The following is a 140,041-nucleotide window of genomic DNA, read 5'->3' on the forward strand; positions in this document are numbered from 1 at the left end:
TAATTTACAGTTTTCATCATTTTTTAGGCGTCTGAACTCAATAAACAATCTAGCCAACTCTCTGATCTTATTGGAGCACACCACAGCCATTTGTTTTCGGTTGTGTTTTTTTAAATATTGTTCGCCGAATCGATATATCAAAGCGTCTGTTTTTGCTACCGGAGATATATTATCCGCTCTCATAATATTAAATAGCTCCTCTTTGACTCGCAAACTGTGCAATGCATTATTGTTGTCAAGGGCACAAGCTATTAGTGTTTGTGAGGCGGACTTTTAATTTTTGACGAATCTTTACTAATTCTGGCGGCACAGCATTTTTTTTGGTGACGGAATCAAACATTTTTAGAATACAATCCTTTGCAATTTGAGCATGGATAATATTCTTTATTAGACTTATTTTTTCTTTCATAAACTGGCCTCACACTCCCCCGTAAAAATTGATTAAAATGACCTTCGTTTCGCAATAAGCCTATTATTTGCTTTCGTTCTTTGCTTTTTTTAGGATACGTTAACAATTCTTGGACTTTTTCAGAATCTTGATGTTATCTTTCTAAATGCCTTTCAAAATTTGTGACTTCCAAAGCACATAGTTTGCAAAATGTTTTTTCTTTCCCAATCTTTTGGTACTTGCTGTAAAAACCTAAATGTTTTTTTTTTTTTTTTGTTTAGACAAGTTATTATTTACTATTTATTTATGAAATTACATTTTGAGGTACGTCCTGTGAAATGGGTTGCAATAAATTCGATGTTGCTTCTGTCGTAACTTGACTGGATGTAGATGCTGCGTCCGCACATGTAGCATTTTTGACGTCGACATGTGAATATTTATTCAACCAATTTTGTACATCTTCTGGTAAACATAAAATCAAAATCTTTTTACCGTTTTGCTAATAACAAATATTAATTGTTGTGTTAATTCTAGTAATACTCCTCATACTAAAAATCATAACTTAATTACAACAGTGATGAAAACAATTGTAAAACTATAATATTTATTTTATCATTAAACAATAGATGTGCTGGTATTTTATTCACATGATCGCAATAGAGTGACAGTCACGTTATGAGAATTTCAATTTAAATTTATACAATGTTATTTGTTTTGTTTTTTTTTTTTTGTTAATTTGCATGAGGGGATAAAGAGATACATTTTCAGTATAAATTTACCATGATTACGATTACTTTAAAACGTCTGCAAGATTTCAAACCATTCCGTTTTGCAGTTTCTGATTTAGTAAATAAAACAAATTGACTCGTTCGTTATTTTTTTTAGTCACCTTGTATAAGCAATTCTAAAAAATATGAATAGAATGATAAATCACAAGTACAGACTCATCATATTTGGGTCATTTTAGGTGAGATTTATTTGACAAAATTTTGAAATTATGTCACCAACTTTTTAGGAGATGAACGAATAAATTTTGATTAACGATTTACCATCACGACGATAACCTTAAACTGTTTGCAAGATTTCAGAGCGTTCTGTTATGCGGTTTCAAAGCTAAATTGAAAAATGTTGTTTCACAATTTTGATTTTTTTTCCAAAAATCTGGATGTCTAGGGTGAAAACTCAACACATTCATACACAACAAATGCAGGTGTATCTTATTTTACAAAATGAAAAACAAATTATTGTAAATTTTGGAGATGACGTCATCCCATTGGTGGTGGGAATGATTAGCCGAATTTTGGTTAACGTTTCACCATCTACATGATATTCCTAATATTTATGCAAAATTTGGCATCAATCGGTCTAGTAGTTTCGGAGATTATCTGTCTAATAAAAATTCGGACAGACGGCCGACAGACAGACAGACGGAAATAGGAGACCTACTTCTTCGTACTACTCTAGGGGTCATGAAAGGTCGAGAAAACATAAAAGTGAGGAGTCGGCTGATGGACTAACGCTCGGGAAGTAAAAAGTTGAAGTAGCTGGGGAGTATAGAATAGATTGTGTAATTTGTGAAATATATTATCAATAATTTTTTGCTTAAACTTATATAATTTTTGAGTTTAATAAATACAGATATTTAAATAAATATTGTGCAGACTTTTAGTAGATGTTTTAGATAACGTGAGAAATTTTCAAAATGGTAGCAAGTCAATAACACATTGGCATTTCAAGAGGTTTTGTCAATTGTTTTATGGTTTATTAAAATTTAAATAAATAAAATATTGCAAATGACAAGTGAAATTTAGCTAACAATATTTAAAAACAATTGTAACTAGTTTGTGGAGAGAATACAAACAAATATTGCAGATAATATTTTATGATTGCTGGCCAAATTTTTAAATGCGTTATTTAGTTCCTATATTTTCTTAAGAATACTTATGCAGAAAAAGTTAAATAAAGCAATGGGTACTACAATTTAAACATATTACACCGCATATTTTAAATAAGATTTTATTAACGCGTTTTCTCAAAATTTCAAAGAAGTTCGCGATATAGTTTAACAATACTTTTATGACTCCGTGTACTTCATGTTGAATATAATAAAACACAAGAATGTTTGAAAAATATGCGTTTGATAAAAATTTGGTCTTGCAGTTCCTAGGTCAAAATTGTTTAACTTGTAAAACTTGATTAACATTTTGGTCACCATAATATAGAAGCATAATACGTCGTAAATTGAAGAAAAAACTTGGTCAACAGAATTTGAAGGCGACATAATTTTTGTATTTAATCCAGATATAAATTTTTGCTAGCAAAGTGACCATATTTACAATAATAGCAGTGTGAAAGGCCCGGAAAACATGAAATTAGACCATATATAGAATTTTCTTCAGCAGATTAATATTATTTTGCAGTTTTTAACATTCTTTATCTTCCAAATTAATTTACGGAAAAATATTTCACTTTTGGATGTCGTGTTATAAAAATTTTATAGGTTCCAAAAATCAGTAATTACTGCCGTTTTCTAAATTTCAAAATGACATAAATTGTACATTACCTGACTTTCATCAGATTCAGGCAATTGAAAATTGGGGTCGTTATCGCTGTCATCCATTTCAGAACTCTCAAGACTTTCATGTAGTAACGGTTGGTTCACTAATTTGGGTTCTATAAAAGATTGTAGTAAATACGTATTGTCTTAATATTTAAAGTAACTAATTAAAACTGACGATCTTTGTTGTCCAATAATTTTTGAGCCGCCGCTACCAGTCTTTTCCCTCTTGATCCACAGGCAACAATAGGAACACTACATAAAAGAAGAAACACATCTTACTAATCAGGTTTGTAAGGAATTACTACACTACTGTCACAAATTACAAAATTAATCATTATAGTGTCTACAGTTTAAAAAAAGCCTCAATCATTGAAAGAGTTAATCGCATATTAAAAAATTTAATGTGCAAAGAATTTAGTTTGCAAGGAAATTATAAATGGTTAGATTTATTGCCTAATGTGGTACATCGAGAAATGCAATTCAGCGATTTTTTTTTTGGTATATAAGGATGTGAGTTCAGTTCACACATCATTAAAAAACACAATTTTTATTCCTCGTAATCTTGATATATCTTCACACATTACAGCCCTTTCTGCATAAGGTACACAAAAATATGATGCCTTTTGCTGCACTTTTTTATTCTGGAGCAAATAATATATTTTCTTTGAATGCGTTGTTTATTTGAGTTTGTGGACCTCAACGGCTTTAAAACATGTGGATCATTATTACTATTGGGGACATCTAATTCGCGAGGAAGGGACTGATGTCTATACACATTTTTTTTTTCTTTTAGTCCATTTATTAATGATAATGGTCCACATTTTTGGAAGCAAAATAATTATATGCCAAAAAAACGTTCGTTTCTATGATTCCAAATAAACTAGTATACATTCTATGCTCCCAATTTTGTGTATTCCATACTGTTTCGAAGTATGTTTCAACCAGTTTTGGGCGTTTCACTGATTTATAATAGAGATTGCCTTCTTCGTCGAATCTTAGTTTTTTACACGGTTCCCCGTCTATACCAATCAATGTATGAAGTTTTCGCTCTCTCCAAGCATGAGCGATAGCAGTTGCATATCTTCCCTTTTCCTCAGGGCATCTGCTTTTTATGATTTTTGAAGGATAGCGACTTTGACGATCCCTAAGAAATATAATCCTCTTTTTTTTTTCAACTCAACAGTAGTTTTTACTGATCCAACCCAAGCATCGCGCGTTTGTGCGTCAGCCAGTCTTTTCATTTCACAACCGACGTCTTTAGGCTTTCTTTTGATTTTTATAACAGCCGTCATTCCATTTTGATGTGCTCCTTTACCACACTCAGAAAACGTGGATTCGTCGCAAGTTAGCTTGTAGCCAGCAGTCATGATACTTGACCATTTTTCGTTTAAGAAATTAACTAAGAGACTGTATCTTTTTTTTTACAACTTTTTCAGTTGTCTGCATATTAAACTTTTTGTATACGTCCATAAGGGCACTGTATCCTAGCTTCTTCAAATTTTTATTTACATACTGCGGACTTTTTATTTTCCACAATGACGTGTGGCGTCGATAGGCTTCTCTAAATTCAGTAAGAAATTCTTTATTAGGGGAGACCGGGGCTATAAGTTCCGATTTTTAAAATTATTCAAAAATCACCTCTAAAATATATGAGCATCTTATCCATTTCTGGTGTATGAAACACCACATTTAGTATACTTCATAACGTAAAAGTACTTTTTTGTGTATCTTTAATGACGTTTTCAATATAACTGTTTATATGAAAACAGTCGAAAAGGAACAACTTTCCTCGTGATGGGGTAAGTTGTTATTGGACTGAGGCAAGATGTTCCGTTACTTATATCAAGTCGTTAGAACAGCTTAAGAAGAATAAATTTTAAATTAAACTATGATTAAATGACCGAAAATTTTAAGTATCTCAAAAAAACATACATTCGTTAACAAAAAAGTACGGTGTACACTCTATTTGCTAAGTTTAACAAAAATGAAATTAAATTCAACACAATATATTTGCTTCTTGTGTGACAAAATAAAAATATATATATTTTTCGGGCCATGTTTGACTTAAAGTCTAATGAAATTCAACAAAACATATTTTTCTTCTTATATAACAAAATAAAATATTTTTTTTTGCTTAGTCTCATTTAAAGTTTAATGAAATTATAAGCATATTTTTCTTCTTATGTAACAAAATAAAATGATAATGCATAAATTGGTATAATTGAAAAACTCAGTAGATTAATTATTATAGGTATTTATTTTCAATTTGTTATTAGTAACTGGCTTCTTAATATACCTAATCTAAAATTAGCCTTTAATCATATCACAAAATAAATGCTTTTTGAGGTAGGTTTTTTTTTACTAACTTATCATCACAACATTAAAAATTACTTATTAATTTAGGTAACTCAGTCTCCTATAAAAGATATACAAGTTAATTCAATGACAAAAATACAAAAATTACGCAAAAATTTACAAAAGGCACTTATTCATCATCAGACATATCCAAGTTGCACAAGTTGCACAATTTTTCTTCTGGCATCTCAGATGAGCCCAATTTTTGCATTCCATGCATTGTATCCATTCTTCTCCAGGACGTAAGTTACCAAAACTATCGCAACAAACTAAACAGTAAAATTCTAGGCCACTTTCTTCATCCCCGCTTTCGAAACTTGTCTTAATTATTCGGCAACGTGTTTACCAAAGTTATCAAACTCTTTAGGATTTTCCACTGGAGCTTGTAGCTTGTGAGCTACAATATCTAGTACGGCATCTGCTTTCTTGGTTCTTTTCACTGCTCTAGAAGAAGGAGGAGTTCCTGATCTAGACATCGGCGTCGTGTTAGTGACAGAACGCCTAACCTCTGCTTTGTTAGCAGAAGAGATTTTTGATCCAGCTGATGAAACGCTAGTAGAAGGTGGCGAAAAAGCGTTATATTCATCATCTACGGTGGAACGCTGTGTTTCATCTTCGGTTTCTCCACATGATTGTGTGTTTTCTTCCTAAAAATAAATTTTAATATCAGTGTGTATGTACTTAATTTCAGTTTCCCAGCACAGAAGATGAGTGGAAAAGAATTGCACAAGAATTTAATGCAAAGTGGCAGTTTCCTGTGTGTATCGGTGCAATCGACGGAAAACATATCAATATTGTTGCGCCAACAGGAAGTGGCTCGTATTTCTTTAATTATAAAAAGAGGAACAGCATTGTATTAATGGCAATTGCTAACGCCAACTATGAGTTTATTATGTGTGACGTTGGTACCAATGGAAGAGTTTCGGATGGTGGAGTAATACGAAACACCAGATTTTATGAAAAACTGTTAGCTGGTACATTAAAAATTCCAAACGTTCCTGATGGCTCCTTGCCATATGTATTTGTTGCTGATGAGGCATTTGCCCTCCGGCCAGACCTGTTAAAGCCTTTCAGTCAAAAAGAATTAAATTACGAGAGACGAATTTTTAACTATCGCCTTAGTAGAGCTAGAAGGATTATAGAAAATGTCTTCGGAATATTGGCAGCCCGTTTTAGAATTTTCCACACTGAAATTAACTTAAAATTGGAAACAATAGAGATTGTTACTTTATGCTGTTGCCTTCTTCATAATTTTCTCCGCATAAAACGCTCATGTCACTACATGCCATCCAACGATACTGATCAAGAAGACTTTTCAAATGGCACCGTTGTCCATGGATTGACGTCAGATGGTATTTTTGATGGCTTACAGAGAACACCGGCAAATTTATCAGCGAATGCAAAAATTAGTAGACAAAAGTTCTTGGAATACTTCATTGGAGATGGTGCAGTTGAGTGGCAACATCATATGATAGCAAATAATGAATAATAATGTTCATTCACAGAGTACCGTAGAACGGGGTGAAACGGGACATGCGGAGCGAAATGGGACATAGTGTTATAACGATGACGAAACGGGACATAATTTTATAACATATGTCACATTTTGCCCCCGTGTCCCGATTCACCCCGTTCTACGGTATTCAAACTGAATAAACCATGTTTTCAATAATAAGACAATGTAACTGTTTTAATTACCTGTACTCTATCTTGATGTATTTCCTCATCATCAGGGATGTTGCTTATTGAAGGTCGAGGCTCATCTTGATCGATCAAGAACAGAAGTAGCTCATAGTACCAAAGTGTGGGTGTATACAACTGGTCGGTGCCGGTTCCACTTCTTTCGGACGCTAGCACTTTTCTGTGTTCCTTCCGGAAACACGTTCTGAGGGAATTGATTTTTTTCACAACAGAATCTTTTGTTTCATCTTTTTCTACTTCTGCAAGTTTTTTACTAAGTTTCTGATAAGCAGCACTTTTTTTTTGTTTGTTGCTGAAATCTTTATTTTTGGTTTGCCATAGGCAAGGGGTTTCTTTGTAAATTTCTATAAACTCTCTTAAAAATTCTCTAGACAGGCTTCTTAAATCAGCCATGGTTAACACAAAACTAACAAAACTCGGCCAACTACGTGATCTTCGCATACACATGTCTCGACTTGCATGACGATATGCTTGTACGCAATCGGTTTTGTCCGATTTCATACAAGCACAGATTCAAGCTCAACTCAAGCTCCGACTTACGCTACACACGCTTTTTCCTCCAAAACTTTATCAGCGTTGTGTCGATCTTGTAGATTTTTAAATTTGTTGTAGGAAATGTCGTGACTTAAACAATAACTGTCTAATTTATTGATCGGTTAGTTTTTCTTCTAACTTTGTGCCTGGTCCACAATAATTGTAGCCGGGGAGATGTAACTTGAAAGGTAATCTATTGATTAGATTATTCACTAATCCACAACCGCTTCGTTGAACACTAGACATGTGAATGAAACGTCTTACCTAATCACATGAACTTTTATATCTGAGATTTTCTAAATAAATACGTGACTTTTATTATAACAGTGGTTAGTATTAAAATGAAATTTGCTAAACATAAATTAAGCTTACCTGTGACTAATTACGACGACGATAATACTTCGATAGATGGAAATTCTTGTAGAAAAACACGAAGACACAACGAACTATTACCGGATAGCATACGAAGTATTATTTGTGGTCCGTCCGGTTACGGGAAAACTAACATCTTGTTATCGATGCTTTTTCATCCGAACGAATTCACCATTTACCCCTTCAACATCAACATATAAATTTGATGATGACTATAGTGATGCTAATGATAAGTCTTCCACATTGAGGCGTTGGGCACCCGCGCCGCCATGTTAAGGGGTCCCGACAGGTTAGACAACCAACGTTATCTCACACGCTCGTTATCGTTTTATTACTTCGAGTTTATTCCTCCTATTCATCGTCAGCCGTGTTGGTCGTGTGATAAAAACAGTACGGGTTCGAATCCATCGCAAGGCGGCTGCTTTTTTTTCACACACAAAAATTCCCCCGCGCGCGCGCAAAGAGACGTCTAGCGGAACATTCACACAATCTCAGCAAAGGTACAAACCATGCGAAGCGATCGCAGCGCCACCACACTAGTACGACAACTGCGCATCGCTTCTGCGCACCGCGTCACGCATATTTATTACCTACTAACTTGTAACTGGAATTGTGGTAAATTTTTGAAGTACCCTGAATATACCTGGAAGTACACTACTTCTTGCTTTATTTTTTTCCGTCATCCAAAGTAACCATTTTTGTATTGAACTTCCTCGTAAAGACGGATTAAATTCTTTTATAATTGCTTGTTCAGCTAATAACTCGTCAGTTTTAATTTTAAACATAATTGAAATTACTTTCGCATTATCAGGATCACAATTAAAATAAAGAAGTTGACCCACACTGCATACAAGTTGCATTGATTCGTGACTGAATCTTTCATTAAGGCCAGAAATTAGAGAGTCCAAGAATGTGTAAAATGCGTGTATTCTTCGTTCAACTTTTTTTTTTTTTTTCAAAATAATACTGACTTTGGGTTATCGTCTATTCGCCGTGAAATCTTTCTTCTTTTTACTCCAGGAATTTCAACTTCTGACAGAACACATTCGTCTTGAATGTTTGAAAAAATCGAAGCAAAGCAGGCTGAATTGTCTCGGTATGTTTGCAAAGTTAATTTTAAGCTATTCACAGGCTGCAGCAGTGAATAAATTAATTTCTTTGGACTGAAACGCACTGTTAACTTTCACTATAATTTGTAAAATAGGATTAACAATGTGAAGACATGCAATTAACTCGAAACTTTTTAACACAAAAAGCAAACCTCGTCCTATCTGCATGTGTAGTATTTTGGAGAATGTCTTTAATTGCTAATACAATAGCTTTATAATTTTTTTTATTGCGCCTACAGCTTCAGCTCGACATGACCATCTAGTGATTTTAGATGTTTCACAGAATTGTTCACTTCTTTAGCAATTTTTTCAAAAACAGCATGTCTGACACAGCTCCCCTCGATAAAAGAATACGGAAATTGAACAACTGCAAAGAAATCAAACACCAATTTGTTTTCCCTCTGGGAACTGCATACAGCAACTAAAGCAAGATTCAAACAATGCGTATAGGAATGTACATACAAAATCTTGCTATCGTTTTCTTTACATCTTGCTTGTACCCCAGATAATGTCCCAGCCATGGTGGATGCACCATCAAAACACACTGCCAAAACATTTTTCCATTCAATTTTCATAAAACTTAAGACCTCACTAAGTTCTGAATATATAAATTCAGCATTAACATAGGTAAGCCGCCTAAGTCCCACAAATGTTTCCAGAGGCACATTTGTTTTGACATCAAAATATCTCACCACCACTGACATTTGTTCATGGTGAACACAATCAGAAGTCTCGTCTACAGTTATTGACACCATTTCGTGCTTAGATGATAAGTTTTCTAAATTGCATTCTGAAAATAACACATTCGAGAAATAGTTGTAAATAATGTAACAATATAACAAAAGCACCTTACGCATTTTACCCAATTCTCCACTTGGAGATCATCTGAAAATTTATGGTCACAGAGATTACAGGTCTCCATCTGAATCGTCAGACAAATCTACCGAGCTGTCTGAGCGAGATTTTCTTTCGGTAGTATGACTCGTCTTGGACGTCATTGGTTTTTTTTTTGTAGGTTTGCTTGGACCAGGCTGTGGTTCAAAGATATTTTTTTTAACTTCGGAAATCTTTTTTTTTTTTTATTTTGTTTCTTTGGGCTATTGCATTTAGCGATGACTCTAATTCTTCTTTGTTCGGAGTCGAAGTTACAAGCTTTCCTCCTCTACTTTCGATTTCTTTTTTTTAGTGTAGGAACGGGCATAATCTTGTCTGGAAACACGGCTTCGTTAATATGAGGACTTGGGGTGGCATTTTCGTTCCTGTCTTAGAACGTTTCTTCTTCGGCAGCAATACATAGATCTTCTGTAAAGACATCTCTCCTCACAGGATATATTCCTGTTGCAAAACCCTTAACTGTTAGCATTCCTGATGGCACGTATGTCAAAATTTGTAAGTGCTCGTCATTGATTTCTCATAAACATTCTAATTTCTTCATTATAATAAGTTTTTAACGCCCCCTTCACTGCTTTATCGAACATTTGGATTTTATTGGTTGTATATATGAGTAGGTAAACATAATATTGTCACATCGTTGTCTCGAGCAGATAGGATAACGTCTAAGTTTCGTGTATGGCCGTCTAGGCTTCTTCCGAATTGTGGGACAACTTGAACCCAACTTCGTAAAAACATCTTGTAAACTTCAAAGCCCGTATTAAAAAAAAAAGGAATGTTTTGTAATCGAAATATTTACAGCACGGTTTTAAATAAAAAAATCGACAGATCGCATTTCAAGAAGTTTATAAGATCTTCTAAAGGAAACACTTTTTAAAAGAGTAAACAACGATATAGGAGAATAATATTCTGCCTTTGATAGGACCTTTTCAATGCAGCTATGCACATTGTCTATTTCTTGAATTGGCGAATGGCCCGGAGTAGCAGATTTCATAATTATTGTACCAATTCCAGAATTTTGTGATAAAAAGTAACCAATTGCATATGCCATGAGCGAGTTTTTATTTTGTGGAACGCAGCTGTCACTCCATAAAATTAATTCTCTTATCTGGGGATTGTCTTTGTAAACAGCATTTAAAATTTTGAGCAACGCACTCGCAATTTCATTTCCACTTCATCGCATCTGACTTTCGTCCCACAATGCGTAGTATACTTGCTTCGTTGTAGAAAGATGAGCAGTTAGATTATAGACACTAAACTTTGATTTATAGTAGAAATTGCTTATTTCTGCTTTCGGACAACTTAAAACATTCTGCAAATCGAACCAAAGAACCGCTTTCGTTTCGTCATTTCTGTCATTACTTGTTTCCGTTCTTGTAAACATTTTATCTTCTACGTGCTTCCTATGCTGTTCTTCTTTTTCTAAGTCAATTAAATTATTCTTTTTTAAAACAACAATCTCTTCACATAAGTCGCAGCGATCTTTTTTGCGCGAATGAAAGGATAAATTAAATTTCGTTAAGAAAATGTGCCGATAAAAGGATTCTTTTACGGGAGTTCTATGATGTCTTTTACATAAATCTGAATACAGTTGGTACATTTTTTTAATGTTCAACGATGCCTCAAGAAATTTTTTTGTTGTATTCGCGCCGCAGTAATGCAAATCAGTAGGGTCAAATGAATTGATATGCTGTTTAATAAAATTTACATCATCTCACAGTGGTCGATTTGTCAAACCTAGATGGACAAAAATAAAACAAAGTCATTTTCAGAAATAAAATTTAATTCTAAAACAAAAAGTTCCTATAAACAAATGGGCTAAATTGTCTGGTTTTCGAGATACTGCAAAAAAAAAATATATTAATACGTTCGTATCTACTTGTTAGAATTATTTCCTATTTGAAAGTGTTGCGCTATAATATAGATTATTTTATAGAATATTAACTATATAATACCAATAAATATAATAATAATAATAAGAATAATGAAATAATAATACTATGTACTTATAAAATGATTAATACTAATGAAAACAAATTTAAATGCATCAACGACTATTAACTAACAACTTATTGCTTATTTATTAATTACTGTTAAATACTGTTAAAAACACTAAACTGGATATCACATTAAAACAAATAACTTATTCATCAGAGTCTGAAGTAGAGAGTTCATAAGGCGAATCTTCTTCTGTGTCTGTATCCATAGTATCAAGTTCGATTTCGGTCGAGGCTTCAGGTATTGTCTGAAGCAACGATAATACGTCTGGTGATAAAGTGCTGCTTTTTTTCTGTTGATGGGTCCTTAGGCTGGTTATTAGAGGATCTGATGTAATTAAGAGCATATGCATTAAATCTTCCATTGTTTCTTGTCGCGAAAATTTTCTGCTGTGGCGTTCTCTAAATCCTTTACAATCTTTATTTCTCGCTTCTTGGGCTTCTTCCGATAATTGCCCAATAGGCAAGATTGCTGACGAAATTATGTTACCTCCATGTATTAACAGTTTATGTACACTTGCTGGCATGTAGTACCAACCGTATTCTTTTACATACATTTCGGCAGTGGCAAATGTGTATTTATTAAACGCATCTAGATTTACTTTATGTCCTGTCGAAATAGCCTCTAAAATTACACCAAAACGTTTAATAAGTTCTTGGTTAATACCTGTTATTCTAGACGATATTTCAGGATTTTTAAAAAATCGTCGAGCGGTATTACCGTCATTGGTGGTTCCACTACCAGGCTTTGGTACATCCACTAGTAATCCAGTTTCTTCCTTAAATTTATCTTGTATTAGTTTCTTCCGTAATTCTACTGCCTCCTTGTCATGCTTTTTTATCTGCCAGGTTTTTGTGTTAACACGATACGCAATGTGCAACAGACATTCAAAACATCTAATCCAGGCATGCAAATTGGAAATACCAAACGTCAAAGCCAATGGATTGACTGTTCTAGTTTGGTGACTTTTCAGGTTATTCATTTGTGTTGGAGTAGCTCCACATATATAACATTTCTGCGATGATTGTCCCATCACAGCATTGCAAACTTTGCCATTAACCATTGTCATCACAAGTTGGTGTGATACCATCACTCTATGGTTTTGATGTAGTAATTCTGTACAACTTAGTCCACTAATTTGCTGTTCTATTTCAGCAACTTCTTTTTTTGTCATCGCAGCTGTTTCCTTTTTAAAAATTAATTTTATGGGACGGCAATAGCTTGTCGATGATGGTTTTGGATTTTGCCATAAGACCTTTCCATTGCAAGTCATTTGTAATGGTACCATGGAAATCACAAATAAGAATGAATCATCTGCCTGTGGTTGATTTGTAAATTTTTGCTTATAATGTCCCTGCCCAGAAGCACCATCACATCCCCACTTATATATCATTTTGATGTTTTTTTTTTTCATCAGTGGTTAATTCATTAAGCAGACGTTCTTCTATCGACATTATCAAACGTTGAACCGTGTGATTCAACAACGCTTGCAGGTTTACTTCGGCGGAAATCTCGGAAATCTTTATGCTTTTTGGGTAGCAAGCTTTCTTTGCGTCCAAAAGTTGGTCATAACCTGGGTATATATTTGCGTTTTGTTTAATTGAAACTTTTCTAATCACGGTATATTGATGTTTCGTTAATTTAGTATCAACAAACAATGCCAAAGCTTCTTCAGAGCTTAATTTTTTTGGTAAGTCTTTTGCAGGTCTGTGAAACGCTTTCTTAAGTTTTGTGGCCCTTTGTGGAGAGGATTCCGTGATTTCTTTTACAATTCGTGCCGCATCTCTCCGACCACCTTTGCGTAAAGTCATCTCTGTAGCAAAATTAAGGCGTTCAGGTGTAATATTTAACAGAAGCTCGACTTTTCGCTTTTTTGTTTTTGAACTAGATTCAGGAAATAGCTTCTTAGGACGACCACGACTACCAAAACTAGTTCCTGGCAGGTTAGTTTTACTTGCTTCTGCTATTTCGGCTTTAAATGTGAGTGCAACATCCAGTCATTTTGCATTTGCAAGAAGAAACCTACTCTCCATTCTGTTACTACTTTTCCATTTATTTTCTGCGTGACGGCAAAAATACCTTACTCTTTCCGAAATAGTAGTTTTAATAGACTCACTGATGTCCGTTAGATTCAGATGCTTTACAATAAAGTTGTATACCTCCGTTTTCTTTTGCGCGGGAGTTGTAGCGCGGCGCCATATGTCGAATAACACACGTCTAGATACGGCGCCGGCGGTGGCATTCTCTAAAAAAATTCATAATTAATAAAGGGGCAAATTGGGGCAGTATGTTTTTTTATTGTCTTATAAAGAATCAAACGCGGAATATGCCGACATTTATTCCGTCAGTGCCAACTGATGCCAACATTATTAAAACATTACTTAAAGTTGGGCTTTTTTACGATTTCCTGCATTTGAATAATATGGTGTTTTTAACTAATTTAGGCGTACGGTCTTGTAGTAAAATTAATTACATACCTTCGATAGGAGTATCCATAATAATGTATAACCTTCAAAACACTGTTTTCACAAACATTCTTCAAATGACGTGATACTTTCGTACGTTCGTACTGACTGACGCGTGAACTAGAGCTGTGTCGGGGTGGTTTTACCTGCTTCATAACAATGAAACCGGGAAAGGAAACAGTTTTATTGCTTTGGATTTATTATTCATAAACATTTGTCGTCCCATCGGCATTAAATGGTTGAATTTGAAAAATAAAAATTTTCTATTTTTGTCCACCTACATTTAACAAATCGACCACTGTGCATCTTCGGGAATGCATTTTTTTCGATGCTTTCCTTGTATGGAAGGTCGAGGTATTTGTGGTTTTCTCATTTTTAGAATGTGCCGTGTATATTCTTTTTTCACTAATTGCCAAAGTTCCTAAATAAAATAGCTTACAAACGGATATTTTGGTATTTCCTGCATCAAGTCTCAAATTTCTCCGCCATTTTGCCATCCGTGCTTTCACCAAGCGTTCTAAAAGTATCAATTTGTGTTCATAATATTTTTTCTTTAGACGCAACTTCTTCACTGCGACTTCATGTAAATTTTGGGAGGCTTGTATGGTGTAGCCTCTCTATTTTCCGTTTTCGGTTTCCTCTTATTTTTTTATCATTAACCTTTTCAGGTACATCAAGACTTTCGGTGGGTACTGCCGTTTCCGCTCTTGTTTCGTTTTCTTTAAGAAAATCATCATCTTCCTCTAGATCCAACGGTACGGTTGATTCTATAGCTCCGCTGATACCTTCAATGGCGGTGGTACCTATTAACTGAACTAGTTCTTCGTCTTCCGTCGATAAAGGCTGTGATGGACCTCCATCGCCGGTTTTGCTGACATATTTTTTTCTTGCCACAAGTTTTGGCTATCGCAAAACGTAAAGTCTTTGGTAAATTTACCTTCCACCATGTGTGGATGTTGTTTTACAAATTCCAACAACACCTATTTTTGTTCCGTATTATGGTTCGATGTTCTTTTTGCCATATTGTAAACTCAATTTTCGTTATTTTAATAGCAAACACCCCCAAACACTTGTAAATGACTACAGCAATGTTATGTTCGCGTACGCTCAGCGCACCCTAAAATTCGTGTGCCGCTCAAGAATCCCGATTTTGCGGTGGGCCAAGACGCACACGGAAACCATCACACGGCATTGTCCGCATACGCAAAGTTACGTACGATTTCAAGAATTAGGCCCCAGATGGTCTGTTCAAAACCTCCAAGTCCAATTCCCCAATTAATTCTTCCAATTCCCGACCCCTTCTTCTAAATGCATTTAGGAAAACGTCAGATGATGGATCGCTAACCAGTTCCTTGGTGCAGAAGCAAATGAATAGGGCTCTGTATGCCTTTACTGTGCGTTTTCCCCTTACACGATTTTCTTTTATAATATAATTGGTCCACAATAATCAACTCCTGTTTTTGAGAAGAGTCTAACCGGATTTAATCTGTGATCAGGCAAATTACCCATTTTTAGATATGATATTGTTCGTGAAATGTTTTATCTTTTCCTTTCTCTAACCATCACTGGGATAAACCACAGAAAGGATAAAAACACGTATGACTTTGTAATACCTACTTAAATTTATTTCCTTACACATCGGAGGTTCAACCATTACTCCTACACTCTTTTTCAATTTTTCCATTACATTGACATTTATTGTGTACTTAATCTGACAATGTATTTTCATAATTTCGTGTCGAATTTGCGCAACGAGTCATAGGAACCTTTTGTTAATGTGGGAGCATTCAAAATATTTTGGACACGTGCTTCAATCAGTAAACGATGGTTTTCAAAATGTTTTGTTATTAAATCCCAAGCCGAATCGTAGTTAGCCTATGATATTGTCAGCGGTTCGTTAGGACGGAGGGCTTTCACCCTTTAATGTTGCATGCAAATAATGCTTTTTTTCAAGATTAGTAAGATTTTCATTTTTGTGAACGAGAGATTCGAAAACATCTCGGAAGGACAATCACTCTAGGTAATTATCGCTGAACTCAGATAATTCAATTGTAGGCAAGTTAATTTTTAATTTTGGATTGGTTTGTCCTTCTGATTTGTTTTCAGCACTGACCCTTGTATTTTTGGCCTCATTATGTTGTTCGATCATGATTCTATTTTGGCGATAGTTGAAAAGTAAGTTTCTTCAAATTTAACTCTTTCCAAATTCTCTGCAGCAAAACTGTTCAACGTTACTAGCTCTTCAATTTTGTCCTGAAGCACATCAAATTCCTTGAATGTGTTGTGTTGAATTTGACACCTAGCCTTAATTAAACTATTATCATTACTTGTAGAAACAAATGAAGCGATACGCTTGAGATGATTTATGATTTGTATCCGTTTCTTTCTATATGATTCTAACATGATTATGATTTAACCCATTAATGCCCGAGTAATTTTTTTTTTATTATTTTGATAAAAATTAGCAAAACTTAATGCAATAGCCCTTCTAAACACAAACTAGCAAAAAAAAAACAACTTTTTTTTTTGTTAACTATGTTTATTTTATCGTATGATATTTCATACGCTGGTCAAAAGAGTGTATGTGTAAAAAACTATTATTGAAAAATTAATAAAAAAATACAACTTTTTTCACAAAATATTTATTATGGTGTGTGGTAGGCTCTAAAACAATGTGCTGGATGGAGGCCTACATTGCATTTAACACATACAAACTTAGCACATTTCCCACAAAAGCCGCATTTTCGTTGAGTACTGTTGCTATCTACCAGGTGATCCACGCCATCGTATCTAATTTCGGGCAAAACGGCTCTAGTACATTTTGGTTTTGGTCCACCCAAATGTGGAGGCCATGAAAGCAAAGCTAAAACTATTCTGCGAACGAATTCTAGTAAACCAACTTTTGGATGTGCAAATCTATACAGCATCCACATATTTACAACTGCTCCGTTAAAACAAAATCTTACATATGGCCAATACCACTTTTTGGAACGTATGCGAATGTGATATAAGCCTCTCATTTTATCAAACAAATCAACTCCCCCCATTCCTTGGTTATAAGGTACGAGACAAAAAATTATCACGGTGCAATTTTGTAAGAATTTTTTATTATGTAGTCCTTTGATTAAATAATACACCCAGTAGAAGTTAATTTAGCATACAAAAATGCTTTTTTCAGTGATATTTTTGCATCAATTAATTTCTGATCTGTGAAAACTCAATTGTGCCAAGAAATTTTGAGACAAAAAATTATCATGCATCACTTTTTGTATAAAAATTAAATAGAAAAAAATAGTATGCGTAATTGTTGTTTATTTGTACGATACGTAATTGTTTGTTACAACTGTTAAAGTGTCGAAATATATTTGGTTGAGCTACAATAATTGTCTTTCGTCATGGGCAAAGAAAACGATCTAACAAAACGTGAAAAAGGACAGATTGAGGCATACTATGACCAAGGTTTGACTTTTGCGAAAATAGGAAGAAAAATTGAAAGAGATAGGACCACAATCTCCAAGTTTGTAAGGAAGAAATACAATAAAAATGGACGACAAAATTGTGGAAGAAAAGAAAAACTCACTGCACGTGCCAAAAGATCCATTGTGACTCCGGGCATAAAGGATAACATGTCGTCTGAAATGATAAAGAGGACCCTAGGACTTCCTGTTCACAAAAGAACAGTTTTGCGAGTACTGGCTAATGACAAAAATGTTAAATATGCCAAATATAAGAAACAACAAATGTTAACAAAAGAACATATTCAAAAACGTCGTCAATGGGCCAGAGAAATGCAGACGAAAAATGAAGAATGGTTCCAGATAGATTTTTCAGATGCAAAGAAAGTTAATCTTGATGGTCCTGATAGTTTTAGATATTATTGGCACGATTTGCGGAAAGAACCAAAGTATTTGTCAAAACGAGTTCAAGGAGGTGGCAATGTTATGGTCTGGGGTGCCTTTAGTAGCTTAGGAAATAATAACTTAGCATTAATCAAATCGAATGGACTCTCTGAATTACCAAGATGTGTTGGAAATGGACCTCAAACCACCTTTGAACCTATTTCAAGACAGCAAAGTGATTTTTCAGCAAAATAATGCGTCGATTCATGTGTCTAATTCATCGAAAACGTGGTTTCAACGACAAAATATAGGTTTGCTATAATAGCCTGCGAAAAGCCTACATCTCAACCCTATTGAGAATGTATGGAGTTCTCTTATACGAGAGGTTTATAAAGATGGGAGCAGTACGCAGCAGGTAATGAATCGAAAGATGGTATCTTGACGGCTTGGGAGAATTTGGACGTCAATTACTTCATCCATTTGGTCAATTCTGTGAAGCAACGCATCTACAATCTCATAGAAGCAGGTGGAAAATACATTGGGTATTAAATTAGTTTTCATTTAGTTAGTTAGTTATTTCCCTTTTAAGCGTGATTATAATTTGTCACAATAAGTCTGTTAACAAAATTACATATTTTCAATAAACTTCGTTCAGTTTAGTGTTTTCTGTGAAAATGTTTTATTAAATTAATTAAAAATGGAATTGCTCAATCAACCAGGTATCTTCACTTTCTTTTAATACATTTAGGCAAAAATTCTGCACCGTGATAATTTTTTGTCTCGTACCTTATATGCTGACCAAAGATGGTTGTTCAATTGACACTGTACTTTTATCCTTTCTAGACCATCGCTTGCACGAACCCTTAGATAAGCATATGTCATTGTTGATTAGGTTTGTTGCTATATTAACTTGATTATTATCATGCCATCTCACCAGTGTAATACTACCTTCCTTTTCTTGTAACACATAAGAACTTCCACGTTTTTCTTTCTTCAGATCTTTGAGAGGCGCTTTATCAATTCTGTCTGCTCGAATTGTACCAACGCAATTTATATCATAAGCTCGAAAATTATGGAGCAATGAAAGGGAATTAAAAAAGTTATCTAGATAAACCGTAGAACCTTTTGGAATATAATTGAGACACAATTTTTCTGTTACACTTGTTCCTAAAGTAGATCCTTCAATTTTGTCTCCTGCCCCACAATACGGACTAAATTTGAAAAGATAACCGTCCGACGAAGTAAGACACCAAAACTTAAAACCATACCGAATTGGTTTGCCCTTTATAAACTGCTTTAAATTGTGGTGTCCATAATAAGGCCCCATCGCCTCATCTAATGAAAACGAACTACCCAGAGGTTGAAAAAATTCTAGAGATTTTTTATTGACGTGATCCAGTAACGGCTGAATTTTGTAGCATCTGTTTTTGGTATCGATCTTAGAATTATCGTTAAAGTGCAAAAAACGATGAATACTTTCGAAGCGGTTTCTCGAAATGCTATTACTGACCAGTGAATTGTAAGAATCTGCCTTCGTCTCCCAATACATATGTCTATGTGGTGCTTTGATGTAGCCAGATAGTAACAAAATTGCAAAATATATGTACAATTCCTTAGTTGAAACGTCAAAATTGTGATGTCCTTTCAGTTTGGCATATTTCTTAGACTCATCACAAATAAATTGCATAAACTCCTCATCAAAAAAAGTTCGGAAAATTTCGACTGGTTCCGCATTATTATCAATAATAAATTTTACAATATCCGGGGAACGAGATTTGTTAATTGTTATTTTTTCACCTTGTCTTAACGCTTTTTTTTTCCATTTACGACTTTTGGTATGTTTTACATATAGTTCTTTTTTAAATTTTTTTGCCAGGGGTATTTCATCATCAGAACTAAATTCCTGTACAGTTTGTTCGTCTATGTTTGCGGCTTCTACATTAGACGCGTCCAAATGGACAATATTTTGTTCTCCGTTTTTGTGACATATGATTTCCATCGGCTGTTTGAGAACCCCTTTGCCAATATCGCTAATAGTACCTAAAGGCTCGTCATCGCTATCAGCATCGTCTCTATCACTGTCAGCACCATCAAGAGGTGGCATCAAGATAAGATCGATTTGAGAACTATCTCGTATGGGTTCCATCTCTTCGTCGTCAGAATCTAGTTCCTCTAAAATGTTCAAAAGTTGCTCAGCATCCACCGGATCATTAGGATTATAAAGTTTGCTTCTGTAAAAAAAAAACTGTCTTACCTTCTACCGCCCAAGGTATGATTTTTCATACGCAAGCTATTGAATTCAATTTTAGGTAAAAAAAAATGCAAAACATGTGAAAAAAAATCATAAACAAAATCTACAGACTTTATTTTATATATATCGCAAGAAATATGCATGGATTTTTCTCTTGTAGAAAAAATAAAAAATTGTAAACTTACCTCTTACTCATTCTGCAAAAAATGAAGGACACCGTTTTGCAAAAACCAATATGATAATGTAACTTTGTTTTAAACAATCTCCAATGAATAAGCACTCGAGAGACCATTAAAAAAGGTAGAGTTTGATATATTTCAAAAGCCGGTTCGTTGTCTTTTGTTTTAAGTACCTAACCTCAAACAGTCCCGTTCATATGGTATGAAAAATCATACGGTGGGCAGTAATGGGTTATGAGACTACGAATGCGTTGTTGACACCAAAAGAAAGGTACACCGTGTAAGGTAGGAATTCTGAAAAAAGGATCTGACCTGTGATGAGTACGTTGTTTCTGTTGACCTGATGTTGATGTTGGGGTAACGCGCACTTGTTGCTGATGTTGCGGTAACGCGCACTTGACACTTGCAGAATTGATTTATTATTGCACTAACACCTGAAACTTGCACGGTCGGCTTGCAGATCCGTCTCGAAGGACCAAAATTATGTTACCACAATATATCCCAAAACAATAGACTATTTTTAACATGTTTTTGTGGACTGGGACCATTTTGGATTTTTTCAGACAATTTGGGAACATACCATATCTTATGCTGTAATTTATCATTCTTGTGAGAGGGCTTATGATTAAGTTTATAACAGATTTCTCTATAGCTGAATTATTATAGTTAGTAGGAACACACATTTTGCAGGGGACTGTAAAAAATTCATTAATAAATAGAGCTTTCGCACACTATGACAAATGGTGTGAAACTGTGCTCGATACAGGTGTGTAGTCATAGTTATTAAACCATTCCAGTAAAACGATTCTCACTAAGATTGTTATTATTACTATTATTATTACAATATAAATACAGATTGAGATTGTTATAGTCTATAGATCTGTAGAGTTAACAGATATAAATGGTCTTTTATACGAAAATTGAAATTAAATTCTATTATACAAAATTAAAATAAAAAAAAAAGTAAAAAGTTGATTGTGTTAGTTATTTGCCACGTTGAGATCGTCATATGCGTTTTTAATGCTGTTTGTAGTTCGCGTCTCTACAATTTCCTGGGCGAGGTTGTTCCATGTATCAAATATTCTATTTGGGAGAAAATTCTGGCGGATGGAAGTTTTAAATTTTTCTTTTTTAAGGTTCAGGGGGTGGCCTCGAAGACGTGCATCGTCATTACTTGTAAACAATGTTTGGAGATCAACTGGGAAGTGACATGAAGAATTCTAAAAGTAATTATCATATCGCCTCTTTTTTTTTCTTTGCTCAAATGTGGATAGGTTCCATAGCTTAAGTCTCTCTTCGTATGAGGGTCTATTCGTTGCAAAGGACAACATGGTGGCTCGACGTTGCGTAAGTTCGAGTCGGTTCTTATCGTTCACACGACTACAGTACCATACTGGACCTCCAAATTCCAACACGGGTCTTACGTTGGTGGTATAGTTTCTTCGCAGATCTCGAGGAAATGTGTTGAAATGTCCTGCCGATTAGGTATAACATCTTGTTGGCTTTGTGACATATTTTGCTAATGTGCGATGACCACGATAAATTGCTGGTTACTGTGATTCCAAGATCGACTTGTTCTGCCACAACTTTTATGGTGGTGTCATTTATTTGGTAGTTGACACAGGGGTTGTTTTTGCCAAGACGAAGTATTTTTTTTATAGCAGCAGTTATGTTAGTAAATGCGCCCCACTGCGCTGGTGATGGTCGTTATTGCCATGCTGCAGCTGCAGCTGCCGTAAAACGGCGGTTTCCCTGGATGGTCTGGAGATGTGGAAGGCATAATCTCAACATTGATGTCGTGGCCATCAGCTCCAATGGCGTGATATCCAACATATGCAGGTGTTAATAGCGAATTTCCACTCATGACGGTTCGTATGTCGAGTTCCTCATCATAAGGTAGCAAAGGCACAACATCTTGACCATGGTGTTGAAATTTACCCACATTAGCGAAGATCCAAGCAAGGTAGTTTGGGAGGGTTTCGCTTTTACCGTCAACTTCGCGGATTTGATTTGACATAGGAAGTGGATTTCCTGCTACGAATGGAGTCGCAGTCTGAGCGCACGCAACACGAGCGGTTAAAACATAGTTTGAAACTCGCGCATAAGCATGTCTGTTCTCAGGTGTTAAAAGCATCGCCAATGGGCGCTGAGGAATGGACTGAGCGCGGTCTAACATCTTTCTGACACATAAGCTTGCACCTAATAGGCCTATATGCCCACCAGTGGGACAGTTTGAAGCAGCTTTCTGTAGAGTTTGATAGTAGGCTGAATTCTTTCAGACCAAATTCCAAATCAATGCTAGTGCTAATTGCATTAACTTTACTCTTGTTTTGGTCTTGCCTTCTCGAGCCTTTCGAACTCCTCGCTCTCCTTTAGACTCGCAGTCTCTTGGGCAGCATCAGGATTATTCGGTTTTTCAGCGGTAGTTTGTTGTTCAGTCTTTTCAGACATTTTGACGTATTTCAGTCAAAAACTCCCTAAAGTGTTGGAATAAATATACTTGAAATGAAAAAGAAATGTGTTCTTATTTGAAGAACATGTATAACAAAAGATAGAAAACTCTTGAATATAGTTTTCCGCGTATATTTAATATTTATAGACCCTTTGTCTGTTGTATGAAAAGAACAAATTTGCTAAAAATATTTGTTTAATATAAATTCGCATTATTGTCATCTATTTGGTTTTAGAGACGACTGATGACTACAGTTTTTTGTTGGAATTCTGAGTTTTATTTTACATGCGTTCTGTGTTTTGAAGAGTTGTCTTTAATTTAACTTATCATAATTTCTGACGAACATGGAAAATTTAGAAGTTAAACAAGCTGCATATTAATTAATCTATATTGGTTAAAAATATTTTTTGGATTTTGTACTAAAACAATTATTAGGAAATTATCTTGGAAAAACTTGTTTTTATTATAAGCCTTTTTCTTAATGGAGGGTGCAGACAGAGCTGAAAAATATCACCTGAACATGTGTCCTGGAGTGAAAATTAAAATAAAAAATTGATACTGACGTACGTATTTTAATTGGTTTAATGCGAAGCTTTTGGAAAATGCACAGAAAAATCCCGGCTTCTGTCTGCTCTGTCTGCCTTAAAATGGCAACACTGATTGTTCTGTAATGTTAGACTGTATTAAGGGTGAGCTATAGCATAATTTTAGCATAGGGAAATACATGTAAACTTCTGCCCAAGTTTTTGTCAAAAGTATAAGTCCGATTGTAATAAACTTCACACCGTTGAAATGAGCGTAAAAAACCCTACCCAGACTGCTTTTCCGTTTTTTAAATTTTGTTGTCAAAAAAAACTACAACGCATTAAAATTGTGTATGACATTATCTGGTTTTCGCTATTTATGGATCAATTTTAAATTTTCAAAAAGGTACATTAGTAGAAGTTGTATTAAAAAATCCATTGCACTTTACAGAAATAAAATAACTTAATAAATAATTGAGTAAACAGGGGCAGAATAACTAAAATTTGCGGTCAAACAAACTTTAGCCATTTTTCTGGTCCACTCAAATCCATAGCAGGTAGCCGACAGAGCGCGTCCTTTTAAACCCCTCATAAGCCGACAATAAAATTTTATGAGAGTGTCCACCAACGCCAAATAAGACTACAGACATACTTATTATGTGTTTGGTGAACATGAAAACTGTGATATTTATTTCTGCAAGAAGAAAGATGTAAATGATAAAAATTATGTTATCACATTCAGAATTAGCGGCTTATTCGCTAAAATTTTAAGTTTGGTTACATATATAGTTAAACATAGTAAAAGTTTAATTTGTGATGTGACCAATATATCGTGGAATGTTTTAATTCCATGGTACCCAAAAAGATCAGTGGAAAAAGAATAAATTATTTCCATCGTCGACGTTACCAAGCCAGGTGTGAATTAGCAGCCATTAGTTACAACACAAAAGGTAAACTTCTATCTCGAACGCAAGAAATCAAAAATAGTCCCTTAATTTTTACCACACTTACAGAAAACAAATGAGAACGGAAACTTTAATTAGCCCACGAGAAAAGAATAAATACATTAAATTTTAGAAAAAAAATTTACAAAACTGATGATGTGACGGTTCGTTGGAGTATGGGCCCAACTCAATAAAACCCGATATGGAGCCGGATTTATTAAACAATAATATGGATGAATTTCTCACCGATCTAGTTATTACCGAAAGTGAGAGAAATATTATACAGGAAAAAACTGTTGACCAAAGTATTTCGCTAGAGTGGAATGAAATTAGGCGCAAAAGAATCGATTCTTCAATTTTTGATAAAATATTAACATGATACCATTACAGCCTTAGAAGAACAATTACAGGATAATATGTACCTGACTGAATATAATTCTAAATACAAATATTATTTGACATTACAGTCGTAGTTACAGATAATTTCACATATAAATGAATAAACGATAATATATACCTACTAAACATGTTTACTTTACTGATACGTTTCTTAAATAATTAATTAATCTGGGATATGAAACATTCCCCCTAAACCATCAGCAACGTTTCGTGCACTTTACATAAACCGCAAATGTCCGCCCTCAAATCGGTAACATATGAAACATTCATAATACTACGTGTCAGAAACATTTACAAACAGTGTCGCTGCAATGTTTCAAAGATGATTCTTATTGATTTTTTTGGGTAGTACATAATGGCAGGTAACTTGTAATTAAAAAACACTCCTGAAAAATTACAAAATAACATAATTTTATTTCCATTATATAAAAAAAAAACAAATTGATAAAATAATTCTTCAATAAGAAACATTATATAATAATAAAATATGATTTGTAACACTTAATTATTAGGGGTAGCATTATTTTTATTGCGCGTGTACCTTACATTCGCCTGGCGAAACTAATTAGCGACGATGCGCTCAAAATTTGTGTCTGACAGACTTGTGAACTGCTTTCTAACAGCAACTAAAAGTAAAATAATAAATGCATACACATCTGTAGAAACAATAATAGCGGCGTTTAAATATACCTTTTAGAAGATGCATCGTTTTTAAATGACCTATTCTGAAATTTGACTTACGCTCTTTGGGAACCTTCTCGAAGTCTTTAATCATGTCGGTACTCCTACCGCCTACGCCTTGCGACATGTTAAATAGAGTTGACATAACTCGTTCTAATAAAATTTTATTGTTAGTTGCAGTTTTCAGCACGGTATCAATTTTAAACTCCAAATTGATTACTAAAAATACGGTAATAGAAGATAGGTATAATAAAAGTAACCATTTGCTCTAAATACCTGCGGTATATAAATCCTCGTTTTGAGAAACATTGTCATAAACAATCTCTGTAAAGACGAATAATAAAATAAAAGTTAAAATGTAAGTGCAATAAGTCATACCTGCATCTTGTAAGTTGACATAGTTGACCTCTAAACATAATCAAACATTAAACATAACTAAAAGATCTGTGTAATATTTACCTGAAACTCCATCTTGTATTATTTCCGGCGTTGGTGCAATAAGAGGAGGCGGAGGCATTAAGTCTGTCGAATTAAGCGATACTACAAAGTATAGTTATTGTTATATTTTAAATATACAAAACATGATTTCGCTACCACTTACAGGTATCATCAGTTGCGCAACTCGAGAAAGATATATCCTCTTCCCTTACACAAATTTTAGGGGTAGGCTGGATACAGCCCGGGCATTCTGATGTTTTTGATCCTCATCGTCATCATCGTATAAGGTAAACTCAGGATCTTTCTTTCGTTTTCTCTTCCTTTTCATAATCAATGTTTTCTCATTGTCTGTTGCGGACGTGTCTGAGGTTTCTTCTTCCTTTTTTTTTTTCATACGCTATTGCCTCGTGATAAGAAACTGTTTCAAAATATCGAAAAACAATTCATGTTTTAACAAAAAGTACCATGAAAAATATACCTGGTGATGCCAGCAAAGTTATTATGGACCATTTTTCCCAGTCATCAGCCGGTTTCGTTTGTTTTGTAATATGTTTCCTGATGTGGCTTTTGGGCCACATGCAACATTGTTGATTCTCATTCTGTAGAAGCCATGCAACTGGTACTGTCGAAATTTCCTTCGTATCAAATTCGACAACTGTCCACTGCGAAAATATAATATATAGTTTGGAGAGAGTTCTTCTGGATTTGAGATTTGAATCCAAGGTGTTATAATAAGAGTTTCCATTATTGACTAATCTATTCGAAAGCTTCAAATGCAGGACGATTTTATAGTTTTTGTTTCGTTGTTTTAGTCTTTCCCTGACGATAGTAGTTTAACCATCAAAGAGCGTCGAAATTTATTAAAATACTTTGTTGGTGTTGAAGAATAATTTTATTTTCTACATATTTGATGAACATTCTGCTTTATAACAAATTCAAAGATGTGTGGTGACTCCTCGTCCATATATTTGTATGAAAAATACAAGAAACATCAGTGGCGGCTGGTGACCTTTTGAAATGGGGGGACACAATTTGATTGATGAGTTAAATATGAAGAAATAAAACAGGTTGTCATTACCAATTAATAGACGAAATTGTGTGACGGAAATAAATACAAAAATACATTCAATAAAAATAAAAAAGGATTTCTCCACATACCTTTTTGCCTTCGGTGTTCATGGCATCTAAAAGTTCATTTTGGATAGTTTTAGGCGTTCCTTTAAAAACCGTTGCTTCTTTCAAATGATCTGATAAAGTCGAATTCAGCCATAAAATCAATCAGAACTCGAAATATATCTGGATTTTGTGATTCCCTACTTTCGTCATGTCCACGTAAAGCAAATTCAAACACTCCACAAAATTTTATGCACATTATCAATCGGCGTAATATATGGCGATTTTTGTCGACCCTTGTGTTAGGTGCCCGAATATTATTAATACAGGGTTAGTCACGAGAAAATTACTTCTGAAAATTATTTTTACGCAACCCAAAATACTAATACCCTGTACCACTTGATATTATCTAAATTTAAAATGAAATGCCTAATCCATGATTGCTTTGACTTTGGCAGTGTCACTTTGACGTTAATTAATTTTTAACATTTTTTTTCATCGTTGACTCGCCTCTAGAGCCCCATTGGATCGACGAGATAGTCAGATCAATCTGGGCTATACTGAAGCCGTAAGTGCTCTACCAATGTTGTTCGCCGCTAATGTGCATGTTTTAATTCGCCATCTCTGCGTCACCTAGAGCCTCTTCGAAGTGCAAATCTGCAACCTCTGGACTTCTTCGGCCATCCATTTACAAAAAAGCCGTAGCATCCCCCAAAAATGCCCAACATTTTCAACAGATTAGTAGTTAAATTATTTACTTACTTGTTTGAGTTTGTGATGTAACCTTTGAATAAAATGCCGTAAAAGGAATTTTTAAAAAATAATTTTCTCGTGATTAATAGGTTGCAAAAGATCAAGAGGCACACTCACAAATTTATTAGCGGCGCCGGAGGAGATTTCCGACTGGCTGCGGTACCACCGTGGACACTCGCGTAACCTCCTTTTCCACAATTGTCAAAATGAGATTGCCAAACTCAAAGCAATCATGGATTACGCATTTCATTTTAAATTGAGTTAGTATCAAATGGTACATGGTATTCGTATTTTGGGTTGCGTAAAAATATTTTTCAGAAGTAATTCTCTCGTGACTAACCCTGTATAAGCGGTGTGCAGTTGTTTCCGAATGTCTGTATTACCGAGAAGATTATCCAAGAATATTTATCATACGTGTTCGCGCAGAAGGAAAATTAAAACCCGCAGTAGTAACTCAATCCTCCAGAGCACGATGGCAACGGGCTCACAAGCCACTTGTATCAGGCGCATATCAAGCGGCCACGACGTGTACTTTCCATTGCACCGGTGTAAACAAAACATCTAAATCGGTCATGATTCGGTCCATTCGGTCTCTGTGCTCGGCTTTTATCAGCATTTCATCAGAAATAACATATCATTCGCACTCCGGCGAGAATAACGTCACATCTAAAAAAACATAAATTGTCAGTATTAGCAAAAATCCAATTGCTTAAACTGTAAACGCGCTTACCAGGCATTTATTGATTCTGGGAGCTCAATTGCTATTATAATCATTTATAATTCTACTATTACTATAGTAATAATAGACAATATAAAAATTGTTCCTAACCAGATGTTTCCCAGGGGTAGAATAAGCCAGGTACTTTGAGTTGTGTCAGTTTTCTCGCTTCAATATTTCAAAACTCTATCATCTTCTGCAGCACTTTAAAAAAAAAAACTAAATTTATCACTGTCAAGTTATACCTAATGGAGGGAAGGTTGTGAAAGATTTTATGACAATATTTATAAAACGTAAAAAACACGTTTTTATTGTGAAAAAGTTATAATAACACCTTATCCTTATATTAAAATTACTAATTTAACCATTAATTTAAAATTGTGTTATACAATGCTTCATAAAATTTAGGAATGTGGTTCCCATTTATGAGATCCTGTATGTCGGTTTTTTTTCTGTCGGGAATATTAATTTTTCTTGAATATGCTGGTTTGCAATTCAGCGTTGTGAAATTCACTGGATGCTTTCGTTTACCAAAAACATTTATTTTCTTAAAAAACTCCTGCTCATACGATGTTTTTATATAAATCACACCAGGCTCGTCCTTCAAAACTTTGATGATCTTAATGTCACCCATTTTAATAGATTCGTTTTCAGTAGTTTTGCTAAAATTAGGCCCAATCTGCTGCGCAAGATCTTTCAGGTTTGTAAAATCTGAATGTGACATTTCCATTACCTTGTAAGGTACACCTGTTTTTTTAGCTGAGCGGATTATTCTGGCATATTCCATTGGATGGTATATTGGTCCTGACTTCAAAGCTTGTTTTACAGATTTTTCAATGACAGCATGAACATTGTCGCCCTCATTTTGAGTATGTCCTTTTATTAGGAAGTTGTGGGTTATCGATTTAACAGTAAATTTTTGAACTGCATACAAATACATACTTATAATAAATTTATTTTTTTGTTGTCCACAACAATTATCGGAAAAAAAGATCATTTCGACATTTTCATCATTATGTAATTCAGCTGTCTGTTTTATATAATTCATCACACATGTCCCGATCTCGTTTGCACCCCGGTTCGCCTCTCCTTCGTGCCAAAAGTAACATGCGACATTCTTGAACTGCATGTCACTAATTGTGAAATTATAGCTGTTAATTTTGGACTTGTAATAGAAAACAGAAACTTCTCCACGTGGAGCGGGTAGAACTGCTTGGAGATCATAGGTTGCCAGTATAATACGTTTATTTACTGCTGTTAATTCTTTGTATTTTCTCTTCTGTTCTCTAGACAGTTCTTTTTCTCTGAGATGTGTCTCATACTTTTCTTTGAGTTCACATTTTTCTGCATCTTGGGCATTGTTATAAGCTACGCAGAGCTCGCATTGATCCTTCTTGGGAGTGAAGAAACTTAAATTAAATTCATTATTGAAAATCCTAGAGTATTGTGTCAAATTTCCATAAGAAACGTTGTTTTGAATGCATTGCTCCATGTAGTCACGATGTAATCCTGCAATTGTTTTTCCGCCTTCGATGTACTCTCTTGTGGTTTGGGCTCGTAAATAGTGGCTTTCTATTTTGGGTATACTATTGATGTGTTCACGAATGCTCGCTCCCAAGTCAGGATTTAATACTCTATGTTTTCCATGTTTCCCTCTTTGGTCAGCAGCTACAAAACCATCCGTATTTTTTTTAATTACCGTTCTGATTGTCCGGTCGGTTATATCTAGTGTAGCCTTGAAAAACATTTTGCAGACACGTATGAGTTTTCCAGAAATTGTGAAATAGAAAGCATGATTCAAACCTCGATGACTTCCTTCTCTCGGGTACCTATACGCGGGCCGAACAACATTCATACTTTTGGAGATGTATTCTCGCTGCAGTTGAAGATTTGCTAGATTCCAGTACTGATCAAATATTCTTTGTCGCATATCCTGACTGATCTTATTTGCACATTTTACTTTGCATTTGTCGCCACAAGGTTGCTGAATGGCCCTCCCTCTTACTTCTTTTGGAACTTTTGCAGATGAAAGGTAACCTTTTCCGCTGTTTCTAAGAATTTTTGCTTTTTCTTTTTTCCACTCTGTTAGATTTGCTTTTCTCTTTTTCGTTTTTTTTGGCAGATCTTGATTTTCTGCTAGTTCATTGAGTACTACTCTAACTTCTTCCTCAACAACTACATCTTCAGCCGTACTGCGTTTTCCACGTTCATGTCCTATTTCCGTCAGTTTCTTCTCTTCATAGAAGCTGCTGTCGCTTGTTGAAGAATTATTTGATGTACCATTAAAATCCGGGTCTGCGTCTGAATCATCACCATTTTCTGCCGAGAAAAAGTCATCGGATTCAAATGCCTGCTGTTTCCCGGTTTTCGTAATTTTTTTTAACTTTAATTTTGTTCCATGTTTAATACCGGAACTTTTCCAAAATGAACATTGAGGACTCTGAGGATCGATTGGACTCCAATTTTCTTTATTCCGACTAAACTTCCTAACATTCTCACTTGCAGTCTGTAAACCTTTTGTTTTTTCAATCTGGTTTAGATTTTTTGTTACATTCAAAATTGTACTTTCACAGGATTTTTCCGGTGACATTTTACAGAATTTGTTTACTTCAGTTTTATTTCGCTTTTCAGCTTCATCTTTTGCAGCTTCTCCAATCTCGTTTTGAACCTTGGCAATATCGTCAATCATGTCGTCGAAAGCGGGTTCTAAACGTATTTCATCGATTGTGTGTTCACTGTTGATGTTTTCTTCACCTTTATCTTTTTTTCTATTTGCTAATTCCATTTGTAACAGAGCAGCATTGACAATTTTTTTCCCTCTTGTAGTCATAATAATTGGTCTAAAGGAAAACAAAATGCATAATCAATTAACTATTACAATTCTGTAATAATGAATACAGAGCATCAAGCATAATTACACAACTCTGAATTCTACAAACTTTACGAATGTCAACGAAACACAACTAGAAATTGACTCAACACGAAATAAAACAACGTGACACTCATTTTCTAAGAAAAATATTAAGGGAAATAGTGATCAATTGAAAATTGGGTCCAAAGTACAATAATTGTTCTATCTCAAAAGTTGATTATCTTTTCTGTTAGAAAATGAATCATTTACTTGTGTATTTATAAAATAAAAGTGACACTTTTAGACTTCGGACGTACTTAGAATTATTAAAGATTAACTTACCTCCTGCAACAAAAGGGTACTGTTTTAAGTTGTGTCGTTTTTCTTGACTAACCGTCATGAAATTTCGTGTACGAACTCAGAAGTGACACTATTCTTGCTTGATGTAACGTAAAATCTGTCAAGCGGAAAAACGACATATCTGCCCTCTATTGGTGTGTTTTGCTAGTTGACAAATGACACTTTTCCACCTTGAAGATAATAATTACACACATCTCACTAGAGTATTAACTCAACATCACGTTTTTTTTAGTTGTGACGTTATTCTCGCCGGAGTGCGATATATCCAAGGCACATCTTTAGATGCAAGTGGAAGTAAGTTTTGATACATTTTATACAAGTGGAGCGAGATAAAAAAATTAGTTTTGATAATTATGACACAAATTTCCGGATAATTTTTTAAATATTGAAAATTACTATTTTGCTATGTCCAGTGTGTTTGTAGACGTTGTAATTTTGGGGGGGCACGTGCTCTTGTGCCCCCCGGCACCAGCCGCCCCTGAGAAACATAAAGCTTAAATTGTCCAAAATTAGAAGTTTTTGTTATTATTATTATTATTATAAATTAACTAACTGCTATAGTCCTTATGAAGTAAAGGGATAATAGCCAATTCATCTTCCTTTAAATTGAGAGGACACCGCAAGCATTTGTGTTTAATCTTTTTGTAGTTTACTTTATCACAATTAGAAGATAAATTTTGCGCCATTAGTATATTAAATAGCCTTGAATCGCATGGTTCCTGATAAAGTGGAGAAACCGCTAAATATGTTTTTCCGAAAATGTAAATATCCCCTCTTAAATCTTGAAAAATAGTTTCAATACACATGATCCTATTATCTAGTAATAATACACAATTATCTTTATGATTAACTATTATTTCAAAATGTTTTAAAATCATTTTTTTATAACAAATTATATTTTCGGTTAAACAACTAGTATTTTCAGTTTCCTGTTTTAATTGGGGATACAATATTTCTGAGCTATTTGTGTAAAAACGTTCTCTTTCTTTTATTCTTGCTATAAGTTGTTGCAGACGGTACCGCGAAAATTTACACATATTTTTTATTTTATATAAATAATTTTCATATTGAAACGCGCTAAAGCAATCTAGGGGTCCATAAAGTTTGCAGTCGTTAGGAAGGTGTATTAAATTATGCACATTATACGAAATATATTCCTGACCATATAAAATACCAAAATTTTTTACAAAATAATGTAGAAGTTTACTTGCTGACTCGTTGTATTTAAGATATAACGTCGGAGAACATAAAATTCTAATAGAAACATGTAATGCCATAAAATGGATAAATTTTTCTTGAGACAAAATATTTTTCAGTACAACAGGTCCGCTGTATAGCAACAATTGCCGAAATTCAGTTGCTTTAAAACGTTCGACTTCCATAAAATTTCGCGGCTGCCTTGAAAATTCTACTGGTAAATTGTGTTTGAATACTTCGATGTTTTTATTCAATTGTTGTAAATTATTATCAGCAATTCGAATGTCTTTCTTTCCTTTCATCCAAAATACCAGGAGACGTTTCATAGTGCCCAGGGATACCAAGTGCATGTAATCAAGGGGTACCTGCGTAACGAGACCTATATTTAGTTTCTCGAGAGGGCTAATAGAAAGATGATAGTCTTCATCTTGCTTATTTTTGAAAGAATTGTCTGTTCGAAGTGGCTTATTAAGATTAGGAAACGTCATTCTTCCGTTTGTAAATTCGCCCTCATCAATACATTTCGTGCAAGAATGATAACCCGTATGGCCCTTGACACATAACATATAAGACTTGGCAGGTGCATCGCAAATTAGTTTACTAAATTGTAAAAATTATTTCACATCATTTATCAGTACACCATCATCTTGTAAAATTTTAAATTCTTCAACAAACGGTTTCAAAAATTCATTAACACTTTCAGGTTTCTTACAACCATGAAAAACACCAACCATAAATGGACCTTTCAATCGGAAATTTGTAGTATTAATAGATACTAATGTAGGCCAAAATTGGCTGGCAGAACTTTTCGTGAGTGGCAAACCATCAATATTAACATCAATGCTCATTTTTTCATTGGGTGTCAATTGGTAGTTAGATTGATTGAATTTATTTTTCAAGGCATTTATAATGCCTATATGACAGTATTGTCCACCTTTTATTTGTTCAATATTATATGATTTAGGAGTAGTACGTAATAGCGTTCTAACATCGATTGGTAAAATGTAGCCTTCCGTATTTAAAATGCGGAGAAGCTCATTAACAGCCTGTTGTGATAACATGGTTCTATAACCAAGAATCCACATTTTGATATTGGTCTGAAAGTCTTTGGCGGCATTTTGTGATTGATTTACGTTACATTCAAGTTCAAATATCTCATTTTGTTGTTTGTTCACAAATGGAATATTAAAATTCTCATTGTAGTTGAAATGTACGCCGCAAATGTTAAGAGAACCATTGTTGTTATTGTTAATTGCATCAATAGTATTTGAGACAGAAGTATTACACATTTCAACTTGCTGAGGAGAAAAACACACACCTTTCTTTTTGTTTGCAGATTGTTCAATAATATTGTACTTAATTAATCTACGTAAATGTCTTTTGCTTAATAACAATTTCTTTCTCTCCATTATAGATATATATATATTAGGGTGATTCAAAAAAAAAAAAATATTTTTTTTTTCGTGCAAAGAGGTTCAAAAGTTTCTTTTCAACGTAAAAAAATACCAGTTAAAATTTGAGCTCTTAATATTAATATTAAGACCGTCCGCATCGCGTTTTTCTATTTCCCATAAGAATAACATGGGAAAATTTTTGTTTGCACCTTCTGATTTTTATTGCTAGCCCGTCGTGTGTCGTGAAAAAAATTCAATCACATATTTTTATAGAGAATTGAACGCTCTACAAAAAGTGTCTCCTATGATTGTGCGAGAAACCTGATAGTTGAAGAGTTATTTTAGGCTAAAGTTAAATTTATCCAAATTTTTACGTTTTTGATGCATTACAATAAATTTGATGGTCTTATTGGAATAAATCACCACAAAAATTTATACACATTTTAAATTTAGTTTTTTAAACAGTAATTGTTTATAATTTTATGCTATAATAAGGCCAGTAAAACTCTTTCCGAACATTTTCAGCATCAGTGGGTTAAAAAATCATAGTCAGGTTTCTCGCAAAATCATAGGAGACACTTTTTGTAGAGCGTTCAATTCTCTATAAAAATATGTGATTGAATTTTTTTCACGACACACGACGGGCTAGCAATAAAAATCAGAAGGTGCAAACAAAAATTTTCCCATGTTATTCTTATGGGAAATAGAAAAACGCGATGCGGACGGTCTTAATATTAATATTAAGAGCTCAACTTTTAACTGGTATTTTTTTACGTTGAAAAGAAACTTTTGAACCTCTTTGACACGAAAAAAAAAATTATTTTTTTTTTTTGAATCACCCTAATATATATATAGATAATAATTATATTTCTCGTCTCTGCAAATTCAAAACGAAATAGTGAGGTTAAGTTGAAAAAGAACTTGTAAATTAACTTTTGAAAAAACTTACCTGTTTATCTAGTAGCTTATTCATAATTATCCATAAACTTTACGTTATTCAAAACTTTTGATTGTGAGTAACTTATGTATTCTACCATAAATGAAGACGACGAGCACTGCACGACTATACAAGATTCATATTAGAAAAATTTTTTCAGGAAACATAGTAGAAACATTTCTGAGGCGCAGACCGATCAATGTTTTTCTAAATAATTCGGAGATGTGTAATAAATGTTTCCTAAACTATGTTACAGGCGTTTCATTTAATGGTTGATTATAAACGTTGCATTAATGTTTCATGTTTACTGGGATTATTTAAAATAACTGAAATGCCCATTGAAGATGCAGATAAATCTGGATCGAAGTGTACAAACACTGGAACTTCGATTAATTGTTGTTTCCCACCACTAAATGCCTCTTTACAATTAGTCCCCCAAGGCCATTTCGTATTTTTCTTTAGCAAGTTATATAAAGGTTGCAAAATATATATGTACATGGTTTTGAATGAATGTCCCATAATAATTAACCATTCCCAATTTTAATTGTGTTACGTTCGTTGGTGTAGGCGCTTCTGCAATTGCTATTGTTTTAGCTTTTGAAGTATGTAAGCCCTCCTTATCGATTATATGGCCAATAGGTATATTCAATTTGATCCGTAAAAAATGAACATTTATTCATACTTAATTTGAACCCTGCCTCCTCTAAAATTGACAAAACTTTAGAAAGTCTAAGCAAATCTGCATCATTTTTTCCGGTTATCAAAATGTCATCCAAACACACCATAACACCCTCAAGTCCACCTAATAGTGATTTCATTACTTTGAAATTTAGCAGGAGCTGAAGCAACTCCAAAAGCTAAACGATCATACCTGAAAGGTCCCCTGTGTGTGGAAATCGTCGGCAACTGCCTTGAAGCCTCCTCTACTTGTAATTGCTGATACGCTTGCGATAAATCTAATTTTGTAAATTTTTGCCCCCCCCCCCCCCTGAAGCTTGGTGAACAATTCTTCAATTCACGGAAGCGGATACTGATCCACTTTGCACAAGCCGTATTTGTTCGAGTGTATGTACTTCAGAGGCGAGGGAAGTTCTGTCGAAATAACCTTCAATGAATTTCTTATTTTTTATACTGTTGCTGGTTAGACTAAAACAAAATTTAACTTGAAGTGATGTATGTTTTTCATAAAATAAACGAAAACTGCAGAAACATCAAAAATAATTAGGTTAGATAAAGGCATACTTGCAAACTCATTTTTATTCTAGTATATTTACCTTGTTTCTTGTTTTGCTAATGTATCACCACGTATAAGAATATAAATGTAGAACAAACTGTGTTACGTTAAATAAACTTTAGTTGTTTAGCCTGATGAAATGACCATCTTTCAAATTATGTTCACTAATTGCTTGTAAATTTTAAATAATGATAAAGTAATTTTTCTTTATAACTTTGGTTCTGATAAGGAGTTTAAAATGTAAAAAAAAAATTATTATCATTGTGTCAGTTTTATTTTACAGTTTTAGTACTGTCAAAATAATCCAATTATGTGCAATTACATATCTTGAAGTCAATTATACAAGTATTCTTCACCATTAGATCAAAAAATGCATAATATTTTAATCAAGGCCAACTGAATCCATGACGCTTGGCGCGTCATAAGGCCAAGTCACTCGGCTTTTGAAAGATTATGACAAGTTTAGAAAGTGGCGTCACCTTGTGAAACTTTTAATGATTACGATTATCATCAGCGTCACTCTAGTAAACATTTTGTGTCACTTACTGTCATTCGTTTTTTTCAAAATTCAAAGTACAGGAAATATTACCACAAACAAAAGAGAATGGACAAAAATAGAATAAAACTGACAAGAATAATAATAATAATAATAATAATAATAATTTATTTATCCAGCAGACCAGTTGGTCCAGAAGAGGATAGAAATTTTACAACAATGTATAAAAGAAATGATACAAAAATTTAAATACTGAATATTAAAGAATTAAGTAAATTATTTACACTTTTAAAATTTTTCTGCTTTGAGGTTTGTGATCTAAAATTAGTTTTCTTTTTAATGAATCCGTCTTTTCTAGGCAAATGTTCGACAGAACTGGTTTTGCGATTATTGTCAAAACCATAATGCAGATCTCATTTTGGTGCTGCCTACAAACCAATAAAGAATTTTTTTGTAAAGTGGACTGTAAAATCTTGATCAGTTGACCGCATGTTTTTTCTTTTTTTAAATAAGGTAAAATGTCCTGTATTACATCGGCGATTCTTTTTACAAGCCCCACAAAAAGTTCATTCGGATACACTAATCCACCATGATCCTGAAGAGTTATTAATTTCAGGAGAGGTCCAGGCATTGTAGTTGACACTAATGGAGCAATGCAATCATCACATTGATATTTTTTTTGTAATTTCATTATTATGTATCCGGATAAAAAGGCTACTGATGCAGAATAGAGATTCATTTCAGGTATTTCATTTCTTTGTAAGGAATGGATTTTAAAGCGTAAATCCGTAGGCAAAAATAATTCTTCTACATGTTGTTCGGCAAATTCATCAACTGTTGATTTTTGATGGGAGAGTTCATTGCGGCTAATGTGACTTAAAGTTCTTACAGTGTTGGCAGATGACGAAGATTTTAGAATTCCAGTTCTTAAAATTTGACGTAAGGCATATTCAGCTGCACGAGCGTCAGTAGCATCATTTGAGCCTCCTTTTAAACGAATATGCGAAAATGTCGCTTCCACAGCATCTGAACTAAATGAGCGAGTTAACACATAATAAAATCCAGCTTGTATCAGAAGAAATTGGACACATAAAAATGTACTCTTTGCAATAAATTTTAGAGCATGTGCTGTTTCGCTGCTTAAACATTTATATCCTGTGCTGGCTGAAGTGGACTGGATATCATCTATGTAATTTTGGAAAGTAGTATTCAACCAATGGAGGCGTTGATCTGAAATGTTTACATATGGGGCAACGTTGCTATCTAGTGCATGAATGTAATGTCTTCTACTTGAGATGTTATGGACTTGAAAAAAATGGAACATATTTTCCATATACAAAATAGTTGCATCACTATCAACAAAGTCTTTATATTTCTCTTCTTTTAATAATTTTAGTGCTGAGGTAACCGTTGGGGAAAATATCTGCACAGCCCGCAAAACATTCATTTTTTCAAGATTTGAAGGATATAAATGCTTTTTTGTAAGATATCTGACGGGTTTCAAAGGCCATCCTCTTTGTAAACCGTATAAGGTATTTAAATAGGACGAGGAGATAACACCGGTTGTCGAATTCATATTATGACTTAAAAAAAGGTTCCTGGCATTTTTAATGGCATGGCAATAGTCAAACGATAAAAATATGGGCATAGGAAGATATGGGTGATTAAAATAATTTTCCAGAGTTCCTCCACACAAGTTCTTGAACAAAGCCACATTGGACGGATGGTTATCTGTTACAATGCGTAATACCATAAAACCACAATCTGTGAGAAGTTTAATAACTTGCAAAGTTAAAGAATGAAAATCAGAGGCCGGCATTGAAGAATGGAAAAAGTACCCAGCTACAATAGTAAAGGATGCTGACAGACCATTTGCTACAAAACACGCCATTTTATTTGCAACTTTGGGATGTTCTGTGATAGAATTGGAGTTAATGGTTTCAAGACCATAAATATAATCTTCTGTTCTACTGTAATACATTTTTTCTTTTATTGACATGTCGTCAATAATTAACGAACATAATCTTTGAACGGGGTGCTTCAAATTCACTACTTCTGCGCACAAACGTTCCTTGATTAAATTATTTTGTCCATTAAAATTACCAAGGTGTCTAACTATCGTCGATCTGGATGGTAATTTAACTAAATTTTTATGGCAAAATTCATAACACTTGGGTGAACAATATCTCCACACCGTACAGAGACGAACAGACAATTCGGACCATCTAGGAGATTTCTTGTTATAGTTATGAAGAAGATCTAGTAAAAATATGGCTTTTTCATCTGAATTCTCAGCATCAGTGTAAATTTTTTCGAGTGCTTCAATGCTTTGTGAATGTTTTTTCAACTTGTTTTCAAATTTTTTAAGTTTTACAGCACAGCGGGCATGCGATCTCTTTTCATTTTGCAGTTCCAAAGTTAAGGTGTTATAGTTTTCTTGTAAATCTGCAATTTCATCAGAAGATTCTGCTGCTGGTGGAAGTTCACAAACGATTTCACAATTTTCTACAGGGTAGGGGGCATTGGATTCAAGGTTGGATGTGCGGGAAGAGGATGGGGCAGGATCCATATACTTTAACAAAAATATTTATTTAACAGTTATGTCAATCAATTTAAATAAAAAATAAAGTAGGTGTGCTTACAACTATGGTAGGTACAGATCCTATTATTAAACGCTCTCCTCCAAGAACTTTTTTAAAACATTTTTCTTCGAAATGTTTTCTGCAAATTACAGTGTAGTCTGTAATTTGGAATGAATCTACAAATAAAAAAGGGGATATTTATGTCTTAAAATTAATTTTATATAGATGAAACACTCACCATAATGCTTTTCAAAAAACTCTAGCCATTGAATTCTAATTTGTGAATTTTGTGGTATTTCACACAGTGGTAATATTTTATTCTTACAAAGAGCACAGCATCTACCCATTGTTACAAATAAAAATAATATATAAGTTCAATAATAAACGGAACAATGATTAAAAAAACCCACAAGGAACCGAACAACAAAACACAACTGAATATAATAAAATTAATTAATCAAAAACGAGAAAATGGAGAATAATAATAAATAACCGAACCAAGAAACGAGAAATTATTAATAAGCGACAAATAATTAGGTTTCGAAAATTAATTGACAGTATGACTTTTATAAATCTGTTTTATTTTCACTAATAATAGGAGTAATAGACAACAATCATTAACAATAGTAAAAAAAAATCGTGGGAGTCAAAACCCTTCGCATTTGAGTTGGGAAGTTACGGTTTTATACTGGTTTTTATGACTGGGGATAGAGGACACCACTTTCTAAACTCCAAGGCTTGCTTCGTGAAAACCTCATTTTTTGGGGAGTGACTTGGCCTTATCACGCGCCAAGTGTGATGGATTCAGTTGGCCTTGATTTTAATATAGATTTTTTTATCAAAATTGGTAACGAAAATAACGAACGAAGCCTTCACATTTTGTTCATAATAAATATATTAATTCATGGTACAAGTAAACATGGTATGGACACGCGCATGTTGTCGTGACGTCAGGTGGCTGTTCGATGAGCGTGTGAAATTGAAATCTACATTTAAAAACTGCTTAACTATGTATAGCTGCTATTTTAATATATATGTATGACCTACGCATAAGAGTAAATTATTTAGAAATTTAGCAAAGGTTTTTAAACTATTGTATTATATTATTGTTAAAACATTATTTGTGACAATCTCACCCCCCTGCTTAATAGATTCCGATAGTACGGACATCTTTATTACCTTTCGCCAATGTCGTTTTTATACTTTTACGTTCAAAACGATGGATTTTAGATGATGCCAAAGCCTGCAGACTTTGTAGTAATAATACAACGTATGTATTCATAATACACTCCCCCCAAAAATTATCGCACCACCTCCAGTTCTAGCGAACCGGAACACATGGGGTTACCATATACATAGTAGTGATAAATGTATGCAAGACAAGGCCAAAAAATGACAATATTTAAAAAATATACATATTCTGGGCCTGATTTGGAGACTGTCTTACTGTAGGTACATTAGTTTATTAGCGTTAATTAAATTAATATCGTGTAGTTCCACCCCTGGCTTGAATAACGGCTTCCATCCGTCGCTGCATACCTTCGTAAAAGTGCACAATATTGTCGTGAGGAATATTTTCCCATTCTTCCATAAGAACTGCTTCTAGCTGTTGGAAAGTTCTAAAAGCAATTTTACGGCCCGAAACACGACATTGCAGATCATCTCATACATGCTCGATGGGATACATATCAGGGCTTCGAACTGGCCATTCCATAACAGGCGTATCTGTTTCTCTGAAATAAGCTTGCACAACGCGCACTATGTGCGGCCGAGCGTTATCATGCGTTTAAATAAAATTTGGACCAATAAATGGTCCGTATGGAATGACATGTGGTTCCATAATGTCTGTTATGTAACGTACAACCATCAAACGAGCTCCAGGTAATGGTACTAAGTCTGTACGACCTTGCAAAGATATGCCAGCCCAAACCATAATCGACCCTCCACCGAACTGTACATTTGGGACGAAGTTACATTGAAAATACCGCTTCCCAGGCCTTATATACACCGATATTCGTCTGTTATTTGAGCAAAGACAGAATCTAGACTCATCAGAGAACATCACATTTTCCCAATCTTCAATTTCCCAATTCACGTGCTTCCTTGCGAATTCTAGCTGGGCTACTCGATGAGCTCTGGTGAGTAATGGTCCTTTTGCAGGAACACGAGCTCGAAGATTATCTTCGCGAAGACGATTTGTTACTGTCTGTACAGAAATATCCACATCTCGAGCACCAAACAACTCCATTTGAAGTAATCGAGCAGTGCAATGCCTCGTACGGAGCGCTGTTAAGCGCAAAAAGCGATCATCCCATTACGAAGTCACCCTTCGACGACCTTGTCCTGGTCTTCTGGCAACACTCCCTGTTTCATGGAACCGTTGTGGAAGTCTAACTATTGTGAAATGATTAACTCCTAAAACTCTTGCTACGTATCGCTGACTATGACCATCTTCCAACAGAGTCAATGCTCGTACAACTTCGTCGTGGCTCAAATGCAAGATTAAGCGTTGAGGGACATCCATAATGTCGAATATGTATGACAGTGGCGATAGAAGTCTCGATAAATCCTTTGTAAATGAAAAGCACGAAATTCGTATATGTGCAAATTTATCCGAAGAACTAGAAACCATCGTTTTAATCCCCATATTGGTTCTTGTTCTGGCAAATAAATAAATAAAAATATGTCTGGATATGATTTGGGCCCATATGTGTCTTCTACAAATTTTCAAATTGGAAATATACAAAATTTTGAGGGTGGTGCGATAATTTTTGGGGGGAGTGTATTACTAACAAATTAATATTTGACAACTGTCAAATTGTGGCGAGAGACATCTCGAAGGCCTTTCATTCCACGTGACGTCACGCAGTTGGTGCGCAGAAAAAGCTCGATTTAGTTCGCGGGATGTCCATACCATGTTTACTTGTACCATGTATTAATTTTCCTATTTAACTTTAAAACTCACTACAAAGAAAAAAAATAATTTTAGCTAAATAATTCCAGTCAATATTCTGATGAGCAGTATGAACCATTTTATTCATAAATTTTAATGTAAATCTGTATTAATAAACTTTTAATAAATAGTAAAATGATCATAATTTTCGTTTTTATTTAAACGAAAAATTAAAACAATTCTCATACAAAACATTAAAGTATCATTGTAAAAATACATTTTCTGCTTAAAAATACATGGCAATTTTAGTCTATTACGATTTTTTTATTAGAATTTTTATTTGGTTGTAGACACAAAACTTCATGTCGCTCCATTTTCTAGATACTAACAAACGGTACTTCCGTTGCAGTTCTTCACATTCTGATTTTTTCGGAACTATTCCACGTTTTAAATTCAATTTGAAGTTCCAGCACCAAACTCATCTCTTCGGCAGACCATGGCTTTCTATTAGCAGGAGCTTGCTTGATTATATTGAATATACTGTAGACTTTAACCATCCTGTATTAATATTGGGAGATTTTAACATTCCAGAACTGAATGAGTGTACGCTTGGAAATAGAACAACTGGTTTTTACAATACTTATAATAATTTCATAACATTAAATGACTTAAAACAGAGTAATGCAATTGTGAATGTAAACAATAGGTTACTGGATCTGGTCTTATCAAATAATCAATTGAATACTGAAGTAATTAGGGAACCATTACCACTTCTACAAGAAGATGTGCATCATCCATGTCTGAGAATTTTTATAGAGAGTGTTAAGCCAAACAACACGTTCTTTGAAGGTAACGGGCACAACATTAGGTTTAATTTTAAAAAAGCCAATTTTCCTCAATTGTATGCTGAAATCGCAGCTATTGACTGGGCCGTAATAAATAACATTGACAATGTGAACTTAGCATGCGATTATCTATACGATACTTTATACAAAATCTTCTCGAAGCATGTTCCGACTTGTAAGTTCTCAAACTTGACCAATACATATCCTGTTTGGTTTACTAAAACGATAATTAACAATATAAAATTGAAAGAGCATTATTGGAATAAATATCGGAAAACTAAATCTCCCCACATCTTGGAAAATCTTAGATGCTTAAGACAACAAATTAAGCGTGACATTCGTAATAATTATGACATCTTCCTGCGTAATACACAAAATTCTATATTAAATGATCCCAAAACGTTTTGGTCTTTTGTAAACTCCAAGAAAAGAACAACCAACATACCAGGAGTTGTAGTACATGAAGATCAAGAATTTTCATCTTCTCAAGCAATTGTCAATGTTTTTGCTCAGTTTTTTGCGGGTGTTTATGTAAAACATGTATGTGAAGATGTCTGTGTAAGCAAGGACGTAAGTAATCAGTGTGAATTTTGTAAGTTGTCTTGTTGTCCTTCGCTTGAGTACGATTTAAAGGACTGTGGTGGTGTTAACATGATGCACAACTTTAAGATTGATGAAGATATGATAGTTAGAGCGGGTAAAAAACTAAAGAGTAACAGTGTTAGTGGTCCTGACAATATTCCGGCCTTCATTGTTGTCGATTGTATAAGAAGTTTTGCGGCTCCGTTAGCGCGAATATTCAACCTAATTGCACTGAAGTCAGAATATCCTGTAGTGTGGAAGCAATCGAGAGTGTGTCCTATTTTTAAATCTGGGGACAAAGGGTGCGTAAAAAATTATAGGCCGATAGCAATTTTATCAAATTTCGCTAAGTTATATGAATCCATGTTGAGCAATATCATATACTCTCATGTCAATAATATGATTATGCCTGAGCAACATGGATTTGTTAAGGGAAAATCGACAGCAACAAATTTGTGTGAATTTACTAATTTTATTTCACAAGAATTAGATAAAGGTAATGAAGTTGACGTTATATATACAGATCTGTCGAAGGCATTTGATAAGGTTCACCACTGCATTCTATTAAAAAAACTTAGAAATTTTGGCTTATGTGACGGATTAGTTTCTTTGATGCAATCTGTTATAACAAAAAGAGTGCAATATGTAGAATATAAGGGTTTTGTCTCAGGGAGTTTTTGTGCTCATTCAGGTGTTGCCCAGGGTTCGAATTTAGGACCGCTATTGTTCATTTTGTTCTTTAATGATGTGTTAGATAACATTAGTTCTCATGCATATCTGTATGCTGATGATAAAAAAATTGCCAAAGTCATTAATTCATATGATGATTGTCTTGAACTGCAACAGGACTTAGATAATTTCCTTTATTGGTGTAAAAGAAACTGTTTGGAGGTTAACAAAGATAAGTGTAGGGTTCTAAAATTTTCTAGGAAGAAAAATCATATTTATTTTTATTATAATATAAATGGTAGGGTACTAATCCAGGTTGATCAATTGTCAGACTTAGGTATTATCATCGACAATGAATTAACTTTTGTGCCTCAAATATTGCAATTGATAAATACCACGTTGAAAACTTTAGGTTTTATTTTTAGAATTGCCAGAGAATTTGATAATTTATCATGCATTAGAATTCTTTTCTATGCACTTGTGCGTTCAAAGTTGGAGTATTGTTGTATTATCTGGACACCTCATCATCAAATCTATATAGATGCTCTTGAATTGGTTAATAGGAAATTTTGTAAATTTATGTACTTCAAGACTTTTGGTTACTATCCTATAAGGCATCATGATCATACTGATTTACTTCGCATTGTTAATGAGGACAGTCTGTTATCTAGACGGAATATGTTTCTTTTATCGTTCCTTCAAAAGCTTGTATGTGGTGGAATATGTAGTTATAATTTGCTGAGTGAAATAAAAATTGTTGTTCCTAATTTTACGCGCAGAAATGTTAACATTTTTTATTTTGCAATTCCTCGAACGTATCACCATTTTAACTCTACTCTAATTAAGTGCTTTAGATTGTACAATAGTGTTTGCAATCAGGACATTGATATTTTTCATGATAAGTTTCAAACAAAGGCCATGCGTAAAAAATTAATGTCAATTAAGGATTAAAAGCAGGAATTTCTAAATTTTTATTTTGGTGCTTATGAACTATTAAGTTTTTTATTGTTGTTTCTTATTACTTATTCTTATTACTTATTTTTTATTCTGATTGGTTTATAGTTTTTAGTGTTTAGTAAATTTATTATTAAGTTAAAGTAATATATTAGTGTATCTATGTCCACTATGGACAGAATTGTCCGATGGAAATAAAGTTTATTATTATTATTATTCCTAAAATATAAATAGTGTTTTTCCCCTCCTGGGGGTCAATTCTTGACTGTTCGCTATCGTTACAATCATTCGAATTTTAACGATTTGTAGAAAATCTCATTCTTGACAATTCGTTATTATGCGTGCACGCTAAAACCCGATAGCTATTTAGCGAGCGAATTTTTGCTGCACTTAAAAATTTATATCTGTCATATAAAAACTTGTCAGTGTGTGGGGCTACAGTACTTGTCGTTGATGTGTCCCAATACATGGTAAATATTAAGTTATAGGACATTTTGAAATAAAAGAAAACTATGGATGAACTAATGCACATTGAATTAATTGAAGAATTAGAAAGAGCCGAAATAGAATACCAAAATTTTCCTACACCACGCAGTCCTAAAAATGCATTTTTTGAGATGTCAGAAAAAGAATTCGTAAACAAGTTTCGGTTTTCCAAAGAACTCTGTTCCGTTTTAATACAAATTTTAGAACCATTTATTCGGCCTAAGATACGAACTACAGATCTTGATGTTGCTACAAAGGTACTAGCCGCATTAAATTTTTTTGCTAGTGGAAGTTATCAACCAATTATAGGTTGTAATAAATATATTGATATTTCGCAGCCATCAGTTCTGTAACAGAAGTTACTAATGCTCTAAAGAGGCCTGAAATATTTAATCACTGGGTTCACTTTCCTGAAAACTGTGAAGAATCAAGTTAGGCTAAATTTTTCTCAACAACATGGATTTCCTGGGGTTATTGGTTGCATAGACTGCACACATGTTGCTATAATACCACCACCACAAAATGATGCTGAACATCCCGAACATTTATATGTAAATAGGAAAAATTACCATTCAATTAACGTGCAGTTAATTTGTGACGCAAATTTAAAAATACTAAACGTAAATGCTAAGTTCCCCGGTAGTACAAACGATGCCTATATTTGGAGTAGGAGCAACGTTCAAAATCTACTACATAATGTACATAATGCTGGTCATAAAGATTATTTCTTGTTAGGAGATTCTGGATATCCGTTGAGAACTTGGCTGTTAACACCATTAGAAGGAGATTATGTTCCAGGTACTCCAGATTATAATTATAATGTTGCCCATAAAAATACTCGATGTAAAATCGAATGTTGTAATGGTGTTTTAAAAAACAGATTTAGGTGCTTATTGAAACATAGGGTTCTGCACGTGACTCCATATAAAGCATGTAAAATAATCAATGCTTGTATTGTTCTTCACAATACAGGGTTATCATAAATGATTGTAGTCGAAGTAGGCGCTGACGCAATTGTTTTGATATGCCGCTTCTTACTTTCAAAAAATTATTAATTATAGTCCACTAAAGTTATGGGGAATTTTTGTTTTGCTTTGCTGTCAGAAGAATGTCATATTGGTCATATGTCATAATACTTTCCCGCGCACGTCTTGTTTACTTGTGTTGTAGTTCCAGTCTTCTTTGTTATAAATTAAATTGAATTAAACCAGTTTTTCTCAAAACTACAACGATTGAAAACAGCGATTAAGGTAACTAGAAATGAATTAATGTGTATTCATATTTCAAATAAATCTGTTTTAGGTTAAGATGGGGTACACTCTTGAACAAAATACGTTTATTGTTGTCTTACTATCGAAATGGGACGTTAAATGCGGACGGGGAATGGGTGTATTCTGTTCAAGCTTGCAAGGATGAGTATTTGGCAAAATTTCCAGAATTAAACATTGAAGAACAGTCTTTAATGACACAAATAAAAAGAATCGTTGACCGATTCAACAGCACTGGAAATATTTCTAAAGGCAAGTCACCAGGAAGGCCTCCAGTTAGTGAAGAGGTCGTCGAAGATTTGAGGGAACGAGTGGAGCAAAGCTCAAAAAATCTTTAAGTAAAGTGTCTTTGCAATCTGGTGTCCCATACACCACTTGTCAGAAAGTTTTAAAAAGAACATTACATATGCATCCCTATAAAGTATCGTCAGTCCATGAACTTAAACCAGCTGATTATCCTCGTCATGTTGCATATTGTGAATGGTTTCAAAACAACATGAACAACAACAGAATTTTGGGTTTGTCATTTTTTTCCGATGAAGCATGGTTTCATCTAAATGGCTACGTTAATTCGCAAAATTATAGAGTTTGGAGTGCTGAAAATCCTTTTGTTTTTGAAAAGAAGAATTCCTTGAGTACCCAGAGCAGTGATTATACTGTACCAAAAAAATTTTGTGATGCCTAAAATTGTAGACGAGCAAGCAAATGTGAAAGATTGTTGTTCATCTAGCTCGTTTTCCAGACTTCATTGGCGCCTTGGACTGCATATGCACATATAAAAATTAAATTACCAGGTATATGAATTTTTGTTAACATAGAACACAAAAAATGAAATAGTAAAAGTTATAGGTGGAGAAGATCCAGAAATTTTTAGAAATCAGGAAGATTGTCTCTTGGTTAATGTACAAGCCATATGTGATGAAATGATTAAATTTCAAATATTGTGGCACAATTATCAGTAGCTACAAATGATAGTACTATTTTTAATCATTGTTCAGTTTAAGATCTGTTTGAAAATACACAACTGCAAAGTTGTGTGCTCTTGGATAGAATATTTTAAGAGAATTTTATTATATTATTATATTTCTAAGTAACAAGTTATCCCTTAAAAAATACTTGTTGACACTGCTGATATATCCCGTTACTCCAGCACAACAGCTCTATTATCAGTGACACATTGGAAGCCGCAATAGAATTGGGTGCACATTTGGGATTCTGAAACGACAGTTTCCTGTGTTAACAGTTGTGATTGTCGCTGTTGTTTTACACAACATTTTAAAACAGATTGTAATATTTGACAGTAAAAATTTATTGGTAATAATTTTTTTTTTTGTTGATTTCATTTATAGTGAAAAACATATTAAAATTTATTTATAAACTAACAATATCTCATGTTATTGTTAACATTACATTAAACATGAGCATCATTTAATTGAAAATGGACTCTTTAATGTTTTAATTTGAAGTAAGTACATTTAATTCAATGTCTGGTTTTAAAACCCTTTCCCTAAAATTAAATTCTTCAATTTCTCGTTCCTTCTTTTGTAGTTAACTCCTGCCCGAAATATTGGTTTTTTAATTTTGCCACTTCATAACCCTGCCACTGCTGTGAATTATGTTCCCATGAACAGTCTCCATAACCTTTGCTCTTCTTCCACTAAACCAATTTTTAGTGTGAAGTGTGAAGTTACTGATCCATCAGCTTTTTAAAATTATTTGGAATGTAACACGCCAGTGGTCCTTAAAATAAACAGTAAATTTTCTATAGATAACAATGAAATGTATACTTACTTCTTTTGAGGTTGTTGGTAAATCATGACCACAGAACACTGACTACCACCCTGTTCAACTATGCTTTTCTGTTGAACATTGGAACCAAGACTGTGATGTCATCTTGTACCTAAACACACAGGATTTCCTCTGCACCATCTTGGCTATTTGTTGGTTTAATGCTTTCATTTTCGTCCCCACTATGTGAAATGTACGTCTCCAGTCTCCACAAGTGTTTTGATTTGTGATGTCCGTAACTTAAACAAAACAAGGATCCATTGTTTCAAATACTGGACGTGGTCCTTTGCCAATCTTTCTTCTTTCGGCCTCCTCGTCTGCGGCTGTTTTCCGGTCTTCATTTTTCTTGTTCTCGTACCACTTTTTTTTAGAATCTTTGTCGCACCAGTAAATGACATCGTCCTTTTTATTTTCTATGGTAGCTTTGGATTCATATTCATAAACTTAATCCATAATTAAAACCTCCTCCGGTGTACAACTGGTTATTCGGCATTTTGTTGTTCCATATTTTTTTTATAAACTGCACGAACACACGAGGCACGGGGGCACGGACACAAATGAATTTAGGTAACACTTCTAAGTGTTAAATGAAAGCGGTGCAGTTAGGCCTAAACACTTAAAGAATGTTTTATTTATTTTTGAAAATAACCTCAAACAGAGCATGACATTTAACTAATAGTTCGAATTATTTCGAACCGTATTATGAAGCGGCAACAGCAAAAAATTCATTTGTTTTCAAAGCCAAGTTGACTACAATCATTTATGATGACCCATGTGCATTTCAAACAATATACCGGAACCAAATAATGACGATTTGAGAGATGTGGATTTTGGTATGTTTGGAGGCTATGAAGATGAACAGCAGGAAGCAAATAATATAGTCCGAAGAATTAATCCAGAACTTGCAGAAGGACAAAGATCGAGAAGAAATTTAATAAACCGTAATTTTGTAAATTGAATTTTGTTGACATTAAAAGAAACACTTTTTATTTTTTACTTAAAAAAAAAGAAAAATTAACAAAATTACTTAAAAAAAACGACACTACTTTTTATAAAACAAGACGCTGATCAACTAAATTTTCTAGGGACCGTCCAATACCAGTCAAAGCATCAGCCATGCGGTTTAGGACTTCTATTTTTTTTTGAATAATAAGTTTCTTTTATTTTAATTTTTTTCTCTAAATAAACTTTATGGTCATTTGCTGCTTTGGCCGTATTAGTTAAGTAATTAAATTTTCGAGAACATTTTAGGCTTTTTTTACTTTTAAACTGGTGTTGCGAAATATTTTGATTGCTAATGTTTTCATCATTTTTGTCTTCTTCAACTTCACTTTGTTCTACAACAGGTGTCAGCTGTATTGAAGAAGGTGAAAAAGACGTATTAGCGATGTTCTCTTCGAAAGAAAAAGTTGATGGAGATTCTTGGATAACGTGACCTTCTACCGAAACTTTTTTAATAATTTCCAGTACTTCACTTTCTAATTTTGTGATTGGAATTTCTTCCAAACTGCCACCCCCTGTTTTTCTGAAATTTTCTTTATTCTTTCCGGCTTTTGCTTTGGAGCGAGAGCGTAAATCTTGCCAAGTCTATCAAACAGATGTAAACCTGAGTTTTCTATGGCTATAGGAATGTTTTTCTTACCTTTTTCCACCCTTTCCAGTCTTTAGTGGATCTTGGTACGCTATTTAAAATCTCAGCAAGTTTTTGCCATTCCCCAACCGCATCTTTATGTGTGAAGTTATTTGAAAATTTGCCACTTAAAAGCAGCGGCCTATTTTTTAAATACTCAACCATCAATTCTTTTTGCTTTTCGCTAACTTTACTACCTCTAGGTTTATTCATAATTAACATAAACGAATTTTGCATAAACAATATTCTGCAATTTTTTAGATGTATTGAATGAAAGGAGCACCATGAGCACTAAATATTGTCAACTGTGACATATGTTGCTATGGATCGAAAAAAAAATACGTGTGTTGCCAAATTTATCGCTCGATAATAAACGAGTGATGCTATGAGTTTACGAACGTAGGTCAAGAATTGCAAATTGTAAATCTTTCGTTACGATGCACTAGTTATTTAACGTGTACGTGTTTTAACGAATGATGTCAAGAATTGGCCCCCTAACATGTAAACAAAACATTCACACACGTTTGACGTGCCGCGTAACAGTACTTTACGCACCAAATATCAATTTACCGTCGCTTTACCGCCTTTGGGTGCCAAAGTAACTCAATATGCATTAGCCTGTAGAAGCTCTAATAAAAAAAGTTCTGTATAAATAATAAAAGAAAACGTACTAGAACACTACTTTACATCATGTTTTGTTCAATCAAAACTTTTGAATTAGAAAAAATGAATTATTAAAAAAAAACACATGGCGCTACCTCGTGACTGTCGGTATTATAGATTCCTTCAGTAAACGTCAAGTCCCGAAACTGTCACTTCATTTCTTGCCATTTCGGAAAATATTTTTAAAATGAAATATTTTTTAAAATAAACTCAATGTCGGGGAAAAAATTGAGTACAATTTTCGTGCGTTAGGCATTTTGCAGGTTTCGGTCCCATGCCAAAATTAGGACCTCAACCTGCAAAATGTTACCTACCGCACTCATAATGTAAATAACTATTATAGTGCTGTGATCTTTAAATGTAAAAACTACTTAATTCTACAAAGCAAAATTTTATACTACTACTATATACATAATTATCACTACTACAACAACAACTACTACTACTACTACCTGCTATTACTACACTAAATTTATTTTGTTCATTAATTCTTTCACCCTTTTCGCACTACTTTCACAGTGGATAAGTTTTTTGTTCACTTCCGCGAGTTGCGTTTTTCGTTCTGCTAATAGTCTCTGAAATTCGCAAACTTTGTAGAAGTATCTTTTCACGTCTTTTTCATACTTGGCTTTTTTTCGTAACAGGTTACTTCGGCGCACCTTTTGAATTTGTTCCGCCGCCCGACGCCACAGACGTGACGAAGTAAACCCATGTTTTTGCCATGCGTTTCCAAACCCTCAAATAATGAGGGCGTTAAAGAAACGCATGGCTCGTCTAGTGCAATGGACAACTGGGAGGGCGTCTCTGAAGGCTCTTCCCTTACTTCTATGGCCTTAGAAGTGGACGCTTCTTCAGTTTCCTCATTTTCGGCATGGCGGGCTGTCAAACAAAATAAAGACTTATAAACATTTCAACATTTATGAATATACGAAAATAAAAAAAAATGTATATGATAAAATATTAAAAAAAAAAACATTTAGCAAAAAAACAAAAGACCTGTCTGAATTGTGTTGTCTTCTAATATTGTAAAAAATATTAAACGAATAAATAATAAAAAAAAAACGTACCCGAATTACATCTTGAATGATATTGATTTTTTTCGGCTTTAGTTAATGCTTCATCTTCTTCACTTTCACGATCACTTCTCCACATACACTGAAGAACTAATAATGACAATTATGTGTCTCCATACAAAATATATAGGAAAAATAATGCAGACTAATGAAAAAATAATTTTAGAAAGAGGGGTGAAATGCCCAATCAGCAATTTATTATGTCCATATATGGACATCTAAAAGACTGCTAGACTTCAAGGTCATGAAAAGAAGCATTTGTACCTTTCTTTGAGCTGATTGCAGATAGTAATTAAACCACTTCCAATTACCATCCCGTCATCGTCATAATCTTGGAAAGATTTAGGATATTTTGCCACTAGTTTATGAGCGATGATTTGAAAGGTCTTTGTTGGTATTTCGTTACTTCTAACATATTATCAACAATAACGTTAACAACTTTTGTTCTGGTTTGTTTATCGCACTGACTTTTTTCAAGGGAATCGATAGTAGATCGTGTTAATTTTTCCCAAGGAATCTTAAAATGAATCCAAGTATTTTCAGAAACGTTTAGCCCTTCACTGCTAGTAGACGGTATAGTAAGAGTTGAGTCGCTGCTTAATTTTTTCTGTTCTTCAGAATCTAATGTTGTAGTACATGTAGGTGAGGAAATTTTAGCAGTGTCATTACATGGTTGCCACACTTCATTTTTCTTTAATAACAACAACACTTGATTTTGAATGGTTTCCAAATGTATGGAATCATCAACTTCAGTTCCGTCTGACTCTAAATACAGCTTAAGCTCATCTGATTCGTGTATATTTAATTTTCGACTGGCTGCAGTATTTTATTCAAACAATTAAATACATAAATCAATTATATTGGTTACCTTTGGAAATAAGTTCCTGAAGAAGACTGTCGCATTCGTGCACTGCAACAAATTTATTAATTGTTCGTGCTGCATTCCAAATCTTGAAAACTTTCATTTTTGTACATCAAGTGCTAAAAAAAAAAAGATGCAAACAAAAATTGAAAAAATTTCATCAGTACAAGTTATTAGATTTGGGTACCTTGATAACATCTGTATTATACAAAAACTACTTCCAGTATATTACAGATTTCTTAACCATCCCAAAGAATAAGCGACACGTGGACTCTTCATTGTTGACTTGATGTTATCAAGGTGAATATGTGTTCAAAAATATTTTTCAAAAATATTATTTATCTTTACTTTTTTTACTAGATGACATCCAATATAATATTTAATAATGTGGTTTAGGGGCGTATAATTATATAAAAGCGTATTGTACTACATTTAGTAATAGACGGAATATTTACGAACAATGATTATATTTTCCGATATTAGTGTTAAAAAAAGTAATGTTTCAATATATCACTCTTCTTCAAATGGGGCGGATTTGAAAGAAAAAAGCATTTTTTTCTGCAGATACGAATGTTAATCATCTATGTGTTTTCCGATAATTTTTTTCACATCAGTACAATCATGTTGATGTTTCCAATAAACCTGTGACAGAATTGTAAGAAACTTCCATTGTCGAGCCAACAAAAAATACGTCTTTATACGTCTCATTAATAATAATGAAAACAATACAGAAAATAGAGTAGACATTATCGTCAATTTTAGAACTGCACAAATGCATTCCCTCACTGTATTGAGTTCGCTTAAACGAAATTTTTTTAGAAACAAATAATTTACCACGGAAATTACACAAACGTGAAATGCATGAACGAATATTTTGTTCATAATTTTCAGATGTATATTCATTTGCATCATTAGCATTGACCAAATCAGAGAAAAGCGTACCATTGGATGTATGCACAGCCTGCAGTAATTGATGTTTTTCTGATAAATGGCGAATAATGTTTTTAAAACTACTCGAATGTTTTAATATACTTTTAAAGTAACGGTGTTTGCTCTCAAAGCGCAAAGTCCAAAGATGTCGAAGGGGACCAAATTTTTTTTATCAAATGCGCATAATGCAACAAATAGTGATGCTTTGCTCTCAGATTTACGTCGGGAAATAATTTAACTCTCATTTCCACATATTCGTATATTAAATCTTCTCAAATTAGCCAACTGAGCAACAGAAATTTTAAAAGCAGTCAAAATGAAATTAATTTCACGTAATTTTAGAAGCATTGTCCAATAAGGATGTTCAATACGAAGATCATGCGTAGCAAACGGAAATATTATTAACAATCTCAAATTTTCAGAAGCACTACCCGTAAGTTTCTTTTTGTCTCCTTTTTTAATGGTCGGGATAGATTCGTAGCGACTTTCATTTAAGAAACGAAGTTTTTTTAATCGATTGTTAAATGTTTCGTAAGTAAAACAATTTTGTGTAATAAGCTTTTCTAAGCAAAGTATAAAATCGTACTGAAGAACTCCTTCATAAATATCATGGGCTATGCATGGAGGTAACCCAGGATTGCAAACATGAAAATAAGTACATTCATTTAAAATGGAATCAGACTTAACTCCCTTACTTGGTGCTCCTGTTGCCGATGCTAGAACAACGTCTAATTCGTGGGTAATTTTGTTTCTAAAACAGAACTGAGTTGAATCATTAATTTTTTTCACGATATCCTCTTTTGAAATGTAACAGTAAGGGCATGGATAATGTGTGCTGCTAAAGTTTTCAACAAACCCGCCGATTTGATGGCTCCCTAAATTATCTGCTGGTGAAACAACAAGGGTACCTTTAATAACCTCTCCCGTTCCAATTTTTATGCCTTCAGTTTCTAAAATTTTGATGTCGCTAATAATTGGTTTGCAAATATTTTTAAAACCATATTGCTTTACTACCGACTCTAAACAAAGTGCAACCAATTGTATTTGATCAACTTGACTTCGATAGTGTGGTGGGACATTGGCAAAACACATACAGGGTGCCGCATCCAAGTCTGGATATAGGGAATTAACATGGGAATTGGTTTTTATTTTATGATATCTCCCCAGATCACTTTAAAGCTATTAATGAGTGATGTCTTTGTGGAGGTCGAAGAGGGCTATCGGCCAGTATTTTTTTCAAATCGTTGCATCGCGCTCAATCACTGTAAAAAGGTTTTAAAAATCGTATTTTGAAATTCGCGCTCGATCCGATTTGTCCCGAAATGTTCCGTCGCACTGTCGAAGTTCGGCGATCGCGTCTTTGGAATAGGGAATAACCATGCAAAATCCAAATGTCAAAGTGAAGTTAGAAATTATTCTCAGAAATCAACGAACAACTCAGACTGGATTATTTTATACAGTGTGATGATTATTGTAGGACAAATTAAACGGAATAAATGCACAAATTGATCCATTCATTCGTAATAGTGCGCGACCCCGTTAAACGAGCCATCTCGGAACTACACGCAGACCGTATCCAAAAATCCCGAGATGAAGACTTCGAGCAGCTGGTCTTCCTCAAAACCCCATCGGCAGCATTTTGACATGTACTGGGAGCCCTCAAGCTAGGAATGTACTCGCGCTGCCTCACTCAGTTAATCACCGAACGACTCAAATTGAATTATTTTATTCAATATGACGATTATTGTAAGTCAATTTAAACCGAATAAATTCACAAACTGCACAAAATATTTTATTAGGTTATGTTGCTGGTGCTGGTCGAGTCTTTATTACTTAAATCTCATTAAAATGCCATGTTCTACTGCGATTAGATGAAAATGCGAGGGCCCGCTTTTCTTATTGTGTGATGATAAGATTTACCATCAAAACAGCTGGCGCTTTTGAAGAGAACCTTTTAATGAACCATTTAGATAACTACAAATAACAAAACTTAACAATTGTTGATGAATGAAGTAATGAAATATTGTACGAATCTGGAGAAGTATTGCACTATTTTCAAGAATTGCTCAAAAAGACTGCTCTCAGCAGCTCTACAGTAAGTAAGTCGATCATCAAAACTCCTAAGTGTGTCGATCAGCATTTGAGTTGCAATCTAAGACAATATTGCTGGACTGCTTGTTTCAGCACTTCTCTGTTTGTATAGCTGGTATTGTTTGAATACAGATGGTCGTGAAGAAATTTCCAAAGAAAAAATTTAGATCTGGCGAATGCACAGGCCAATGGGGCAGTGCAAATTTTTCATTCCAACATTGCGGGAAAATACTGGTTCAAATAGACAACATTTATGAGAGCTCTATGGCTGGAGATTTGGTCCTGGATGTAAAAGACCTGCTGCAGATGCCGCACCCTTGGAGTCCCAGGAAGTATTTGCTGAGCTAGCATATTGTCCTACTTCTGAGCATTCATTCCGGATTCGATGAAAAAAGGTGCAATGCCATGACGTCCTAGAGGCCCCAGTCATACACTGACAGTTGTACGCCATTGATAACGATAGTCATGGACCACGTGAGGGTTGTGTAATGCTTAAATTTGATCGTTCTAACGATTATAACTTCCCTTAAGACCAAATGAACATTCGTCAGTAAAACAAATGTGCCTCAAAAACTCTCCATCAGCCTAGATTCTCTCAAGCGTTTCTTCGTAAAACTCCATACGTGAGAAGTAGTCCTCAGGCTTCAATTTTTCATCATGATGCTTTTTGAAACTCTTCTATCCCATCTCTTTAAGATCCCTAGAAAACGTTGTGCCCACCTGATTTTATTTACTTTTTATCACCTTTGAAAATAAATGTAACTTTGTTTTGTGAAATATTATTTTTATTTTTGTTGTTGTTAACAAAATAAAGAAATAAAACAGTAATACAAAAGTTTCTGAATCCCAAAACACATTCGTAATAGAGAAAAATACTTTAAAATGTTGATGCATCAATGTTCTACATTTCTCTCTCAAAAATTTCTTGTAACGAACATGCTTCCAGGTGGCAAAATTCCATCCCTGCTTAACGAATGTAAAATCAATTGACTTCCAATCTTTAGTGATTCGAAAAAAAAGTGTGAAATTTACCCAAATTACCTACTAAATAAATTAACCGTTGAAGAACATAGCATAACCTAATAAAATATTTTGTGCTGGTTGTGCATTTATTCCGTTTAAATTGACTTACAATAATCATCACACTGGATAAAATAATTCAGCCTGAGCTGTTCGTTGATTTCTGAGAATAATTTCTAACTTCACTTTGACATTTGGATTTTGCATGGTTATTCCCTATTCCAAAGACGCGATCGCCGAACTTCGACAGTGCGACGGAACATTTCGGGACAAATCGGATCGAGCGCGAATTTCAAAATACGATTTTTAAAACCTTTTTACAGTGAATGAGCGCGATGCAACGATTTGAAAAAAATACTGGTCGATAGCCCTCTTCGACCTCCACAAAGGCATCACTCAATAATAGCTTTAAAGTGATCTGGGGAAACATTATAAAATAAAAACCAATTCCCATGTTAATTCCCTATATCCAGACTTGAAATAAGGCAAAAAGAATAAATTTATATAAAGTACGCTATTGTTCCATTTTTATCATTACTCTTACTATAATTTCTGAATATTGAAAAATAACGCCCTAGGACCTATTAATTTCAAAAATAACGCCCTAGACCGTTATTTACATTGTAACGCGTATTAAATAAAGGTTATTGAAAAATAATAATAAAGGATGACATAAATTTATTTTTTTTTATTTCTAACTTCACTTTGACATTTGGATTTTGCATGGTTATTCCCTATTCCAAAGACGCGATCGCCGAACTTCGACAGTGCGACGGAACATTTCGCGACAAATCGGATCGAGCGCGAATTTCAAAATACGATTTTTAAAACCTTTTTACAGTGAATGAGCGCGATGCAACGATTTGAAAAAAATACTGGTCGATAGCCCTCTTCGACCTCCACAAAGGCATCACTCAATAATAGCTTTAAAGTGATCTGGGGAAACATTATAAAATAAAAACCAATTCCCATGTTAATTCCCTATATCCAGACTTGGATGCGGCACCCTGTATATATACCTACAATTTTGTGCACTAATCTAGACGAACCTAAAGGGTTGCAGACTTCAAATGCATCTTGATAAAGTATGATTTGCAAAGGATTGGAATTTTTTTGGAAAAATACATTTTGTCGGTAGCACTCACCATCAGAAAAATCGGAAAACACACCAGATTTTGATTTTCGAATCATTTTAAATTGTTTATTAAAGTTAAATCGTTTAGGTTGGCAAGATTTGCGGTCATTAGTTGCAAAGTAGTTTCAGTCATTAAATATTTCGCCTGCAATGTTAAATATGCCGAAGCCAGAGATTTAATGTAAACTTCGCTGAATGATTTTGGCAAATTCACTTGCTCCTCTACAATTGCTGTGTCTGTAAAAAATTGAACCGTTTTACACGTCACGTTACCATCTTTTTTTTCAGGATTATTACGTAACGAGTCTTCACACAGTTTTTGATTTTTGTCTCTCTTGCCATATTTTATTGCATTGTGTAATGTAAACGATAGAAATGACGTTTCAAAGCACTGACGCTATGAAAAACCGTAATATTTCTGCAGTTCTCACAGGGACACTTTACTTGCATTCCAGCCTGTATGTGATCATACATATGATCATCATATGATTTAATATAGTTATTAAGGTATTTAGGGGGTTGTGAAATAAATAACGTACGAGGTCGACAGTGTACTCCCGAGGGCGTCCCGCCCGAGGGAAAGTACGTCGGCCGAGGGTGTTATGTTCATAACCCCCGTGGTGCCTTCAACATTTTATGTCATCCTTACCAGCAAAAATTTATAAATAAACACAAAATTCCAAAAAAAAGCTTATTCCCGTAATTTAACGGAAAAATCGACCTACCTTGGTCACTAGCAACGGCATTGTTTACTAAATGAAAAATTGTGTGACAGGTGCAATATTACAAAATGTACGACGAAAACTTGCCGGAACGTGTTTTGGCAAGTGCTGCAAAAGCTGTGGAAGGAAGAATTCCAGTGAAATCGAAATCTGTTTACGAAAAAGAATATTCCCGCTTCATTCAATGGACAAACGACAATTCAATGAAGACCGTAAATGAAACCGTTCTGCTTGCTTATTTTCAAGAGCTAACTGCGGATTTTTTTCCGAATTCGTTGTGGACTAAATTTCCTATGTTAAGGAAAGAATTAATGGTTAAAAAAGTGGTGAATAGTGCTAAAAAGTTTTCCCAATTGGAGGCCTATTTAAAGCAACGCTCAAAAGGGTACAAACCAAAAAAATCAAAGGTACTAACACGGGAACAGGTCTTAACGTTTCTTAAAAACGCTCCAGATGAATGTTTTCTGATGATTAAAGTCGCTTTGGTGATGGGTGTGTTTGGAACGTGTAGAAGGGATGAGCTTGTAAAAATGAAGCGCAGCGATGCTCGTGATATGGGTGAGCACATACTCGTCAATATACCAGCTTCGCCACAGTGCCAGAAGTATACGTGGATGATAGCGAATGTTCCAAACGGAAGAATGCTCGTTTAGTTTCTGGCGTAAACAAGTCAGTTGACATCAAAAAGTCAAGTCAATTTTCAAGTGTTACAGATTCCAAAGGTGTTAATTTTTCAGGTCACTTTACTAATTGTACTTTTGAAATAAGGCAAAAAGAATAAATTTATATAAAGTACGTTATTGTTCCATTTTTATCATTACTCTTACTATAATTTCTGAATATTGAAAAATAACGCCCTAGGACCTATTAATTTCAAAAATAACGCCCTAGACCGTTATTTACATTGTAACGTGTATTAAATAAAGGTTGTTATTGAAAAATAATAATAAAGGATGACATAAATTTATTTTCGTCATACCTCTTTGTTATTTGATCATATCCGTTGTGTCTCCATGGAAGTTATGTCATCGATAACAGCCACGGACGTTATAATAACAGCCGTGAACGTTATTTATTTAACAATATAATTATTTTTAATCAAATTTATTCCATCACGTTTTTCAATAAATTACAAATTACTAGAACACTAAAATAACCTTCTCCAGCCAAAAGTGGTCATCTGGTGCTTCCAGAAGAAATCTGATGATTTGCTCTTTGTTAGGATTTTAGCCCTTTTTGGTTTATAAAATTCAGATTTGCGTTTCAGGAACATAAAAAGTTTTCCATATCTGTAACAAACGTAACTTTTGAGTAATAAGACGTAACTAAAAATGACAAATACTAGCCCAGAAATGTCGATACTTTCATGTAATTTCAAGCATGTCTTTAACATAGAAATTTTTGTCCATAAGCTGTTTGGCGAAAAATTTTTGCTGAATTGTGACGCGTAGCAGAGCAAAATATCGTCACTAATCCCCTCAACGCCTCTCTTTTTACGCCATATTGTAAAATTCTGATATTCCTTTTCATACCTGACACTTGTCTTCAGAGGCAATAAATTCACATTTGCAGAGGCCGCTTCATCGCGAATATCTTCGAGAATTTCACAAACAGCTACATTTTTACGCAACATGTCAAAATTTTATTTTTGAATTATAAACATACCGTTACTATGGATAAAAAGTCAAGACTACCTGATTAGTTTCTTGAATTTGTATTTTTTGTGAGTATTTTTTTAATTAACCAGTTTTAGGTATGACGAAAAATAGTGAACGAAATACGGCCGATAAACCGTATAACAGTCTCGGATAATATTTATACGCCTCGGCTTCGCCTCGGCTATCAAACAATTATCCTCGACTGTTATACGCTTAATATCGGCCTAATAACGTTAAATACTATATATGACGATTCTATTTCAAAATAACAAAACTGCACATTACATTTATATGGTGACTGAGATCGGTTATTGTTTATGTTTGACCGAACAGATTCATTTTTATGTTTCCGATACACGTGCATTTTAAAACTACGGTAATTAGTGTATTGCTGTTGACAATTTTCGTATCTGCACAAAAATCTTGTCTGCTTTATCTGCCTATGATAATACTGATGTGAGTCGTAGTCTCTTAATATGGGCAATTTTAAATTGCAAGTGTAACATTCAAAGTTTGACATTGTCACGTAGTTTTCTACGAAAGACAGCATGCAATGATAATTCAATTATAATAAGATACTTACCCAAATAAACACTGTATAATTGTATAGCAATGTAGCCAATTACGCACCAACACCGCACGTGTATTACACTTCTTGTCATCTCTTCCTATGCAGTTATGCCATAACATGTGCTGAATTGCAAATATTGTTCCACTGCTTGTCGCAGACGAAAAGCGGGAAAGGTCGTGATTGGTAAATTCAAGGTTAAGATAAACAGGACTGTATTCGCACTGTGCAGGGCCGGTTTCGGAAAAAAAATTCAAAATCGCAGGCCCATGAAATAAAGGTACACATACCCGTTTTTATTAAAACACTTTCAGAGATTATGTACATTTGTAATAAAAACGCCAACAGACGGCAAACGATAGACAAACGAAAACGGGAAACCAATTTTTTCATACTCTTTGGCGGTACATGAAATGTCGGGAAAACATGAAAGTAGCCATTCGTCAAATGGCCCTAGTACTCGGAAAGTGATATGATAAAATAAATTCATCGAATACATTGCAGGTTTGATTGTGGTTTGAACTACGTAAGCTGGGGAATATTGTACAGGGTCATTATAAAATATTGTAGTCGAAGAAGGCCATGATTTTGGTGACATTTTGTGCCGCCTTTTTCAGTTTTGTGGAAAGGATTACACTAATATTGGAATTTTTATTTTTAGCGCCACATTAGTTGACATTAGTGGCTGCACTGTTTCAACGCTTCATCAAATTCTGTCAGATGTCAATAATTTTTTCGTTTGTACTGGTACGTTTTCCCTCACTTTGTGCGTTAATTGACTTGTCTTGTTTTCATTTTTGCTGTCTTCCCCTTTGTTAGAACTTTAATAAGTGTCTCAAAAAACAGTTTTTATCAAAACTACAGATCATTGTGGAATAATCTCAGGTAATGAACACAGAGGAATAACTATGGTCAGTGTTCAAATTATTTTTTTAGTTCTTTGGCGCAATCATCATGCCTATTACCGTAATGGGGTGTTAAATGAGGATGGGGATGGAGTGTACTCTGTGGAGGCGTCTAAAAACAAGTATCTAGTGAAATGTTCTGTTGTCATTGATGAAGAATCTTTGAAGACGCTATATGGCGAATTATGGCCAGATTTAACGACACTGGTAGCATTTCTAAGTGAAAACCGACGGGGAGACCTCAAGTTAGTGAAGACGTTGTTGAAGATTTAAGGATGAGAATGGAACAAAGTCCGAATAAAGCTTTGTCAAAAATCTTTACTGTCCGGAGTACCATACAGCCCATGTCAGAAAATCGTAAAAGAGAAGTTACATATGCATCCATACAAGATTTTGTTGGTTCAGGAGCTGCAACCAGCTGATTTTCCTTGCCGCGTTGGGTAGTGTAGTTGGTTTCAAGCTGATATGGACGATAACGGGATTCTCGATTTGTCGTTCTTTTCTGATGAAGCCTGGTTTCATCTGTTAGGCTATTATGTCAACTGACAGAACTTCAGAATTTGGTGTATAGAAAATACTCACGCTTTTGAAGAAACACCATCACACGCAATGAAGGTTGGTGTGTGGTTAGCAGACGACGATTCATAGGCCTGATACTTTTTCAAGTAAATGAATGTGATCAATAAACAAAATTAGATGTAGAAAGTGTATGTAGGTACTGCAATAAAGTTTTTTATTTTCAGTAACTTTCATTTTTCTTTCGGTGTTAGTTGCATTCTCTTAATTTAAAACTTACTTCAACTTACTGTTTAGTAATAATTGTAATTTTACTATTAGGAAAGTTAAAAATCTTTATTAAACATTCTGTTGTTTCAAGAGATCTCATAATCAGCTACAGAACTCTTAACACTATGCTCCTGAAATTTTATTGGTTTTTTCATCTTTTTTCTTATAGAAATTTTGAAAAATCTTGATATTAGGATGGCCATGTGGGCGTGTTTTGGGTAGAACCTCTTTGACATTCCTGTTATGCAGATCTGGCATGTTTCAGATATCTAGAAACTGCAAAGCTGAAGGTAATGTTTGGACATAGCAATTTTCACTTATTGTAGGGATGAAGATCAAGGATTTCAGTTGTGTTTTTTCAAGAGAAAAGCACCGGTCACAAACCATGTCTGCACCAATATTTTGACGATTCCTTACAATTTACAAACAGAACTTTCGCGGGATCACAACTTTGGCAAAATTATTTACTGCAAAAACTCATTAGGTACTCATAGTGTTCATTAACTGTGATAAGACTTGCTCTGCCATTGTCCATTACGTGATTTTTCACAATTTTTACCTTCAGGGTACCTATAAAAATGTAATTTTTTAAATAATTACCGTGTTCATTGGTTTCGACAAACTTAACCTCACTTTTTGGATTTCATTATTTGAAAAATGATTGCTTCTTTGCAAAACAGACCAGATGATTTATTCTGTTCAACTCCAATCGACTTTCCAAGGTGTAATTCATGACAAAGCCCTTAAACGTTTTTCTGACAATTTACAATTTTTGAAACTGAAATGTATTGCAGTGGCGTTCACAAATGCTCGATAACACTGCAACCCTTAATGCTCTGGCCTGGCGTCTTTTCGTGTCTATTTAAAATGAAATTAAACCGCGAACCGGGCATTTCAATTTTTGACACATCTGACAGATTTGTTTGGACGTTCGTGACATTTCAAAAGAGTTCAAATCATTTTGGTGATTAGCGGCACGAGAAAAATTTCATTTGTTTTTCATAGGTGAGTTGACTACAATATTTTATAATGACCCTGTATATACTAGGGTCCATTCGCCGAACGGTTACTGCCCATTCACAATGGACATAAGGCATAACAAGTACATAAAGCTTACATAAATACATAAAGTTGAAACGATGGAAAACGTGTACCCCTGTTCACAGTGAACGAACGTAATTCTTATGCTTATGAACGTTTTATGTAATCCTTGTGTGCGTACACAAAGTTGAAATAAGTTCAACTTTGTGCACGAATTATGTCAAAATTATGTTAAAATCTAGGGACTTTTGAATGCTGCTATTGAATTCCGTTGTACAGTTGGCACTTGGCACTTCACACCTTTGATTATATTATATATATTATAATCAAAGCTTCACACTGCGAGTCTGTTCTTTACTGCGAGTTGTCAAGTTCGAATATCGTACGAAATTGTAGGTTAGATATTTTGATTGACTCAGTTTGAGGTTAGCCGTTTCTATGTTTAGCCGGGACTTATTCCGTTCTGCGTTTGCGCAGTTTAACAATTCTCACAGAATCCACTCTGTCCATTGTGAACGTAGATAAGCATAAGCCAGACACAAATCAAAAACGTAAATTATGTTATGCGCTCGTTCTTATGTCTTATGTCCATTGTGAATGGGCAGTTAGTTTTATGTTTTCCATACTTTTCATCACCCCTCTACTATGTAACATGAATGATGAATGAATGAATCTCCTGTTTTTTTATTCATATAGTTTCTCTTTATTTGAACTTTTAAATCAGAGACTAGATTTTTTTACTGTACTTGAGGGGCGATGGAAGTTCGATTTAAATAACCTTAGACCAACTTTTTTATAGTAGGAAGTGACATGTAAAAGATTTGTTTTCGTGTATTTTTGTGTTAAGTAATTTTACATTTTATCTAGGAATTTTACATTTTAAGTATTAATTTTGCTGACCACTGTAAAATCTACTTGTTGGAAATAATAATTACACACAAGTCCATTGATATTCACACTTTGATGGTAAAATTTTCTATAAATAGAGTAACTTCTCTCATTTACAGTAAAAATACTTCGAATACGTGTAAAATCCCACTTTAAAGTATAAAATAACTCAGAAAAGGTAAAATCACTTCGTTCATATAAAAATACTCGTATAAAATGAGTAAGATTTCAATTTTTGTAGGGTAAAATTACACTAATTTTTTTCAGTGTATATATTATATATATATGAATACCTTATTTCGCTTTTTTGAAGTGTTGCATGTTGGGCTTATTCAGATCCTTTTTCGATGGTCTTTTTTTCGACCTGAAAAAAGTTTTACGTAGCGACCTTGAAAAAAACTAAAAATGGCTCCTGTGTCAAAACCGACGTAGACAGAATCGATTTTTTTGAGCAAACTTATGCGTTCGTTCCAGAAGAAGTTTTTGATGTATACAACCGATATTCTATTTCTTACCATTTGGACACTTGAAACTTTTGCCCTTTTCTCCCTTATTTTCAACTTTTTTAAAAAATTTTTTTGTTCAACATATACCTTACTTTTTTTAGCTTTTCCCCGTTCCCCTGCGCCGACATGCTACCTCTTACGTATTTGTGGATCTTTTTTGTCCTATACACGAACCTTCTATCTTTTACTGTTTTCGAGTAACAGTTTTTTTCTATTTGAACGATAAACACAACTATGACTCATATTTATTTTTGCTCACAGTAAGCTAATAGTTCATGAGCATGCATTCTTTTGTGGAAAAATAAACTTTTCAAAATTTCGATTAATTTTTACAGCTTAAGATTATTCAAATTAGTCCTTATTTCATACATTTTAATTGCTTCTTTTAAAGAACTAATTCATTTTAAATGTAATTCTAATCTACGACCAAGCAGTCTAACTGCACTTGATTTGTTTTCCACATGAAACAATGCCTTCTTCATTCTTCGATAAATTCGATATTGAAGGTTCGACCGATCGGACCTCTATTTACCAAGTACAACTTCAAGCCGTTCACGATCTTCTGGTTCAGATCGCAGATTACTGAGTCGGTAAATTTTTCGGTAAATCTCTGTGGAAGTATTGTTCTAGACTCTCCAAGTTGCACAAATATCTCGTCACCGTACTTTGTAGACAGTTTACTAAAATTTTTTATTACAATTTTTTTATTTTCTTCTAAACTTTCGGCACTCACAAAAGCTTGCAAGTGAGACTCTTTATTCAAGGTAGAAATGAAACATGACATTTCAACTTTACAAAGTGTTAAATAATTGAATTCAAAAAACTAATTAATTCCTACAGATGTATACATCGACTTTTATACAAGTATAATATGGAAGTGGGGATGCGAGATTGCGTCCGAGATCCCTCCCCGACCTAAAAGAAAAGAGGGGGTAGATCTCGAGATGAACGGGGACAATAAACGACCAAGGTCGTGCAACGACTAGGTCAATGATCGCCCGATGAAAAGTAATGGGGGAGCTGGACCAGCTGGCAAGGTCAGCCACGTGCAGCGACAAGGTCGACAACAAACCAAAGGACAATGACGTAGTAGTTATATAGTGGGGGTTCTAGACCAGGTCAAATGAGGTCAAACTGTTCCAGCTCCCCCATTACTTTTAATCAGGCGGTCATTGACCTTTGGTTTGTTGTCGATCTTGTCGGTGCACGTGGCTGACCTTGGTCCGTGATTATTAGAATAAAATATCAAATGTCGGAAGGCGAGTGTGTTGTTTAAAGTTAAAACATTTTTGCTTACGGCATTGAAAACAGGCAATTAAATTATCCGTTGTCCCTCGAAAACATTCATATACACGCACACATCACAGAAGCCACCATTTTAGTGCAACAAAACCACCTTTTTCCCAAATCTTTTCACCGTAAAATTCATAAACCGAAACACGCCGCCCGTCATTATTACAACAAAAAATTAAATAACGCGATGCTGTTTCAGCAAATTCTTACGGAACTGGACGATTTTATCTCATTAGACAGGGACGTATTCGGAAATATAAAAAAAAGAATTATCGCTTGAGGGTGCCAAAGGGCAGAAAGTTTGTTAAAAAAAATGCATCCCTATAAACTAATAACACATTTGTGTAAAAATAAATGTGGGTTAGAGGTGTAATAATTGTTTAAATATAAAAAAAAAATGTTTTACTCGAAGACGGTAAGAGATATGAGGTTCGTGCAAAGAACAAAATGTTCCTAAAATACGAAACGCATGCACCTGTGTCGACGGTTTTTAGTTTGAGTTTAGTATTTCGGAGAAAAGGGCAAAAGTTTGTGGTGACCGAAAGGAATTAGTTAAAAATTGTTTTTTTGTGTCAAAATATTTTCGGGTGAATAATAATCAATAGGTCCATGTAATTAAATATGTGAAAATTTGACATTGGGGTCAAAAAATTTTCATCAAAAAAGGTTGTCAGAATCCGAAAAAAAGTTTTTCTTGAGCAGTAGGGAAGCAAATTAGAAGTTTTGGTAAAAAAAAAAACCAAAGCATATAAAGAAAAATTAAAAATAAAAATTCTCAAAAAAAATTTATCGAAATTTTGAAAAGTTTGTTTTTCCATAAAAAAATGCTTACCGTAACCAAAAATAAATATGAGTCATAGGTGTGTTTACCGTTCAAATAGAAAAAAACTTTGTTATTCGAAAACGGTAAGAGATAGAAGGTTCGTGTATAGGACAAAAAAGATCCACAAATACGTATCATATACATCTCCATTGACGTTTTTCAACTAACTTCCAACATGGTGATGAAAAGGGCAAAAGTTTGTAGCAAAACTTAAAAAAAATATTTTTGCATCAAAATATTTCTGAGTGAACAGAAAATAAATATTTTTCTATACCGTTTAGTAGTAATAATGAAAAAACGTCATAGTTCGTAAGCGGTAAGAGGTAGCATGTCGGCCCAGGGGAACGGGGAAAAGCTAAAAAAATTAAGGCATATGTTGAAGAAAAAAAAATTTTGAAAAAAGTTGAAAATAAGGGAGAAAAGGGCAAAAGTTTCTAGTGTCCAAATGGTAAGAGAGAATATCGGTTGTATACATCACAACCTTCTTCTGGAACGAACGCATAAGTTTGCTCAAAAAAATCGATTCTGTCCACGTCGACCTTGATACAGGAGCCATTTTTAGTTTTTTCAAGGTCGCTACGTAAAAATTTTTTCAGGTCGAAAAAAAGACCATCAAAAAGGATTCGAATAAGCCCAACATGCAACACTTGAAAAAAAAGCGAAATAGGTTATAGTCTTTATATTTATTGTTATATGACTACTACCATCACAACTAAATACAGTAAGACATTAAAGAAAAAATTTCAAGTTAACCAAAAACCAACAAAAAACATCAAAAACCATCAAAAAGCACTATTAAAACAAGAGATATAAGTATATATTTGCTACTTCTACTACTTCTATCACTACGACAATTTGCTACCACTAAAACACTAAACACCACTATATACACTATACCCTATCCTATACCCTATACACTATACAGTATACACTATATACACTATTCACTATACAAAATTAATCCTATTTAATTAGTTTTTTACTTCTTCAGCACTGCTTTCACAATTTTTCAAGTTTTTGTTGAGTTCATACTGTTCTTTTTTGGCTTCCGCAAGAAGTCTTTGGTAATCACTAGAGCTGTGCGGTCGAAATTTAAACGCTGCGAATTGACCCCCACTCCGGCAGGCCAGAGGCTTGCAACCGACGTTATGTATCGCGAAGAAAATTACGCGAAAAATAATGTTAACGGCATGTCAGTTGATGATTTTAAAATCCATATTCACGAAATAAGAGTAATAATAATTTTAATAATGTTCAGGTGTCCGTCTCGCTGACAATAAAACTATTTGTGTGAATTATCAAAAATAATCCACATCTGAAAAGCGAGAAGCGAGCAAGGCAAGGCTGTAGCGATCGGCACTGTGGGTCGATAGTGGGGGTAAATAAATTTCGACCGCACAGCTCTAGTAATCACAGACTTTCTTCTCATAGTTTTTGACGTATTTCTCACACCTCGTCTTTTTCTTAAGGAGGTCGAACCTTTTCTTTTTATGCGTTCGTTCGGCCTCCCGACACTTCGAACGGAAAGACACCAGAAGTTCCGGTGCCGTGGATGGTGACTGGAACTCATCCTCGCTGTCCACCGTTCGAGGTGTCGGGGGTGGTGTCCGGCGGATCGGCTGCTGTTCCTCTTCTCCCTGCTGCTGCTGCACTGATGGGGAGCGTACATCAGCATCAGGAACAGGAAGAGTCGAGTTCGCCTCTTCTTGTTGTTGTTGCTCCTCAGGGGTTGCCTGCATATTCTCACACAACGCCTTCAATAACTTCATGTTTTTTCCGCCATTTTCCTCTTCGCCTTCGAACATAGATGGCGTCAAGTCGATATCGAGAGAAGACGGCGGCTGGTAGGAACATGAGGACTGTGGAGAACTGGGCTCTGGAGATCTTCTTAATCGACTCATCTCCTCCTCCGAGAGTAGTTATGTAGTGGGGGTTCTAGACCAGTTCAAATGAGGTCAAACTGGTCCGGCCCCCCCATTACTTTTCATCGAGCGGTCATTGACCTTTCTTTCGTTTGTTGTCGACTTTGTCGGTGCACGTGGCTGTCCTTGCCAGCTGGTCCAGCTCCCCCATTACTTTTCATCGGGCGATCATTGACCTAGTCGTTGCACGACCTTGGTCGTTCATTGCCCTCGTTCATCTCGAGATCTATCCCCTCTTTTCGTTTAGGTCGGGGAGGGATCTCGGACGCAATCTCGCATCCCCGCTTCCGTTTTATACTTGTATAAAAGTCGATGGATTCGTCTGTAGGAATTAATTAGTTTTTTGAATTCAATTATTTAACACTTTGTAAAGTTGAAATGTCATCTTTCACTTCTACCTTGAATAAACAGTCTCACTTGCAAGCTTTTCTGAGTGCCAAAACTTTAGAAGAAAATAAAAAATTTTTAACAAAAAATTTTAGTAAACTGTCTACAAAGTACGGTGACAAGATATTTGTGCAACTTGAAAAGTCTAGAACGATACTTCCACAGAGATTTACAGAAAAATTCAACGACTCAGTGATCAGCGATCTGAAACAGAAGATCGTGAACGGCTTGAAATTGTACTTGGTAAATAGATGTCCGATCGGTCGAACCATCAATATCGAATTTATCGAAGAATGAAGAAGGCATTGGTTCATGTGGAAAACAAATCAAGTGCAGTTAGACTGCTTGGTCGTAGATTAGAGTTACATTTAAAATGAATTAGCTATTTAAAAGAAGCAATTAAAATGTATGAAATAAGGACTAAATTGAATAATCTTAAGCTGTAAGAGAAATTATAATAAATATTATTTAATTCGTTCGGTGTATTATTTTCCTCAGTCTCATGTAAAAAATATTTGATTGCAAACCGTCATGAATAACACTGGTCTACAAAATTAAAATTTTGTTTTGTCACACGAAAATTTTTGTCTAATTATGATGGTACTATGGACTCCTAACACGAATGTATTAATAAAAAAGATCTGACACGTCACGTTTTTTTGTGACACTGAAACATATATTTCTATATCCAATGCTCAAAAACTCAATTAAATATAACTTTCTTTATATATATACATAGTTCATTTTGATTACTGTGATTTGCGCGAGTATTTGGCTTCAGGTAAATCTTTTTTAAGACCCCAGCAGTAATCAGCCAGCATTCCAGAGCTCCATGTTCCTTGGTACCGTCGTTCAATCAAAGCAATGTCTTGGTGAAATCTTTCACCGTGTTCATCACTCACTTCACCTAAGTTACTTGGAAAAAAATCTAAATGAGAGTCCAAGAAATGTATCTTCAAAGACATGTTACACTCCAAAGTTTTGTATGTCGCCAAAAGTTCATTAATTAAGTCCTTATATGTAGTTGTCCGCCCTGTAGTTACCTAGAAAGTTTTGTACGACATTGACAAAACATTTCTAAGCTGGCTTTTCAGTATCGTTTAACCTTTCTTCAAAGATCTTATCCTTTATCAACTCTCTTATTTGGGGACCTACAAATACCCCCTCTTTAATCTTAGCATCACTGATCGTGGGAAATTTCTCTTTAAGGTATAAAAATCCAACACCACTTTTGTCCATTGCTTTTACAAAATTTTTCATAAGGCCGAGTTTTATGTGAAGAGGTGGCAAAAATATATCTTCAGGATTTACTAAAGGTGTATTAGTAACATTCATTTTTCCCGGTGTTAGTGATCTTCGTTTGGGCCACTCTTTTCTTACGTAATGATTTTTTTTATCTCTACTCTCCCATTCACAAATGAAACAACAAAATTTTGTGTAACCAAGCTGCATTCTCAACAAAAGAGCAATGACTTTCAAGTCTCCACAAATTTTCCATGAATATTTGTTATATTCAATCTTTTCTAGAAGAAACTTCATGTTTTCATAAGACTCATGACTGCACAAACATCATTACAGTAGACCAAATTGCCTGATTGGGAAAAATAAGGCTTTAATTCGTCGTTACGATTTCGAAAATAGGTAATTTTTGTATTGCAAGACAGTAAATTCCAGTCACTAAATCTTGAGCCCAACAGTTCTGCCTGCTTTTTAGATAACTTCAAATCACGCACCAAGTCATTGAGATCACCCTGCGTTAACAAATGTGGTTCTTTTGAAGTACTCGGTTCATAAGGTGGGTCGCAAGCTAATAAGTCATCATTTTCACTAGAGACAAGTTCTTCATTTTGTAAAGTATCTGGACATGTTGGAACAGGAAACTCGACACTGTGTGGAATTGGTCTTCTTGTAGATGGTAGGTTGGGGTACTTTAGAGTGTGTTTTGACTTAGTTGTTATACCCTTAACAACAGTTAAACAAAAATAACAATCACTGATGTGATCCTTGGGTTCCGAACAAATCATCGGAACAGCAAACGGCATGTGTCTAGATCCTTTCGCCCAACCCAGTAGAAGCCTAACACATGTAACACAGCAGATATGTGGGACCCAAGACTTGTCCTGATGCCTCACAGGGAAACCAAAATACTCCAAGTAACATTTAGAGACTAACGGCGTGACATTTCTCCGTTGGGAGTGAAAAGTTACTTCACCGCACACATAACAAAACTCGTCCGGGTGGTTGATACACTTCCGCGGCATTTTAACAGTTTAAGAAACTACACTTTCTTGAATAAGGTCCTTAAAGCTAGTAAGGACTAAGAAGTTTTAAATACAAACACATTTAGAAGGTGAAACGAAAGAGGTGACCATTACAGAAAAACTACGCGTGACAGGAACAAAAAATTTTTGTTTTTGTCATGAGGTGAGATAAGGATACTCGAATTTTTTTACAAAATTCGTGTGACAAACATAGTGTTGATCAGTGTAACAGACGTGTTTATTTCGACAAAGTTCCGGTTATTTTCTTAATAAATGATAAAGAAAGCCGAATTAATATTTGGTTATACGATGTTAAAAGATTTCAAATGAATGTGGAACGTTTCGAATTGCAAATAAAGCCCTTAATCGAAAAAATGATGGAGAAGAAGCGAAAATTTAAAGAAACAATCGAAAAATTGGATTCAGAATTGAAAATTATTCAGCAAAGAAAATCAGTTAAATAACTGTGCACATTGCGGTTAAACCGCTGCGTCGTAAATTAGATTTAAATTTAAAACTTATTAGTTTCTTAAAATGTATAAAATACGAACTAGTTTGTATGATCTTAAGCTGTAATTGAAACTATAATAAATACTGTTTATTTCGTTTGGTGTATTATTTTCCCCAGTCTCATCTAAAATTATTTAATTGCGAATAACAGCAACGAATATAAGCCGTGTTTGCTCCGACAAAACTCCTGTTTTTTTTTTAATAAATAAATGTTCATCAGCACCTTTCTGCCGATTTAAGCTTATTTGTCCGTGATTATTAGAATAAAATCTCAAATGTCAGAAGGCGAGTGTGTTGTTAAAAATTAAAAAAAAATTGTTACTTATGACATTGAAAACAGGCAATAAAATTATCCGTTCTCCCTCGAAAACATTCATATACACGCACACTTCACAGAAGCCACCATTTAGTTCAACAAAACCACCTTTTTCCCAAATCTTTTCACAGTAAAATTCATAAACCGTAACACGCCGCCCGTCATTATTACAACAAAGAATTAAATAACGCGATGCTGTTTCAGCAAATTCTTACGGAACTGGACGGTTTTATCTCAATAGACAGGGACGTATTCGGAAATATTAAAAAAACATTTTTCGCTTGAAGGTGCCACAGGGCAGAAAGTTTGTTAAAAAAAAAAAGAATGCATCCCCATAAACTAATGACACATTTGTGTAAAAATAAATGTGGGTTAGAGGTGTAATAATTGTTTAAATATAAAAAAAAACTGTTTTACTCGAAAACGGTAAGAGATAGGAGGTTCGTGCAAAGAACAAAAAAGTTCCTAAAATACGAAACAGGTGCACCTGTGTCGCCGGTTTTTAGTTTGAGTTTAGCATTTCGGAGAAAAGGGCAAAAGTTTGTGGTAACCAAACGGAATTAGTTAAAAATTTGTTTTTTGTTTCAAAATATTTTCGGATGAATAGTCAATAGGTCCATATAATTAAATATGTGAAAATTTGAGTTTGGGGTCAAAGAATTTTTGTCAAAAAAGATTGTCAGAATTTGAAAAAAGTTTTCCTTGAGCAGTAGGGAAGCAAAATAGAAGTTTTGGTGAAAAAAAAATTAAAAAAATCCAAAGGTTATAAAGAAAAATTGAAAAGAAAAAATCTCAAAAAAAATTTATCGAAATTTTAAAAAGTTTGTTTTTCCACAAAAAAATGCATCCTCATGAACTAGTAGCTAACCGTGAGCAAAAATAAATGAGTCATAGTTGTGTTTACCGTTCAAATAGAAAAAAACTTGGTTACTCGAAAACGGTAAGAGATAGAAGGTTCGTGTATAGGACAAAAGAGATCCACATGAACGTATCATATACATCGCCGTCGATGTTTTTCAGCTAACATCTGACATGGCGGTGAAAAGGGCAAAAGTTTGTAGCGCCGAAACGGTAAAACTTAAAAAAAATATGTTTGCATCAAAACATTTCTGAGTGAACAGTCTATAGGTCCACTTAGCAAAATAAATATTTTTTGCTTCCGTTTAGTAGTAATAACGAAAAAACGTCATAGTTCGTAAGCGGTAAGAGGTAGCATGTCGGTTCAGGGGAACGGGGAAAAGCTAAAAAAATTAAGGCATATGCTGAACAAAAAAAATTTTTAAAAAAGTTGAAAATAAGGGAGAAAAGGGCAAAAGTTTCTAGTGTCCAAATGGTAAGAGATAGAATATCGGTTGTATACATCAAAACCTTCTTCTGGAACGAACGGATAAGTTTGCTCAAAAAAATCGATTCTGTCCAAGTCGGTCTTGATACAGGAGCCATTTTTAGATTTTTCAAGGTCGCTACGTAAAACTTTTTTCAGGTCGAAAAAAAGATCATCGAATAAGCCCAACATGCAACACTTTAAAAAAAAAAGCGAAATAGGTCGTATTCTTTATATTTATTGTTATATGACTACTACCATCGCAACTAAATATAAGACATTTAAAAAAAAAAATTCAAGTTAACCAAAAACCGCTTTTTGTTGAATTTTATATGAAAACAAAAAATCATTAAAAAAAGAAAATCAAAGACCTATAAACAACCATCAAAAATCACTGCTGTGGTGGTGGATCATGATGAGTCATATCGTGCTGCTGGACAAATAATTTAAAACATATTAAATAACTTATTGTTGTATTTGTAGTCGGTTTTTTAGTAAAACTAAAATTTTAATCTTCGAACGAGCGGGTTTATTAAATTCTGTTTAGATGCCGTCCCGTCCCGTACTGCTTCCTCCTCACTGCTGCCATCTAGTTGTAGCGCCAAATTTGAAATTTTAAATGTAGGTGACCACAATTCGGCCAATCCTGACATTATGATCGTCCCGATCATATACACAAAGTAAAACATAAGGTACATAACATAATAAGTGACAGCAAACATAAGGTGCTTAAAACTTCAGTCACTCAAACAACATAAGTTAGTGAAACATAAAATGTTAAAAACATTTAAGTCACATAAATCCAATACATAATATAACGCCTAAATAACATAATGATAAGACGCACATAAGTATCTAAAGTACATTAATCACATAAGTAATTAGGACACATAAAAATCATAAGGGTATTAGAGATGAATTAGAAAACCCAATCGCTTAAAAGACGGCTTAAAAGACGAACATGTTAGCGTCAAAACTAGAACGAGGTGGAAACAAAACTAAGAAACACAACATTATGAAATAATGAACAAATGAAACTAATCTCTTTGTAACTTATTGAAGCCAAAGCTTCATATTCTCAGGACAACGTACTCCCTCAAATGGGATTTGCGTTACTAGGAAACCTTCAACGTCTGTAATCCAATAACGATCATTGCCTAATGACTTCTTGATTTCGTAGGGACCACGATACCTAGGTAAAAGTTTTTTATTAATACCTGGTGTAACATCTATGTTTTTTATCATCACATAATCACCGACATTGTACGGTTTGGGAGGTCTATGTTTTTGGTCATACATGCGCTTATTGTATGCTTGTAACTTTTCATTCTGAGACTGAGCCTTTTCTCGAACCTCGGCTAAGTCATCTTCTTTTTCAGCTTCAGCGCCCAATAAATTTCTTAAAGGATCGCTAGGATCGTTTTGACTAATACCGAACAATAAAACGGATGGAGAATTACCAGTGGATCTACAAAACGAATTGTTAATAGCAAATTCAACTGTTCCCAAAGCTTTCTCCCACTTGTTTGTTAAAATAGCCAATTTTGACAACATTAAGTCTCGATTGATTCTTTCGATCTGACCGTTTGATTTTGGTGACCCCGTCGCGACTTTAATATGCTGAATCATATGTTCTCGAACAAACTTTTCGAACTCATTAGAGGTAAAACAGGATTCCCGATCGGATACAATACGTAATGGTACACTATAGTGCCTAAAATAATTTTCTAACTGATTGATTACTTCACAAGTTTTGGTGCTCTTGACTGCATACAGTTTTACGAATTTAGTGAAACAATCAATGATCTCAAAAATATATCTTTTACCTGTCGAAGTTTTTTCTAATGGACCATAATGGTCAATATGTATGGTGACAAAGGGTTTATTTCCCTTAGGGATATTGTGTAACTCGCTTGGCACAGCGCCACCAATTGGTGAAAAGGTGATACATTTCAAACAATTTCGAACATGATTTTTCACTTTTTCTTTAATACCAGGAAACCAATAGCTGCGTTTTAGATACTCCATAGTTTTGTCCACGCCAACGTGACCGAAATTATCATGACACATAGTTAAGATCTGACTTTCCATCAACGAAGGAACGTAAAATAAAAGTTTTCCTTTGCTCTTTCTATACACTAGTCCATTCCTAAGTTCAAATTTTGTACATTCGCGGATTTCGAGTTCAGACTTAACCTTTTGAATACTCGAATCTAAATTTTGAGAAATAGCTAAATTTTGTTCCAGTGTATTTTCCTCTAGTACTAAAATATTGTTGGCTCGACTTAAAGCATCAACATGGATCATCCGTGTTCCTGGACGATGTTGCAATTCGTAGTCATAATTTTGTAAGAATAGTGCCCACCTAGAAATTCGAACATTAATATCTTTTTATTCAGAGTAAGCCTAAAACTATCACAGTCTGTGACAATCGTAAAATGTATACCGAAGAGATATATATGAAATCGTTTAATAGCATAGATAGCGGCTAAACATTCCAATTCAAAGCTGTGATATTTAGATTCGGTTTTGGTCGTCCTACGACTAAAATAAAAAACAGGATGAAACTTTCCCGACGACTGTTTTTGAAGTAAAATAGCTCCAAACCCAGATGTGCATGCATCGCAGTGCAACTCTGTTTGAGTATGCGGATCATACACAGCTAAAAGAGGATAAGAAGCTAATTGATTTTTTACTTGTTCAAATGATTCAAGTTCTTTTTCACCAAACCAAAACTCAACATTCTTTTTTAACAAGTCATATAAAGGTTTTGTAAGGACGGAAAACCTATTTATAAATTTTCGAAAATAACTAGCAATACCAACAAACCTATGAACTTAGCATTTGTAGGAATTGGATACTGCAAAATTGCTTCAACATTTTTCGGATCAGCTCTGATGCCATCATTGTTTACTAGATATCCTAAATAAGAAATTTCAAACGTAAGAAAAGCACATTTATCAATTCAAAAAAGCAAATTGTGTTGGGAGGCTGCACCAAATACTTCTTTCAAAATATCTAAATGTTCTTCGTAACTGTTGGTCGCTATTAGAATGTCGTCTAAGTACAAAATAATTTTGTTTGCTCGAATTAATTTATTGAAAACTAAATTAATAAATCTGTTAAAAACTCTTGGGGCATTAGTTAACCCAAAAGGCATTCTAAGATATTCAAATTGCCCTAAAGGTGTGATAAAACTAGTAAATTTAATCGACGATTCTGCTACACGAACATGATGGAAACCATCCTTAAGATCAAGGGTCGTAAAATATCTTTTGTTTCGAAGTCGATCCAGATTGTCTTCTATCAAAGGAGTAGGAAAGTTGTCTTTAATAGTAATTTTGTTTAATTCGCGATAATCAACGCAAAGCCTTAAATCACCTGTCTTTTTTCTTACCAGTACAATTGGACTACAGTAATCAGAGCTACTATGTCTAATAATGCCTCGTTCTAATAGATCATCTAACATGTTTTGTAATTTTTCTTTTTCAGAAAAGGATAAACGCCGTGGTCTAAAAGAGATTGGTTGATCATTCTTAACACAAATGTTCATTTCGTAATTACAATCAATCTTTGGCGAGTCATTACATAGATAAAAATTATCATACACTTCCAAAACTTCCACTTTTTTATCATAATCTAAACAAGGATTGATCTGTACTTCTTTGTTACTTTTTATTTCTTCACCTACCTTAAAATCGACATGTAAAATTTCGTCAAAGTTATTTACTTTCTCAAATTCGTTTGAAATAATTTTTTTCGCCTCCTGACATGTAAATAAAACATTCATACACCTTTGACATGCCGCGTAGCAATGACTTTACGCACCAAATATCAATTTACCGTTGCTTTACCGCCTTTGGGTGCCAAAGTAATTCAACATGCATTAGCCTCTAGAAGCTCTAATAAAAAAAGTTCTGTATAAATAATAAAAGAAAACATACTAGAATACTACTTTACATCATGTTTTGTTGGATCAAACCTTTTGAATTAGAAAAAATGAATTATTAAAAAAAAAATCACATGGCGCCATCTCGTGGCTGCCGGTATTATAGATTCCTTCAGTAAACGTCAAGTCTATAAGCTGTCACTTCATTATTTCCATTTCGAAAAATATTTTTAAAAACAAATATTTTTTAAAATAAAATCAATGTCGGCGAAAAAATTTAATACAATTTTCGTGCGTTAGGCATTTTGCAGGTTTCGGTCCCATGCCACCCTCCGCTTCGCGTCGGGTGGCAAATTAGGACCTCAACCTGCAAAATGTTACCTACCGCACTCATAATGTAAATAACTATTAAATGATCTCCTAACGTAAACGTGAAACCCTTGGTATTGAGAAAATCTCTACCTAATATAGCGTTAAAGGACATGGTGCTATTAGGAACTACATAGAATTTTATGGGTAAAACAGTTTCATTAACAAATACTTCCGTGTTAAAAATACCCAAAATATCAAGCTTCGATCCATTCACACCCACGAAATTTAAATTTGGATTTAGACCTTCATTGAAATTATTTTCGGTGACATACCGAACTTTTACGACTGAAATTGGGCTACCTGTATCGATTAATGAATTCAAATTATAGCTACATTCGGTTTGACAATCATCTTTAACATTAATCTTAACGTTTACCATATAGGGATCTTGTGTCTCGGTTGATATCACATTGGTGGTGTTGTCTTCCTTTTTCTTCCCTGGACAATTCCTCTTCTGATGTTCCTTTGAACCGCAATTGTAACAGGAACCCTTTTCCCTCACCGGAATTGGACAATTTGAGGCGAAATGGCCCACACCATTACAATTATAGCATCTTCTAATTATGTTCTGATTTGGAGGGGGTTTACTACTGCCCTTCGCTCCTACAGACCCCGGAGAATAAGTTCCTTTGTTTTCGTTATGCTTTCGGAAACGTTGACCAACAGATTGAGTCGAAGGTGTACGGGTCTTTCTAATCTTCTCATAAACTTCAATTTTTTTCTTTAAGTCGACATAAGTTTTAGCTTCATACAACAAAAATTTGTGTTCAGGATCATCGTTGATATCTTGAATGACATATTCGATTACTGACTCCTCTTCAATTTGACCCTTTGAAGCGAGTTCACGCATCTTCAACAAGTATTCCTGGAGAGATTCTTCTTTTTTCATTTTTCTATTATTCAGCATGCGATGCAGTTCAGCAGTGCTCACCTTCTTGGAAAATTCACTCAATAATCTGCGTTTCAAGTCCTTCCATGTACCCAAATTCCTCTGACTTTGGATAAATAACTTAGCAAGCCCAGTTAATGATTTCTTCGCAAAAACTAGTCGTTGCAGTTCCGACCACTTCATAAGTTTAGCGATGTCTTCAAAGTCTGCGACCCAAGTCTCGATTGCATAATTGTCATCACCACTAAAAGTGCGTACGGAATCTTCGATGTCTCTGAAAGACATGGTGAACGTAGGGACTGCTGCCGCGCCTGCTCGACCATCATCACTGTCTACCGGATCATCTTCGTCGTCCTCGTCTTCACTCTCTTGTTCTTGAACAACTCTTTCTTGTGTAAACAGATCAAAATTAGTCAACACTGAACAAATTCTCTCGGCCACTTCTTGGTGAGTACCTGCACAATTCAACCCCAGTAGAAGGCCGGCTCCACAAAGTTCTGCGATCGTAAAATTCTGCACTACCTCATCCACTTTCTCATTAAAGTCATCTGATGCGATCTCAAAAGGGAAACCAGTCCATTGACACAGCTTCTTTCTGTTCAACCGACTACCGTCGTCAAAGGCAAGGCCGTATGGCGTACGTACCGATGCATAAGGACCATTCTTAATAGCGTCGTCACACAACTCCACTTCTTGGAGGGTTCTTGCCATCTTTTCCTTTTATGAAAACGTGATGAGTTGACATAACCTCACATTTCCCACGTGCTTGACTCTTCTATCATTTATCCGTGTAACTATTCCATGAATCAGCACTTCACAAACACAAATCGGACATTGGTCATTCCGATGTTAAGGTCGTTCATCCCACACCTGAAATTGTAGTCGGTTTTTTAGTAAAACTAAAATTTTAATCTTCGAACGAGCGGGTTTATTAAATTCTGTTTAGATGCCGTCCCGTCCCGTACTGCTTCCTCCTCACTGCTGCCATCTAGTTGTAGCGCCAAATTTTAAATTTTAAATGTAGGTGACCACATATTAGATCGTAGTACCCATGCTGTTAAATAAATATGTTAAAGGACATTAAATAAAACTATTAATAGTAACTAATTGTTATATTGAATCATACATTTGTTGGAGTATTATATTTACTAAAATAACTGAAACAAACTAATACTAAATAAAGTAACAGACAAAATGCGATTGCAAAAATAATTGCTCCTACCGATGTAAATATCCATATCCAGGGTTTAGCCAAACAATATTCTGTAACATTTGCGCCGCTAGAATTCTTGTATCCAGTATAATCGTTAATGATGGTGTAATTCGGTGACTTGCATCGAGTGTTGTCTTTGAAGAGTAATTCTAGTCGATATTGCAGTTGGTTCGAGGAAGATGCACTTTTTGAATAAAACATACGTCGTTGTTCATGACCATTTTTAATTTCTAACATTTTTCTGACAGTGCATTCTTTACTACTATCAATAGTTTGTAGATAGACATCAGTAACATTGCTTTCAGTCAATAAATAAAAATCTTTCTGAATTAGAATGGTTGATAGAATAAGTGTGCAGTTTAAGACGAACATTGTTTGGATGAAATGAATAATTTGTTGTTGCGGAATTCTATATATATATATATGTATATAATCCCGGAACTTTGGCACGGTCGGCACACTATGGCAACACTGTAGTAGATCAAACGCATAAATTAGTCAGTTTCGCACATAAGGAAAATACGGCATAGTTCAGCCCCTCGACGATAGATGGCCAAACAAAATTTAATTATATTTAAAAGGCACTTTGGCATTTATATTTAAAATGTTATAATTAATAAAGTTTGCGGTAAGTTTCAACAAAATTGTAAATCCAAAAAACAAAAGGATTTGTGTTACGTATAAGAATATTCTAAGTACGTCACCCCTAGAATTACTTTTTTAAAAAATAAAACATTTCGACACAATTATTTGTATCTGGAAATTCAAAGTGGTTTTAGATGTTCCAATAGCCCAAGTCAAGCGGAAATTGAAACCTTTAACAAATAGAAAATACTAGGGAAGTAAAGGCATTATTTGTTGTCTTTATTTCGCATTTTGCTAACAGTGACCGGGACTAAAGTGTGTGCCAAACTACCTGTTGTATGCGTTCGGTACGCATTTAACAGGGAGTTTCGCATGACATTTATTTTCCCCCAAAATTTTAAATCAAAAAGGAAGTGATTTTTAAGAACAAAACACTCTATGTTACTCATAAGAATATTCTAAGCACGCTGATTATACTGTATTTGCTTAAAAAACTAGGAATTTCTATGGGATAGATTGTATCTGGGTGTGCTAATGGTTTTCGATGTTCCAATAGCCCAATTCAAGCGGGAATTAATATTACCTACAAGATATTCCTAATATAAATACAAAATTTGACAACAATAGGTGGCTCGTAGATTATCTGTATCATAATTCATAAAAATCCGGGACCGCAGACAGATGTACAGACAGACGGCCAGACAGACAGAAACGGGACACCTTCGTACTGTAGGTGTCACGGAAGGTAGAGAAAACGTAAAAGTAGAGAAAACCGCTTTTTTTAGATTTACAGTTTTGTGGAAAAATACAAATCATGCGAAACTGCCTGTTAAATACGTACCGTATGCATGCAACAGGCATTTTGGCACAAACTTATTTACCTGACAGTGTCAGCAAAATGCGAAAATTATGACAATTAATGACGTTTTTAGTTTCCAAGTATGCCACTCTTGCTGAAATTTTAAATTTTCGCTTGAATTGGTCCATTACACCATTAAAAACCTCTAATTAGTTTGTCCAATAAATACGTAAATCCCTGGCAATTTAAGCAAAATGCTAAAGTAGTGAAACTTAATTTTGTTTTTACTTCCCTAATCACTTCTGTTTGCTAAAGATGTCAATTTCCGACTGAGTGGGTCTGTTAGGACATCAGCACCCACTTAACATGTCCAGACACAATTCATAAAGTGGAAATATTCTTTTTTTTTAAACACATACTGCAGACTACTTACATTTAACTTGCTCAGAATATTCTTATGCGTAATATGAAGCCTTCTGTTGTTAAAAATCCCTTTTTTTGATGATGAAATATTATAGGAAAAAAAAACATGCGAAACTGCATGTTAAATACGTACCGTATGCATGCAACAGGCAGTTTAGCACCAAAGATACCTGTCAACGTCATCAAAATACGAAAATTATTCCAATTAATTACACCCTAACTTCCCTAGTATCTCCTGTTTGTTTAAGATGTAAATTACAGTTTGTATTAGGCTATTGAAACATTAATAAACCGATTATTACGTTCAAATACATTACTTACTGCAGAAGTGCTTGTTTTCGAAAAAATTCAGTAAGTACTGCATTATGCGTACTGTACGCAAGCAGCAACAGTTTGACACACACGCTAAAATTTATCAAAATGTCATAGTCAGCAAAATGAGAAAATTATGACAATTAATGACGTTTTTAATTTCTAAGTATATCACTTTTGCTGAAATTTTAAGTTTTCGCTTGAATTGGACTTTTACACCATTAAAAACCTCTAATTAGTTTGTCCAATAAATACGTAAATCCCTGGCAACTTAAGCAAAATGCGAAAGTAATGAAACTTAATTTTGTTTTTACTTCCCTAATCACTTCTGTTTGCTAAAGATGTCAATTTCCGACTGAGTGGGTTTGTTAGGACATCAGCACCCACTTAACATGTCCAGACACAATTCATAATGTAGAAATATACTATTATTTTAATAACAAAACATATACAGCATAATACTTACACTTAGCTTGCTCAGAATATTCTTCCGCGTAATATAAAGTCTTTTGTTGTTAAAAATTCCTTTTTTTAACGATGAAATATTTTAGGAAAAAATAAAAATCATGCGAAACTGCCTGTTAAATGCGTACCGTATGCATGCAACAGGCAGTTTGGCACCCAAGATAACTGTCAAGGTCATCAAAATACGAAAATTATTACAATTAATTTTACCCTTACTTCCCTAGTATCTCCTGTTTGTTTAAGATGTAAATTACAGTTTGTATTAGGCTATTGAAACATTAATAAACAGATTATTACGTTCAGATACATTATTTACTGCAGAAGTTGCTTGTTTTCGAAAAAATTAAGTATGTACTGCATAATGCGTACTGTACGCAAGCGGCAACCGTTTGACACACACGTTAAAATTTATCAAAATGTCATAGTCAGCAAAATGAGAAAATTATGACAATTAATGAAGTTGTTAATTCCTAAGTATATCATTTTTGCTGAAATTTTTTGTTTTCGTTTGAATTGGACCATTACACCATTAAAAACCTCTAATTAGTTTGTCCAATAAATACGTAAATCCCTGGCAACTTAAGCAAAATGCGAAAGTGGTGAAACTTAATTTTGTTTTTACTTCCCTAATCACTTCTGTTTGCTAAAGATGTTAATTTCCGACTGAGTGGGTCTGTTAGGACATCAGCACCCACTTAACATGTCCAGACACAGGCGCGGATCCAGGGGGGGGGCAATGGGTGCAATTGCCCCCCCCTGACACACGACCGAGGTACTTTATTTTGACCAATTTCAAAATTTTGAAATCATATTTCATTTTGTAAATACAGTACAACCTCTATAATCCGAACTCACGATTGTCTCAACATCCAGTAATCCGAACAGAGGCTATTTGAAGTCGATGCCTCTTTAATCCGAACAAAAACTCTGCAATCCGAACTGAACTTGAAAACATGCATCTACTTCCAAAAATGACGCAAGATTTTTCTGCATATGTTGCATGGAATATTTTGAAATTTTTAAAAATTGTGATATTTCAAAGTACTGAATTAATTAACTAATTCTGGAGAAACGGATGAAGTTATCGGAGACCCGAAATCTACAAGAGAAAGTATTTGGTTAAATTTCGAAAATCGTCGAAAATGGTTCGAAATTTGCATGAGAAAAATTTCATTTTTGAAAAATTTTTCTAAAAATTCTGAAAAAATTCAGGGATATATATCCCGACGTGCTGATTCCAAAAATATACCCTGTTTATGGTAACGGAGCAATATTTTCGGAAAGTTCGCTGTGAAATTCGAATTTTTCGAAATTTTTAAAAATTGCGATATTTCAACTGGACGATTCTGGAAAAATGATTTAAGTTATCGAAGAAATGAAGCCAGAAGTGACTTCTGAGGTCCAAAATCTACAAGAAAATATATTTAGTTAAATTTCGAAAATCGTCCAGAATGGGTCGAAATTTGCATAATGGATGTAATACGAATACATAATAGAAAATTTCAGGGTATAGATCCCGGTGTGTTTATTCCAAAAAGATAGTGTGTTTATGGTCACGGAGTAATATTTTTTTAGAATGTATCTATTATCCATTGTTGCTTAAGAATTCTTGAATTTTTGTTTAATAAAATTTAGGTTTATTTCTTGAAGTTTGTTTTCAGTTGTGTATGAAGTTGTTATTCAATTCCCTTTCAGACTTTTGCGAAAATTGCTGAACCGAACAAATCGTTAATCCTTATTATACACCTTTTTCCCAATTGGGAATTAGGATTATCGAGGTTCTACTGTACACTATACATGTAATGAAAAGAACCAAATGTCACCCATGTTATGTGAAAAAGAGTATACTAGCTAAAATTTTATAAATTTTTTTCGTTTAGAACGAATTTCTGGTAGATAGGTAAAATCACACAAAAATTGCCTCCCCCTGAACGAAATCCTGTATCCGCGCCTGTCCAGACACAATTCATAAAATAGAAATATATTTTTTTTTAATAACAAAACATATACTGCATAATACTTACACTTAACTTGCTCAGAATATTCTTACGCGTAATATAGGGTCTTTGTTGTCAAAAATCCCTCTTTTTAACCATGAAATATTTTAGGAAAAAATAAAAATCATGCGAAACTGCCTGTTAAATGCGTGCCGTATGCATGCAACAGGCAGTTTGGCACCCAAGATACCTGTCAAGGTCATAAAAATACGAAAATTATTACAATTAATTACACCCTTACTTCCCTAGTATCTCCTGTTTGTTTAAAATGTAAATTACATTTTGTATTAGGCTATTGAAACATTAATAAACCGATTATTACGTTCAAATACATTATTTACTGCAGAAGAGTTGCTTGTTTTCGAAAAAATTAAGTATGTACTGCATAATGCGTACTGTACGCAAGCGGCAACAGTTTGACACACACGTTAAAATTTATCAAAATGTCATAGTGTGCAAAATGAGAAAATTATGACAATTAATGACGTTTTTAATTTCTAAGTATATCACTTTTGCTGAAATTTTAAGTTTTCGCTTGAATTGGACCATTACACCATTAAAAACCTCTAAATAGTTTGTCCAATAAATACGTAAATCCATGGCAACTTAAGCTAAATGCGAAAGTAGTGAAACTTAATTTTGTTTTTACTTCCTTAACCACTTCTGTTTGCTAATGATGTGAATTTCCGACTGAGTAGGTCTGTTAGGACATCAGCACCCACTTAACATGTCCAGACACAATTCATAATGTAGAAATATACTTTTTTTTAAATAACAAAATATATACTGCATAATACTTACACTTAGCTTGCTCAGAATATTCTTACGCGTAATATAAAGTCTTTTGTTGTTAAAATCCCTTTTTTTAGAGATGAAATATTTTAGGAAAAAATAAAAATCATGCGAAACTGCCTGTTAAATGCGTACCGTATGCATGCAACAGGCAGTTTGGCACCAAAGATACCTGTCAAGGTCATCAAAATACGAAAATTATTACAATTAATTACACCCTTACTTCCCTAGTATCTCCTGTTTGTTTAAGATGTAAATTGCAGTTTGTATTAGGCTTTTGAAACATTAATAAACCGATTATTACGTTCAGATACATTATTTACTGCAGAAGTTGCTTGTTTTCGAAAAAATTAAGTAAGTACTGCATTATGCGTACGGTACGCAAGCAGCAACAGTTTGACACACACGCTAAAATTTATAAAATGTCATAGTCAGCAAAATGAGAAAATTTTGACAATTAATGACGTTTTTAATTTCTAAGTATATCACTTTTGCTGAAATTTTAAGTTTTCGCTTGAATTGGACCATTACACCATTAAAAACCTCTAAATAGTTTGTCCAATAAATACGTAAATCCATTGCAACTTAAGCTAAATGCGAAAGTAGCGAAACTTAATTTTGTTTTTACTTCCTTAACCACTTCTGTTTGCTAATGATGTGAATTTCCGACTGAGTAGGTCTGTTAGGACATCAGCACCCACTTAACATGTCCAGACACAATTCATAATGTAGAAATATACTTTTTTTTAAATAACAAAACATATACTGCATAATACTTACATTTAGCTTGCTCAGAATATTCTTACGCGTAATATAAAGTCTTTTGTTGTTAAAATCCCTTTTTTTAGAGATGAAATATTTTAGGAAAAAATAAAAATCATGCGAAACTGCCTGTTAAATGCGTACCGTATGCATGCAACAGGCAGTTTGGCACCAGATACCTGTCAAGGTCATCAAAATCGAAAATTATTACAATTAATTACACCCTTACTTCCCTAGTATCTCCTGTTTGTTTAAGATGCAAATTGCAGTTTGTATTAGGCTTTTGAAACATTAATAAACCGATTATTACGTTCAGATACATTATTTACTGCAGAAGTTGCTTGTTTTCGAAAAAATTAAGTAAGTACTGCATTATGCGTACGGTACGCAAGCAGCAACAGTTTGACACACACGCTAAAATTTATAAAATGTCATAGTCAGCAAAATGAGAAAATTTTGACAATTAATGACGTTTTTAATTTCTAAGTATATCACTTTTGCTGAAATTTTAAGTTTTCGCTTGAATTGGACCATTACACCATTAAAAACCTCTAAATAGTTTGTCCAATAAATACGTAAATCCATTGCAACTTAAGCTAAATGCGAAAGTAGCGAAACTTAATTTTGTTTTTACTTCCTTAAACACTTCTGTTTGCTAATGATGTGAATTTCCGACTGAGTAGGTCTGTTAGGACATCAGCACCCACTTAACATGTCCAGACACAATTCATAATGTAGAAATATACTTTTTTTTAAATGACAAAACATATACTGCATAATACTTACATTTAGCTTGCTCAGAATATTCTTACGCGTAATATAAAGTCTTTTGTTGTTAAAATCCCTTTTTTTAGAGATGAAATATTTTAGGAAAAAATAAAAATCATGCGAAACTGCCTGTTAAATGCGTACCGTATGCATGCAACAGGCAGTTTGGCACCAGATACCTGTCAAGGTCATCAAAATACGAAAATTATTACAATTAATTACACCCTTACTTCCCTAGTATCTCCTGTTTGTTTAAGATGTAAATTGCAGTTTGTATTAGGCTTTTGAAACATTAATAAACCGATTATTACGTTCAGATACATTATTTACTGCAGAAGTTGCTTGTTTTCGAAAAAATTAAGTAAGTACTGCATTATGCGTACGGTACGCAAGCAGCAACAGTTTGACACACACGCTAAAATTTATAAAATGTCATAGTCAGCAAAATGAGAAAATTTTGACAATTAATGACGTTTTTAATTTCTAAGTATATCACTTTTGCTGAAATTTTAAGTTTTCGCTTGAATTGGACCATTACACCATTAAAAACCTCTAAATAGTTTGTCCAATAAATACGTAAATCCATTGCAACTTAAGCTAAATGCGAAAGTAGCGAAACTTAATTTTGTTTTTATTTCCTTAACCACTTCTGTTTGCTAATGATGTGAATTTCCGACTGAGTAGGTCTGTTAGGACATCAGCACCCACTTAACATGTCCAGACACAATTCATAATGTAGAAATATACTTTTTTTTAAATAACAAAACATATACTGCATAATACATTTACATTTAGCTTGCTCAGAATATTCTTACGCGTAATATAAAGTCTTTTGTTGTTAAAATCCCTTTTTTTAGAGATCAAATATTTTAGGAAAAAATAAAAATCATGCGAAACTGCCTGTTAAATGCGTACCGTATGCATGCAACAGGCAGTTTGGCACCAAAGATACCTGTCAAGGTCATCAAAATACGAAAATTATTACAATTAATTACACCCTTACTTCCCTAGTATCTCCTGTTTGTTTAAGATGTAAATTGCAGTTTGTATTAGGCTTTTGAAACATTAATAAACCGATTATTACGTTCAGATACATTATTTACTGCAGAAGTTGCTTGTTTTCGAAAAAATTAAGTAAGTACTGCATTATGCGTACGGTACGCAAGCAGCAACAGTTTGACACACACGCTAAAATTTATAAAATGTCATAGTCAGCAAAATGAGAAAATTTTGACAATTAATGACGTTTTTAATTTCTAAGTATATCACTTTTGCTGAAATTTTAAGTTTTCGCTTGAATTGGACCATTCCACCATTAAAAACCTCTAATTAGTTTGTCCAATAAATACGTAAATCCATGGCAACTTAAGCTAAATGCGAAAGTAGCGAAACTTAATTTTGTTTTTACTTCCTTAACCACTTCTGTTTGCTAATGATGTGAATTTCCGACTGAGTAGGTCTGTTAGGACATCAGCACCCACTTAACATGTCCAGACACAATTCATAATGTAGAAATATACTTTTTTTTAAATAACAAAACATATACTGCATAATACTTACATTTAGCTTGCTCAGAATATTCTTACGCGTAATATAAAGTCTTTTGTTGTTAAAATCCCTTTTTTTAGAGATGAAATATTTTAGGAAAAAATAAAAATCATGCGAAACTGCCTGTTAAATGCGTACCGTATGCATGCAACAGGCAGTTTGGCACCAAAGATACCTGTCAAGGTCATCAAAATACGAAAATTATTACAATTAATTACACCCTTGCTTCCCTAGTATCTCCTGTTTGTTTAAGATGTAAATTGCAGTTTGTATTAGGCTTTTGAAACATTAATAAACCGATTATTACGTTCAGATACATTATTTACTGCAGAAGTTGCTTGTTTTCGAAAAAATTAAGTAAGTCCTGCATTATGCGTACGGTACGCAAGCAGCAACAGTTTGACACACACGCTAAAATTTATAAAATGTCATAGTCAGCAAAATGAGAAAATTTTGACAATTAATGACGTTTTTAATTTCTAAGTATATCACTTTTGCTGAAATTTTAAGTTTTCGCTTGAATTGGACCATTACACCATTAAAAACCTCTAAATAGTTTGTCCAATAAATACGTAAATCCATTGCAACTTAAGCTAAATGCGAAAGTAGCGAAACTTAATTTTGTTTTTACTTCCTTAAACACTTCTGTTTGCTAATGATGTGAATTTCCGACTGAGTAGGTCTGTTAGGACATCAGCACCCACTTAACATGTCCAGACACAATTCATAATGTAGAAATATACTTTTTTTTAAATGACAAAACATATACTGCATAATACTTACATTTAGCTTGCTCAGAATATTCTTACGCGTAATATAAAGTCTTTTGTTGTTAAAATCCCTTTTTTTAGAGATGAAATATTTTAGGAAAAAATAAAAATCATGCGAAACTGCCTGTTAAATGCGTACCGTATGCATGCAACAGGCAGTTTGGCACCAGATACCTGTCAAGGTCATCAAAATACGAAAATTATTACAATTAATTACACCCTTGCTTCCCTAGTATCTCCTGTTTGTTTAAGATGTAAATTGCAGTTTGTATTACGCTTTTGAAACATTAATAAACCGATTATTACGTTCAGATACATTATTTACTGCAGAAGTTGCTTGTTTTCGAAAAAATTAAGTAAGTACTGCATTATGCGTACTGTACGCAAGCAGCAACAGTTTGGCACACACGCTAAAATTTAAAAAATGTCATAGTCAGCAAAATGAGAAAATTTTGACAATTAATGACGTTTTTAAATTCTAGGTATATCACTTTTGCTGAAATTTTAAGTTTTCGCTTGAATTGGACCATTACACCATTAAAAACCTCTAAATAGTTTGTCCAATAAATACGTAAATCCATTGCAACTTAAGCTAAATGCGAAAGTAGTGAAACTTAATTTTGTTTTTACTTCCTTAACCACTTCTGTTTGCTAATGATGTGAATTTCCGACTGAGTAGGTCTGTTAGGACATCAGCACCCACTTAACATGTCCAGACACAATTCATAATGTAGAAATATACTTTTTTTTAAATAACAAAACATATACTGCATAATACTTACATTTAGCTTGCTCAGAATATTCTTACGCGTAATATAAAGTCTTTTGTTGTTAAAATCCCTTTTTTTAGAGATGAAATATTTTAGGAAAAAATAAAAATCATGCGAAACTGCCTGTTAAATGCGTACCGTATGCATGCAACAGGCAGTTTGGCACCAAAGATACCTGTCAAGGTCATCAAAATACGAAAATTATTACAATTAATTACACCCTTACTTCCCTAGTATCTCCTGTTTGTTTAAGATGTAAATTGCAGTTTGTATTAGGCTTTTGAAACATTAATAAACCGATTATTACGTTCAGATACATTATTTACTGCAGAAGTTGCTTGTTTTCGAAAAAATTAAGTAAATACTGCATTATGCGTACGGTACGCAAGCAGCAACAGTTTGACACACACGCTAAAATTTATAAAATGTCATAGTCAGCAAAATGAGAAAATTTTGACAATTAATGACGTTTTTAATTTCTAAGTATATCACTTTTGCTGAAATTTTAAGTTTTCGCTTGAATTGGACCATTCCACCATTAAAAACCTCTAATTAGTTTGTCCAATAAATACGTAAATCCATGGCAACTTAAGCTAAATGCGAAAGTAGCGAAACTTAATTTTGTTTTTACTTCCTTAACCACTTCTGTTTGCTAATGATGTGAATTTCCGACTGAGTAGGTCTGTTAGGACATCAGCACCCACTTAACATGTCCAGACACAATTCATAATGTAGAAATATACTTTTTTTTAAATAACAAAACATATACTGCATAATACTTACATTTAGCTTGCTCAGAATATTCTTACGCGTAATATAAAGTCTTTTGTTGTTAAAATCCCTTTTTTTAGAGATGAAATATTTTAGGAAAAAATAAAAATCATGCGAAACTGCCTGTTAAATGCGTACCGTATGCATGCAACAGGCAGTTTGGCACCAAAGATACCTGTCAAGGTCATCAAAATACGAAAATTATTACAATTAATTACACCCTTGCTTCCCTAGTATCTCCTGTTTGTTTAAGATGTAAATTGCAGTTTGTATTAGGCTTTTGAAACATTAATAAACCGATTATTACGTTCAGATACATTATTTACTGCAGAAGTTGCTTGTTTTCGAAAAAATTAAGTAAGTCCTGCATTATGCGTACGGTACGCAAGCAGCAACAGTTTGACACACACGCTAAAATTTATAAAATGTCATAGTCAGCAAAATGAGAAAATTTTGACAATTAATGACGTTTTTAATTTCTAAGTATATCACTTTTGCTGAAATTTTAAGTTTTCGCTTGAATTGGACCATTACACCATTAAAAACCTCTAAATAGTTTGTCCAATAAATACGTAAATCCATTGCAACTTAAGCTAAATGCGAAAGTAGCGAAACTTAATTTTGTTTGTACTTCCTTAACCACTTCTGTTTGCTAATGATGTGAATTTCCGACTGAGTAGGTCTGTTAGGACATCAGCACCCACTTAACATGTCCAGACACAATTCATAATGTAGAAATATACTTTTTTTTAAATAACAAAACATATACTGCATAATACTTACATTTAGCTTGCTCAGAATATTCTTACGCGTAATATAAAGTCTTTTGTTGTTAAAATCCCTTTTTTTAGAGATCAAATATTTTAGGAAAAAATAAAAATCATGCGAAACTGCCTGTTAAATGCGTACCGTATGCATGCAACACGCAGTTTGGCACCAAAGATACCTGTCAAGGTCATCAAAATACGAAAATTATTACAATTAATTACACCCTTACTTCCCTAGTATCTCCTGTTTGTTTAAGATGTAAATTGCAGTTTGTATTACGCTTTTGAAACATTAATAAACCGATTATTACGTTCAGATACATTATTTACTGCAGAAGTTGCTTGTTTTCGAAAAAATTAAGTAAGTACTGCATTATGCGTACTGTACGCAAGCAGCAACAGTTTGGCACACACGCTAAAATTTAAAAAATGTCATAGTCAGCAAAATGAGAAAATTTTGACAATTAATGACGTTTTTAAATTCTAGGTATATCACTTTTGCTGAAATTTTAAGTTTTCGCTTGAATTGGACCATTACACCATTAAAAACCTCTAAATAGTTTGTCCAATAAATACGTAAATCCATTGCAACTTAAGCTAAATGCGAAAGTAGTGAAACTTAATTTTGTTTTTACTTCCTTAACCACTTCTGTTTGCTAATGATGTGAATTTCCGACTGAGTAGGTCTGTTAGGACATCAGCACCCACTTAACATGTCCAGACACAATTCATAATGTAGAAATATACTTTTTTTTAAATAACAAAACATATACTGCATAATACTTACATTTAGCTTGCTCAGAATATTCTTACGCGTAATATAAAGTCTTTTGTTGTTAAAATCCCTTTTTTTAGAGATGAAATATTTTAGGAAAAAATAAAAATCATGCGAAACTGCCTGTTAAATGCGTACCGTATGCATGCAACAGGCAGTTTGGCACCAAAGATACCTGTCAAGGTCATCAAAATACGAAAATTATTACAATTAATTACACCCTTACTTCCCTAGTATCTCCTGTTTGTTTAAGATGTAAATTGCAGTTTGTATTAGGCTTTTGAAACATTAATAAACGATTATTACGTTCAGATACATTATTTACTGCAGAAGTTGCTTGTTTTCGAAAAAATTAAGTAAGTACTGCATTATGCGTACTGTACGCAAGCAGCAACAGTTTGGCACACACGCTAAAATTTAAAAAATGTCATAGTCTGCAAAATGAGAAAATTTTGACAATTAATGACGTTTTTAAATTCTAGGTATATCACTTTTGCTGAAATTTTAAGTTTTCGCTTGAATTGGACCATTACACCATTAAAAACCTCTAAATAGTTTGTCCAATAAATACGTAAATCCATTGCAACTTAAGCTAAATGCGAAAGTAGTGAAACTTAATTTTGTTTTTACTTCCTTAACCACTTCTGTTTGCTAATGATGTGAATTTCCGACTGAGTAGGTCTGTTAGGACATCAGCACCCACTTAACATGTCCAGACACAATTCATAATGTAGAAATATACTTTTTTTTAAATAACAAAACATATACTGCATAATACTTACACTTAGCTTGCTCAGAATATTCTTACGCGTAATATAAAATCTTTTGTTGTTAAAATCCCTTTTTTTAGAGATGAAATATTTTAGGAAAAAAATAAAAATCATGCGAAACTGCCTGTTAAATGCGTACCGTATGCATGCAACAGGCAGTTTGGCACCAAAGATACCTGTCAAGGTCATCAAAATACGAAAATTATTACAATTAATTGCACCCTTACTTCCCTAGTATCTCCTGTTTGTTTAAGATGTAAATTGCAGTTTGTATTAGGATTTTGAAACATTCATAAACCGATTATTACGTTCAGATACATTATGTACTGCAGAAGTTGCTTGTTTTCGAAAAAATTAAGTAAGTACTGTATAATGCGTACTGTACGCAAGCAGCAACAGTTTAACCATTTTTGACACACACGTTAAAATCTATCAAAATATCATAGTCAGCAAAATGCGAAAATTATGACAATTAATGACGTTTTTAATTTCCAAGTATATCATTTTTGCTGAAATTTAAAATTTTCGCTTGAATTGGACCATTACACCATTAAAAATCTCTAATTAGTTTGTCCAATAAATACGTAAATCCCTGGCAACTGAAGCAAAATGCGAAAGTGGTGAAACTTAAGTTTGTTCTTACTTCCCTAACCACTTCTGTTTGCTAAAAATGTCAATTTCCGACTGAGTAGGTCTGTTAGGATATGAGCATCCATTTAACATGTCCAGACACAATTCATAATGCAGAAATATTCTTTTTTTTTTAATAAAAAAACATATACTGCATAATACTTACACTTAGTTTGCTCAGAATATTCTTACGCGTAATATAAAGTCTTTTGTTGTTAAAAATACCTTTTTTTAACGATGAAATATTTTAGGAAAAAATAAAAATCATGCGAAACTGCCTGTTAAATGCGTACCGTATGCATGCAACAGGCAGTTTGGCACCAAAGATACCTGTCAAGGTCGGTCATCAAAATACGAAAATTATTACAATCAATTGCACCCTTACTTCCCTAGTATTCCTGTTTGTTTAAGATGTAAATTGCGGTTTGTATTAGGCTATTGAAACATTAAAAAACCGATTTTTACGTTCAGATACATTATTTACTGCAGAACTTGCTTGTTTTCGAAAAAATTAAGTAAGTACTGCATAATGCGTACTGTACGCAAGCAGCAACAGTTTGACACACACGTTAAAATTTATCAAAATGTCACAGTCAGCGAAATGAGAAAATTATGACAATTAATGACGTTTTTAATTTCTAAGTATATCATTTTTGCTGAAATTTTAAATTTTCGCTTAAATTGGACCATTACACCATAAAAAATCTCTAGATGTCAATTTCCGACTGAGTTGGTCTGTTGGAACATCAGCAACCACTTAACATGTCCAAACACAATTTATAATGTGATGTTTTTTTTTTTTAATAAAAAAAAATATATATACTGTACGTATAATACTTACACTTACCTTGCTCCGAATATTCTTACGCGTAATATAAAGTCTTTTGTTGTTAAAAATATTTTTTTAAATGATTAAATATTTTAGGAAAAAATAAAAATCATGCGAAACTGCCTGTTAATTGCGTACCGTACACATGCACCAGGCAGTTTGGCACACAAGAAAATAGCTGTCAGTCACCAAAATACGAAAATTGAAACAGTTAATAATGCCTTTGGTTCCCAGTACTAGAATTGTTTGTTAAAAATTTGAATTACTGCTTGAATTGGTCGCCGAACTTTGGCATTATTCACTATTTTCCGATTTTGCTTATGATAAATATTCTCATATTGCCATCTACCTGTGGAAAGAAGAAATTCTGCTTTCAATTAATGATTTTCTGTTGCATGTTTGTCGATCCTATACCATGTTGCCAAATCACGTGCCGAACTGCCGACCGGGTGCGGTGGTAGTTTGGCACCAGTGCGAAAGAGCACAAAATATGCCAAACTGACTGAAATTTACTCGAAAAATGTGCGGAAAAGCCCACTTTATGAACATATATATATATATATGCCATATTTTCTTTGGGGTTCTGCGCTGTAGATCTGGGTTTTCCTCTATCGAAATTCTACATTCCGTCATGCTAGGATAACGTTGATTCTGGATATGGTGGCTGAATTCAGAACGGATTGCTTTTTTTTCAGGGGTAGTCCAATAGTTTCTTCGGGCTGTCATGAATAACTTATTTAAATTTAATTCTTTTATGTATAAACAAAATGTTTACTGATACATATATGTAAAGTTTTTGTATCTTACCTTGTGTTCGTTCAGGAATTTTGTCTCTCCGATTGATCAAATTATTAATATAAGCTTTAAGTGAGGTTATATTCCTGTTGTGTAGTACCAAATTTTCAGCCAACACTCGACTATATTTATTAGCAGATGGTGTTACTCCTTTTCTAATATCCTCATGAAAACACTGCAGAACACACTTTTTTTCTGGTGTTGACCATGCCCTTTTGTAAACCTTCCTCGAAATGTCTGAAAATGTTTTATTTGCAGTAACTGGTATAACGAATAACTTATCGACAACTTATGTAACGATTATTTACCAAACTGGATTGTATTTATCATGGCATTTTGTTGTTTTATTTATTTTTTTAATGCTACAAGTTTTGTTGAATTTTTACAGTTAGTTTTACTATATCTTTTAAAGCAAATACTGTTTGTAAAGTTTTTATTAATAAAAACGACATGTAGCAATACAAGAAAATTAGCGGAGTTTCTTTTGCTTTTAAAAACAAATTATTTTTTTAAGTTTTAATTAAAACTATATAAAAGAACTATTAATTTAATATAGCGTTACTTTATACTATCCTCAGTGCCAAAAATAGCTATAGGCGGAGTAGGCCCTTGCAAAAAATTATGTTGTACTAACCAAGAATAATGTCATATTAACCTTTTTTTATTTTGAACGGAGACTCAGAAACATGTAACCGGTGCGACAAGTTTTTTAATGTTGATTTTATTTTGAACTTATATAATATTTATATTATATACCTATATGTATAATCTAGAAAATTTGTTTTTTTTATATTTTATCATAGTATCTGTTTTGTATACTTATTATAAAATATAAATAAAATTGTTCTGTAAAATTGCATTTTTTATGTGTAGAGTATTCTCTGGTTTCGGCATTGATTATCCTACCTATGCCTCGAACAAATATTGTCAGAAAGGCAACCGTGTACGTATTTTCATGTTACCTAAATAAGTTTGAAAGTGCCAATAGTTCTTGCGACACTTTTAATTGCTCCGTATTTGAAATACAAGGTCTCTTGCGTGAGCGGTTGGGAGCACACGAGTTGGATTTTGATTTATCATTATATTGTGATTAATTTATTTTATTTGTTTTGGGCTAATATTTGTACTGATAGCTTAATTGTTCAATTATTTATGTACCACTATTCTTGTTATTATTATTGTATATTTATATTTTTTTTAGTTGTAGAATAATAATTACTTTATTTTATTATATTCTAATTTATTTTATAAGTGTCCATTAATTGGAATGTAGTTCTGTTGGACAAAAAACGATTATTATTATTATTATTATTTTATTATATTAGACAATTTTAGAAATGTCATAACAAAATTAAGGAACATACTTGCGGTAGGAGAATCAGGAGCAGTATGTTCTTGAGAACTTTCTTCAACTGGTAGCTCTACATTTTGATCTATGTTATTTGCGGCAATATCATGAAATTCAGATCTATCACCTTGTGCAAATGTTAAAAGTTTAGACATGTTCAATATATCTCTTTCTACTAGTGGTTGTCTGTAATATTCTTTGTGTATTTTATCTGCGTGGCCCATAAATTGCTAAAATATAAAATTTAGAAGGAATCAATTAAAACTCAAGAATTTTAAAGCAAAATTTTGATACAAAATTACGTGTTTCCTTTAGCTACCTGTAAATTTTCCACTTCAAATTCGGCCAAATTTAACTTGACGGATGTTGTGGCTATATGCTTTCGCAACTCAGTCGATTTCAATGTACTGAGACACTTTGCTTTCGAATCCTCGGCATATGTCTTTAGTAAACGATAAGCTCTTAAATATTTAGGTGTCTTGTGATCGGTCGGTATACCAAATATGTATGGATTAGTCTTCGAAACACCAGCTTCTTCTCTTCCTTTTAATATGACATCTACACATACATTCATAAATTTATCTAATAAGACTGGTACAGTTCGACCCTTTTTTCCTCTAGTTCTAAACCTGAAATAAATTGATAGAGACACTTATAGATACTTCGTTCATGACTATTAAATACCTAACATATTCTCTAGCACATTTCTTTCCTTCTTCACTTAGGGGATCATAGATTTCTTTATTCGTCAATGAATCAATTTTTACATAGCCATTATAATCATCAATTGTTGATCTCTCTAGTTCACCTGGACGCCTTCTGTTGAATATTAAAATTGACACCAGCGTGCTTTTAGACAATTCCAACCAGTCATGGTAAGAAAACGTTTCTTTTAGGTTTTCCACAAGCCTCTTCCTTTTTTTGTGAAGAAAAGTTATGAGAATTTTTATATCTTCTCTCGAAGGTAAAATAACTTTTTTCTGACGTTGCCGTTCCGACCAATTTTCGGTTACTGTCTTATTTATGCTAGCATTTAATTCGGACTCCAACAATTTGAGGAAATCTTGAGCATTCTTTTTACGCTGATTGTCTTCCTTTTTAATACATTCTGTTATTAACAACTTCGTTGCATCTTTCAACAATAAGCCTAATGAAAAAGCCGTAGCAGGTGAACTGTACTTCCCATTTCTAAGTCCAGCCACAGCGTTTATCCCTTTTATTGCATCATCAAAGCGTTGTGGTCTTAAAGCGTCCTGAAAATCCTGTACTTCTACCCCCTCACTTTCAAGGGCAAGCAAAAACCGCCCAATTAATCTTAATTTTGCTCGAATCATATCGTAATGATGTGGCGACTTGAATTTAACGGTGAGTCTATTGCCAAATAAAATGGCCAACTCATCGTATCTCACCACTTTGCAAACCTCATCTTCTCTCATAACAGGAAGTACAATGTCTCTTAAAACTGTGTTAGCCCGACAGTGGGCCTTTCGTTCAATTGCCCGGCTCTTAATCAAAATATTACGTCTACCAGTTTCTACTGTTCCACTGGCACATCGTGCATAGTGCTGTCGTAGAGACTTGAAGGAATAGTAGCCTTTGCAATTAGCGCAAGGTTTATAATTATCACTATTAACTTCTTTATTATGTGCCTCACTAGAAAAATTTCATTTTCGTTTTCAACGTTATATTTGTAATTGCCATTTTTTCTCAGAGTATCGTAGATTTTGTTTTTTTCATGAGATCCTAAAATAATTAAAATATTATTGTAACTTTAATTCAAACGTCATGTATTCTGACCTTTTGGAAATTTTAATAATTCCTTCACTTCTTTTTCGTTTTTGTGAACCGTAACTAAATGTCTGGATAATTTTGCGTTAGATTTTTGACAATACACGCACATGTTATTTTTCGTGGAATAATGTTTTTTATTAGTTGTTTTGGTGGAAAATAAGACCCTCCTCACGTTAGAACTTATATTAGCCACTGAAGATTCATCATCAGATTCGTCTAAAATGTAACAGAATATGATTGCAACTTTTATTTAGATAGCAACACTTATCTGAAATAACATATCGACTATAAGTAGAATTTGATGTTGATGGTGGATAATGGTTTTTATTAGTTTTTTTGGTGGGAAATAAGACTCTTGTCACGCTAGAACTCATTTCAGCCACTGAGGATTCATCATCAGATTCGTCTAAAATGTAAAAGAAAATGATTGCAATTTTTATTTAGATTGCAATACTTACCTGAAATAGCATACCGACAATGAGTAGAAATTGATGTTGATGGTAAATTCAAGTCTTGTTTCCAAGTTTTATCATTTGGGTTGTCTGTAGTGTTAATAAATAATTATTTATTTTATTGCACAAGTAAACACTCACCTGAATGTAAAATATCTTCATTTCGAATTTCTGCAATAATTGTACAAATAGTACATAAGTAAAATATTAATATTTTGTGAAACCTACCAACGTGGCATCCTGTCTTTAATTGTTTGAAACATTTTTTTATGATTTTTTCATTTGCTAGGATAACATAAAATAAAATGTTTATATTTTCTGAAATGTTTAATTTTTTTTCTTTACCTGTAAGTTGCAGACAATTTTGTTCTTTGGGGTTTTTAACCACAGATAGACTGTTATTTGTATACAATAATCCAAATGTATCTAAAAACAATGGATAGCAATGTTTTTTATAGTTTATAAATAAGCCATGTGAAATTAATACTACTGGCGGTAGCCAGGTATCCCATGTAAATTTTCCATAGAATTTTGCATTGAGTTGCGGAAATTTAGTAAATCCAATTTTTTTTTGTTTTACTATCTTGAACACCTGTATACCTAAGTACCATATACTCTTTTTTCTTACCAAACAGTATCCTTTCATGACCTATCTCCTTCCTATAAAATAACAATATATGTATAAATGAAATTATCACCATCAAAGTAAGCAGTTAATTTAATTATTGAGTTGCCACTGGTATTTTAAAATATTTAATCGGTTTCTGTCTATTAAATGCCTGTTTACATTTATAAACGTTGGCTCGTAGGAAAGCCATAACAGTATCCTGTATGTATGTCGATACCGCTTGGATTTCGAACTGACATTTGCGGCTGTTATGACATTTATTACATCCTAGGTATTTAATAGCTATTTCATTTCAAGTAAGAATGACAAGAAAATTCTGTAACGAAATCATAATTGTAAGGAGGCGATTTGTTGACAAAATTTCGAAAAGTCAATAATATGTGACAAAATTGGTCGAAAGTTCTTACAACAGAACTTGCACAATGAAACATGTCCCACATTTTCGAGTTGAGCTTTTTCTCTACACAATTTTGTGATGACGTCATCAACATTTCTATATGGACACCTATAGCAACTTGGATTGGTGCAGTGGAATATTAAGAATAACAGTATTATATTCCAAAAATGTTCGGGGAAACACTCCATTTCCCATTCATTCATTAATTTTTTTGAGTCACCTGCTAAAGCAAGTCTTAAAAATATAAATGCAATGATAAATCACAAGTCAAAACTCATCATACTATATTTTGTACATTTTGGGTAGAATTTTTTCGGCAAAATTTGGAGATGACGTCATCAATTTTTTGGGGGAATAAACAGGTATATTTTGATCCACAATTTACCATCCTTACAATAACTTTTAAACGTCTGTAACATTTGAGAGTACTCACTTTTGCAATTCTTGACTTATCCAATAAAATAAATTGACTGGTTCATTAATTTTTTTGACTCGCTCTGTATAAGCAAATCTAAAAAATTTGAATGCAGTGATAAAATTACAAGTATAGACTGATCATATTTTCCACGTTTTAGACAGGATATATTCAGCAAAATTTTGATATGACGTCATCAATTTTTTGGGGTTGATAAACAGATAAAAAATTACCATGCTTACAATAACTTCAAAACGTCTGCAAGATTTCAAAGTATTCCGTTTTGCAATTCTTGATTTAATCATAAACTAAATTCACTCAGTCATTAATTTTCTTGAGACACCCTGTATAAGCAAATCTAAAATATATTCATGTAGTAATAAATCATAAGTGGAGACTCATCATATATTGTCCATTTTAGATAGGATTTATTCGGCAAAATTTTGAGGTGATGTCATTAATTTTTTTGGAGGGGATAAGTAAATATATCTAGTAAAAATTTATCATGCCTATCATAACTTAAAAACATCTGCAAGATTTCAAAGCATTCAGTTCTGCAGATTCAAAATTAAATTACAAAATATTTTTTATACCTTTGATTTTTTGTCCAAAAATCTGGACGTTTTGGATAAAAACTCAACACGGAGTCATAAACTACATGTGTAGGACTATGTTATTTTATACAATTTAAAATTGAGTTACTAAGTACAATTTTGAAGTGACGTCATCACATTACTGGTGCGGATGATTAGACAAAATATAAATAACAAAATTTGATAACAACCGACCCAGTACTTTCGGAGATTATCTATGTTTTGAGATGTGGGAAGAAAGTAAGCATGTCCATTAGTCCATTGCCCATGTTGATTACATAACAATGGCCTCCTATACGGGAAAGCATGGGCGCGAAAAGGAATTATTTTTTGTGACACCATGAGGCATTTCCACAACATTGAATGCCAGGAACGCGATCAGGGGTTGTAATAATGGAAACGTTTTGTGAAAACTGTTTCAGCGAAACTAGTAATTCTTGTTAACATTTAACCTTGTTCGGTTTTTGCGGGAAACATTTGTACGAAAGCAAAATAATATCGTAAACTCAGTTTACTTACTCTGTGATATTCATTGTTTCCACAACACTAACGTCACCTATCACACATATCACTCCTATTATATGAATTACGGTGGAATACATCAATCAAAACACGTACTGTTTTTGCGCTGCAACTAATCTGAACGCATCGCAATTATTGTGGTAACGGAAACCAGGCCGGAAACAACAATCGTCAGTCGCCACATCTGGGAAGGAATAAAAAAAAATCTTTTTACTTTACCTTATTTCGCATCAACAGATGTTTTTAAACTTGTTGTCAAATAGGAAAAAATTAAGCACGCAATATTGTCAAACAGTAGGATTTTAATAAATACTCAGTTTAAGAGCCAAAAATGAAAGAGATTTCCAATAATTCATATCTTCCTGTGCGTCTCCAAAAACGAAAATGGATCACAAGACGTTCTGTTTGCGAACATGGAAACTGAGCGTTTTAAATTTTGCAACGGAATGTAAAAAATCATTAATTTAAATAAGAACGCTGAAATTCTCGTGAACTTGTTAAAAAAATTTGGCCTTACTGGTTTTTACGAAAATTGAGAATATTTCTTCAACTTTACCTGACTTGACGTGAATAGATATTGTTGACACTTATTGTCAAATATCTGTGGGAAAATTTTAAACACACGTAACAAACAACAGCATTTCGACAAATATTCAGTTTAAGAGCCAAAAATTGGAGAGATTTCTATACCCTTATTTAATCTGGTATGTCTCCAAAAACGACAATGGATCACGAAATGTTCAGTTTGGGGACATAGTACAATGAACCTTTTAAATTGTGCATCAGAATGTTCAAGACCATTAATTTAAATAAAAACGCTTAAATGCTCATTAACTTGCTTACAAAATTTGGCCTTGTGGGTTTTAAGAGAAAATGAAAATCTTTTTTTTCAAACTTACCTGACTTGACGTAAACAGATTTTAACACTTATTGTCAAATATCTGTGTGAAAATTTTAAACACACCTTGTCGAATAATCAGATTTTAACACATACCTTGCTCAGTTCAAGAGCCAAAAATGAAAGAGAATTCTAATAATTCATATCTTCCTGTGCGTCTCAAAAACGAAAATGGATCACAAGACGTTCTGTTTGCGAACATGGAAACTGAGCGTTTTAAATTTTGCAACGGAATGTAAAATATTATTAATTTAAATAAGAACGCTGAAATTCTCGTGAACTCGTTAAAAAAATTTCGCCTTACTGGTTTTTACGAAAATTGAGAATCTTTCTTCAACTTTAACTGACTTGACGTGAATACATATTGTTGACACTTATTGTCAAATATCTGTGGGAAAATTTTAAACACACGTGACAAACAACAGCATTTCGACAAATATTCAGTTAAAGAGCCAAAAATTGAAGAGATTTCTAATCCTTCATTTAATCTGGTATGTCTCCAAAAGTGACAATAGATCACGAAATGTTCAGTTTGGGGACATAGTACAATGAACCTTTTAAATTGTGCATTAGAATGTTCAAGACCATTGATTTAAATAAAAACGTTGAAATGCTCATTAACTTGCTTACAAAATTTGGCCTTGTCGGTTTTAAGAGAATATGAAAATCTTTTTTTCAACCTTACCTGACTTCACGTAAACAGATTTTAACACTTATTGTCACATATCTGTGTGAAAATTTTAAAGACGCCTTGTCAAATAATCGGATTTTAACACATACTCAGTTCAAGAGCCACAAATGAAAGAGAATTCTAATAATTCATATCTTCCTGTGCGTCTCAAAAACGAAAATGGATCACAAGACGTTCTGTTTGCGAACATGGAAACTGAGCGTTTTAAATTTTGCAACGGAATGTAAAATATTATTAATTTAAATAAGAACGCCGAAATTCTCGTGAACTCGTTAAAAAAATTTCGCCTTACTGGTTTTTACGAAAATTGAGAATCTTTCTTCAACTTTAACTGACTTGACGTGAATACATATTGTTGACACTTATTGTCAAATATCTGTGGGAAAATTTTAAAAACACGTGACAAACAACAGCATTTCGACAAATATTCAGTTAAAGAGCCAAAAATTGAAGAGATTTCTAATCCTTCATTTAATCTGGTACATATGTCTCCAAAAACGACAATAGATCACGAAATGTTCAGTTTGGGGACATTGTACAATGAACCTTTTAAATTCTGCATCAGAATGTTCAACACCATTCATTTAAATAAAAACGCTAAAATGCTTATTAAGTTGTTTACAAAATTTGGCCTTGTCGGTTTAAAAAAAAAGAATAATTTTTCTTTTCAAACTTACTTGACATGACGTAAATAGATACTTTTAACACTTATTGTCAAACATCTGTGTGAAAATTTTAAACACACCTTGTCAAACAACAAGATTTTAACAAATACTCTTGTTTAACAGCCAAAAATTGAAGAGATTTCTAACAATTCATATCTTCGATTCCTGAGTGTCTCCAAAAACGGCAATGGATCACAAGATGTTCTGTTTGGGGACATGGTACAATGAGCCTTTAAAATTCTGCATCGGAATGTCCAAAATCATTAATTTACATAAAAATTCTAAAATGCTTATTAACTTGTTTAAACAAGATGGCCTTGTCGGTTTTTACAACAAAACGAGAATCTTCCTTTTCAACCTTATCTGACTTGAGATGAACAGATGTTTTTGACACTTTTAGTCAAATATCTGTAGGAAAATGTTAAACGCACCTTGACAAACAACAGGATTTCAATAAATATTTTTATAGAATTCTAATTCTTCATTTAATCTGATATGTTTCCAAAAACTACAGTGGATTACAAAATGTTATGTTTAGGAACCTTGTAAAATGAATTTTTTAAACTCTGCAACGAAAAACCAATACGGTCATGAATATGTTTCTCAGATTACGGCTTAACTGTTTTGACAAAAACCTACTTACTCTGTCAAATTAGGAAACTATTGGAATAGGGTCACATAAACGAATCGCCAATTTTTTGGCTTTGTTGCATGTAGACGGTAATACTTTCAAGTTAAGCTGCATTTTTATTCTATATGGATAAACATTTTTCTTAAAATAATAGAGAGCGAAAACAAAATAGTTCTTTACTAATAATTGTTGAAAAAAAAAATAAACTTTTTAGTTTAGTAACCTCTCTTTTCAGTGTTAGTACGATATTACATTCTTCCATTAACGAATGAAGTTGTTTGTTGCAATAATTTAAATAACAATTAAATCTTGAAATAAGCTTAGGTCGAATTTATAGGAAGCGAATTTAAAGTGATTTCGCGATTAACGTGTAATTGAAGTACGTTGCTATGCAACGTGCATGTTTTACCCAATCACGGGCTCAAATTCTACATTTTATTCGTCTGTTAAATTAATCAAGGGTTAAATATTTAATTCGCTTTCTATTTCTATAAACCGGCCCTTAATATTTCAACAATTGAAATAGTAAACTTATTTCAAGGTTTAATTGTTATTTATTAGGGATGTACCGACTAGTGGCCGACCGGTCGGATAAGCCGACTATTCGGCCGTTTTTCATCGTCGGCTGGCAGTCGGCGACTGGTCGGCTAAACAGCCGATCGGTCGGCTTTTTTTTTATTAAAATTAAAATACTATATAAAACAACTAAACTCGGTTTACAGTACCTCAATTAAATATTTAATTGCGATTTAATGTTTAACCCCGCGTTAAAGTACCATATAATGGACTCTACGCCAATCAGACGTCGCTAATGGCCTTGTTAAATGCGCGATCAACTTAATCTCAGTTGAAATATTGTATAAACTGGCCCTAAATTGTGTTATTCTTTATTTTTGTACTGAGTTATTAAAAAAAATTAAATGTTAAAATTATCCAAACAAATTTAACATATTTTTTTGGAAAATAAAGGAACTTTGGTTATTCCTTTTATTAAAATAAAACAAATTTTTAAGGTAGTCAGAGAAATAGAAAAAAAAACACACTGTCTGTTGCATTTATAAACCGGTTTTAGCAAAGCCGAACAGTCGGCCGACTAGTCGGTTTTTACTGGCCGAACAATCGGCTAGTCGGTTAGTCGGCCAGACCTACAGTCGGTACATCTCTATTATTTATCAAACTTTGATTTTTAAAGTGCTAATTCAATTGCATTCCGCAGTGTTTAAATCTATGTAATGTAGTGTTTGGGGACACAGTGTGCTCCACTTCCATTTATCTTCACCATCCCGACTAATTTCAAAGTTTTTTTTCTTAATTTTTGTTCCAAATATCTGCAACCATTAAAACTTTGTCGATATTTTAGTACGAATTGGTTTGAAGCAATGGTTTGGTTAGTTCTCATAACAGACGCTATACCGCTGGGAAGGTCCTTAAACTCAGCGTTAAATATATCCACTAAATCGGGTGTGTTTGGGGACGTCCCCAAACTGGTGTCTCAGTCCTCAAAGTGAACAATATATATAAAAAAAGCCCTCAAACTGAACCGGAGATATATATATATATATATATACGTATCCAACCGTCGTTACCAAGCCCAACATATTAAACAGACGTTACCAAGCCCGGCTGTTTTTCCGAGTATAATATAATAAATTTAATGGTTTTTGCAATAACAAACTTAAAAAAAAGTAGAGGGGTAAAATTATTCCTTGAAAAATGTTAACACCATATTCATCCAACGTTACCAGACCCACTATGTTCAACAGCTTTCTCAGTCCCGTTTCAGTATAAATAGCACAGTAAACCGACGTTATCAATCCCGACATTGTTGCCACATTAAATTTATGGAAAATCGCTTCACATTGTATTGATCTGTAAAATTTCTTGTGTATCTTGAAAGTTGAATTTACAACCAGTGGATATGCAAAAGTGTCACAAAAGAAAATAATAAAAACCAAAAATATATCTTATCTGCCTGTCTTTTTGACGCCATTAGTGCCATGACAAACGGATAACTCATTAATAAAATTAACGCCAAGGCGATTTTTTTTATTAACAGATATGCAAGTTTGATAGACATTAGTAACATTTTCTTTTTACTAGTTGTACATGTCTATCGAGTTAGTTCAACCAAAATTTGAATACCTATTCCCACCTAAAATTTTAAGAAAATTTATAAAATAACATAATTTTACACTTGGGATTTATTAATGCAATTTTTATTTGACCTTAGGCTTACAGATTTGTAAAAAAAATGTTAGCACAAAAATTTTCTAGTTTATTTCATAAAGTTTTTAAATGATATCTAAGCTTTTCTTACACATAACATAAATCACAAATTAAGATTTTTTAATATTAAAATCCTAAAAATATCGAAATTTTTACCACAAAATGGTACAATATGTGTTAGAAACTTTAAGATTGATTTAGAGATCTAAAATTGCATATTCTTTAAGAGTAACTTTAATATTTCAAATTATTAATTAAAAAATTTAAGAACGCTAAACTAGTAATAAATAGACCCTCTTCAAAATAGTTACAATGCTCCATAGCAATTATTTAATCAATACTTGTTAATAAGGGCGATTAATAATCGCCTATTAACAAACGAGTTGGTTGCAATACTTCTCCGGTGATTGCAATTTCATACACGAAACTGCTAAAAATCAGTTCCAAATTTCATGATATTTATAACATTTAAATAAAAAATTTCACATCAAGTGCGCGGGGGTATATCTGATTGCTGTATTAACCCATTAATATATAAATCGTTTATTAATAGCCGTAATTAATGAATGATTTTGAGACAGAATCACCAAAAAATGTTTTTAAGCCTAGCTGGCAACTTTAGAAGCACAACAAAATGCTCTATAATTTTCTGTAATTTTAAGCTTGTCTCTGTCTATGTTGTTAAATAGAAAAAAATAATTTCATGAATTACACTATGCAACAAATTAAAAAAAAATAAAATTCACAGAATGCACAGTATGTAGTTAAAATTTCTTACCTCAAATTCAATTGAGGATTGTGCTTGAAAGAGTCGTATCACATCAGGTTTCAAAGTGAAAAGTGTTTATTGAATTTTTTGAAATCATACAAAATTAATAAAACAAAACTTCATTTTTCATTGAAAAAGATCTTTTTTTTCGAACGATTGGCATTCTTATTGTAGCCAGATCTCGCAGTATCCCTCTGAAGACACCAACAGAAGTCTACAAGCATGGGTGGATACATAAAAGCGATATTTTTACGATTAAATGCAATCAAGTGTCCCAAAAAGTAAGAAAAACAAAACACCCGTTATCTATGTTTTGTGATGTGATATGAGTATAAAATATTTTTTTCTTTAGTATATGGAGTATAGGTACCCAACCTATCACATCAGGTTTCAAAGTGAAAAGTGTTTATTGAATTTTTTGAAATCATACAAAATTAATAAAACAATACTTCATTTTTCATTGAAAAAGGTCTTTTTTTTTGGAACGATTGGCATTCCTATTGTAGCCAGATCTCGCAGTATCCCTCTGAAGACACCAACAGAAGTCTGCAAGCATGGGTGGATACATAAAAGCGATATTTTTACGATTAACTGCAATCAAGTGTCCCAAAAAGTAAGAAAAACAAAACACCCGTTATCTATGTTTTATGATGTGATATGGGTATAAAACATTTTTTTCTTTAGTATATGGAGAATAGGTACCCAACCTATCACATCAGGTATCACAATGACAAGTGTTTATTGAATTTTTTGAAATCATACAAAATTAATAAAACAATACTTCATTTTTCATTAGAAAAGGTCTTTTTTTTCGAACGATTGGCACTCCTATTGTAGCCAGATCTCGCGGTATCCCTCTGAAGACACGAACAGAAGTCTGCAAGCATGGGTGGATACATAAAAGCGATATTTTTACGATTAAATGCAATCAAGTGTGCCAAAAAGTAAGAAAAACAAAACACCCGTTATCTATGTTTTGTGATGTGATATGAGTATAAAACATTTTTTTCTTTAGTATATGGAGTATACCCAACCTCAAACACTATCTGAACTTTCTGTGAATTTTTTAGTGTTGCATAGTGTTATCGGTAATCTTAGTGTCAAAACTCAATGCATAAAACGTTTGCAAATTTACAGGCCCTCGAAGGATCTCGATCCCTTAATAATACTTAGCGTGGCAAACGCTACAATGAAATTAGTGCATGTGAAGTCCATGTATCATTTTAGTTTTCGTGTACATATTTTGTCTGAACCATTTGAATTCTGCAAAATAATCCTTATGCTTGCTGAGACACATTTTAAGACTTTCATCTTTCTCTAGATTGTCTGTTTCCCATCTAAGTATACCGGGTGTCCCACGTAACACTTTCGGGCGCAATAATTCAGGTATTTTTGAACGGATTGTTATGAAATTTGAAATGTAAGTATTTTGATAGGTGAGGATTAATATGAACCGGTGAGAATAATCATTATCTTGAAAAAGTAAATTTTCCATGCCTTAATTTCATTTTGAAATAATTAAGTTTAATTAATTTGCATCACTTGATTAAACATGAAAAATAAATACTGTATGCAAAAATTCATCTCCGAAATACGTCTGGTTAGCCAAACCAATAAATTATTGCGAAAATAATTCAAAAATTATTAAAGGATAGGTAGCTATGGAACAAAAAACTGCTATCCTGGCATTTTAGACACTCTTGCGGGTATTTGATACCTGTTTGCCAAGCGTTATTGTTTGAATTTTAAGAAAATACTAATTTTCAGTCATTAATTTTTTTGAGACAGCTGTATAACCAAATCTAAAAAATATTAATGTAGTGATAAATCACAAGTATAAGTATAAATCATATTTTGCATATTTAAGATAGGATTTATTTAGCAAAATTTTGAGGTGATGTCATCAATTGTTTTTTAGGGTGGATGAGCAAATACATTCTGATCAAATATTTACCATGTTTATGATAATCTTAAACATCTCCATGATTTTAAAACATTCGATTTTGCAGTTCCTGATTAAATTAATAAAATAAATCACGCATTCAATATTTTTTTTGTGTCATCCTGTTTATGCAAATTCAAAAAATATGAATAAAATGCGGATTTATACCGCAAAATTTTGATGTTCATAATTTTGATTTTTTTCAAAAATTCTGCACTTTTCGGGTAAAACTCAATACGAAGTCATAAACTACATGTGTAGGACTATGTTATTTCATACAATTTAAAACCCATTTACTATGTGAAATTTTAAAGTGACGTCATCACATTGTTGGTGAGGACGATTAGACAAATTTTGGTTAGCGTTTTACCATCTACATGATATTCCTAATATACTCGTAAATACAAAATTTGACAACAATCGCCCCGTACTTTCGGAGATTATCTGCCCAATAAAAATCCGGGGCTGCAGACAGACGGACAGACGGAAATGGGAGACCTATTTCTTCGTCCTGTAGGGGTAATGAAAGGTCGAGAAAACGTAGAAGTAGAGAGTCGGCCGATGGACTTGATTACAATACTTCCTTTACTTACGCTCAGTAAGTAAAAAATCAACTAATTGCGAAATTCTAACGAACAGAAATAAATAAAACATTTACCGACAAATATATTCATTAAAAAAAATGGAATAAAAACTAAATGTTGCTTTAAAAAGATTGTTGTCGAAATCTACCAATAGATGTACAAATTAGATGTAGCTAAAAGAATGATCTCTTTCAATTAATATTAAGTGAGGATCAATTAATTTAGAATATAATCAAGTTCCTATCTTCAAATAAAAATTAAGTAAAATATGGATACGTAGATCATTATAGCGAATTTGAAAATAAGAGAGGATTAAAAAAACACTACACTTACAGAAGTATACAATTTTGCACTTTTCAAATTACATTCAGTTAAACGCTTTGGTGACCTGACCTGACCACGTTCATTATAACTGTAAGTGCTCATTCACAATGGGCATAAAGCATAAGGATGTCATAAGCATTAATGCATAAGAATTTATGTTTAGTGCTCTTATTATGCTTCTATTCGTTTACAATGAGCATAATGCTTATGACATCCTTATGCTTTATGCCTATTGTGAATGAGCACTTATGCTCATTGTGAACGAATACAACCATAGAGCACTAAACATAAATCCATATGCATTAATGCTTATGACATCCTTATGCTTTATGCCCATTGTGAATGAGCACCAAGGCATAATTATGCAAAATTTTGAGGAGTCGTTTTCTAATTTCTGAAATTAATTGTCAAATGTTGTATAATTTTTATAATTTTTCAAAAAATTTACATATATCGTCTACTAAATATAAATACAACTATCTGATTTAAAAAAAAATAATTTTTAACTTTCATTTGTTTTTATCTACGACATACAACTTTTGTTTTTTAAATTACACCAAACACCCTGAATATTTTTTTAAGATTCATGTAGAGATTTTTTCTAAATTTATTGATGTATCATTGTGTACATAATACGTTAATATTTTCAAACATTAATAATTTAATACATCATATTTGCAATAAAATGTCTTGAGTTAATAATGTTTTCGTATAGAAGTTTAATTTTCAAATTTAAAACTCCTATACATTAATAAGTGTTATAAACCGTGTTAAACTTGCTATGTAACAAAAGTTTTGGTACATTTTTCAGTTACAGTTACCTTGCTATAAAAATTAAATTAATTTTTACCACAGCTTTTTAACAAAATGCGAAACATAGTACATCAATGTATTCAGAAAAAAACATCACAGGAATTAAAAAAATATCTAGGATGCCATTTAAAAAACAAAAGTTGAATGTCATAGGCAAAAAAAAGAAAATTAAAAATCAGTTTTACAATTAAGATCGCAATACATTTAAAATGATTTAATTTGATCTATTCAAAAAAATAAGATAGCTACGGTCCCGGGCTATTTTTTTTTTCGAACATATGGTATATTTCAACTAAAAAACCTTATTTTTATTATTTTTATTAAACATAAGGCTGAATTATGTGTTTATATAGTTAATAAGCATTTTACCCCCGTCTCCACAATAATCCTAAACTGTATCTTGAATTTCAAAATAATCTGTATAGTATATAATTTTGGAAATTGTCTCTAACAAGAACGGCGGACAAATGGCAATGAAAGACATAATTTTTCATATTCTAGGTCTAATAAGAGTTATGTAACATCGAGAAAACATGAAACTAGCCATTCCTCAAACGATTCATTGTAAAAATTCTTTATTAATTCAAATAACATATTTTTACTTAATGCAAGCAGTCAGATACAAGTAGAATAAGAAAAGTACTCATGATTTTCTTAAATACTGAACTGATCTGCTAGAATGCAGTGTTGCAGATTTACGGATCTGGTAACGTTGGTCCGATGTGGACGATTTTATGCAGGCAGATATTATATACAGCTAAGCGACACGACGCCCTCTGCAGAAAAGGGGAATGAACTATTTCTGTATAAAATTTGACGTTCAACAGTTTTACCAGACCCACTTTTTTATTTCAATTTTTAATTGTACTGGGCCCAAGAAGGCGATATACATGGTTAAACGTTATCAGACCCGAACCCGGGTCTGGTAACGTCTCAAAAGGTCTGGTAACGTTTACTAGATATAGCGAGTCGGGACTGTGTAAGCGGTATAACAACTATATATATATATATAGAGCAACAAATGCTTATCCTATAATTATCCCTACGACGATTCCTACCACTACCACCACTACTACAACAACTACTACTACAACTACTATTATAAATTTAAATACACTTCATTTTTGAATACAGGTCCCTAACATTTACACTGTTCTCCCCCAGTTTCTTAATTTCCCTTTTAACGTCACTGCACCCCCTTTGCTCCTCCACTAGCTGTCTTTGTAATCGTGCAATATCCTTCGTTAACTGTTTAATGGTCTTCACATACTTTTTCCTCCTGGTTATGAGCTCCTTCTGCCGCACCACACTTTGTCTTTTGACCGCCCTTAATTGGGCCCTAAACCCGGCCAAAAGTGCACCAGCACTTTTGACATCTTCAAACTCATCTGCTGAGTCGTCATCGGTCACTGACGACCCAGCAGGGGAGGAGGATGTCGCAGCACGATGGTCAGCAGGGGAGGAGGATGTTGCAGCACGAGGGACAGCACCAGAGGCAGCAGGGGAGGAGTATGTCGTAGCACGACGAGCAGCACCAGCAGCAGCAGGGGAGGATGATGTCGCAGCACGAGGGGCAGCACCACCACCAGCAGCAGCAGGGCAGGAGGGTATCGCAGGCGGAGAGCTGGGCCTTTCCTGTTCTGGAGTAGCTCCAGCGGGCGCCTCCGTTACCTGTTGCTCCTCCGACTCCATCTCTTCGCATATACTTCTCAATAAGTTCAGGCATTTTCCTGGTCGCTCAATGTCGAAAATACCTGGACTAAGATGGATGGGCAGCGGAGACAGTTGCCGTTCTTCTTGGCTGGAGGTTGAGGCCGATGCTTCAGGCGAACGTAGTTTTCGGAGCTTTTTGAGGTCCTCCTCCGACAGATCATCTATCAACCTCAACGTTGGTGGTGATGGTTGTGGTGCTGGTGGTGGTGGTGATGGTGCTGCTGCAGCGAGCAAGGGGGGCTACAAAATAAATAAATATTCCTTAATTATTGTTTCAAAAAGAAAAAAACATTGCAATAATATTGAAAATATATATATATATGAAAAACATATGAAAATAAAAAAACCTACCTGAATTACGATATCTTGCAAAATGTTAATTTTGGGCTTCTTTAAACTTATTGAGTATTTCATCTTGATCACTTTTAGTCACTGCAACGCGTATAAACACACAAGAACTAATAATGACGCTTATGAGTCCAAATAGAATATATATAGGAAAAATAATGCAGAATAAGGAAAAAATAAATTAGGTAGAAGGGTGAAATGCCAGATCAGCAATTTATTATGTCCATATATGGACATTTAGAAGATTGATATATTTCAAGGTCGCGAAAAAACTATTTCCGTGAGAAATGCAATTCGGCACTTTTCATGAGACATACAAATCAGCAATTTGTTGCATTTTCTTGAAGACGTCCTCTTCTCGGAAATTAAGAGTTCAAGGTTATGAAAAAACCTATTTCCGTGAGAAATGCAATTCCGCAATTCTGTAAACACGTGCTCTCCTCGGAAATTAAGAGTTCAAGGTCATCAAAAAACTATTTCCGTGAGAAATGCAATTCAGCAATTTTATGCGAATTCGGTGACTTGCATCGAGTGTTGTCTTTGAAGACTAATTCTAGCCGATATTGCAGTTGGTTCGAGGAAGATATATTTTTTGAATAAAACATACGTTGTTGTTCATGCCCATCTTTAATTTCTAACATTTCTCTAAAAGTAGGTCCCAATATCCTACTATTACAATCATTATCGTGAATATGACAAAAATTGAAGCAAACCATACACGATTGTTTCTTAAACAAAAATCAATCACTTCCTTTGAACTGCGACTGCTCTTAGTATTTTCTATTATTAACCAATTGGAAAATTTGTGATTTTCTTCTTCGGTTTTTATCTTGTACGTCAAATGATTCTGATGATTCGATTAGATCGATCGGTGTCATTTTTTCCCAACATTCTTTTTCGTACGTCTGAATATACAGCAGACTTATATTTGAAGTGGTGTAGATATACAAGTTGTTTTCAACAAGCACACTTAATAGTATTATCACACTTTGCTAGGTAGAAACATCTTAGACTTATCTTCTTGTACACGTTGATACTTGTAGGGAAGAAGTTTTTAGAGGTGGTAAATGGTGGTGTGGTAAATGATGGTGGTAGGGTAATAGCGATAGAAATAACAAATTATTGTTTTCTTACACCATATTAATCCCCACCCCTACTTTTTTCCCTCCATTTTTATTACAGTATAGATTTTCTTGATAACTCTAAAGTTGATGATTCAGTTGCTTTCCTCATGTTTCATTTTTCGCTGACTTGAATTTATTTTTTACGATCACGTTTTCAACTAAAAGTTGCATTTTTTTCGTGTATATAAGAAGGTGCGTTTCTATAAGGATGTGAGTTGAGTTTACACATTAGACATGTTCTCATTAAAAAACAAAAGTTTTATTTCTCGGCATCTTGATATAAATTCATTGAATGAAGAAAAACGCAGTATCATCCACGGAGTCGAATGTTTGTTACGCCAAAAATTTTCATCGTGCAGAACTTTCATGGCTGGTGGATGTGGCGCATTCCTCTTGGACCGGACGTCTTCTTATACAGACAGGCGCGGATACAGGATTTCGTTCAGGGGGGGGCAATTTTTGTGTGATTTTACCTAACTACCAGAAATTCGTTCTAAACAAAAAAATTTATTAAATTTTAGCTAGTATACTCTTTTTCACATAACATGGGTGACATTTGGTTCTTTTCATTACACGTATAGTGTACAGTAGAACCTCTCTCTATAATCCTAATTCCTAATTGGGAAAAAGGTGTGTTCGGATTAACGATTTGTTCAGATCAGCAATTTTCGCAAAAATCTGAAAGGGAATTGAATAACAACTTCATACACAACTGAAAACAAACTTCAAGAAATAAACCTAAATTTTATTAAACAAAAATTAAAGAATTCTTAAGCAACAATGAATAATAGATACATTCTAAAAAAATATTACTCCGTGACCATAAACACGCTATCTTTTTAGAATAAACACCCCGGGATCTATACCCTGAAATTTTTCAGAATTTTTAGATGAATTTTTCAAAAATGAAATTTTCCATTATGTATTCGTATTACCTCCATTATGCAAATTTCGACCCATTCTCGACGATTTTCGAAATTTAACTAAATATATTTTCTTGTAGATTTTGGACCTCAGAAGTCACTTCTGGCTTCATTTCTTCGATAACTTAAACCATTTTTCCAAAATCGTCCAGTTGAAATATCGCAATTTTTAAAAATTTCGAAAAATTCGAATTTCACAGCGAATTTTCCGAAAATATTGCTCCGTTACCATACACATGGTATATTTTTGGAATCAGCACGTCGGGATATATATCCCTGAATTTTTTTAGAATTTTTAGGGAAATTTTTCAAAAATGAAATTTTTCTCATGCAAATTTCGACCCATTTTCGACGATTTTCGAAATTTAACCAAATACTTTCTCTTGTAGATTTCGGGTCTCCGATAACTTCATCCGTTTCTCCAGAATTAGTTAATTAATTTAGTGCTTTGAAATATCGCAATTTTTAAAAATTTCAAAATATTCCATACAACATATGCAGAAAGATCTTGCGTCATTTTTGGAAGTAGATACATGTTTTCAAGTTCAGTTCGGATTGCAGAGTTTTTGTTCGGATTAAAGAGGCATCGACTTCAAATAGCCTCTGTTCGGATTACTGGATGTTGAGACAATCGTGAGTTCGGATTATAGAGGTTGTACTGTATTTACAAAATGAAATATGATTTCAAAATTTTGAAATTGGTCAAAATAAAGTACCTCGGTCGTGTGTCAGGGGGGGGCAATTGCACCCATTGCCCCCCCCCTGGATCCGCGCCTGTATACAGACATTGATATTTACGTCGAAATTAATGAAAATATACAAGAGTGGATGAGAGATAATTGCGCCGGCAGTCGCATCTCAAGCTATCTCTATCAATCCAAATGGCCCTACTGTTATTTGGATTTTGAATCATTTATATTTAATATAATTTTTATTGAATCTCGTCCTCAATTATCCTTGGAAGCCAGAATCTTAAGTATCCTTAAATCGTTTGACTTAACCGTTTGTAAAGTGGCAATACACTTTCCAAGAAGAGGAAATCCTGTTCTGGTAGAATGGAAATTAACAGACGTGAATTTTAACAAGGTAGAAAAAAAAGATCGTATCACCAAATATAAGGAAAGATTAAAGGAAAAGAAGTTACAACTCGAGCCAAACAGTTTGGCTATGTCAGCCTATACTGTGGTGGTGGATCATGATGACTCATTGCGTGCTGCTGGACAAATACTTTGAAACATATGAAATAACTCATTATTATTGTATTGAATTGTGGCGTTGATGCTCTTAGATTAACAAGTTGAAGGATATTAAATAAAACAATCAAAACTAGCTAATTGTTTTATTGAATTATACATTTGTTGGAGTATTCTGTTTGCTAAAATAACTGAAACAAATTAATACTAAATAAAGTAACACACAAAATACGATTACAAAAGTAAGTGCTCCTATCGAAGTAAATATCCATAGGGGAAGTTCAGCCTCCCAGTGTTTTCTCTCCCTCTCCCAGGCATCCCGATGACAGTTGAAAATATGTTTTCTCAGCCTCTTCTCTAACAGCCTGTGGCTGGCATTATAAGGACAAATGATAAATTTTTCTATACAGAAAAAAAAAGTTTTTAGAACTTCACATACTACAACAAAAATATATAAGCTTCCCCATTTCTGCTGTTCAGTATTAACTTATGTACTTGCAAGATAGTTATCAATTCGTTCTTGTGTGTGTGTGCGATCGTTAATTTATACACCATATTAATCCCCACCCTTGCTTTTTGAAGAGAGGCCCCGTTACAATCACTTTTATGTGGTTTGAGACGATATCTGGTATTCCTGCAGATACTACAGCCTACTGTCTTATTCTTCACAACCGAATGGTAAAATACATCCCTGCACAAGATGTCGTCAGAGTGTTGTAAATAATTTCATCTGTTATTGTATTATATTATGTTTGGGGGTAAACAAAACTACATATAACCCATTTCTGTGTGTTTTATTCATGGCTACCAGAAATTACATGTAAAGTTTTCTTATAATCATCTAGCTTAATCGAGGGCCATTTAGTTGAATCAGGTCCCTCCGTCCATCCTAATGGTATTTCATGATTGGCTTCTCCTTTGACAATGTTCTTTTTGATTCAGTTGAAAATTCTTCGGTGCTCCTGATTTTGAGAAGGTTGAAATGCGAAAAAATCGTAATTTATTATTGTTAAAGACTAATAGAAAGTACTGAGCGCTTTATGGTTTGCCAAATACGCAGCCCGACACATAAATTCATCCACGCACTGGTCGATCCTTCGATAATTTTTCCGGATATTTTCAACAGGATAGAATATATCTCCAAGATTCTGCCAGCGATTATCACTCAATAATTTATAAATAACACATTTATACGTTAGAGTATTGTCCAAGTAGTTGGTGATCATCAAAAACTCCAAAGCAGCATAATTTAAACTTTCAGTTTGGTCTCTTTCGCATACATGTAGAAATGCATCAATGTAACCATCGACACATTGCTTTCTTTGTAGCAGAATACAAATGTCAAGTTTATAAAAATCACTTTCACTTTCGGCAATCCATTTAAACACTTCGTCCGGTACAATAAAATCTTTTTTATCAATGAGATGAAGGAATAAATTTAATTTCGTTCGATCACTCGCAGCTGGTTTAAGATATGTTTTGTACACACTTTCGGATGCACAAAATGCTTGTAGATCAACAAATTGTCTCAAGTCAGACATTGTTGTAATAATAAAATAACAAACATCGAATCATCCGGGAAATTTAATTGCTTATATATGACAATCCCCACTTTTTTTAAATTACGTGCGAAATATGATATCCCCAAGGTTTCGTATGCGTTGCAAATCTTGTGACAATTCTTTTGTCATCATTGGGGCTGAGAACTACTTTCTCTTGTTTTACTGTGTAAACAGTATGATGTTTGGACTTGATGAGTCTTTGTGATTTTTCGTAACTTCGATTATTAAATAAACATTCTTTGTAATTTTCAAGCGTTATTGTTTTAAGTGATGCTTTTGTACTACCTTTGGATTTCTTAACTAATTTTTTATTGAAATCAGCACTTGTAATTCTATATGCGTACATTTTAGATCTGAGACCCACAAATTCTAGCATAATCTTACCGTTATTTTCATCTTTCATTAAACCTGGTACTTTCTTATTTTTGAGTTCTATACCATAATTCATAGTTAGAAGTATCAAATCGATGTGAATCTTTCTTAATATATTTCTATATATCGTCTACGTGAAATTCATAAATTAGGCTGTCAGTGTCGGTGTAAAGTAACTTAGCATTATTTTTAAATGTTTCCTTAATATAGTCATAATGAAATTCATAGAGAAAAGTTTTATGAATATCTAAAATGCAAAAACCAACATAAATTGATTTATTCAAAAATACTTCTAGTTTACTCATTTCGATTATTGCTGAATCATCGTCAAATACAACAGAACTGTGAAAATTTGGTTTAGATATAAGAGAACGAACTCCCCATCTTCCCTCCCATTTACTAACCAATCGAATATCGCGATGTTTTCTTACATTTTCCATGCATTTACCATAAATAGCATTAATCATTAATTTAAAAAAATCTTTTTCAAAATCGTTCTTTGCTTGCTGCCTAAGTTTTGTATTTAAATCTATATATTCCTTTAACCACGCAGATTGTTTGAATTTCATAACACGATGTACACATTTTATTTTGATACCAAATTTTGTATACTTTTTTAAATTCCTATAATGAATAATATAATTTTTCTTGCGATATAAAGTCAACAATAACTTCTTAAGTTTAGATTTTGAAATGGGCGGTATCATATGCTCTGGAGTTAATGGTAAATCAGTATGTATTTCATGTAAATCTATTGGATAATCTAAATCGCATTCAATAATATAACCGATTGCTGAATTTTCTGGAGTATCTAAGATATCAGCCATATTGAAATTTTCTACAAACTCAAATTCTCCATACGGTAAATATTGAGACATTGCCGCTCCGTAAAGGTTGTTAACATCAAAATACATTAAATAGGTACTATCTTTCGAAGGATCATATTCTTCTTTTGACATGTATTTGTTATTGGCTTTACCGTATCTATTGGAACACTGCGAAACTCCACCTCTAATACCTCTTTCTACAAAATGAACTTTATCTATATCCGTTAAAAGTTCTAGTTTAATTTCTGTTGTCTTTAACATAGCATCAAATGTTAGGCCCGGAGCCGTATAATAATGCAACGGATCAAGTTGATAAGTATTTAAACAAGTAGCTCGAAAAGCTTCAAATAGATCGGCTAGAAGAAGCACATCAGTTTTTAAATATAAATCAGAATATTCTCCTAATGTATGAATATTAAAAGTATTCCATACATTGGTAACATGGGAATAATCTTCATATTTAATATTTTCATCGTATAAGCGACTATAGAAATTCTCCCTTTCGGGCAATTTTGTTTCAAGTAGTTTCTCCCAGGAGTTTATATAATCGTAAGGAAACACTACCTTTCTGTTTAACAAATTAAATTCTTCCATATTATTACAATTTGCCAACGTAATAATTTTCTGAGAATCATCTAAATTGGTGGAAAGTTTGTCTAAACTATGTGGCATAAATCTGAAAGAATCAATAAACCGTAAACTAACTTTCGTGTCTTCGACAAATTTAGTAAACGAGATATATCTTTCTTTGTTAATGGGAAGTAATTTAATATCACCTTTTATTGAATTTGAAAGTTCTTTAATAAAAAAATGGGCATCATATCCACTCATATTATGAAAGACCACAGGTATAACACACATTTCTTTATAATTTAAATTACAGCTTTGATGGGCAGCGCCTCTATACATTCCAGTTAAATGACCATTGTTAGGTCATAAGTAGGTGACCTGACGGAAATTGTGACGATCCGGCTCGTAGTACCAAATGTTAGGTCATAAGTGGGTGACTTAACGGAAGGTTTTTGTATTTGCTCGAAGGACCAGCGATCACAAATGGGTGACCACAAATGTTGGTCACAATGGATGACCAAAAATGATGGGGTCACAATGGATGACCAAAATGATGTTGTTGAAACTATAAATATAGTTTCAGTGAGACACGACTTTTCTGCTTTACGGTTTATTCGAATCTACTACTATTTAAATTTACATATTTACAAGTGGTGGTGGTGGGTGAGAGGGTGGAGTCTGCTGCACCCCTTCTCCTTCGGTCTACCTGCCTGGACCGAACAACTATGATCGCGTACTTTTATGTTATTTTCCGAAAATCCTTTTTTACATATATGACATATTTGTGAGGATTCAAACTGCTCACGTTCTTCCGTAGTTAATGTTTCCATAGAAATAACGTTCTGAAATTTATCGTTGCAAAAATGAGCCATTCGATGTAACTCCTGAACGAACCATTGAATGCAATTTTTACCACGATACAAACGAAATTTAGAAAATGAATTATCATATGAGCAGTGAAAATAGTAAGCAATGCTGTGTGCAATATGCTTTTGATAAGTTTCGGTCTTATTCGTGGTGGACATATGCTGTTTGGTACAATCAACAAGAATACTTTCGAGGTCTGCATAAATAGTAAAAGGTACTTTTTCTTGATGTCTATAATTTTGAAAATACAAGTAATTTTCGTTTCGATAAGAGATATGAGGTTCGTGCAAAGAACAAAAAAGTTCCTAAAATACGAAACGCATGCACCTGTGCCGACGGTTTTTAGTTTGAGTTTAGCATTTCGGAGAAAAGGGCAAAAGTTTGTGGTGACCGAACGGAATTAGTTAAAAATTTGTTTTTTGTGTCAAAATATTTTCAGATGAATAATCAATAGGTCCATGTAATTAAATATGTGAAAATTTGAGTTTGGGGTCAACAAATTTTCGTCAAAAAAGGTTGTCAGAATTCAAAAAAAAGTTTTTCTTGAGCAGTAGGGAAGCAAATTAGATGTTTTGCTGAAAAAAAAAATTAAAAAAACCCAAAGGATATAAAGAAAAATTGAAAATAAAAAATCTCAAAAATAATAATTTATCGAAATTTTGAAAAGTTTGTTTTTCCATAAAAAAATGCATCCTCATGAACTACTAGCTTACCGTAACCAAAAATAAATATGAGTCATAGGTGTGTTTACCGTTCAAATAGAAAAAAACTTTGTTACTCGAAAACGGTAAGAGATAGAAGGTTCGTGTATAGGACAAAAGAGATCCACAAATACGTATCATATACATCTCCATCGACGTTTTTCAACTAACTTCCAACATGGCGATGAAAAGGGCAAAAGTTTGTAGCAAAACTTAAAAAAAAATTTTGCATCAAAGTATTTATCTATACCGTTTAGTGGTAATAACGAAAAAACGTCATAGTTCGTAAGGGGAACGGGGAAAAGCTAAAAAAATTAAGGCATATGTTGAAGAAAAATAATTTTGAAAAAAGTTGAAAATAAGGGAGAAAAGGGCAAAAGTTTCTAGTGTCCAAATGGTAAGAGATAGCAAATCGGTTGAATACATCAAAACCTTCTTCTGGAACGAACGCATAAGTTTGCTCAAAAAAATCGATTCTGTTCACGTCGACCTTCATACAGGAGTCATTTTTAGTTTTTTCAAGGTCGCTACGTAAAAATTTTTTCAGGTCGAAAAAAATACCATCAAAAAGGATTCTGGTGATGCAACACTAAGGTAATAGTCTTTATATTTATTGTTATATGACTACTACCATCACAACTAAATACAGTAAGACATTAAAGAAAAAATTTCAAGTTAACCAAAAACCAACAAAAAAACATCAAAGAGCACCATTAAAAAAAGAGATTTGTGTATATATTTGCCACTTCTACTACTTCTATCACTACGACAATTTTCTACCAGTACAACACTAAACACCACTACATATACTATACCCTATCCTATACCCTATACACTATACAGTATACACTATATACACTATTCACTGTACAAAATGAATCCTATTTAATTAGTTTTTTACTTCTTCAGCACTGCTTTCACAATTTTTCAAGTTTTTGTTGAGTTCATACAGTTCTTTTTGGCTTCCGCAAGAAGTCTTTGGTAATCACACACTTCTCATAGTTTTTGACGTTTTTCTCACAGCTCGTCTTTTTCTTAAGGAGGTCGAACCTTTTCTTTTTATGCGTTCGTTCGGCCTCCCGGCACTTCGAAAGGAAAGACGCCAGAAGTTCCGGTGCCGTGGATGGCGACTGGAACTGATCCTCGCTGTCCACCGTTCGAGGTGTCGGAGGTGGTGTCCGGCGGATCGGCTGCTGTTCCTGCTCCTCCTGCTGCTGCTGCTGCTGCTACTGATGGGGAGCGTACATCAGCATCAGGAACAGGAAGAGTCGAGTTCGCCTCTTCTTGTTGTTGTTGCTCCTCAGGGGTTGCCTGCATATTCTCACACAACGCCCTCAATAACTTCATGTTTTTTCCACCATTTTCTCTTCGCCATCGAACATAGATGGCGTCAAGTCGATATCGAGAGGAGACGGCGGCTGGTAGGAACATGACGGCTGTGGAAAACTGGGCTCTGGAGATCTTCTTAATCGACTCATCTCCTCCTCCGAGAGCTACAAAATATATAAACATTACTTAGTTATTATTAAAAAGAGAAAAAGCAATCGCAATAATAATGCAAATATATAATAGATACAAATAAAAAAAACCTACCTGAATGACGATATTTTCCAGAATATTAATTTTTGGTTTTTTCAAACTCATGGAAAATTTCATGTTTATTGTAAGGACACTGTACACACAGAGAGAGACATACAAAGAGAGAATAAAAATAACTAATGACCATTATGAGTAACTACTCTAAATATATAGGAAAAATAATGCAGAATATACAAAAAAATAAATGATGTAGAGGGGTAAAATGCGGAATCAGCAGTTTTTCATGTCCATATATGGACATTTTAAAGATTGATCCAAATCAAGGTCATTTACATGAGAAATACAATTCAGCAGTTCTCATGAAAAATACAAATCAGCATTTCCGTTAACACGTGCTTTTCTTGGAATTTACTGGTTCAAACCATGAGAAATGCAATAAAACATATTAAATAACTTATTGTTGCATTAAATCGTAGCACTGATGCTGTTTAAATAAATATGTTAAAGGACATTAAATAAAACTATTAATAGTAACTAATTGTTTCATTGAATCTTACATTTGCTGGAGTATTGTATTTACTAAAATAACTGAAACAAATTAATACTAAATAAAGTAACAGACAAAATACGATTAAAAAAATTATTGCTCCTACCGAAGTAAATATCCATATCCATGGTTTTGCCAAACAATATTCTGTAACACTTGCACCGCTAGAAATCTTGTATCCACTATAATCGTCAATGATGGTGTAATTCGGTGACTTGCATCGAGTGTTGTCTTTGAAGACTAATTCTAGCCGATATTGCAGTCGGTTCGAGGAAGATATATTTTTTGAATAAAACATACGTTATTGTTCATGCCCATCTTTAATTTCTAACATTTCTCTAAAAGTAGGTCCCAATGTCCTACTATTACAGTCATTATCGTGAATATGACAAAAATTGAAGCAAACCATACACGATCGTTTCTTAAACAAAAATCAATGACTTCCTTTGAACTGCGACTGCTCTTAGTATTTTCTATTATTTCTATTAATTGGAAAATTGGTGATTTTTTTCTTCCGTTTTTATCTGGTACGTCAAATGATTCTGCATTGTTATATTTTTCGCATAGAAGAGATGATAACTGGCTTCGATTAGATTGATCGGTGTAATTTTTTTCCAACATTCTTTTTCATACGTCTGAATATACAGCAAACTTATATTTGAAGAGGTGTAGATATACAAGTTGTTTTCAACAAGCACACTTACTAGTATTACCACATTGCTAGGCAGAAACATCTTAGACTTATCTTCTTGTACACGTTGATACTTGTAGGGAAGAAGTTTTTAGAGGTGGTAAATGATGGTGGTAGGGTAATAGCGATAGAAATAACAAATTATTGTTTTCTTATATATTTGTTAAATGTCGCATGGTAGGCATTTAAGGCTGTTCTGTCTAAAAACAAGGACCTATCTAACTTTGGGACATAGGTCCCTGAGAATTCGTTGTCCCAGTTTTCCACTTGCGGTGGTGTTGTCGGTGGTTCGCTGAACCACTTTGATGGTGGTAGGGGCGGTGTAGATGGTCTGGGAAGTGCAGTCTCTCAGAGTTTTCTCTCCCTTTCCCAGTCTTCCCGGTGGCATTTGAAAATATGCTTTCTCAGCCTATTCTCTAAAAGCCTGTGGCTGGCATCATACGGGCAGATAACAAATTTCTCTATACAGAAAAAAAGTTTTTAGAACTTTAAATACTACAAAAAAAAATATATATATATATAAGCTTACCCATATCTGTCGTTATTTAATTATTATGTTACGTACTTGCTGGATACTTATTAATCTGTTCTTGTGTATGATCTTTAATTTATACACCATATTAATCCCCACCCTTACTTTTTTCCCTCCATTTTTATTACAGTATAGATTTTCTTGATAACTCTAAAGTTGATGATTCAGTTGCTTTCCTCATGTTTCATTTTTCGCTGACTTGAATTTACCTTTTGCGATCACGTTTTCAACTAAAAGTTGCAAGTTGTAACTTGCAAATTAATTCATATATAAACAAGAAACTAGTCAACGGGAAATAGTAGTGTTCTTTTTTCTGCTGTGGTGAGCAAGCTTCACGACAAAAAATGAAATCAACAATCAAGTTTTTTCAACAATCTTTTAAATGCTTTATGTTTAGAATTAAAAAAGAACGGAAAAACTCAATGCTTAAGGTAAATGTAATTTTTTCGGCAAATTTTATTCAACCGCACTCTGGTGAAACAGACATTAAAACACTTTCAACAAAAAATCAACACATTGATCAATACACAAATTTAAAGGAATGGTACGAAGAAAACGTCATTGATAAAATCATGAAAAAATTAGAGGAATTTGCAGAAAAAGATTCCGGTTGGGCGTTGTATGAAATTTTGGGATTGAAAATTAACATAAATAAATACGACCCAATTAAATTCGACTATTCAACTTTTGTATCCACACCAGATTTTATAAAAAAAAACATGCAATAATTAATGTACAAAATAATGATGAATATTGTTTTCTTTGGGCCATAGTTTCGGGTTTATTCCCTACGGATAAACATTCAGACCTAAAATCATCGTATCCTCATTTCTAAAATGTGTTAAAATATGATAATTTAGACTTTTCAATCACAATTAAAGACATTCAAAAATTTGAAGAACTCAACAATCTTGCTATTAATTTATACGGCATCGAGACGAAATAAATTTTACCTTGTCGTTTAAGTACTAGATTTTCAAATTCTTATAAAGTAATTAATTTGCTTATGCTACCTGCTGAAAGACAAATACAAAATACCTATAACAGTAACGATCACTTTGAAGATCATCAATTGCTCTCTATCATTTCGTATGGATCAAAAATTTGTCAGCTCTTTTAGCTACGCAACTTTCCCTCCATAAATGTAAATTTCATATATGCGAAAGATGCTTAAACCATTTCACCACAGAGGAATTGCTCCAAAAACATAAAACTCCATGCCAGAGTATTAATAAATATTCCATAAGACTGCCAACAGAAAACGAAAATTACTTGTAGTTTCATAATTATAGACATCAAGAAAATAGTATATTATTAGCCAAGGTTGCAGAGCCAAGCATTCTAGACCGAGCGCAAATTAGAACCCGAGACGCGTAGCGTCGAGGGCTCTGAAGCGCGAGGTCTAGAAGTGGCTTTGCAACCGTGGTTAATATACTATTTTTTTCACTAGTAGAAACCATAAGACAATAAATTGAAAAAATAAACGTTCAATTTTTTGACGCAACATGATTTTGTTTTGATTTCTAATCAAACTTAATCTAAACGACTACTGAACCCTAAATGGGAGTGAGTGTACAGTGCACTTAGCTCAGTATATAGTTAAATAGTGAGTGTTTTTTTCGAAAAATTGGTTCATTAGTTAACAGTTTTTTTTTTCTGAATCGTGAGCGCGTTAAGAAATCAGCCAGAATCGTCCATTCGTAGTGAGGTAACAACTTTAACCTCATTTGATAGTCAGCGAACGTTTTTGTTCACAAAAACTTTCCAGTAGATATATACTGGTTTTTATTGAACAAAACTAAGCAACCAGCTTTACTATGCACCTGCTCTGGTTGTGTCCTACCTATCCACCGATTTGATCTACAAACATGAGTTCATCCCCTACTACTGCTATTCACGTTAGCTTCCCTAAGAAGGACCAAGCTGTTGTACTCAATTCCGTTAATGAGACGAAATTAACTGATTATGTTGTCGCTGTTGGTAGTTTAGTCCAGCCCAAAAACGTCCTCTTCGCTTCAAGAATAGCGAACAACCGAATTTGTATATATCTAAGGGATAAACTTTTAGTAGACGAGCTTGTGACGAAATATTCTTCATTAAATATTAACAATCAAGAAGTTGGGATTCGACGTCTGATTACACCCGCACAGCGAATAATTATTTCAAACGTATGTCCTACCATCCCCCATGACAGCATCCTCTCTGTTATCAAAACGCTAGGTTACAAACCCGTCTCTCCTGTGTCCTTTTTAAGGGCAGGGATTCAAAATGAGGAGTATAGTCATGTACTCAGTTTTAGACGTCAGATATTTGTCACGCCGGATGAGTCGATTGACTTACCTTCGTCTTTGGTGATAAAACATGATGGTACAAATTATCGCATCTTCCTTACTTATGACGACCAAACTTGTTTTAAGTGTCATTTGACTGGTCATATAGCCAGCCAATGTACCAGCCAACCCCAGGAAATTACAGACCCCAACATTTTGAATAAACCTGCACCTACAAAAGTCCAAGATGAAGTTACCACCAGAAACGCAAATGCGCCGACAAATGAAACAATGGAAACTGAACACGTGCCTGAAAAAGCTAAACCCTCTCTTGAAGTATCCGCAAACAAAAGATCAAGTTCTTCCGCTGAGTCACCTGAGGCTGAACATTCGATCCCTAGCAGTGAAAACAGTTCTTTTGATCGAGCGTTTAAAAAGGTTAGAACCAGTGATTCCACCGAGAGTTTGACGGGCACATTTGAATTATTGGAACCTGCGCGTAGTTTATGTGAAGTAGCCGATCCGCCTTTTGTTCTTGAGTTTTCCGAATTGGTTAAATTTATGGAAGATGTCGTAGGTGAATCTGACGTTTTAACCATTGCTTTTAACTACACTAGTGACATTGTCGGCCTTCTGGATGAACTTCATCAAATTTATACCTCGCTTTCTCATACCAGTATACGAAATCGTTGTTTGAAAGTACAGCGGAAACTTAAAAAGGCTTATGCCCGCCACCAGACTTGTAGTATGGAGAGTAACAATGATCCTGATACTTATTAGTGTTTTTTTTTTTTTGTTTTTTTCTTTTCTCTTCAAATTCATGGATGCCACTGAACCCTCTGCTTCTTTGTTTTTGTGTCCTCTTATGTACTGTAACACCGCGTCGTTATATGCAAAGTTTAATGAGTTCTCTGCTTTTGTTTTAGTCAATAAGCCTTCAATTATTTTAGTTAGTGAAACGTGGCTAAACCCTAAGTTACCTGTTGCCTTAATATCATTGTCTGGCTATCATATATTTAGAAAAGATAGGCAATTTAGTAGAGGAGGAGGAGTTTGTATATATGTATCTGACCATGTGATGTCTAACTTCACAATCACTATCATAGATACACCTACGTTAAACATCGAGTCCTTAGTTATAAAGCTTTCTAACCGTTCCTTAACGCTTGCTCTGGGTTGTATTTACAGGGCTCCGTCGACTGATTTTGTGAGTGATTCCAAACTTTTTGACATAATATCTAACTTGGCGAACGATTATACTAACCTTCTTATCTTTGGCGACTTTAATATGCCTGACTTGAGTTGGCCTTTAGCAACGCTAGTATCTTCGAATCCTTCTTATCAGTTGTTATTGGATGTGTTAAACGATTCTCACTTGTGTCAACTAGTTACTCAACCAACCAGGTATAGAGTCAATCAACAGCCCTCGGTTTTAGATCTTATTATTTCTTCCAGCCCCGACCTGCTCTCTAATTTAGAGTTTACTAGTCCGATTGGTAAATCAGATCATGTAACGATTATGGCCAACCTACAAGTCAGCTTTCCTACTCATAATAGGATAATTTCATTCACGCGGTCGATCACTAATTATCGTATGTTAGAAAATGATTTGGTCGAAACTAACTGGGAAGCATTATTAATGCACGACACCGTAGAGGAAAACTGGGAAGTCTTCAAATCACATTTACTTAAGTTGTCTAGTCAAAATTCTGTATCTAGAACATTCACCCGATCGGCTAAAAAACCATGGATAAACCACCAGATATTACAGATGGTTCGGCGCAAGAAAATCTTGTGGAAAACCTACAAACGAACAGGTAACGAGATGGATTATGCAGCTCATAGGACGTTTTCTAATTTATTAGCATCGAAGATTAAAGTTTCCAAGGTGGCTTATGAAGCTCGTCTTGCTAACAGTAAAAACCCATAATGCTTCTATAAATATATTCGAGATACTCTTGGTGGATCCGTAAGGACACCTCAAATTCAAAATTCTGTTGGCACTCTAATCACGGAAAATGAAGATATTGCTAACGTTTTCGCTGACTCGTTTGCAAATCAGTTCACCATAGAACCGTTACATAGTCCCCCAGTTATCGCAACGCCTCATTGTAGTGTATCTTTATCTAGTGTTGATTTTATTGAGGATGAGATCCGTGTGAAGCTGCAGAAGCTAAAGAAAACCAAATCTCCCGGACCTGATGAGATATCCGCTGCCATTTTGAGTGAGTGTGCTTCTGTCTTAGCAAGTCCATTGAGTTTGCTTATGCGTCAATCTCTAAATAGCGGGGAGGTGCCGGAAGACTGGAGAGTAGCTACAGTTAAACCAATTTTCAAGAAAGGTAATAAACTTGACGCCGGAAACTATCGTCCAATCAGTTTAACATCCACAGTTGGTAAGGTTATGGAATCCATCATCAACGATCGTATGATGGAGTTCCTTCTGGACAATAAAGTTATTCCTTCTCAACAGCATGGATTTATTCCTGGTAGGTCCGTATCCAGTAACCTCCTTTGTAGCCTCAATGATTGGAGTAGAGAGTTAGACAACGGCAATCCCGTCGATGTTATCTACTTTGATTTTTCCAAGGCTTTTGACAAGGTTCCCATTCGCCGTCTGTTGCATAAATTGGAAAGTGTTGGTATCAGGGGTTCTTTGCTAAGGTGGATTCAAGGATTTCTATCCTACAGGACTTTTAGGGTAAAAATTGGCAGTTCCTTTAGTTCTCAACGAGAGGTGTTAAGCGGAGTTCCACAAGGTTCTGTTCTGGGGCCCCTTCTTTTTACTATTTATACAGCCGATCTTGCCCGAGTTATTAAGTGTCCATTTACATTATTTGCAGATGATCTGAAAGTGTATAATACCTGTGTTAACTGCGATCTTATAAATGCTGATGTTAATACTGTTTCAAAATGGGCGCATGAATGGCTTCTTCCTCTGAACAGAGATAAGTGTTGTATACTCCACCTTGGCAGCAATAATTCCAAGCTTAAATATTACCTTGAATCGCATTTATTAAAGGATGTTGACTCGCAAGTTGATTTAGGTATAACTATCACGTCCGACTTATCCTGGTCGCCACATATTTTAAGTGTTGTCAAAAAAGCCAACACTGTTGTGTATCTAATGCAAAAAGTATTCTCCAACGCATCCCCTGCAACGATAGCAAAATTGCATAAGTCCTATGTGAGACCCCTACTTGAGTATGGTAACGCTGTTTGGCACCCTGTTCTAATTAGAGATAAGCAGGCGATAGAATCTGTGCAACGCCGTATTACTCGTATCCCGTTCAGTTTTCGTCGTCCTAAATACGAAGATAGGCTTAAAATCATGATGTTGCCTACAATGGAATATCGGAAAATCCGGGGTGATGCAATAACAACTTTTAAAGCTGTCAGCAATGTAGGATCACCTATCCGTTTACTCTTCTCCATCTCTGTGGATTTTCGAACTCGCGGACATCTGTTTAAACTGCAGAAAGAGAATTTTCGGACCAGAAGCAGGCAGTTCTTTTTACCAAACCGAATTTTCAACACATGGAATTCAACTCCTTCTCATATTGTACAGAGTACTTCAGTAGCTAATTTCAAGATTGCCTTCGATGCCTTCCAGACTGACCAGTTTAGTGTTTAGAGTATTGGAAATATAAAGATTTATTTATATTAGAAGTAGACTTAGTTTATATTTAGTTAGTATCTGCACTGTTCCTTGGGCATAACAGGACATTGTCCTCTGCCCAGTTAACTTTTTAAATAAATAAATAAATAAATAAATAAATAAATCTTCAACACAAAGAAAACCGTTTATACTTGTCGCTGAGTTAATCATTTTATCTTCTACCATCTACCAACTACCATGCGTATACTCAAGTAATGTTTGTTACTATTTTCACTGCTATTTTCACTGCTCATATGATAATTCATTTTCTAAATTTTGTTTGTATCGAGGTAAAAATTGCATTCAATGGTTCGTTCAGGAGTTACATCGAATGGCTCATTTTTGCAACGATAAATTTCTGAACGTTATTTCTATGGAAACATTAACTACGGAAGAACGTGAGCGCTTTGAATCCTCATGTCATATCTGTAGAAAAGGATTTTTGGAAAATAACATAAAAGTACGCGATGATAATCATTTAACTTAATGTATAGAGGCGCTGCCCATCAAAGTTGTAATTTAAATTATAAAGATATTAATGTTATACCCGTGATCTTTCATAATATGAGTGGATATGATGCCCATCTTTTTATTAAAGAACTTTCGAATTCAATAAAAGGTGATATTAAGTTACTTCCCATTAACAAAGAAAGATATATCTCGTTTACTAAATTTGTCGAAGACACGAAAGTTAGTTTACGGTTTATTGATTCTTTCAGATTTATGCCACATAGTTTAGACAAACTTTCCACCAATTTAGATAATTCTCAGAAAATTATTACGTTGGCAAATTGTAATAATATGGAAGAATTTAATTTGTTAAACAGAAAGGTAGTGTTTCCTTACGATTATATAAACTCCTGGGAGAAACTACTTGAAACAAAATTGCCCGAAAAGGAGGATTTCTATAGTCGCTTATACGATGAAAATATTAAATATGAAGATTATTCCCATGTTACCAATGTATGGAATACTTTTAATATTCATACATTAGGAGAATATTCTGATTTATATTTAAAAACTGATGTGCTTCTTCTAGCCGATCTATTTGAAGCTTTTCGAACTACTTGTTTAAATACTTATCAACTTGATCCGTTGCATTATTATACGGCTCCGGGCCTAACATTTGATGCTATGTTAAAAACAACAGAAATTAAACTAGATCTCTTAACGGATATAGATAAAGTTCTTTTTGTAGAAAGAGGTATTAGAGGTGGAGTTTCGCAGTGTTCCAATAGATACGGTAAAGCCAATAACAAATACATGTCAAAAGAAGAATATGAATTAGAGAGCGGAAAATATGCAGCAAAATTTTGAGAAATATGATCATATGATATGCACCAAATTTATGCAAATATGCAGTAACTTTCTTAATATATGCAGAGATATGCAGTTGCATATGCTCCAAAAATTAAAAAAAAGCTTAATAAGCGAACTAATTTATTTATAAACTACAAAAACAGGTTTCTCGAGCTTACGTTTTCTTACAAAAAAATACATAAATCACATTGCAAAGTGTCTAACTACATCTCACTAACACATAAATCGCGTTTTTAAAGAGAATATTCTTATACTAAAAAATAAATATAAACAGAACAAATTAAAAAATAGTAGTAATCCACAATTTAATTACTATTTTGGTAACAATTTATTTTTAAAAATTTTTCTACATATTCTAACAAAAAGTTTTTCCGGTGATTCTAAAGTATATGTATTTGCAGGTAAATAGAAAAACTGCGTATTACCTCCACAGATATAAAAGTACTTGCTGATTTAAAACAGGCACGACAAAACACAGTTCGTTCTTGAAGAGTAAGTTCAGGAAAAGGTTTAATCCATAAATTAATTTGAGTTATCTTCGACATATTGATACACCTGTATCCCTTTAAATGCTTTCAATACAAATTCACGATAAAAAATAATAGTATAACGTTCCTTCGACCGCCACGAAACATACCATTAATACACTTAACTAACGAACACAAATATTGGGAACGAACGGTATTTCCAAAAGTAATTAGGGCGCGAATTTACCTGGAAGCAGAGCTGTTCAAAGTACTCAGAAAAAGTACTTGAAGTACCAAGTACAAAGTACTACCTGAAATAGTGTTCAAGTAAAGTACCAAGTACTTACTTTCAGCAAGAGTATTTTAAGTATCAAGTACTTTTCAGATGTACTTGAAGTACAAGCCAAGTACATTACTTCAAGTACTTACAAATACTTGAAGTACTGAAAATGCTTCAAGTACTTTCTAATTATTTGAAATACTGTAGAACTAGATAACTTTTCCTGTTTTTTTTTTTAAAAAGCTTAATATATTTTAGAACTGAATTTTTTAATATTTAGAATTTAAGTATACAATAATACATATTTCGCCACATAAAAAATTGCATAAGCATCAACTTAAATGCAGAATGGTAGCTCACTTATTAATAATACTATGTTATTTGTAAACAATATTCTTTTGAAATACTTTTATATCTTTCTGTTGACACAATGCCTTCGACAAAATTAACGTCTATTTCTAATTTAAAATTTAAAATAAAACTCATGACGGTGTTGTCTATGTATGCTTACTATTAATTTATAACAATAACATCGACGCTGTATGGTATTTTCTCAGGCTTCTGTTGCCCTTTTTTAATATTTTGAATTTTGGTTCACCACCAAAACGTTATGATTTTTTAATAAAGTTGTGTTAAAAATATATGAATTTTATGAACCGGTTCCGTGTTTAAGTTTGTGGGTAGTTTACAGCACCCTTAATCATTACCCATTGTGAAAGTGCACAGGGCCGGATTTGTGAAACTGAAATTTTTCAGAAAAAAATTTTAAGAGGAGTGCGATACATGTACACGCTCGTGACATAAAAATGTTTAAGTCACAATGTTTCATTTTCAAAAAAAACGTATGAATTTTTTAAATCAAAAATAAAATGCCTAAAACGAGAGTCCATTTTCAGCGAAAACTATAACTCTTGAAAAATATCAAGGTGATCAAAGTAATTAGTCGTTTTTTACTTTTGCGGTTACCAAAAATGCTGAAAATTTTCTTGGAATGAATGCCCCATATTCCTGAATATATCTGTCTACCACTTACGTATTTACTATTCTAAAAATTATTAAATTAACCTAAATACTACAGTGACTAAATAGTAGACACTAATCAGTACAATGTTTGTCTAACTAAGTATGTAACTTTACACTGACAAATCACAAATAATAGGTTCGTAATGCTGTTCCGTCCATTTATACAAAATTTTGTTCCTCTAATGCCACAATACTTTTAGAATTTTCCTTTACATTTTCGATTGGCTTATTTTTTATTTTTACCTGAAAACCCAAAGAAGATGGCATTAGTAGCTGATAACTACAATGATTTCAGGGAATGCCTAACAACGGCTTTTGCGAAAATTCAGGTAAATATGTACTAAATTTATTATTGTTAAATTATTTCGTAGGGGTGTAGTTATCTAGGCAATTATACTAACTAATCGCGAATTTCATTAACTTTATATTTTTTTATAATGTGAATATGTATTTTATTCCATTTACGGAAGCGGCCACTGATCCTTTTGGGTATCTTTACCTGATATTGTAAATACAAATGTAAATTCAGTACTTCTGTAACCGTCCTATATTTAAACATCGAAACCGAACGCTGTGTATTATTTCGCACACAACAAAACAAAGGTACTTCGAGCAATATCAAAGTACAATTCGGTACTCATCAAAACCATACAATCATGGTCGTATCGACTGGATTACAAAAAACATTGGTACTACGAGCCGAGTTTCACAAAACATATTTCATTTTGGACAATATTGGGTAATAAGCGATGCAATGTAATACGTAAAGTTGTTGTACGGTAATAAATAAAATACGCACAGGAAAGATAAATGACACTAATTAGTGTGACTTTTAAAATCATTGTTTTTCTGCATTACGTCTTTTTAAATTGTTGGTGTTCAAATAATTCATACAATTTAACAGATTATTTGAAACTGTAATGTGAGAAAATATAAGTAGTAATAATTCAAACTAAGTTTATATGGCTGAACCATGTATAAACAAAAAAAGAAAATTTGGTAAAAAACGAGTGTCTAACATGATAAAGAAAATTAAACTGCAAAATATTTAACATAAAATTGTGTTTAAATTCTATGAGGAAGAGGTGAATATGAAAGTCTGTACCTGCCATCGGCTATTGCTATTATAATAAAAGGGATAATCCCCTGCCGATTTCTCCGCCCTGACCAGGCTTCTTACTGACGAATACACGGCGGGGTTAAGAAACTAATGAAAGAATAAATATCTTTTTGAACGAGTAGGTACTGAATCATTTCTCAAATATTTTCAAATCCGACCTTGCACTTTAGCAGGTACGTCAACAAACCCGATTCCCTTTGGGGTACCGAGAAGGTACTGAAAAACTACCCGCAAAGTTAAGTTCCAGACCAAAATACAAAAAAGACAAAATTCATATATTCACAACTTTACATCGCTGAAAATTTTACACAGATCTCCGACCCTTCTGCTGTCGTCATCCACTCTCAAAAGACATATTTATGACATTAATTTTATTACCTACCTATCTATCGGCATTATGCAAGTACCTATGAAATGTACGTCATATTGTGGATAAGATATCCACAATCACAGATCAAAATATAACCTCACAGGAAACAAACACGATTTTACTATAAAAATACATCTAATCAAATAATTGAATTAATAACTTCAAGTATTTAACAGACCCTATTTTGAGATGTGAAAACTTCGTAAAATAGAGACTAAAGTATTTGAAATTTCCACTTTCTTACTTCAAGTAATTCAAGAGTATTTAAAATACTGAGTGAAGTACTTGCAGTAAAGTACTTGGCAAAATCAAGTACTAAACTCAAGTACATTTTAGAAATACTCCAAGTACCAAGTACCAAGTACCTAAATATAAAAGTACTTCAAGTAAAGTACTTGAAGTACTTAAAGTACTTGAAGTATTACTTCAAGTACTTTTACTTGAAGTACTGAACAGCTCTGCCTGGAAGGATGGCTTAACACCCAGTGGTGTCTCCAAACTACCATAAAACCCAAACCATTCCTAGTTATTTGAAGCTCAGGACAATATTTGCAATATGATTCATAAAATTTCGTCTTTCTAGATAAATGCCAATAGAATAATTTTTTTTTGTCAATTTAGCACAAAAATTGATAAAAATGCAAAATATGAATCCGTTCCGTTAAATATGCAGCAGAAGGCCAATATATGCAAATATGCAATTTTTTTATAGCTGTATTCACTTTTAATTAGCATGATTCGTCCACATACTAAATATCAAGACTTATATGCAAAAAATAACGGATATGCAAATTTCATAAAATCCGCTCTCTAAATATGATCCTTCGAAAGATAACACTGTGTAACAAAAAAATTATTATCTTGCTTTTTTTACATTTATCGTTGTATCCTGATGTGACTTTTGACATGCTGTGGTTCGTTTGGTCGAACTGTCCCTATTTTCATTTATTTAATTTTTTTGTAAAAGAAAAAAAATTGTATATATTTTGCGTTCAAATTCGAAAATCGTAGCCACACGCAGGTGTAAATTATCTGCAACTTCTTTTTGTTACATTTGCGGTTATTGCAAAACTCTTGTCTAAGTGAAATATAAAATAGTTCCTACGACAAAGTTCTGGGTAGCATATGAAGCGTACTTTGAGAGAACTATTAAGAACCAGGATAAACCATGGGTTCATCTTGTTTACTGCGGAAGTTGCCGGTCAAGTTTGGAAGCATGGTTTCGAGGAAATCTTACCTAAGTCTGTAGCATTTACCATTTCCCGTTTTTTAAGAAACCCAAGTAACCATCTTACTGATTGTCATATATTTTTGTACGGTAACTATATTTTATAATTTAATTAACGTGGCAGCCCTCCCAAGCCTCAGGGCCACGCGAAGGTTCATTTTTATTTTTATTTGTAAATAATTTATGCCTTTTTTTTTGTAGTATTTCCAATTAATTAAACTGCTTTCGTTTTTTTTTAATTAAAATTTTGACATTTTTCACTAAACAACAAATAGTTAAATATTTTTTATGTTAGGGACTCTCTGTACGAACAAAATTCACATTCTCTAAGTATAGACTAAATTACACCCAAAACCACAAAAAAAGTCAGATAAATATTATTTTTCTATAAATTTGTTACATAGTGTAATACCTATTTAATGTATTTTGATGTTAACAACCTTTACGGAGCGGCAATGTCTCAATATTTACCATATGGAGAATTTGAGTTTGTAGAAAATTTCAATATAGCTGATATCTTAGATACTCCAGAAAATTCAGCAATCGGTTATATTATTGAATGCGATTTAGATTATCCAATAGATTTACATTTATTTATTTATTTTATTTATTTATTTCAATACAGTGTCCAATGGACTTAAAGCCCAATAACAGGACAAGGTTATAATACATAAATTAAATTAAAATACAATACATATTACAAAACAAAAATTGACCAATAGAATAAAACAGAAATTGACTAATTATATGCAGGTCACTTAGAGATGTTCAGGCCAAAATAGTCTTTTTATACCTTTAGATGTACAATTAAAAATGTCGATATTATCCTGGATACTGGTGTAGTTGGTAAGCATGAAATTGAGAGGTGAATTGGACATAATATTGGTCCTAGAGGTCTTCATGTAAAAAGTATCGTTGCTTCTGGTGTCGCGTACAGGAATCTTGAAATCCAACTGATGTAGAATATAAACGCATTCTTGTCGCCCGTGTGTGATATTAAAGAGAAATACGATTGAGTGTTCAACTCTTCTAGTGACTAGAGAATTTAACCTAAATTTGCTCAGTAGCAATTCTTGCGGGTAGCCTTGTGGGGGGTAAGCTCCTTCAGACAAAAATGAGGCTGTCTTAAGAAACCTGCGCTGGATCCTTTCTAATTCTGATACATAGATGTTATACAATGGTGACCACACCAGAGATGCATATTCGAGATGTGATCTGACATATGCAGTATACAACAATTTTAAAGTGTTGACATCATTAAAAAGGCGGCCATTTCGTACTATGAACCCTAGAGATTTAAAAGCAGAGCTAACAATTGACTCAATATGATATTTAAAGCTAAGTTTTGAATCATAGATAACTCCAAGATCACGCATAACATTGGGTCTCGCAAGCTGAATGCCGTTAATTTCATAAACATAAGTGAATGGCGTTAATTTATGTGTAAATGACATTACAAAACATTTCCCTGGATTTAAAAGAAGATAGTTTTTTAAGCACCATTGATATATTTTATTTAAGTTCTGCTGTAGTTGTTCACAGTCATGATATGATTTTATTACGGAGTATAATTTTTGATCATCAGCAAACATTAGGGAAGGTACATCAATAACCTCTACTATATCATTGATGAAGACGTTGAAAAACAAAGGCCCAAGAACAGAGCCTTGGGGTACGCCGCTGACTTGTTTAAATAGTTCCGATTTAAATCCTTTGATATTAACATACAGTAACCTGTCGTTTAAGTACGATTCCACTAATTTTATAAGACCATTCGAGAAACCAAAATTGTTATTTAATTTCCAAAGTAAGAGACAATGACTGATCTTGTCGAACGCTTTAGAAAAGTCTGTATAAATAACGTCGACTTGTTGTTGGTTATCTAAGGCCTCGGATATAAATTGTGTTACAGTTATGAGATTCGTTTCAGTGGAACGTCTTTTTACAAATCCATGTTGAGTTGGCGATATAACAGTAGCGACATTATCGTAAATATTAGCGTATAAAAGATGTTCAAAGATTTTAGAGAAGTTGTTAATTATAGTAATTGGCCTATAGTTCTCTATATCAGATTTATCACATTTTTTGAAAACTGGACATATACGTGAGAGTTTCCATTTTTGAGGAAATGTAGATGTTTTTAAAATGAGATTAAATAAGATAGTTAAGGGGGTTACGAATATGTGAGCACAATCTCTAATGATAAAGGCGGGAATTAAGTCAGGGCCAGACGTTGTAGCAGCTTTTAACATTTTGATGGCAGACAGTACTTGTTTCTCGGTTACCATACTGATGTGGATTATATTTGTATGGTAGTTAGAAGGCTGTGGATTGACATTTCCTGATGTTCTGGTGAAGGATTTCGAGAAATAGTGCGCAAAATTATCCGCTATCCCCTGGGGATCATGAATAGTACTGCCTTCATATGTGATTGTGGATGGAATAGAATCTGCATTATTTTTAGAATTCATAAAGGACCAAAAATGTTTTGGATCACTTTTGATATTATCATTTATATTTTTTAAGTAATCAGAGTATGCTGCCTTAATGTCGGATTTTAATTTTGCCCTAAGTGATTTAAACAATATATAGTTCTCGGGCGTACTAGACTTTTTGTAGCGTTCCCATGCCGACGTCTTTTGTTTTAATTCTTGAATTATTTGACCATTAAACCACCGAGGATAAGTGCGCGTGGTTGGCTTCCTCTTTTTCGGAACATATTTTTCAAAAATCTCATATAAAGCGTCATAGAATTTAGTAACAGCTTCATTTACATAAAAAAAAATCGTTAAGGAATGACCAGTTCGTTTCATACAATAGCGAATATAGCAGGGGGAAGTTACTTTTTTTAAAATTGAATTCATTCTCATTTACGGAGGTTATGTTTTTAGGACAGTATCTA

At 33.7% G+C, this 140,041-nt stretch overlaps 2 protein-coding genes and 1 long non-coding RNA gene across 4 annotated transcripts; 1 reads left to right on the top strand and 2 right to left on the bottom strand.

Moving 5' to 3' along the window:
* Positions 1-28,991: 28,991 nt before the first annotated feature.
* LOC135144230 (uncharacterized) lies at positions 28,992-39,702 on the bottom strand. Its single transcript, XM_064076211.1, has 7 exons — positions 38,424-39,702; positions 38,235-38,363; positions 38,023-38,159; positions 36,275-36,441; positions 31,858-31,860; positions 31,273-31,504; positions 28,992-31,194 (listed from the first exon to the last, which is right to left on the bottom strand). Exons 1-7 carry the CDS (start codon positions 39,700-39,702, stop codon positions 29,032-29,034), a joined length of 4,110 nt encoding a protein of 1,369 aa, XP_063932281.1. The 3' UTR covers positions 28,992-29,031.
* Positions 39,703-46,593: 6,891 nt separating this feature from the next.
* On the top strand, positions 46,594-48,728 carry LOC135144246 (uncharacterized). Its single transcript, XR_010283049.1, has 3 exons — positions 46,594-47,394; positions 47,447-48,206; positions 48,256-48,728. It is a non-coding gene; the product is annotated as an uncharacterized LOC135144246 (long non-coding RNA).
* Positions 48,729-52,301: 3,573 nt separating this feature from the next.
* On the bottom strand, positions 52,302-102,481 carry LOC135144252 (uncharacterized). 2 transcript variants are annotated; one of them, XR_010283052.1, is made up of 15 exons: positions 102,349-102,481; positions 100,425-100,456; positions 100,142-100,222; positions 100,025-100,081; positions 99,938-99,967; positions 99,803-99,886; positions 99,351-99,750; positions 98,238-99,296; positions 97,873-98,182; positions 97,570-97,783; positions 96,218-96,442; positions 95,760-96,129; positions 53,435-53,547; positions 52,831-53,382; positions 52,302-52,372 (listed from the first exon to the last, which is right to left on the bottom strand). XR_010283052.1 is itself a non-coding variant. In XM_064076232.1 (12 exons), the coding sequence occupies exons 8-12, from the start codon at positions 98,987-98,989 to the stop codon at positions 95,837-95,839; spliced, it is 1,794 nt and encodes a 597-aa protein (XP_063932302.1). In that variant the 5' UTR covers positions 98,990-99,296; positions 99,351-99,750; positions 99,803-99,886; positions 99,938-99,967; positions 100,025-100,081; positions 100,142-100,222; positions 100,425-100,456; positions 102,349-102,481; the 3' UTR covers positions 95,569-95,836. The 2 variants fall into 2 exon arrangements, 1 of the variants encoding a protein (XP_063932302.1); XM_064076232.1 differs by lacking the exons at positions 52,302-52,372; positions 52,831-53,382; positions 53,435-53,547 and having other exon boundaries at positions 95,569-96,129.
* Between the last annotated feature and the right edge of the window lie 37,560 nt (positions 102,482-140,041).

This window comes from Zophobas morio, unplaced genomic scaffold (assembly GCF_036711695.1).
Source record: "Zophobas morio isolate AGI-343-1 ecotype UQ-CSIRO unplaced genomic scaffold, CSIRO_AGI_Zmor_V1 ptg000087l, whole genome shotgun sequence".
NCBI lineage: Eukaryota > Metazoa > Arthropoda > Insecta > Coleoptera > Tenebrionidae > Zophobas > Zophobas morio.

Coding starts and splice junctions, on each gene's coding strand:
- LOC135144252 (XM_064076232.1), bottom strand. CDS start 98,989: ATGAGAGAAGATGAGGTTTGCAAAGTGGTGAGATACGATGAGTTGGCC. Junction 97,784..97,872: donor TTGAAGTGGAAAATTTACAG/GTAGCTAAAGGA, acceptor TTTATATTTTAG/CAATTTATGGGCCACGCAGA. Junction 96,443..97,569: donor TCCTGATTCTCCTACCGCAA/GTATGTTCCTTA, acceptor AAACATTTTCAG/ACATTTCGAGGAAGGTTTAC.
- LOC135144230 (XM_064076211.1), bottom strand. CDS start 39,702: ATGGATCCTGCCCCATCCTCTTCCCGCACATCCAACCTTGAATCCAAT. Junction 38,364..38,423: donor TCAAGTCCATAACATCTCAA/GTAGAAGACATT, acceptor TAAACATTTCAG/ATCAACGCCTCCATTGGTTG. Junction 36,442..38,022: donor CTTCGTCATCTGCCAACACT/GTAAGAACTTTA, acceptor GCTTGTGCAAAG/TGGATCAGTATCCGCTTCCG.